The sequence below is a fragment of the Lacerta agilis genome, chromosome 14 (genome assembly GCF_009819535.1).
Source record: "Lacerta agilis isolate rLacAgi1 chromosome 14, rLacAgi1.pri, whole genome shotgun sequence".
In the NCBI taxonomy this organism is placed as follows: domain Eukaryota; kingdom Metazoa; phylum Chordata; class Lepidosauria; order Squamata; family Lacertidae; genus Lacerta; species Lacerta agilis.
Window position 1 is genome coordinate 51,382,909 of NC_046325.1, and position 121,896 is coordinate 51,504,804.

Sequence of the window (121,896 nt, forward strand, 5' to 3'; positions counted from 1 at the left end):
AACAACAAATAAAAACATACACATACAAAAACACTACAATTACAAATAACAAAAACAAAAAACTTATACGTACCTAACCCGACACACACAGGAACACGCCAACTAATTATTATTTAAATCTTATTTCCAATCTTAATTAGGGACTTCCCCCGTTCTCTCATCTGCGTTCAGTTCTAATTTACTTTAGTAACTTTGTAACTAATTTATCTACATTCACCAATATTCGTAATTCAGATTCATTCACATCCTATCTTATCTCAATTAACTTATTAATATCCATAATATCAAGAGGAAAAAAGAAAGAAAAATTTCATCAACAGTACTTCTATACAATTTTAACCTAACAGTGTATAACTAAAGCCATTTAAATTCACTGATTTTGCTTCAGATGTCCAATTTTTCACGTTGTTTAAGATATTCTTTAAATTTCTTCCAATCTTCTTGTACCTTCTCCTCCCTCTGGTCTCGGAGTTTCGCGGTCAGTTCTGCGAGTTCCATAAAGTCCATTAACTTCATCTGCCAGTCTTCTACTGTTGGGAGCTCTTCACCTTTCCAGTTTTTTGCAATTAAAATTCTAGCGGCTGTTGTGGCATACATAAAAAACACTCTATCTTTCCTGGGTATCTCATGATTGGTCATGCCCAGCAGGAAGGCCTCTGGTTTCTTAATGAAAGTAACTTTCATCACTTTTTTAAGTTCGTTATAATTTTTCCCCCAGAAAGCCTTCACTTTTGGGCATGTCCACCACATATGATAGAAGGTACCTTCCACATTTTTACATTTCCAACATAAATTACTTGAACCATGATACATCTTAGCTAACTTCACTGGTGTTAAATACCATCTATATATCATTTTCATAATATTCTCTCTTAGTACATTACATGCTGTAAATTTCATACCTTCCTTCCATAACTTTTCCCAGGCATCCATCATAATATTATGTCCAACATCTTTCGCCCAGTCTATCATCACAGATTTAACCATTTCATCTTTCGTATGCCACTCTAGCAACAAATTGTACATTCTGGAAAGGTTTTTAGAGTTCTGTTCAATTAATTCCGTCTCCAACTTAGATTTTTCTATTTGAAAGCCAATTTTCCTGTCTATCTTAAAAATTTCATTTATTTGGTGATACTGCAACCAGTCGGTAACCTCCTCCTTCACTTGCTCATAGCTTTTCAGCTTAAAAGTCTGACCTTGTTGCAGTATATTGGCATATTTCAACCACTTTGCAGACATGTTTGGCCTTTTATAAGCCTTAGCCTCTACTGGAGATATCCATCTAGGGGTTTTTTTCTCTAGTAAATCTTTGTTCCGCATCCAAACCTGATACAAGAACTTTCTAATAATGTGATTCTTAAAGGCTTTGTGGGCCTTAACCTTATCGTACCAAAGATAAGCATGCCAACCAAATACATTATCATGTCCCTCCAAGTCTAAAACATCTGTATTTTCTAACTTAAACCAATCCTTCAACCAACAAAAGGCTGCTGCTTCAAAGTAAATTCTTAAGTCTGGAAGGGCGAATCCCCCTCTTTCCTTAGAGTCTGTCAAAATTTTAAATTTTATTCTGGGTTTCTTCTCCTGCCATATGAATTTAGACAGGTCCTTTTGCCATTTTCTAAAACAGTCCAACTTGTCTATAATTGGAATCACTTGGAATAAAAACAGCATCTTTGGTAACACATTCATCTTTATGGCAGCAATTCTGCCCATCAAAGATAATTTCAACCTTGACCATATCTCTAAATCTCTTTTAACTTCATTCCATAATTTTTCATAATTGTTCTTGAACAGGTCTAGATTCTTCGGAGTTAGATTTACCCCTAGGTATTTTACCTTCTTAACAAAGTTCAGTCCAGTACGTTCATGTAATTTCTGTATCTGCAATGGATTCATGTTTTTTGTCAGTACTTTAGTCTTGGCTTTATTTAATTTAAAACCTGCTACATGTCCAAATAGTTCAATTATCTCCAAAACTTTGGGGACACTGCTTTCTGGTTCTTGTAGGGATAACATCAAATCGTCCGCATAGGCTCTCAGTTTATATTCTTTCTCCCCCACCCTTATTCCTTTTATCTGTTTCTCTGATCTAATCATATTCAAAAGGACCTCCAGGACCGTAATAAAAAGCAAGGGGGTTGACTGACCCCCATTTTTTTCTAAATTTTTCTTCATAAAAGTCCAAGAAATATCGTCAAAGGCCTTCTCTGCGTCAATGAACATCAATACTGCGTCCGTATTTATCTTCTTTTCCAGCCTCTCCAATATATCCACAGTGATCCTTGTGTTACTATTTATCTGTCTTCCAGGTAAAAAACCTGCTTGATCTTTGTGGATATAGTCCTTCAGCACCCTTTTTGATCTCGTGGCCATGACACTAGCAAATATTTTGTAATCCACATTTAGAAGCGAGATTGGTCGGTAATTTTTCATTAGAGTTTTGTCGGAGTCTGGTTTCAGAATCAGTGTGATATAGGCCTCCTTCCAAGAGTCTGGTGCCCTACCTCCCTCCAACAGTCCATTGCATATTTCCTTCAACGGCTGTATCAACCAATCTTTTAAGGACTTATAATACTTTGCAGTCAGTCCATCTGGTCCTGGGGCCTTTCCCATCTGCATATTATTAATAGCATCTTCCAACTCTTGTGTTGAAATTGGGTGGTTGAGTATTGTAGCTTTATCTTCTGGGACTCTCTGCAATCCATTTTTCTCCAAGAATTGCTCAATCTCAATCTCTTCTACTTTCTCCTCCTTGTACAATTGCTTATAAAATTTTTGGAAGCACCATCTGATCTCCTCAGGATTCTCCACATTTTTGTTATTAACCGTTAAATTGGTGATGGTATTCAATTTCTGCCTCTTTTTTAACTGCCAAGCTAACAATCTTCCACATTTATTGGCTGGATCAAAAGTTCTCTGCCTCATAAACTTAATCTTCCATTCTATTTCTTGATTCAAAATTTTTGCATATTGAGACTGCAAGAATTTTATTTCTTTCTGGATCTTTTGATTTTTTGGGTGCCCTCTTAATTTCTTTTCCTTTTCTTTTATTAAACCCAACAATCTTTCTTTTTCTACATTTTGCTGCTTCTTTTTAGATTTTTCACTTATGAGGAATCCCCTCATCACAGCTTTGCTTGCGTCCCAAACAATTCTTTTCTCTACTTCCGTATTCAAATTAATCTGAAAATATTCCTTCATCTTTTTTGCAGCTTCTTCGATAAGCTTGGCATCTCTCATCAGTGCATCATCCATTCTCCATCTAAAGGAATCCTTGGAGCCAACTTTCAAATTCAATTGTACAGGGTTATGATCAGAGCAGGTCTTGGGGCAGATTTCTGCCTTCTGTATTTTAGGTGCCAATTCTTTGGAAAATCCAAATATAATCTATTCTCGACCACGACTTTTGTGATTCAGAAAAATATGTTGCCTCAGTTTCAGTCGGATTTTTTAATCTCATCTTTAAATAGCTGTCTTGGACTGTATTTTTCTTTTACATAAATTACAACACCTCTTTTCTTGACTTTATCCGATATTATAAATTCCTGGCCCAGCTTCTTATTTTGTAAAATCCTTCTGTGGTGCCGAATTGCATGAGTCTCCTGCAAACATATTAAATCCAATTTCCTCTTTTCCAATGTATGAAATACTCTGTGTCTCTTCGGCCTCTGGTTCAATCCCCGAACATTCCATGTCATCACTTTTAACGCCATCTTACTGATCTTCACCACCCGTCGCCTCTCCTTTCTTGTCCTCCTCTGCTTCTCCTGAGTTTGGTCCCCCTAGTCCTGGGAGCTGAAACAATCTTGCTGGATCCAATGATGAGCCTTTGAAATCTTCCACGTGCTTATCCAAAAATTTCTGTTTGTCTGCTAAGGATCTTATCCTAATTCTTTTCTCTTTAAACTTAAACGTTAGGCCTTCAGGAAACTCCCAGCTGAAGGGGATTATTCTTGTTCTCAATTCAAATGATAAATCGTTATAATCCAATCTCCTGTTCAGGAAGTAACGGGGGATGTCTTTATAGATGATGACTGCCTTCTGCTGTACCACCAGGTTATTCTTATAATGCAGATCCAGGATCTGGTCTCTCTGATATCTGTTCTGGAACACTATCATACAATCATTTACCACTTTGGAGCTCTTTTTTCCTTTGGTTCCGAATCTGTAGGCCTTGACTATGAACGTTGCCAAGTCTGTTTCCTCCAGCTCCCAGAATGTTGAAAATTCCTTAATTATAAAGTCCTTTAGACTATCCTGTTCCAGTTCTGGAAGACCCCTCAGCCTTTGGTTAGTCTCTCTCTTAGCTGCAAAAAAGCAAGCGATTCTTGCACGTCTCTTTGCTGAGATCCAATCCTTTCAATTTTTTCCACATCCACGTTCTCCAATTTAGTTTCTACAACTTTGATTTTTTCTTTAACTTCTTTAAGTTCTTCTGTCTCTTTCTTTAATGTTTTTACCTCTTTACCAATCTTGTCAATCTCCTCTCTATTTTGTCTCACATTTTTCTCGATAACGCGTATGGATTTTTCAAGTCTCTCGGAAGAATCCTTAATTTCTGCTTGTAATTTCTCAGATAACACATTTACAGAGTCCTTTGTCTCTTTTATTTCACTTCCCAATTTCTCTGCCACCGCCTGCAGGTTGGCATTCACTTTCTCAATAGCAGCAATCATCTGGTCCTCAAAACTTTTTGAAATTGAAGCTTTTCTCTTCTCTTCCTCTTTTTTACTTTAGACCTTGTAACCGAAGACAGTTCTTGCATCTCCAAAACACCCTGCAGCTGGTAGTTCAAGGTCACCTCCGTAAGAGTCACAGTCTCAGACATTCACAGGAAGCCAAATCCAAAACAATCCCAGAGATAAACACCAGGTGGCCAGTGTAAATCCAGAGAACAAAGAGTCAACAGAACCAAAAGTCCCATGCAACTCTGGCTTCACAGCAACGCAACAACAAAAATCCCAGGCTTTAAAAAGTTCCAAAAAAGTTCAAATAATCCTTTAAAAGTCAATAAAAGTAATCCATTAAACAGTCCAAGGCAGTCTTATTTATAAACCACTTCGCAGTGTTACCAAGCAGTTCTAAAATAACAGTAGCAGGAAAGAGAAACAACAGTATCTCCGCTGGAAACAGTAGTCAAAAACTTTAAAACAATGTAACGCAGCCCGCTAACTGACCCGGACTCCTTATCCAGAGGGTGAGCGGTGTCTTCCTCTGTCTTTATAATCCACACAAAAGGAATAGTTTAGCAGTTCTTAGAAGGAGTTTAAAGCATTAGAAGTTCAGCAAAACCAACAGTCTTTTACAGCTAGTCTCACGGCTCAGCTTCATTAACGTTACTTTGATCTTTGCCGCTGTCAAAGAGAACGGACTTCCTCTTTTACGTTACAGAGAGAACGTAACGTCCAAATTACAAAAAAGTCAGTACTTACAAAGCTTCTTAATTTTTTTAAAGGTTTTTTATTATTTTCTAATAGAACAAAGTAAAAAACAACATTGCACAAACATAAACACAATAGAAACATAATACATGATAAACAATAAACAAAATAGAAAATAACAAACAAAGAAAAATCACATACAAACCTTACTCAACACCTATCTTTGTTTTTTCTCTTGTCTTTGACTTCAGGGGGCTTCCCCTGTTCCCTCCACTGCCTTTAAAATCATATATACCCAAAGCTTCTTAATTTTAATCCAATTGAGAAAGAGCTGGGCACTCAAAAATCCGCCAGTTTCCGCTGCTTCGTAGCCTCGGGTGCAATGGCTTCTTCAGCTCCGTGCCGGAGCCTCGCTTGCCCGATTTCCCCTCTTACGAGGGTCAATCAGGAGCGGGGACGACACGTCTGGAGCCCGCAAGAATAGCCTGTCCACGGGACGCTCTTCCCGTGGCTTTAGGGGGCCCGTAGCGCGGGTACGGTAACCCCAAAACCCCGAGGGTACCGAAGCTCTTCAGCTCCCGACTGGTCGGAATGGCGCCCAAACCGGAAGTCCCTCAAACTTTTTTAACAGGGGGCCAGTTCACTTTCCCTCAGACACTGTTGGGGGCCGGATTATAGTTTGAAAAAAATATAAATGAATTCCTATGCACATTGCACATATTTTATTTGTAGTGCAATACAAAATGTTTAGGGGTATGCGCCCCCCTGCGTCCCACCAGGGAAAAAAGCACTGGTTGGGTGTATCATACAAAGAGTCTCCTTCCTGTGCTGCTCTGTTAAGTCCTGACTGACTGAAACTACTGCCAGTCAGTGTAGGCAATACTGAGCTAGGTGGAACAACGGTTGGAAACTTGCTTAGGGCAAAAGGGTAGGAGGCTGAGGACGCCTGGAGAGTGCTGCAGCTGGATCCAGCCAAAGGCTCACTTAGCCTGGAGCACTCAAAGTGGGGACGTGCACCATCTGTTCTCTCCTCCTATTTCCCGATCTCCAAAGGAAGGGAAGCAAGAAGGATGGCGGGCCGGCAGCGCAAGCAAGGGGCTCACCTTTGTCTCCTCCCTGCCTGCGGAACAAGCCAGCAGAACAAGCCTGCTCTGTGGGGCATTCAGCATGGCACCTCCTCCTCCGAGGAGACCTGCAAGCGGTGGAGGCGGCTGCCAAGGTAGGGGCGCTGCAACACGGCCGGATCAGATGAACACCTGCCTCATTTGTTGTTGATGAGCAAGCCCCTTGGAGGTTACCCTGGTTGCAAGCGTGTTTCAGAGCTGGGGAAATGGGGCAGCGGTGATCCTGTGCCTCCTTTCATCGGGAATAAGGCCCAGGGAAGGTGGCGGCGCTGGCTCTGCCCGGGCAGCCCAGGTTTAGGACCCTGGCAGGCTGGATCTAGATGCTCTACTGCTGAACTTTAGTCCTTTACTGCTTTCTTGCACAAGTGCAGATGTGTCTTCATTGTACACACTGCTGTGCACAGAGTAGGACTATTTCTGTGGGTGGTGCTCAAATGTAAATGTGCCATTGAATCTAATGCACACCTTAATTTTTGCAACGTAATTTTGACAAAAAAAGGTGAGCATTAGATTCAAGTAAATACGGGAATCATTTTCTCCTGTTGTTTGAGTGTCATGGTTTTTTTAAAAAAGGGGGTGGCTCCTTCCCCTCTCTGTTTTGTGTCTTCTCAATGCAGCACAGTTCCCGATCTGCCCAGATTCCGCGGGCAGCTTTCTGGGTGGACAGGGTGGGTCAGACACTCACTGCTAAAGCTCAGAGTGTTCATGAAACAGAGGAGTGCCAGTGCTGGGGTAGAGCTGGTAATCCCAGAGGAATGTCTGTTGAAGTAACTGAGTGGTGGGCAGGCAAATCATTGATGTGCCACATCAAGGGCTTATCTGCACTGCAAACTGAGGCTGGTCAAACCAACTTTACAAAAGTACACAAAAAGCATTTTGTAGTCTAATTGTCCACATATACCTGTGTGGGCCATTTGTGGCTTTTCGGGAACCTAAAACAAAGAAAGCATCCACGGTTTGCAAAATCTTCCCTTCGCAGCCTCCCGAGTGCAATTCTTGCACACCATGAGTGAGCTGAACCATCTTGAGTAGCCTGAATTTCACAGAAATTTCCTTTTCACAGGGAATCTTGGGAACTGCATTACTGTGAAGATCTCTCATAACAGGTCTCTGCATTACAGGTCTCTATGCAGAGAATTTTCAGCACTTGCATGCAAGGACAATTCCCAAGACCCTTTCGAAGAATGTCATTGCCATGGCTTGTAGAATTGCTTCACTTCACTTGGTGCCTCTGCAGTAGCACTTGGGAAATAAGAACTGAAGGCATTTCCTACAGGGAAGGAACCCTGTTGCTGTCATGCAGCGATCAGGAGGGTCACCAGATAGGCCATAGTCCTCCCTTATGTCGGTGCTTACAGCTGTTGAATATGTGGCAGCGCTGTGCTAGCATTCTGTTTTTTTGTGACTGCTGTCCCCTGTAGTTTGCAAGAAGGCTCCGCTAGACAAGGTTCTTCTTATAGAGAGCTAGAGATTATATCCCTCACCCTATGCTGTTGCCTCAGGTGTAGATGCAGGTGATAGACACTGACTGGTTGTCACTCCCCCCCCCCAAAAAAAAACACCCCTGCCTGGGGGGGGGGGAGCAGGAATCAACTTGCTCTGCAGGGCAGCTTTCAATTCAGCTACTGATCTGTGGGCAGCAGCAGCTCCTTCCAGGCAAGTTGCTTGTCAGATCCATCACTCAAGCAGTCCTGTGATACCCACCCCCCCAATATGTTCAGTGAAGGAAGCTGTGTGGTGTCTCCTTTTGCCCAACTGTTCATTAGAAAGTCGAACAAATTTCCACGAGCTAGTATTTTGTCCCAAATCTAGTGTCTTTGAGAGTTGCTGCTGCTGCTACTAAATTTGTTACACGCCCTTCAGCAGGAACACCCACAAAAATTACAACAACTTAACATTGAGAATCAAACACAGTGATGACAAATTACAGTTACAGGAACAGAGTTGCCTTTGCAGGCTGTAGGCTAAAGTGGAAGTTATATTTAATGCATGAAGACTTGAAATTGCAGTGTTTGTGTAGCGGCAGCTAGATCTGTGAGAATCCCAGCAGTCTTTGATGCAGATCTGGCATTGCAGGTATGGTCTGTTTCTGGCCTCAGAACAAACCACAGGGGATGGCGATGGTTGTCTGGTCCAGCCCATGAGCCTCCCTGGGGCAAGCTTCTATTCTGAGAAGAGAGTGCTCTGTGCTGGCTGGTGACCTAGCTTGGGGATACTTAGGTTTGTACAGAAACAGTTTTTGAATTTCTTGTGGGTAAAGTTAAATTCTTGTTAACTTTTATTTGTTTAGCTTGCCATAGGCTTTTGCTAGATGTGTATTCTCTTCTGATTTTTTTTAAAAAAAACTATTTCCATTTGTCTAGGTGTTTTGTATTTTCGGTTATTTCAGGTGTAGAGTTGTGTAGAGAGAGGTAATGAAGGTTAAGAGCATAATATGGTTTTATCTGCATTTTGTTTTGGTGGTTGCTAACTACAGAGTACTGAAATAGAAAGGAGAAGTTGTGAATTGCTGAAATCTGTTTTGCTACATATTGGACACTTGTGGAACTTCATCTGATATATATCCATATTAAAAAATAATAATTGCAAAACATTTGTGGTATTGGCCAGATGCCATTATTATTGAAATATTCTGAACATTGGGTGGATATTGGCCACGATCAGCTTGAGAAACTGCTGTCTTGCTTTAACACCCACACCGTTAACTTTTTTATTTTCTGTCTCCCCCAGTCCTTTATTTCTTACTAATTTCCCATGTATTCAGCACATTTTAGCCTACAAAAACTGGGCACCCTCTGCAAATCTTTCATGAAACTTTTGGATTTTGGCAGTGGGGAGTAAAGGTAAACTATAGGCCGAGGTTTTGAAAGCACAATAGCTTTTATAGGAAGAAACCTGGTTTTTGTAATACGCTTTTGACTCCACACACAAATAGTTTTAGGCAGCACAGAAACGTGACTAAGTGACAAGAAAGAGAAAATGGCTAATAGGGAAGAGCTGCAGGTATATCAGTGAGGCCTCTTTATTGGGCAGTGTAAGCAAGGAGAGTGAGGTTGTTCTGGGGAAGCAAGTCAAGGAATTGCTGAAGCTGTCACCTTGAATTCTTTCCAGTGTATTTCCATGCAATTCAAGCACATGCAATTCAAGTTCATATTATGGGGAGCAAGCAGAGGCATCATCAGACCAGGATTGTGCATGGAGGAGGAAAAAGGCAGATGGAAGGAACACAGTTTTTTGCGAAAAGGGAAATGTGTGGGCAAAGTTGATCCATGTTCAGAAGGGAAGACTTGGCAAATAATGTAGCTACTGGCAGCACACTTGGGGGGGTCATGCAAGAGGCTCTGAAGTTGAAATGAAGTACCATATATTGTGGGATATTGATTTTCCTTCCCAGGTCGGAAATGGTGCTAAAGACTCTGTGGAAAAGCTCTACTTCAGTAGATATTCAAGAGCAAGACAAATCTTCAAAGGACTCATTTGCAGACTGTTTTGCTTCATGTGTTTAGCCTCTTGTGCTCTTGTGCTCTGGTATGATTTTGGGAGGGAGGGTGCAACCAGAATATGTTGTCCCCCCCTTGCAGGGAATGACTGAGATACGGACTTAAATGGGAGCAGGAACAAAAGACCCAACCAAAAAGAACAAACAAACAGAAGTACACTGGATTGTTAAATACACCAGTCTTCCTTTTGTCATCACAACCTGCTTCCTTCAGATCTTTTCTTTTTCCTTTCTGCTTTCTTGAGCTCCTTTGCCCTGGCAGACTCAACTGCTGCGTCCAGAAATGAAAATTTTCCCTTCCTCACTCTACTGGAGTGCTGGTTGTGTTTTCCCAGAGTGATGACCATGTTGGCAGCTAAGGAGTAATTATTTTCCTTTACTTTTCAGACACTAAGTTTTTTAAGGAGGGAAACAAATCCTTTGTTAGAGAGAGGTCTTTTAAAAAGACAACTAGCTGTGTCTCGGCCATGCAGCTGTTACGAAGGATATATTTCTAGTGCTTTGCACTGTATGTTTCCTCCAGCAACCGTAGACCCAAAGGATCCATCGCCCTCAGTTATAGAGCATACCCTAAATGCAGAGTCTATGGACCTGTCACTAAGCGATATCCCCGTGCACCAAGACCTATCCCCGCAGTTACCAACAATTAAGCCCCAATCATCGGCTGTTGCCGAGGCAAGTGGTACTCAGAAAATGACTAAACAAAATCGAAAATTCTTTCTAGTAGCACCTTAGAGACCAACTCAGTTTGTTCCTGGTATGAGCTTTCGTGTGCATGCACACTTCTTCAGATACACTGAAACAGAAGTCACCAGAAAATGACTGGCAATGATGGGACTAGACCAAACCAGGACGCTACCTTTACAGGATTGGGTGTCCAGAGAACAACCATGAATAGTTCATCTGTATCCAAGGGAGAGAGGTCATCATTAATTAGTCAAAGGAAAATTACTGACTTTTTCAAATCTGACAACCCACCAAGATCGGTGCTCCCCCCTTCCCCATTGTGACTAAACCACACCTAAATCACCCTCTGTTCGCCTTTTTAAGCTGGAACATAGCAGGTTGGAGGGGGGAAAAATCCGACCCGGTCTTTTCAAAATTAATAAATCTATACCAAGTTATCCTTTTACAAGAAACATGGGAAGAGGGGAGAGTAGATATTAATGGTTTTGAAGTTATATCATTACCTGCATGCCCGGCTACTAAAGGAGGTCGACCCAGCGGAGGACTAGTCATAGCAATTTCCTTGAAAACACAGGCAAAACTCACTCTTGTAAATGCCTCCTCCTATGCAATTACAGCCTTGATTAAGGGGGAAAATTTTGAACTTGCTATAACAAATGTCTATCTTCCCCCGGGAGGCAACACTGAAGATTTACACAATAAATGGAGAATCCTGGAGGACCACCTCAGTCTTTGTTACTCCAGATATCCTAATGCACCTAATGTCATGGGGGGGGGGGACTTCAATGCACGTATTGCAACAAACTGGAAGTCTTTAACCCAAGCCAAATGGTGGACAACCCCAGAATTTATTAACAACCTCGCCCTTCATACTCAAAGATTTTCTAAAGACAAAAGGGTAAATGAAGCAGGAACCCTTCTTTACCAACTAGTACTACGTCTAAACCTAGTGGTTCTAAACAGGAACTGCCCGCCAGATGTTCTGGGGGACTTTACACACATAAGCTCCTCTGCAAATAGTGTCCTGGACTACATTCTAGTATTGCATGACATATTTTCTAAATTTTCCTACTTTTTTTTTTAATAAAGAATTTATTGGCATTTTCATAACAAAACATAAACCCACACCCACACCTACAAATATAAAACAAATACAAACATAGCCATGATTCTTCTTCTTGTTTACATACATAAAGAAAAATTTCTAGTTCCGAATCTTGACAGTTGACTTCCCCTGCCTTTTCACCTTCGGTTTTAAATCCAGAATCTACTTTAATAACATCCTCTCTCTAACAATTAAATTCGTTTAAAGAAAATTCAAATCTAAACAATCATCTTTATCCATAATAGTTAATAACAAATCTTTAAATCTTAACAAATTATTCTTACATCAAATCTATACGAACTTCTTCTATCCCTTATACTGCTGCTAATAACATAAAATTCAAAATATCCCTTTTCTTATTAAAAATAAAATAAAACTTAGAGTCTTAACCCTCCGATTTCAGAATACCATAACAGACCATTTAAATTTTACACTTAGTACTTCACCCTACTCCCCCTCTGTCCATTGTCCTTTTCCATCTATCACCGGAACCAATCTTCCAATTTTTCTCTTTTCCCATATGTCCACAGATCCAGGCACAGTTCACAACAGACCTTGCATCGAGCATCAGGGTACACGACTCATCTTCTTTCGGCTCCTCCGCTTCCTTGTAACGTTCTTCCTCTATTTGTAGATATCTTAATTCTTTGACCCTTACTCCCGAGCTCACACCTCGGGGGCTGGATATAACAATTCTTGCCGTCCCGGGGCTGCCACCCCCAAAGAACGGATCTTTTTCCCGGAGTCGCCCTGTCATTTCTCTCCATCCTTCAAACATCCCTTTCAGCTCTTTGCCAAGGTTTTCTCCCATAGTATCAAAAGCTTGGAAAGCCTCCTCTGTGGGAAGTAGATTTTTTTTCGTGTCCCCACTCAAGACCTTCACTTTCCGATTAAGCAGTTCCAGCTTCAAGACAATAAGCCTTTGTTCATCCGTTAGTCCAGAGTTCAAAACAAGTTCAAACACAAAGCCCAACATGTTGAGAGAGGGGGTGGGTATCAAATTTCAGTTTCTATTTCTATGTTCTTCCTTTTGTAGCAGTTGTTTTCCACATCAGCTCAAACTTTTCGTAGCCATTTTCCCTGAAGTCAGAGCGCACAGACCAAAACTTTACACAGAGATATTTTCCACCAACTTACTCCCCAAAGGGAGATTTTGAAAGTCTCACTTATCAAAGTTCGAATACTTTGTAACCATTTCTATAACAGCAGTCACTTAAACTGGTTATTTTCTTTCCCCCGAAGGGAGGGAGGCAGGCTTCCTTTCCACATCTCCCCGGATCGTCCAAAAAGCACAAAATCTAGTCCAATCAGATACTCACGACCACCGGGTTTCTTTAGTTCCAAGAATGACAGGTAGAACTTTGACGCTCGTCGCGGGGGTGACCGCCGCATTTACATCCCGGTTGGGGCATGTCCCCTATAGCCCGGCTCCGTTGTCCCTTCACCCCCACTCCCCCTTTACAGGGGGAGCGAGGGAAGGGTTCAGAGCCACAGTGGGCACAGCCGGGGAGCCCAGGGTGCGGGACGCTCTTCCCGCACCCCACCGGAGCCCCGCTTTGCGGTAGCGGGGCTCCAACCCCCGGGATGGACTGGGTCGCCTCGCAGCCGAGGCAACCCACGACCGCTCCGCGATGGCGTCGCCGCCGGAAGTCTAAATTTTCCTACTTTAAAGTTGAAAACATCCAACTGAGCGACCACCTACCGTTTGTCGCCACAGTGACTATAGACTGGACCCCAAATGGCGACAGGCACCCAACACACTTGGTAACGAACTCGGCACTGCAAATCAAGGGTGCAAAGTGGTCCGAAACTCAGGCCCAAAAATACTTAGTATATTTCCAACAAGGGCTAACACAAGCATACTCAGACTTAATGGTGGACTCTCTTATGATTACGACCATGTTCTAAGACGATTCTCGAATCTGTCAGAAGATTTAACGTCTTTTTTCACTGTCCCGACGCATAAAATAAATCGAACTCAAAGGAAGACAGGCGCACCGTGGTTCAATAGTGGTTGCAAACAAGCCAGACAACTTCTTGGTAACATCTACAACGAGTACAAAGCCTCCGGAGCAACGGCCCTTCCAAGAGAATATTTTCAAACAAAAATGGCTTATAAGCAAATGCGAAAGAAAGCTAGACAGGAATGGCAAGCAAATCAATGGCGGGCTATCATAGAAGCCTCATCCTTTCGGAATTCCAGACAATTTTGGCTCCTGGTAAATAAAAGAACTAAAAGCTATCCTCTAACTACTATTCCCGCCCCGGTTTGGGAAACTTACTTAAAAAATTACTTTGCTACAACTGACCCTAGCGCCAACACGAGAGATGAATCTCAAAATCAGCTTCCCCTATGGCCCCCTACCAATCCGGAAGAGATCTACGACCTGATCGTTAAACTTAAAACAGGAAAAGCGGCAGAAGCTATAAAACATCATGTGGAGTGGTGGGCCAAAGTCTTGGCGATCATCTTTGATGCTGTTAACAATTCAGGAAAGATTCGTGAAGTATGGAAGGACGCTATTATCATTCCAGTCCACAAAAAGGGTTCACCAGATGACCCAGGAAATTATAGAAATATCAGCCTGCTCTCAATAGTGGGGAAACTATATGCCCGACTTTTGCTGAGCAGACTCACCCAATGGACCGAAGAGAAAAAATTGATTGGGCCCGAACAATCTGGATTCCGTCCAAAGCATTCAACAACTAACCACATTCTAATTTTACAGCACCTTGCCAGGAAATATTCCACCCTAAAGGGTGGCCAACTCTGGCATTTATTGATCTAAAGGCAGCATTCGATAGTATCCCCAGGAGAATTCTATGGGGAAAACTGGCCCGCTGGGGCATCGTAAGAAGACTCCTATGGTTAATAATCAAACTCCATGAGAACTCAGCAGCCAGGGTGAGATTAACCCCGCAGGGAGACCTCACCAACCTAATTCCCATTAACAGAGGAGTCCGACAGGGTTGTATACTGGCTCCAGCCCTGTTTAATTTGTTCATAAGTGATATGAGGACTCCCCTAATCGAGGCCCAAGAAAAGATTCATGCACCTCGTCTAGCACTTTACCGTTACCCTCTATTACTATATGCGGATGACGCAGTCATCCTCTCTTTTTCTAGAGTAGGTCTCAGGAGGGCTTTAAAAATCTTTGGTTTATACTGCAAGGCAAATTCTCTCACAATTAACTACGTAAAATCTAAGATTCTAATTTTCTCAAAGAGCCAGAAACTCCATAACTGGAGAATTGATGGGAGGGCTATTGAGCAAGTCTACAGATTTCATTACTTGGGAGTTTGGTTGCAACACAACCTTAGCTGGAAGGCCCATGTAGCTCATGTTACAAACAGAGCCAAAGCTATCTCCTTGGCGATTTTACGATTCTTTTTCACCGATGGGGCTCTTCATATCCCATCGGCGTTGAAAGTGTTCAAGGCCAAGGTGATTCCGACAGTTGCTTACACAATATCAATCTGGGGGACTTCCGTCAACCTATCTCAACTAGAAGTTATCCAAAATCAATTTCTAAGAAGGTTATTGAAATTACCCAACTGTGTAAGTAATACAGCGATGCGCCTGGAACTTAACACCTTATCCTTAGAAAATGCCCTGTGGAAGCACATACTCTGCCACTGGTTATCACTATGGCACAATCTCTCAAACCTGTTTTTGATACAATGTATGTGGAGAGATGATTTCCAGAGCCCATGGGTAAAAACATTACAACTGAAAATTATGGCGATGAGAATTTCCCCTTCCAAATTACTTGAGCAGGATATAGTTCCAGCTAAAAGAACAGTAATTCGTAAACTAGAGGAGATGGATTTGCAGCAGAAAATGGTGCTGGGTAATGGTACATGTTCACCTCTAAACCTCGGTTTATTACCCCTTTTAAAACTCCTAAGTTACTTGAACTCCTTAACTTCCTCAGCTCATAGATATGCCTTCATAAAGGCAAGATTCAATACCTTCCCATCCAATGTGTTGGGAAACAGATTTTCCAATGGACAGATATCGCTCTTATGTGACTGTAATTGCGGAGCCCCAGAATCGTTGCAGCACATAATCCTTGGATGTGCTTTTCACTCATTGGCCAGGAATAAGTTTCTTGCTCTGTATCTAAAGGGAATTGCAGATGATTCGAACGAAACCAAGCTGAGATACCTGCTGAATGATGAAGACCCTTTAAGATCACTTTCAGTTGCTAGATTTCTGATCAGCGCCCTATCCCTAAAGAAGAAAAACGGACTTCCGTGCGGCTCGGATAACCCTTTTAAATTATGATCCACGATGCAATTATGCGATACCATAAAGATGTCCTGTATATATTTCTGAACAGAGGGAATGTTTTATCTCACAAATTCACTGTATTGTACTGTACTGCATCTTCCCAAGTTTTTGGATGTTTTAAAGCTGGAAGTTTTAAGTGTATTTATATGTTGTCTTGAGCAATTGTTGTATGATGGGCCAATGGCCGTAATAAATATCTACCTATCTATTTCTAGTGCTGGAGCAGAGACCTCTCTCTGGGAGTGGAATTGCTTAGAGGTGGTCTGCACATACCTTTGAGCATATCCTTGCAGCTAACGAATAGTCTGCCTCTTGCATCCCATGTTGCTTAATCAGAGCGGCTGCTCTGTGGTCACAGCTCCTGGGCTGCCTGCTTAAATAGGTTTCCTGTTATGGGTAGAGAGAGCTGCACTTGGCGCTTCATAACTTTATAATGTTTTACCTGAGGAATCTTTTAACCTCAGTCCTAGATTTGTGCTAGCTAGTGCTTAGGTGTGATTTGGCTTTTGTTTTCTCAGGTGTTTTCCATTTTACAGTTAGTTGAACAGTCCTTTCTTCCAAGTGGCCAAGGTTTCCAGATGTAGAGGTGGCACAGAGATGTCTGGCTTCACCGTTAACAATGTCCGCTTGACAAGTGCTTGTCAAAATGTCTATTAAGAGACCAAAGGTGCTAATTTTTGTCTGGTGAAGGGGAGGGGGTTGTCCTTACACATCAGTTGCATTTACTCCAGTCCTGATTCCCCAGCTAATAATAATAATAATAATAATAATAATAATAATAATAATAATAATAATTACCCTGCCCACCTGGCTGGGTTTCCCAACAGAATTATTAAAAACATGATAACACATCCAACATAAAAAAACTTTCCTAAACAGGGCTGCCTTCAGATGCATCAAGTTCATGGGCCATGTGTAGGGACCTGAATCAGCATTTCAAATGCTTTTGCTGCAGTATCCAAGTTCTAAGTAGTAAAGTGGTCAAGTGCCTGGGATTTTTGTTTACTATGAGGAAATAACACCCCTCCCACTGGTTTATTTCCATAGAACCTCATGCAATATATTTCAGAAAGTTGTTTGTTCACTAACTCACTATGCATTTGAACTCCTCTTAAGATATTGTAGCCAAAATTTGCATGATGGTTCCTGAGATCAAGCCACATGTTTTTCTCCCTTTTTAATCAAGATTGCGGACTGAGCCCTTGAAAACTACACTGAGGTTAACCATTGATTTCAAAACTGCACTGTTTTTTGTTTGTTTGTTTCTTAGCATTTCTAAGCAGCACCAGGCATGAGGCTGCTAGTTTACAATAATAAATTTAAAAAACCCACTTGCGTTGCTGTGTCACTACTACTGGGATTTGGGTCCCCAAGTTGTGTACTGTGAGAGACGTGTGAATGTGTGTCTTCTGCTGCAATGGCTGCCCTTATTTTTTGAAAAACCATTAACTAGTCAAATAATGCACTCTGTGGAATGCAGTCAGTGCCAGGTAAGTTCCTAATTGAGATGGACCACCCATCCTGCATACTGATGGAGACTTCTGATCGCTCGACTGATGCACGTGAGCAGGGGTGCTGATCATGTTTTCAAGTTGTTGATTTCACTGAGCAAGTGTTCACCACGTAAGTCTTTTGTAAAGCAAAACAGAAGGCCTTTTGAATAAATTTGCACCGCACATTGCAGCACCCTTTTTATAAGCCTGTAAATCTAAAGATCAAGGCTGTAAGACTAAAGATTACCAGGGCAGTGAATCAACCGTAGTCTGGGGTTGCCTGGGAACACTCCTGCCCAGTGATCTTGGGTGAGGTCTTCTGTGTGGTTTCTTGCCAATCCCCTGGACTGTCTGCTTGGCCCACGGCAAAGGGCACAGTTCCTAGGGCGTGCCAGACCTTCTCTGGCCCTGATTCCATTCTTCCTGTTCTTGCGTGTAGGGTGCTCCCATGGGGACCTGTGCCCTGGGTGATTAAGGACCAAAGATCTAAGTGCAGGGTTGTGTACAGGGGCACATGCAGAAGGTAAAACTGAGAGCAGTTTTTTTAAAGCAAAGAATGTTGTGGGTCTGCAAAGGTGCCCCCTCCTCTTTCGTGATCTCTGCAGTCATACACATGCAGAGCAACTTCAGAAAAGTCCAGAATAATTTTTATTTCAATATTTTCCAGTTAGGATCAAGTAAATTTATCAATGGCATCAACTTATTCTGAAATTTATGTGGAACAATAAAGAAAGCAAGATTAAAAGCAAAAATCTTTTATGACAAAAAAAAGAGCCTTCAGGTCCCAAACCTCACCTTGTTATTTAATGTAAATTGTGTAAACTGGTTTACAGACAAGATAGTAAACAGAAATTCTAGTTATCATAGTTTGAATGTAACACACAAAACTTAACTTTATCTACTATATATTTTGGGAAATCTATTCAAAAAGTATGGAAGGAAGATCCCAGCATCCAGTTAATTTATAACTGCATATTAACATTTAATGAACCCTTAACGTGTGTTAAAGTTCTTTCAGCCTATCCTGTTGAAATAGTCTTAAAGTACAATTAAGAGAAATGTGACTTGATAAGAGAAATGGAGAAACTTGGATGAACTTAACAGCTTTCAGTTTTCTTTTGCAATAGGAGTCCATCGATTTTCAAGGCAGTTTCTCGTTAGCAGTATACTTTACTAAGAACATTGGAAGCATTGCCACTTGGTTTTCAGCTCGACAATTTTAAAGTGACATTCACCAGCCAATAATTCCTAGGTTTTTTCCTTTTATCCCCACTGAGCGATTTCATTTTTCTCTTTCAAGAAAAGAGATAGTTTTATTATTATTACTACTACTAATAATAATACTCTGCCCATCTGGCTGGGTTGCTCCAGCCACTCTGGGGAGCTTCCAACTAGAGATGGGAAGGCCTGGGGAAAAACCAGGAAAATTGGAAAAAAACCCAGATTTTTTTCTGTTGGAAGAAAACGAGAAAAAAACTGTTTTCCCACCTCCAATTTTTCCATCCCCCCCCCCCCCCCGGCCTTCCCATCTCTACTTCCAATACATACAAAAACAACGCTTTTTACTTTTTCTTATAATAGGTAAGATTAAATGTTTTTATAGAAAAATCTGATAATATTGCTCATGAGTTTCTTAGCAATTTACTAGACATAACAAACTTCAGCCAGTTTCTTTCATAATAGTACGACTCGAATAATAGGAAGCCTCTTCTCACAGAAAAAGTTCCTCAAGAGCATCCCAAACACCCACAGATCCTTAGGTACTGTTGTTGATCATCAAGGTTTGTAGAAGCAACAATTACACACAGTTACTTGCCTCACTTATGCCTTGTTGCAGCATAGTCTCTCAACCAGTGTCTCTTGTAATGTCTTTTGCAAAGTACAAACAGGTCACTGCTGCAACAGGAAGGCAAAATCTGGTGGCTCCCCTCTTTCTCTCCTGGGTGTGTGATCACAGGCGTTGTGATCCTTGGCTGCTGGCTGAGTATTTAGCAGGAGAGGCTGGGGACTCTTCCCACCTCTGCCTCCGCTTGGGCTTCAATCCAGCTGCTCCGCAAAGGAGCCAGTACCATGCAACCCTGCAAGGAGCTTGTGGAAGCACAGGAGATAGAGCAGCTAGGCAAGCGGCTCTCATTCTGGTAGACCACATTCCCACCCTACTTCCCATGGAGATGGAGAGTGACTTTTTCTATTGGAACATCGCCTGCTGCAAATCCAGACCTTTGACTTGCTGTTCTATTTAGTACCGACTTTCCAGGGTTCAGACAGGGTTCTTTCCCAGCCCTTCCTGGAAGTGCCAGAGAGATCATATGGGTGACATTATTGTTTAGTAATGAAAGAAAATAATATATATTTAGCAACATACGGTAAATGTACACATTGTGTTTCACAGAGTACAAGAGAGCAGGCCCCTGCTCTCTTTTTAAGCTCTTTTTAAGTGGATGACACTTAAAAATGTACAGTAATTGTTAATGTTTATTTCTGTACCGCCTTCAGCCAGAAAGGCTCCCAACAAAGGTTGTCACACAAGTACAGAATTCAAGAATTTAATACAAAAATTTTAAGTCAACAAAATCCTGCTTACTGTTATGGTTTCAACAACACCATTCAGAAAGAGCTAGCCAATTACTTTCACATAAGCGAGAGACATTCCCGCCATCTGGTTTCATCCTCCTTATTAGAGCCTGTTGAAATTAAGTTTGCTGTGCTGCATCAGTCTAGATTTCTAGATTTCTGTCGCTTCCTCGCCCTTCCTTGCATCTTGGTCTTGTTGCTGATTCTGCAGTTCCAGCTGCTGTTTGCCTTACAAAGTTGTGCAGTCAGTAGTATCCTAAGAAGATGTCCTGTGAGTGAGACAGCTCAAGTGGAGAGGTTACACAGCAGTTTGAGTAAAGCATGTGCGTTTGCATGTACTCAGGATCTTCCTTTGCCTCTGAACATTGTCTTCTTAAAAAGACCTGTTGTTATTCACAGGAGGAGGAGCAACACTCTTCTCTTCAGACATTCCTCGTGTGATGCATGGAGAGGACTCTACAGAATGCCTCCAGATTCAGCTTGCCTCTTTTTCCAGTGGCCAGGGAGACTAAGGTTGGTGTGGTTTGTGTGAAAGGGGGGTACTGGAAAGTGTCTTGTGGGTTTGATGTTACTACAACAAATTCATTGGAAGCACATGTTCGCTTCTGACGCACCATTGGATTTCAAATGCCACTCTTTCCTTCCTTCCTTCCTTTTGGTTATGGTGATATAAATATGTTTTTGCGATGGAAAGTGCATGGGAATCAAGTGGAAATAGACAACAAAGAGGGCTGGGCTGGGACAATATGTGCAACTACAAGTGTGCCTTTGCAAATGAGAATGATTGTCTGAATCTGAGAAACTTGCATTTTCTACATGGAAATCATTTATGTGGGCAAAAGGTACCCACAAAAATATTTATTGGCAAAGATGACTCCAAATAAGAAACTCTTGATATTAAAAACATTGTTAGAATCCTGTCACCACCAGTCCATTTTATATCCGTGTCTGCTTGTTCACCTCCCATTTGTTGAACTGAGGGGCAATAACACCTAATTTTATTGCTTTTTTATAGCATGTTCTTCCTCACGGGTTCTTTGTAATTCCCCTGGATGGCAATGAGAGCGATGGCAACGAAAGTTGAAGTCAGCTCCGTCCTGACATCCCTGACCAATCGAAGTGAGCTTGTGAATGAGGCGACACATCAACAAACCTTTGCCAGCAATCTTTCTGATACAAGCAACAAGCCCAATGAACATCCAAGTTCTGTGTCCCCACAAATTTCAGAAGGAAGGAGCACATTTGGGAACCCTATGAGGCCAGCCACAATGCCTCCAGCTACTTCAAGGCCACGATTAACTCCGAAGCCATTCTCAAGGGAGAAGTCTTGGGACACTTTTGCAGTGGTGAAAGCTCCTGTCCCCACAGCCAAACCTGGCAATGTCACCCACAAACCCTTTGCATTTGCCAAAAACGTTGAAGACAATGCGGCAGCAGGTGCTAAGGGAATGCTCAGTGGAAGCATTCCACCCTTGGTAGAGCAGAAATTAATCGAGAACAAAAGCACAAGTGAGTTAGTTGCAAATATGCCCTTTTATTCCAGTCCCCAGGCTAATACAGTAATTCTTTTTGAAACCAGAAGTACTGAGGAAACAAGGATGAAGTTATCATCTGAGAAAACATACAGCACTTTACGGGCGCAGGAGAGGCAGCTTCCCCCAGAATCAGAAATGTCCTACAGAAGACCTGAAGGTGCTGCCATTCACCGGCAACTTTCTGTTTCCTCAGAGTCCAAGCCTGTCTCCTGCAACCCTCACAGATCTCTCGAAAGGAAAGAGTCCTTTTCAGGTGCTACTGAGGAAAGGCCTAAAAATGTTGGAAAGCAGCAGAGCAGCACTAGTTTGGCTTGTGAGGAGCAGCCAAGGCCCAAACAGAGACCAGTGTCTGCCATTTTTCTGGAATCCTTAAAGGATCAAAAGCAGTGTGGATCTGATGTTTCTGATGAAAAACCTAATCCTGAAATGTCTTGGGTTAGGAAGCCTCGTCCACTATCCATGGATCTTACAGCAAAATTTGAAATCCGAGACTTTTCAATTCAAAGGAAATCTTGCCCATCTGAAAGCAAGGAGAGGAACCTCCTTACCAATGAGGGCAGCAGCAGACCATTTGAACTGAGGACCAAGAGTGAAGCAGAAGGGTTAAATAGAGTGGATCCTTCCAAGTCACATTTGAAAAGTGCCACTCAGGTTGAAGACTGCCTGGGTATTAAAAGTATAACTACTGCTCAAATCCAGAAGCCCTCTTCAAATGAAGTTGGATCCCTAGGCTGGAACACTCCAAAAGACTTGAATCAAGTCTCTGCAAAGGACAGAAAATACCTGTGGGAGATGAGACTTAAAACCCAAGAGGAAGAAAATGGGAGAGAAACAGATATTGCAGCAACTTCAGGAAAAAACACAGAGCCACCCCGTAGCGAAGGGCAGTCTGGCAAAGAGAGGATGGCACCAAACCACAAGGGAACTTGTGCCTTTAGTGAAAACTCTGCAAATGTTTCAGACACCAAAAACAAAACCTTGAGGGAAGGCAGTATTAAAAAAGCTGTGAATTTACCAGATGCATTTGCAAGCTGCGCACCTCCAGTGAATGCTGAATCCTTCCCAGAAAGTCCTGGGAAAGAAAGCAAAATTATGAACATCCAGCAGAGGATCAAAGAACTGACTGCTGAAAATACAGAGACCAAGCCAGGAAACCTGCGCCAGTCATTCCGCTCTCGGCCTCTTTCTGCAGACTTGACCAAACTGTAAGTTTTGGAAGAATTAGATGTAAACTCCATAAATTCAGATAAAATTTTCTGTTTAGAGCATTTCCCCTATTCTCAAACGCCTACTGCCTCAGTTGCTCTTGAAATTTTATCTGTCTGCACAAGCATTGGCATTTTGCTTTGCAAACTGATAGGGGCAGTTGCTGGTGTGGAAAGGAGTGTCAGTGATGCCCTTCGACAGCACAGTTTCTTTAAAAGGGTGCATTCTGGTTGGGGGCTGTGATTCCCTGCAGGTTTCAGCACAGCCTTAAAGAAGCGGGAACACCCTTGATTTTTGAAAATAATATTTTTTTTATAATGCAAAATTCATAATGTAAGGTAGCATTGATAGTTCTATCAAACTAACAAATGTATGTGAATGAGTCCAATAAGTTTATTTTTTTGTTAGCTAAATGGGAAATATTTTCGGTGTTTTCAGCTGTTTTAATGGGAAGCGTAGCAGGTTGTACACAATCTCCACCAGCCAGTGGGGCCAGTTGCTCCCTGCAGTTCACCGGGGGTTCACATGGCTAACTCTCCCTCTTGCCCATCTGCTGCTGCTCCCTTCTGCTTGCCTGCCCTCTCACAGCAATGGCATGGGTTCTCCCAGGTTTGCTCAGAGTGAGGTATCATGGATGAGCTTGACCAGAGAGTGCCTGGACTACCACTGCTTTAAAACACAGGTTAATTTCATTGCATTTGGAAGTGCAGAAAAGTGGCTTTGGCACAAGCACTCTTTCAGGCAGCCCTGCACATGGCACCTTCAATTCCTTCCTCAGACTGAAGCTGAGGCACCCTGTTCTTACTTTGTCAGGAGTGGCTCAAGGGAAGGACAAAGGTGCCCCCACCAGTCTGACTGCTTGTCATGGTGGGCAGGGGAGTGTGCAGGGGGTGGGGGTGGGTCAGGGTGCTGAGGAGGGAGGAGGAGGTGGTTGCTGGGCCAGTCTCCAGTGGCTCATTGTCTTGCGCCTGCTCTGTTTAGATCCAGAGCTGGCCCTCATTAGGTCTGGGGCAAAGGGCAGACAGAATTAGATCCATTAACACATCATAGCAGGCCAGTAAGACAGGTCAGGGTTTTTTGGAGTGGATGCATTGCTATAAAATTTAATTTTTCCAGTGACCTTTATGAAAAGCTGCTTTGGAATTTTTGGAAGTTTGCTAAATTAATATGCTGTTTACCTGTAATGTACTGATGTACCTGTATTGGAGCAAATGGCTAGTAATTTTGTTACTCAGATCAGATCATTCCTTTTTAACTCAGTGGAATCTTTGCAAACAGGTTTTCCAACCCTGTGACTTCTGGTGAAACGAAGCCTGAGCGACAGTCTGAATCAAACATGAAGCCTGTTAGTCAAATGCCAGATATTCAGGAGGTGAGAGAGCATTGTAGGGTTTGGTTCTTCCAAATGTAAGCCTGTTTTGACATTATGTCAGGCTCTGCTTGTGCATATGCCTGATCAAGAAGTGGACCTTGTGCATTTTAAGAATGACCTAATCCTAAGGTGCTTAGCTTGCTAATTCCTTTGCTGAACTAGGCAGCAAAGAAAAATCCTTAATTTAGGGGTGTTTGGCTCATGTGTATGGTTGTTTCTAAGCATAAGATAGCAAAATGTCTCAGTAAGCTTAGTAGCCTTTTATGAAAGTGTTCCCTGCCTCTCTTCTTTCTCCTGTGAATAGTGCTAGTTCATTTTAATCATTATGCCATCAATTAACTCTCTAAACATTTCATTCCATTTGTCATAATGATACTTGGATATGGACAGAAGTGTCACTATTAGACTTGTTGTTTCTCAATGTGTTTCAAGGCATATTTTTATCTCTTTAAAAAAGATGTTCAGTTTGCTTTTAAATCTCAGTCAATTAAAGTTTGCCATGCTTTAGTAAATATTCATGAGGTCCCAGATAGGCTGGTGATGTACTCTCCTATGAAGTCTAGCTCAGTCTCACTATGGAGAAAAATAACAGTTTAATAGAGTTGTTGAATATTTTATTTTAAAGCACCTCTTGGAATTTAAAGGCAGCTGCTTCTTAAAATGAGAAGTTAGCAGCTGTTAATGCGAGTCATGGGAGGAAGATGGAGTTCAGTCTCATGGTTATTGTTATGTCCCTTTAGCAATAACTGAGGGCACAGACCAGGTTTTCAGCAAGGGCATTTGAAGTTGCATCACTTCTGAGTCCATGGTCCCTTCCTAGCAGAGCCTCCTTATTCCCCTCCCAATGCTACGCTGGGCTCATTTTGAAAACCAGCAAAGTGGGTGAGGGTTTGGTCATAAGTTCATGTGCGCACCGTTGTGGAAGGCTGTGCCCTGACAGACCTGCAGCTCTGGAGGCTCTGGAATGGAGCTATGTGGACAACCAGGAGCACGGCAAGGAGCCTCTTGCTTCGCGTAGAAAGTCAGCCAGGCCACTTGTACTGGATTGTCTTCAACATTAGTTCTATTCAGAGTAGACCCATTCAAATTAATCCACATGACTAACTTCAGTACATTACAGGTAGGTAGCCGTGTTGGTCTGCCATAGTCAAAACAAACTAAGTTTGTTCTTGGTATGAGCTTTCGTGTGCATGCACACTTCAAAAGAAGTGTGCGTGCATTGCACATGAAAGCTCATACCAAGAACAAACTTAGTTGGTCTCTAAGGTGCTACTGGAAAGAATTTTATTTTTTATTTTTTTGTTTTTCAGTACATTAATTTCAGTGGGTCTACTCTTAAGCAGAACTTAGTTGGATACTGCCCATTGGTCCTGCAGGGCTCAGCAGGAATTGGCTCAGGCTTGAATCCTTCAGGATGAAACCATGCACCATCCAAATCAGAGGAGAATAGTGGTTATATTTGGGGGAAATAGTCCAATTTTACTGCATGCAATTTTTGCTATAGTATTACAGTCCAAAAACCATTTTCTGGAATGATCCTGTTCCTGTTGTTGTTATTAAAATGTTACAAACTTCTTAAGAAAAGCCCAAAACTTGTGAGTTGGTATAAAATTCTTGGATGTTACAAGATTGTTCTTATGATTTATTTATTTTTAATGCTACAGCAGTGGCATATGTGTAAGATGTCATTTAGAAATGCTCTAAAATACCTTTTTCTACTGGTATATTGTTTCAGGATGAGGCACATTTCCTGCATGCAACAGATTCTAGAGAAGTCCATTCGGCTGGAACTCCCTGGAAGCCACAGCAGCCCTTAAAAATCCCACACAGAGATGGGCACCTTGAGAGAGATGGTAGTTTTGCCATAAAGAGCCAAAATGTCACTCTGCAGGGTGAAAGTCCTGCTTTGGTCACAGATCATGACATGAAAACACTTTTCAAGCCTCCTATAGAAAATGTGTGCATTAAAACTGTCAGAGCAACCATGTTTGAGCACAATGTGCAGAGGCACCACATAGCTGCTGATCACTTTGAAGCTGAGTCTACATTGCAGGCAATGAATGAGCTTGTTGAAGGGGAGCTAGGATTTGGCAAGGAGTCATGGCTAGAAAAAGCTCGGGAGGCTAAAATGAACCCAAATAAAGTGTCCTGCAAGCAGGCTAATATATCAGCAGATGCTGGAAAACAAAAAAATGCAAACATTTCAAATGAAGACAAAGTTCCTCAGGCATCAGAGATATACACCGCAAAAGACAAGTATGAAAAACCCACTGCAAAGCATGTGGAGGACTCATTCATGTACCAAAGGATAGAGCCAAGATATGAAATTCTACAGACAGTTGGCAAAAGGGTGCAAAGCGAGGCAATTGCAGTTGTGCCTGAGGATAAGGCTGTAACCCTGCGCAGCAGCAGATTTTTGAAAGAGAGGAGAAAAACGGATGGGAGTGCTGTGGATGCTTCTTGGACCCGTAGCCCTGACATGAAGGGTGATGGCTGGAAGGATGACTCTTTCCTTTTCAAAGAGAGAGACGCAGAGGAAATTTCAACAAAGGTAACTGCTCTGAAAGAAGTTTGTGCTTCCCAAAGCCAATATGTTTCCCACAAGCAAGGAGCTGAGTTGGATAAAAATCTGAGTGGACAGCAGCATGAAACTCTGATAGCTTCATACTTCACTAATAGAGAGAAGGATTTGGGGAAAACAGATGACACAGTCTCTAAGCTGTCTTCAGGGACAGAAAAAAGAAAAAGTGATGCTGTTCTTGTTGGTAAGATGGAGAGTTTCAAAATGCTGAAATGCTTCCCAGAGAGTTTTGAAGCAGGTCCAGACAGGACAGATGGCTGTGAAGCCAGAGCAAATGGTGGTCAGAACATTTCTTCACCCATTACCAGTAAGCAGGATAGCCAGCCTTCTCTGTGTGGGATGACCCATTACCAGTGGCAAAAGCTCAGCAGCAAGTGTCCCCACCCAGAGGCAGACCCTACAATATCTTACAAGCAGGAAGAAGAATCTAAAGCATTTGGATTAATGACATGCCCAATGGCATACAGTGCCCAAGAAGAACGGAATGTTTTAGAGCATAAAGCTGAAGTACACCAACACCAACAGCTCAGTGGAGAAGAGATGGTCAGGAGAAGTGGCCGTCATGTTTCTGGTCCAAAAGCTTCAGAAAGATGGCGAAGGAAGACCTTGCCTCATGATGCTGTCCAGTTTGAGAAAGTTGGGCTGCTGGCTCAGGAGAGTGGCAAAGCCCCAAGCAGACGGGACTCCTTGCAACTTCATGACAAATTGATTGCAAAGAGAAACACAAAACCCAGGTATGGAGCAGAGCCACAGGATGGGAGCTTGGTCTCTCCCAGCAGTCCAGACAATGATCTTAAGAATCAGCTCTCTCCTTCAGAGCCGAAGGCAACATATTTTGCTGTTACTTACCAGATCCCTGATGAAAACACAAATATCTCTGGAAAACTACTTTATCCTCTCAGAAGCAAACACATTTCTTCACTAGCCAAAGATGCTTCAGTTACTCCCAATACTAGTACTTCTAGAAGATCCTATCCCCCAAATTACCAATATAGTAAAAGATTTACAGATGCACATGTCTCTCTGGACAGGCATCTTAAAAAGAACTGGATTGAAGGGGGAGAAGGTAGTACCTCAGATCTTCCAAAGAAAGGAACATTTAAACATACACTAACTGAGACCAGAGATGGGAACTTGATGGCTCTGGAGAAGCGACTAGATGATGCTAAGGCAAGGGCTACAGAAGTAGATCCCCTGCATCTAGCAGAGCCGGGGTCTCTCTTCTATTTCAGACCTCTTCACTGGGACAGTGAGCATTTAGGGCAAAAGAAGTGTAGCAACCACAGCCACAGTATGGCCAAAGGTAAGGCCTCTGATTATTACAGGTCGAAAGTTCTTGACATTGATGCACTGATGGCCCAATATGAAGGAGATTCTAAGAAGGACTCTGTGGCTCTGGGCAAGAAAGAGGGTGGTCTTCCTGAAGATAGCAGCTCATTTCCTTGGGAGAGATTGGCACATAAAAGGAATTCTTCAGGAAGCACTAGGCAGGATATTTACGCCACAGAATTATGCATAAGAGAGAGAGAGCTGTTGAGGAACTGTGACCAGCAGCTGAATCCCTCCAAGGCCAGAGATGTAAATTTCAGCCCTCCTTTCTGGGCAAGGGCAGTTGCAGAAAAACCAAAGTATTCACCTGCAGCAGATCCAGTCAGCACTAGGAAAAAAACATTCATTGTTGATGATGATCAAGGAGAGGACCTCGTGTTAAGGCACCAAAGTGCAAAATATGCTTATTACAATTCACAGGTCTCCAGTACGGATGTGGAACTGGAGACAAGCTTTGTCCTTCACCCCCCACAGGTGCTCAGTGACAGAGCCTTGGGGAAGGATGTGAGCCTGAAGCAACTGTCAGCTGTGCATTCAGAGGGCAACTGGAGCACCAGTGTTGACACGAGTGGGGCTGATAAGAAGCAAGCTGGTGCAGGTGGAAGTTCTCTGGAGAATGACAGTTCTGCAGTCAAGAGCAGAGCCAAATGGAGTAGTACCACATCTGGTTTGGCCTGTGACCTACCAGACTTAAAGCGTTCATACTCTGAAAAGAGTCGCCAGTCCAGAGCAAGGGGAAGTTTACCCTCTGGGCCAGAAACAAGAGGAAGACAAGACCAAAACAGAGTATGTCAAAGCTTCCCACCAGAATCTACGGACAGCCAGCTGAACCAACAACGCACATCTCAGCGGGACTCTTTCCTCCATGAAAGGACAAAGGTACATTACAGAACCATTCACTGAGTGGAGCTTGTATTCTGCAGGGCAGCCTTCTGCAATTGGAACCATTCAGATGCTGCTAGACTCCAACTCCCATCATCCCTGGCCAGAGTGGCCTGTGGTTCATGGTGATGGGAATTGCAGCCCAGCAACATCTGGAAGGCATTAGGATGGGGAAGGCTGCTGAGACGAATGAGCAAAGGGTGAGGGGAATGACCATTCTAGGTCTTTTTGTTCTCATGTCATCTATGATGTCCCACAAGGTTTGTCTGCTCCATCTGCACAGCACATACAGCTACTGGCCAGCTGTATTAGCTGTGCAAATGGGCAGACAAACCCACACCTCCTGCCTCTTCTGTGCAGTGGCAGATGTAAAAACTTTGCAAGGACTTGTGACATAAAAGCAAGGTCTTGATTTTGGTGAGTTCAGTTCTCTTAAATTTCTTTCTCTAGAAGGACGTTGACAAAGAATGGACCAAGCAGGACCGTGATGGCTTAGGAGCAAGAAACTCTCCCTACCTTCCTCTACAGCAGAGGAGCCACAGTTTTTACAAAGACAAAAGGACTGACCACTGGGCAGCGGTAGGTTCTCTTCTTCTTCTGTGGTCTTTTTTCAGGCCTGCAAATATAGTTGCATAAATGTGGTGCACTGAAGGTCTCGGAGCTTCACTGCCCACAGAATGGTTTACACACTTTGCTATGAGTGCAGATGTGCTTTCCGCCCTGCCTTGCTCTTTTCTGTAGCTTGCTCAACCAAGGTTTCCTGGTCTTGAGTGGGTCAGTGACTTGCCTAAATCACAGGGCGCCAGTCCTTTCTCTGTGGGGCTGCTGAGGGAGCAATGAGAGGCTGAGGCAGCCAGAGTCTCCCCTAGATCGCTGGATTGCCTCTGAAAGGGGCTACTTAGTGATCTGGTGATATATCACAATGTTGAAAACCAGATATTGCCCAACCCTATTGTTGACTCAGCGTGATTGGTTGGGATGGGGGAGAATATGGTATAAGTTTAGAAGAGGGGATGAAGCTCAACAAAGTTGATAACGAAGGAGACATGAGCAAGTGAAACAAGGTGTTCTTTGCTCTGCTGATAAAAGCATACTTTAGTGTTGAACCATCCGGTAGACAGATTTACTTGCTTCTTTCCCCTTCTGTTCATAGATGTAGAGAATATCCCTACCCCAAATGTTGTGAAATATGCAATTTATTTTGAACCTTTCTCTTTAAAAAATTTTTTTATAAGCGCAGAATAGGTTTTAGCTTGAAAATATCTAAAAAGTAAAGTCAGACTTCCAAAACCCAAAAAGCAACCGGAAGTTTTCTGCTGACTACTTTGACTTAGCACTATCTAGAAACCCTCTTGAGAGTGGGAATACTGAACCTAAGAAACAGCCATGCAGTTACTGGTAGTCTTTTACTCCGAGGCCAGATTTAGGGAGCCTGCTGTCATCTTAAAGGCTACTGCAGCAGCTCCTCCTTTGTGGAATGCCCATGGAAGACTCACCTGGCTCATTCATTGCCTACCTTTAGGCACCAGGCAAAAACGTTTCTCTTCAACCAGGCCTTGGGCTGATTAGCATTCTGTAGCTTTTTAAATGTGTTTGTGGGAGTGAGGTTATTGGTTTGTTTTTTGTCTTTGTTGTGTATTTTGTATTTTCATTTTGTATTTTTCTGTTGTGAACTGCCCTGGGATCTTTGGATAAAGGGCAGGATATAAATTTAATAATAAATAAAGCTTTTTTTGAGTTGTTGTAACTACCTAATTGGATGCATGAGGTGAAATTAAGAGGCAAGTATTTGAAAATAATTGCCAGAATGCCTGCAATCAATGCCATTCCTTCTCCATTACCTTATTGAAACTGACCATGGTGCAGAACTCATTTGAAACAGGCGCCTGTCCCAGAAAAGGGGCTAAAGCATATTAAATGTTGTGGCTGGGAATGATATCTCACGGTGTGAGGCACAAGTGTTGCTTCATATTCCTTTCAGCCCAGGCCCTCATTTGTCCAGTCAGACTTCAGAATATACTAACTTGACCCCTACCGCCTCTCAGAGTTGATTGCTTTCCCTTTCAGAATTATGTGTTTTGTTTTTGAATTTTGAATTCTGCACAGGTGGAAGTTGGTGTTATTTGGTGCTGCTGTTGATCAGCAATGATGAAAGGACAGAAACAGTGTCTGATGGGTTATGGGACGCTGGTGACAGTAGTAAACTGCCAGTTAAGTGCTTATCCTTGAGGAGGGAAGCTTTTCAGAGTTGTGCCCGCAAACAGGAAATTCAAAAGTGTGCTTTAAATCAAAGATTTGCTGATCACCTGGGTGTTCAACTCCACCATGTGGTGACTGAAAGGATTGCTGTGTTTAGAAAATTGTACTCTTGTTTCAGCAGCTGTTAGCAATGGAATACTAAGACCGGGGAAGTTGTGCTCCCTAACTTTGGCAGGTGGGGGACTCTTGTCATGTCCATGTTGTGATGTCCGTGCATGTGCAAGAGATTGGGGAGTGCTTTCTAGGATCCAGTCTCCGGGGGGGGGGGGGATGCCTGTAAACCTTATTGGGCATTATTGTTGTCCTGTGAGGTTGCCCTAAAATATACCCAGCATCCCTTGGAGTTCCTTGGAAGACCAGGAACACTTGTTGTTTGATAACTTGTCTGTGACTATCAACCTTCTTGTGGCAGACCTCTGATGTGCCTTGGTGGAATCCCAGTTTGAAAAGGCTAGGAGACAATATAAAATCTGGCTCACTGTCTTCTGAGTGAATCAATCTCTCATCTGGTAGTGAGATTCTTACTAATGGGAAGCCAAGGTATGTTTGCATTGTGTCCTCCGAGATGCCTGCATTGGGTTGTGCTCGGTGTGTGTCAGTCCTAAATGGTTCCACCACATTGGTTTTCCAACATTTTATCCATTCATTCTGGGCAGGTACCCATTTTTGTTCCCTTTAAAGCCATATTGCTCAAGTGTGTGTGTGTGTGTGTGTGTGTGTGTGTGTGTGTGTGTGTTAAAAGAACCCACCTTTTTAAACAACGTCCTTGAAACGTCACCCATTTTCAATTTTTAAAAAATATTCTTAATAACAATATGAAATTCCATCTCCTTACATTAAGGGGTAATGACAAGGGGGTGATTTGGGGTTTTGTTTTCATCATAATGTTGCACTGTTGCTGAAAAGGGAAATCATGAGATTATGATGATTTTTATATGTTCTGAAAAGGGAACAAGAGTGTCTGTAGGAGAGAGGTGATACAGGAAATGTCCTCCCCACTGCTCAGTGTTGGTCTCCAGCTTCCCTAATCTCTGACCATTGGCCATGCTGTCTGCGGCCGACAAAATCCAGAGGAGCACAGACAGTGCACGGGGCATTGTGTGTTCCCCCCTGCATTTCACTTAAAAGTCTCTTGGTTTTCATTTGTGTGCTCCAACCTGTGCCCTCTCCCATTCTTGCTTCAGTACACCAAGTGCCCGATTGTCTTTTCCCGGTGAAGCCAGCACTGCTCACTGGGATTGGCTGGTGGAAGTAGATGACTTTAATCACAGCAGGGCTTAATCTTTGTGGGAGTCCAGATTTCCTCACGCTAATCCCAGCCCTGGAAAGGGCTAATCTGTGTCAGCTGGTTGCACCTGAAAAACAGGATAGGCAATTCTACCTTTTGCAATGACCCCCCCCCCCCCAAAAAAAGTCTTGCCTGCAAACTCTTGCTTCCACACAGCCCTCCTCACATCCACTGCTGTCAGTTGAAGGCCTCCTGGGCAGGGGCAGGGGCAGGGGCAGGGGCAGGGGCAGGGGCAGGGGCAGGGGCAGGGGCAGGGGCAGGGGCAGGGGCTCCTGCTTAACTGGTGCCCAAGGTCCTGGGTGCTGACTTACAGCACTTATGTTTAGGTAAGCAGGCGAGGCTGCTGGATTACCCAGAAGGCAGACTTGAGCATTTGCTTAGGGCACCAGCAAAGCAGGGGCAACCCCAAAAATGTGATTTTTTAAAAAGAAGAACTTAACATTTGATATTTAAGAAAAAGTGTTGAAGTCATCATTATCATGGGAAAAATGAGAACTTTGTAAAACTTCCTTACACTGCATTGCACACTCTTCCCCCCTTTTCCCGTTCTCTTTTTTTACTCATCCGCACCTACATGAACCAGGGTTATGTCTTACTAATGTAGGTTGAAATAATAAGAGGAAATCAGCTCATCTCATGTGTTTATTTCATGGTATAGTATTGCTTTTATTTTGAGTTACATATTTGGGGGCAGAATCTTTCCAGTGCTTAGGGCCTCTCAAGGTCTTCATCTGGCCCTGGCTGCCCTTGCAGTCCTGCACAAGTCTGCTCAGAAGTAAGCCCCATTGAGTAGGGCAAGGCTCCCGGGGTTAAGCAGGTTGCAGCCTGTGACCCAAAGAAGTGTGGGCAGCAGCATCTTGACCTCTCTTTCGCCTCTTCCTCTTCTCATATGCCTGAGATCTTGAAAGGTGGCAAAGCTGTTCTCCTCCTCCTTCTCCCAGCCTTGGCTTAGGAAGCTGCACGCAGAGGAACACAGAGCAGCTGATGAATAATTTGTAGGGTTTACTGCTGGTTCTTAGTTTGCAAGTCATCAGAGGAGCGCAAGACTATTCCATGCTCTAGAATAGTTTTATCCCCTTCTTTAATTCAAAAAGTGTTTTATGCTAAGCCTGTTCCTCTCCCCCACCCCCTTTTGTGGTCTGCAGCTCAGGGGAAATGAGGTCAGTGAGCCACAAAGCAAGGGCTGCTCATTTTGCCATATCCGCTCAACAGGCCTTTTTCAGAAAAAGACCTTTTGGTCACAAGTATAATTGGAAATGGAAATTGCAGCCGCACTCCTGCGGGTGACCTTCTAGCACTTGTTGGTTAATGTAAATGGGCTTGGAAGTGGCTTTAGCACCAGCAGCCCCACCTGTTAAAGGGACAGACGGCACACAGATCCTTTCCTCCTATTGAGCAGCTCTCTGAATTATTCATGGAGCCTTTAATTGGGCTGATATGCTTATGACTTTCTACTAAAGAGCAAAACAAACGGAGGTGGGGAGCACACTTTGTTTCCATCTTCTGGTGAGAATGGAGTATTATTACTGCCCAAACTTGCTGAAGTCCTTACGGTCTCTGTGGGTGAGTAGAACATCTGCCTCTTGCTCATATTCTTGGTATTGGGGTGCACTTGCTTTCCTTTTAAGTATGTCTGTCCATGGCTTTGAGACCTGTCTGTCAGGGAGGGAGGGAGGGAGGGCAATTGGTGTCTCTTGGTTAGGAGCAGGAGGGGAAGGTCATGTTCATTTGAAAAGATAATCATGGTAGGATTATAAAAGATGACAGCATAGATCTGTGGCTTGTATATGGGACTGGGATCCTAACTCCTTTTGGTGAGACAAGCACCAACAGAGCAGCCATGCTGGCTGGGGCTGATGGTAACTGTGCGGTTTGGCCACCATAGTTCATGCATTAATTACATCAAGACTGGATCACAGCAATGCACTCTGTGTGAGGCTTCCCTTGCACTTGATTGGGAAGCTGCCATTTGTGCAGCACAATTGCTGACAGCCATGCAACCTTGTCCGCATATCACACTTGTGCTCAGAGATCAGCAGTGGCCGCTAAGTTTAATGTGTTACTATTAGCATAGAAAGGCCTTAATGACTTGGGGACACTTTACCCCAAAGATGCCCCCTCGACTGCTTCCATCTGCGGAACAGGCGCTGTTACAGGTACGTCATACATTTCCCACATTTGTAAGAAATTGATATTTTAGTCTGGGAGTGCCCACACTTTGGAGCTCCCTGCCAGGGGCCTTTGCTGTCCCCTTTTCAGCACCCACTAAAAAGAAGTTTGTTTAACCAAACCTGTCCTGATATATGCTTTAATCTGGTTTTAACTTATCACTGATTTTAATTATTTGCATGTTTTACTGTTTTTACTGATAATCTGTTTTTACTGATAATCTTATTGTTTTATTCTTTTTGTAAAGCTCTTTGAGGGTTTTTTTTAACAATCAAGTGGCATATAAATTTTATGAAATAAATAAAAATAAACAGTAGGTTGAGGAAGGCAGATCTAGTTCTATTCTTAGTGGCCTTCAAAGGGTAGAAAAATATTTATTCCCCCGTTGCTTCTTCCCAGCCCCCCTCCCCTTACACAGAGATGTCAGAGTCCGCTACAATTAGAAATGGAATCTGGAGTAGGGTATTCAGTCTTTGGGCCTAGTAAAACTCCCTGAGAAATTTGCTCTGTAGGTGCTTCCAGTGGCCCTCCCAGAACCATTGTCAAAGGTTGGAATGGGCGGGCATCTGCCAAGGACCCTCACCCCAGCAAGAGGCACCTGCTCTTCTTCACCCTCTTCACCAGCTTGCTTGCTCACCCTGACGACAGTCGGGGTGGTGCTTCTCCTGATGGGGAAAGGAGGGTCTGGAGATGCCTGCTTGCTCTGTCTGCCTAGCAAGGAAGGAAGCAGGAGGTTGGAATGAAGAGGAAGAAGGGCAGGAGCGGGAGCAGCTGGAGATAATGGTGCTAAGCCCATAGACTCATTGTGGGGGGAGGGGACCTCATGGAAGGGGGTGCGCCTTAGGCAAGGGCCCTCCAAAATCGGGGCAGGCACTTGCTGGTTCAGAGTTCCTGAATGTCAGCCAACCATCTTCCTGACTGACACCATATTTTCCTGTTAGGGATATATGTTACCTTTTACATGTTAGGCTTGGGCACACCTTGCACCGAACACTGGTGCTAGTGTATGTATGAAAGGGTGTACATTTGTTGATTTGTACAGCTCAACTGTCGTGCACACAGGAACACAGGTGAAACACCCGCTGAGTGCTATGGCAAAACAACATTGTTAGTAGTTTGCTTTCTGTTTCCCATTATCTGGGAAACCGTGTGTCACTTTGCCTGCTTCTAATGATTGGGTGACTGGAGGTTGCACCCAGGTTACAAATCAGAGGGAGAAAACTATTCCTTTGGCATTGTCTGAAGGGTGTCTTGTGTGCTGAAAAATAGGAAGGAAACCAAACCAGAGACAGTGGTCAAATGACCTGGATGAATTTTCTAATCATTATGTCGAACTTGCCTCCTGACCTCCTTCACGCCTTGGCCTACCTGCTTTTCATTGTGCCTCTAGCACAGTGGTTCCCATTTGGGGGCCACTGCCCCCTCAGTTCCACAAACTCATCCCCTGTGCCCCCTGCCCTACCCTATAAAAATAGAGCAGTAGAGCTTAAATACAAAGTGAGGAAGGTGTTTTGCTAGGGTGTAGCTTGGTCAGTTGTAAATAAGTGGTTGATGTGCTTGTTGGGAGGCCCCTGCAGTGGCCCCTGCCACTTAGCCCTCTAGGCGATTCCCCAGGGGCTGTAGGCTACTGCTCCCTTTCAGAACCCCTGCACTAGCACATACTTTGTTCTGGGAGCCTGCATGGCTCATGAAGTTTGGAAGCTCACCTGGGATCTCTTTGGTGCCCAGCGCCTGGTGTGTTTTAGTCATCATGCAGGCTTGCTAGTTAGCCTGCAGCCCATTGTGGGGGCTTGTTGCTCACCACTTCTTCAGTTCTGTTGCCACCCCAAACTGAACAAAAAGGAGATCCTTGCAGTACCCTGCTGGCTGAGGCCAGTGAGAAGTGTCTCTTCTTTACTACAGCGATCTCAGTGTTGTTTTGGATCGTGTTCCTCCTGCTCCTGCTCCTGGTCAGCTGACTTTCACCAGGGATGGTGTATGATGTTAGCAGGATTCAGGATTCGTGGTAAATGTGGATTAAAATTCCTCCTAGAAGTTAATCGTGATAGAGCCAGGCATACCTCATAAGAAAGCAACCCATTCCCGTAAGTGTTTTTTGAAATGAGCACACAAAAATCCTTGTAACCCTTTCTAAAGACTGGGCAAGCTAAACAGGAGCAGATGCTGCTGGAGAGCTCAGTATCCTAAGAGGACATTCTCCTGAGTGTGTGGTCTTGGTTTGGGGCTGAATGTTGCCTTAGGAGTTTGTGTGCATGAAGAGAGAATTTTATGAACTGGAGCTTTCTGTTGTACAACTCTGAGCAAAATGTCGGCACCTTCTCACTAGACCACTGGTCAGAAGAATGTTTCACTATATGTATGTATCTTTTTTGCTCTTATTTTAAAAGAAATGTGGTTGCAGTGGGTGGACAGGCCTGAACAATCTCTCTCTCTCTATATATGTATGTTTCCATTGCATGCGCAGGTGTTACCAACTTGCTCCATAACTGCTGGACCAAACAGCATCAAATTAGGACACAGCATTCCATGACCATCAGGGAATAACATAGGATAATTAAATTTCAAAAAAACCCACACCTGACATACCTAAAATAAAGAATAAACGGAAAAAACTGGCGCGCCTATTAGATGTCACCAGCAACAGCACTGACATCACAACCAGCAACCAATAGAAAGGCGCCACCCAACTCCCGAGGCGACAACTTATAGCCGCCGCCTCAAACGGCTGTCCGCCATTTGCGGCCTAAGTTTCAGCCGCTGCCTCAAGGGGCCCGACAACGCATAGCAAGCAGGCAGGGGTGGGGGGGCCATAGAGCTGCTACTACACGACCAAACCTCAAGAGACAGGAGAGAAGCTGGGCTGTGAGGCCAGGTTGCTATGGTAACGCGGGGCAAAAATGGAGGCCACCAACCCCTGAAGAAGCCGTGTGCGTGTGCGCCTTCTCAGGCCACAGCAATCGACAGCCGCTTTCCAGAAGGCGAGCTCCATTTGCGATTATACAGCAGCAAGCAACAGAGTTTGGGGTGACAAGGGAAAGTGTGGGGGAGGGGGAGGTAGCAGGCAGAAACGGAGGGAAAGACGGAGAGGAGGCAGGCGGAAATTCAACAGAGAAGCTGTGTGGAGGGAGGAAGAAACGGGGGAAGACGGAGAGGAGGCAGGCGGAAATTCAATGGAAGAAGCTGTGTGGAGGCAGTCAGAAATGGGGGGAAGATGGAGAGGAGGCAGGCGGAAATTCAATGGGGGAGGCAGTCAGAAATGGAAATACCGAGAGGAAGCAGGTGGAAATTCAACAGGAGAAGCTGTGTGGAGGGAGGAAGAAACGGAAAGACGGGGAGGAGGCAGGCGGAAATTCAATGGGAGAAGTTGTGTGGAGGCAGTCAGAAACGGGGAAGACTGAGAGGAGGCAGGCGGAAATTCAACAGGAGAAGCTGTGTGGAGGGAGGAAGAAACAGGGGAAGACGGAGGGGAGGCAGGCGGAAATTCAACAGGAGAAGCTGTGTGGAGGGAGGAAGAAACGGGGGAAAGATGGAGAGGAGGCGGGCGGAAATTCAACGGAGGAAGCTGTGTGGAGGCAGTCAGAAACGGGGGAAGATGGAGAGGAGGCAGGCGGAAATTCAACAGGAGAAGCTGTGTGGAGGGAGGAAGAAACGGGAAGACAGAGAGGAGGCAGGTGGAAATTCAACAGGAGAAGCTGTGTGGAGGCAGTCAGAAACGGGGGAAGACAGAGGAGGCAGGCAGAAATTCAATGGGAAAAGCTGTGTGGAGGCAGTCAGAGATGGGGTGAAAGACGGAGAGGAGGCAGGTGGAAATTCAATGGGAGAAGTTGTGTGGAGGCAGTCAGAAACGGGGAAGACAGAGGAGGCAGGCGGAAATTCAACAGGAGAAGCTGTGGGCATGGACAGTTTACATTTACATATATATAGATCTTCCTTTTCCATTTCACAAAAAAAGCCACTGCTACGGGTGGCTGGGCCAGCTAGTATTCTAATAAAATAACTTTTGATAGGAAGTAGACTTTTCCAGCAAATCACTGTAGCCTGTTTGCAAAGTGTCCTCATGATTTAACCACAGGAGGGCGCTATTACACTGTAGTCACCTTGACCCAGAATTTGCAAGAGGGGACTTCAGCCAATTCTTTAGTTTGTTTTTTTTTAAATAGATTTTTATTAACTTTCTTTTCTGTCATTACAAACATCTCATATCAATCACATACATATTACACATCTTCACCCCTTCCCTCCCGGGCTTCCCTCAGCTTCCATTTCTGGTTTGTTACTCCCTTATTGCATACTACTGTTTCTTACAATCCACTATATAATTTCTTCATTGTTTTAAGTGTTCTCTATCAATAAAGATGTGAGTGTTTATTTAAATCCTGCCATCAAGTCAATGTTCTTTCTTTGATTCTGCAAATATATTATAAAAGGTTCCTACTCTTTTTCAAAGGCACTGTTGTCCTTTTCTCGTAGTCTATCCGTCAGTTTTGCCAGTATGCATAATTCATCAATTTCTCTTGCCATTGTTCTTTTGCTGGAATTTCTCCAGTCTTCCAGTTTTGTGCTATCAGACACATAAATAGCGTCCTCTTCTCTTTCGGCAGATCTTGACCTAAAATACTTTACAGGAAGGCTTCAGGTTGTTTAGCAAATATTATTATCAACATTTTTTTCAATTCATTGTATATCATTTCCCAATATATTTTTTACATTTTTACAATCCCACCACATATGATAAAAAGTACCTTCAGCGTCACACCTCCAACACTCCTTCTGTTCATTTTTGTACAGTTTTGCTAATTTGACTGGTGTTACATACCATCTATACATCATCTTCATATAGTTCTCTCTCAACAATATACAATCCGTAAATTTCAAATTTACTTTCCACAATTTTGTCCAATCTTCGAATTGTATGTTGTTGTTGTTGTTCAGTCATTCAGTCGTGTCCGACTCTTCGTGACCCCATGGACCAGAGCACGCCAGGCACGCCTATCCTTCACTGCCTCTCGCAGTTTGGCCAAACTCATGCCAGTCGCTTCGAGAACACTGTCCAACCCTCTCATCCTCTGTCGTCCCCTTCTCCTTGTGCCCTCCATCTTTCCCAACATCAGGGTCTTTTCTAGGGAGTCTTCTCTTCTCATGAGGTGGCCAAAGTACTGGAGCCTCAACTTCAGGATCTGTCCTTCCAGTGAGCACTCAGGGCTGATTTCTTTAAGAATGGATAGGTTTGATCTTTTTGCAGTCCATGGGACTCTCAGGAGTCTCCTCCAGCACCATAATTCAAAAGCATCAATTCTTCGGCGATCAGCCTTCTTTATGGTCCAGCTCTCACTTCCGTACATTACTACTGGGAAAACCATAGCTTTAACTATACGGACCTTTGTCAGCAAGGTGATGTCTTTGCTTTTTAAGATGCTGTCTAGGTTTGTCATTGCTTTTCTCCCAAGAAGCAGGCGTCTTCTAATTTTGTGACTTCTGTCACCATCTGCAGTGATCATGGAACCCAAGAAAGTGAAATCTCTCACAGCCTCCATTTCTTCCCCTTCTATTTGCCAGGAGGTGATGGGACCAGTGGCCATGATCTTAGTTTTTTTGATGTCGAATTGTATATTGTGACCTATATCTTGTGCCCATTTTATCATCACCGACTTTACATCTTCATCTTAGTTTCCCATTTCAAAAAAATATTATATGCCCAGCCAATTCTTTAGTTTTGCAGTGGTGCGGACTTGGGTTGATGGAAACATCTGGATTTCACTAGCTCTGCCTGCCAACCTTAAAACTTTCACCTTAGTCTTGCTAGTTTGAACCATCCTGATTTAGGAAACTGAACGTGTCTGATTTGGCCATTGACACATGCTTTTTTATATCCTGTTTGGATTACTGTAACACTCTCTACGTGGGGCTGTCCTTGAAAAGTGTAAGCAGCCCCACATACCTGGCTGCTGCCAGATTGTTGATTAGGGCTGGTTATAGGGAGCTGGTGACTCCCTTGCTAGAATAGCTCCATGGGCCGCCAGTCTGTTTCCTGGCACAAACAAATCCAGCTGTGCTGGATCAGACTAAATGCCCACCTAGTTCAGTCTTCCTCAACCTAGTGCCCTCCAGATGTTTTGGACCTCAATCTCCATCAGCCACAGCTCTCCATGGCCATTGATGAAGACTGCCCTATTATATATCCCCTCAAAATCCTTTCCCTCAAATTCATCTTTTTGTCCATCCTTGTATAATGCCTACAAAGTGCTTTGAACAGTCAGAATACTATCTATGAAGGCTATTGTAAGGGACCCTGCTCTTAGCTAAAATGGGAGCCATTTAACCATCCTTGATGGCAAAGTGTTACTGCACAGTAGCTGGGAGAAAGCATGAAATGCTGCCTGCTGGGTGTGGTTGTCTCCACAGATGTCCTTGACTTCAGCCAGGTGGTGGCCTCATATGCCAGCAGTTAGGAAGGAAGATTGATACTGTTGCATTAAAATGGTAGACAATTCTCATCCTATTAAAATGGGACAGAGGGCAGGATGATTGTTGCATGATGGGCCATGTCAGGCATAGGCAAACTCAGCCCTCCAGATGTTTGGGACTACAATTCCTATAATCCCTGACCACTGGTCCTGTTAGCTGGGGATGATGGGAGTTGTAGTCCCAAAACATCTGGAGGGCCGAGTTTGCCTATGCCTGGTCCATGTGAAGGGAATCGGGAGCTTGTCTCAGAACAGAGGAGGATTTGGTTTTACTTTATGCAAGGGGTGTGTTTCTGTCCTGCCTTGTCCTGCCTTGTTGCAGGAATTTATGTATAGGTTTGGGGGGGGGGTTGCCCCTCCAGCAGATATCATGCAACCCTACTACCAAAATCAGTACAATCATTTTTGTGACTTTTGTGATTTGTCCCCACAAAACACTTCATTACAGTTTCTTCCTATCTATTCAAAGGGTCTCTGCTGCACAATACCAAATGTAACAACTCACTGATATCTATGTACTGGCTCACTGGGAAAACTTCAGAAATTCATATAGACATGTGAGCTCAGCTACTCAGCAGCCCCTCTGCCTAAGTGATAATCAATCCCTGGCATCCTGATACCTGAGTGCCAGACAGGTAGCCATTCCAGAAATAACAAACCCAGATGAAGACAAAAGGGTGTTATTAACTTGGCTGGAAACAGGGAAATGTAAATATCTCTTTTGTTTCACTTGATGGGTGTTTGGTGCAGGGCAAGGGGAGGCATGGGGCAGGGTCCAGGATGCTCAGATTACTGCCACCAGACCTCCTCTTTCATGATGTAACCATGATGTATTAGTGATGTAGTTGGGGGGTGTAACATGGGGATTAGTAGCTAATAAAAAATTGGGTTCTCTTTTGTACGGGGCTTCCATCTTGTTTCACCTTGTGGCAGGTGGGAGTCCTGTTGTGACAGTCTTCAAATAAAGACCAAGCCTACTGGCTGCTGTTTTGCTCTGGTATTCCTGGCTGGTGTCCTTTTTTTTGTCCAAGGGAGCCCTCAGATTTCTCCGTTAACAGCCCCCCAAACATACATACACACAGTTGGTTGTTCCCAGGTGCTCATCTCACAAAATGGCTCTTGCCACTCAGCTGTCATGGTGGCTGGGGGAAAGAGCCTGGCTTCTGGATGAGCTCCTTATTGACTCGGGGCTCTTCCCTCGTGGGGCATGCATTCTTAATGCTATTCAGGCAGCTCCCCTAATGCTGCTGTGCACCTCTTTGAGGTTCTCCACATCATCCCTTCACCTTGAACGCATCTGCACAAGTAATGTTCCACTCCAGTGTGGTGGGAGGAACAACCAAATTGCAGTTGGGGATGTCTTCCTAAAAAGGTGTTTGTGCTGTTGGTTTAAATATTAACTGAGGCAGTTTCTAGCTCAGTTTGCTCAAGAGATTTCAGGTCAGCTGCTGTGCAAAGTCCTTTAACCCTGCTGATGACCTTGCCAGTTTTTTTCTGTTCTGCTTCCTGGCCTCTTCTGAGTAAGTTCAGCTAGCAAATGGCTCCAGTCAGTGATTTCACAGCAGACTGCTAGTGAGATGGGAAAATGGATCTCTGGCTTTTCTTGCTTCAGCCCAGCTGCTTGAGCTGATGAGGGTTTTTCGCTTTTGTTCTTTTAGAAAGATGGCTAACTGGGAGATATGCTGGAGGTTTACAAAATGAAGCACAGTGTGGAGAAAGTGGGCAGAAAACCTTTGCTCCCCCTTGCATATTACTGGAACTCAGGAGGGGACTGGGTGTTACTCGGTGAAATTGATTTGACAGTGGATTCAGGACAGGCAAAATAAGTGACTTATTCACAGTATTTGCTGCCACGAAGTACGGCAATGGCCATACTTTAAAAAGAGGATAAGACAGATATTCTGAGGACCTAAGTCTGTTGGTGGATATTACACAGGAGAATAACTGAATGGAATCTCCAGGTCCTTGTGTGAAGATGGGGCAAACTGAAGGAGGCAGCTTGCTTTGATGTTTTATGCCTCCTTGGGAAAGGCTGCAGGGGTGGAGGGTGCCTTGTAAGTAGAGTAAGTCTCTCGATTTTCACAGTGGAACTGTTGTTCCCAGTTCAGGTCATTTATTTCAGTAATCTGATTTCAGATCCCTCAATCAACTTTTAATAATGTTTTTTCACTCTGCTTTTGGGGCAGTGCTGTAAACAGCAAAATATAGGAGGCACTCTGTGACTCTTGTTGACACAGAAGGAGATGAGAACTTCCAAACACCTATACTTACCTGGCAGGGGAGACAGCTTGATCATGAAGGAGGTTTTCCCAGGGTGAGGCTCATCCATTGCACTGCAGGTGTGCGGGAAACTCGACTGCACAATTTGTGGTAGTGGGGGACTGCGTCCACGCTTTCCCCTGATGACTTGTGTGCAAAAAACAGAAATAAAAATTTCAGAAATAGAACTTCCAAACACCTGTTCTCTTGGGATGGTGATCAGTGCAAACCCCTGACTATTTTTAAACTACAGGTGGGTAGCCGTGTTGGTCTGCAATAGTCAAAACAAAATCAAAAATTCTTTCCAGTAGCACCTTAGAGACCAACTGAGTTTGTTCCTGGTATGAGCTTTCGTGTGCATGCACACTTCTTCAGATACACTGAAACAGAAGTCACCAGATCCTTAAATATAGTGAGGGAGTGGGGAGGGGTATTGCTCAGAAGGGTGGTGGGAATGGGTGATCAGCTGATAGGTGTGGAAAACCTGTTGATGACTCTTAACAGCTGTAATTAGTCTTGCAGGGAAAGGCAAGGGGTGAGATGGCTAAAGATAGCTTTGTTATGTATAATGAGATAAGAATCCAATGTCTTTGTTCAGACCAGGTTTCTCTGTGGTTTTAAGTTTGGTGATTAGTTGTAATTCAGCCACTTCTCTTTCCAGTCTATTTCTGAAATTTCTTTGTATTAAGACAGCTACTTTGAGATCTTTTATAGAATGTCCTGGGAGATTGAAGTGTTCTCCTACTGGTTTCTCTGTCTTGTGATTCCTGTTATATGTTATATATCACAAGACAGAGAAACTAAATTACTCTTGGGGCCTGGCATTGTCACCCACAACAATTCTGTGGAAGAGTCTGCCTATTTTTTGGTTTCTAGCCAGGTGGATTCAGTACCCTCTTTGGCATACAAAGCAATAAAAAAAATTTTGTGTGGAGGGGGGCTATTGTGTGGTTGTTTTTATTTTTTATTATGCATTTTGTGATTTTATATATTGATTTTATTCTGTGAGCCGCCCTGGGTATAGGGTGGTATATAAATTCAATCAATCAATCAATCATTAAATACCAGTATGTTCTTCCCTATCCTTCCTGTAGTGTTTACCGGTATATCCAGCGATAACCGTGTTTCACTGGTTCTCTCCATTCCACCTGGAATATATTTTTAAAATGTGCAAGAATGTCGTTTACTATTTTTATTACAAGAAAACACAGATCAAGTAGAGGATAAAAAATTGAACTCATACATTGCACATATTTACCCCAGTTGTACAACAGGTTTTCAGCTTATTTTGGAGCAATGTACTATATAAGAGGCATTGGGTGGGATGTTATTTCTAATTTTGTCATTCAAAAAAATCATAAATAAAGCCTGCCTTTCAGTAAGTTTCTTTTCTTAAAACATATACCGGTATATTTATGACATGTAAATGTGACTGTGATGTGTAATGAAGAGAACAGCCACTTGCCGTGGGGAGGGGAGGCCTTGGAACTTTTATTTCTGACTTCCTTGAAATGAAGAGGTTGCAGACATGCTGCCTTCCATTCTGGCTGATGTTTCTCTTTACTTTTAATGCAGCAATAAATTGCCCCATTTGAGAGTGTGATGAATATGAGCTTATCATGGATGCTTTAGTTGAGATTCCTGCATTGCAGGGGGTTGGACTACATGACATTCAAATTCAAATTCAAATTTATTGCGGGTATAAGCCCATAAAAACATAAAATATGGAATATATGACATAAAGTTACAGCAAACCATAGACCCTGGAGTCATAGGGAAACAAACCACAGCACAAATACAAGTTTTAAAATTGCAACCAGGGAGCAGAAAACAAAAGTATTAGTGGTCGTGTAGTTGGCCACAGCGCCTTTTTTGAGATATGACAGAGTTTAGAAACCTTGCCACCTGCAAGGTTGTATAGGAGTCATTGTCTTGCAGGAGTAAGGCAAGGTGTGACTCAGCTGGTGCACCTGTAAGTTTCTGAGTTATTGGTCTTAGTAATTTTGCCCGAGCCTCACTATGCAGGGAACAGATAAAGATTATATGATGGAGAGATTCCGTCGACTTTTTATCACAATCAGAAAAGGCGGAAACTAGGCCCTTGGAAAGTCTATGTCTCAGGACATTAGAAGGAAAAACATTAAACCTCGCTTTGGTGAAGCTCTTCCCTCAGCAGTGGAGAGGGAGGATAGGTATAGAGGGACATGATGTATTGGAGTAACTCCAAAATTCCGAGGCGAGCAGACACCCCCACCCAGCATATGATTACGCTGCAGCTCCAAATCGTCCAGTCTTTGTTTCATTAATCTTTTTGCTGAAGCAGGGTCTAATTTAAGCGAATCTGAAGGAGAGATTCCAAAAGACAGAAGTTTGGCGTGGATTTTCCCAGTCCAAGGGTTTGCAAATTCGTCACGCCAAAGACATTGGACGAGATAATGGCTGGGTAATCTATGCCAAAGAGTTAACCAGTAGGTGAATATTCGTTTCCATAAGAGAGTCTCTAGTGAAGGAATCTTCAATTCTAGTCGTATAGCTGCATTACTAACACACGTAGGGAGTTTTAAAAGCCGGCGAAGAAACTGATTTTGCAGCACCTCCAGCGGGGCCGGATTTACCAGAGCTGCCCAAAGCGGAGCAGCATAAGTAAGAGTGGTAATAACTTTTGCATTGTACACCTTTAAAGCCGAGGGCACGTGTAGGGCTCCGTCTGAGAAAAAGAACTGGAGAAGTGCATGAGATAGAGTTTTGCCCTTGTTAAGTAGATGTTGAACTTGGGATTTCCAGCTCAGGTTATATTGAAAAACAATCCCTAGATATTGGAACTTAAAAACTTGATCTATTTTTACTCCACCAAGCTTCCACTGAAAAAGTTTCCGTCTTCTAGAGAAGACTACAACTTTTGACTTTGAGTGGTTGATGGACAATTGGTTAGATTGACAGTAAGCAGTAAAGATCTTTAACGCCCTACATAGCCCAACCCTTGAGTAAGAAAGGATCACTGCATCATCTGCGTATAAAAGCAGCGGACAACGGTAGTTTGCGATGCGGGGGGCGTGGATGTAAGCGTGCGACTCGTTTAGAGGCTCTCTCATATCACTGACAAACAGGTTGAAAAGGTAAGGTGCTAATATACAACCTTGTCGGACTCCTTTATTTATCGGGACCGCATTTGTAAGGTCACCAGCGGGGTTAAGTCTAATTCTGGCAGAGGATCCACCATGCAGTTGGATCATGAGCCAAAGGAGCCTTTTATCAATGCCCCACCTCGCCAATTTCTCCCATAGAATGGTTCTGGGGATGCTGTCGAAGGCTGCCTTCAGGTCTATGAAGGCAGCGCATAAATGTCCTCGACTGGGGAAGGAGTATTTCCTTGCAAGGTGATAAAGGATTATGGCATGATCTATGGTGGAACGATTGGGTCTAAAGCCCGCTTGTTCATGGCCAATCAGGTTGGATTCTTCTGCCCATTGAGACAGTTTAGACAGCAACAAGCGGGCATAAATTTTCCCTATAGTCGAAAGGAGGCTGATACTACGATAGTTCCCTGGATCAGCAGGAGGACCTTTTTTATAGATTGGTATAATAATGGCTTCCTTCCATGTCTTGGGAATACAGCCAGTAACATTAATGGCGTCAAAGGTTTTGGCCAGGATTCCTGACCACCACTCAGGATGTGATTTAATGGCCTCTGCAGGAACCAGGTCAGGGCCGGGGGCCTTACCCACTTTCAACTGGGATATTAGGACTGATATTTCTTTTTTAAAAAAAGATTTTATTGGTTTTCCACAATAAACGACAACAACACAGCAAATAGACAAATACACAATACAAAAACAATTACATTAAAAAAGAAAAAATAAACACTAAAAGAAAGAAAACTTATACATACCTGACACACCTAACACACGAACATTGAATCATAACATGCTTATTACTATATTCAAATTTCAAATCTTATGTGGGGACTTCCCCCATTCTCTCGGCTGCGTTCAGTACCAATTTACTTTAGTAACTCCATCTCTTCATAACAGATTTAAACAAAAACACATTTTATATCTATTAACTTCTAAATGTCAAAATATAACATCTTATTACCAATCTTAACTTCTTATATCCTTTAGGCTGTTGCTTAATTCATATCTTATAAAATACACTAAATTCAAAAAGAAAAAATCGGGATATTTTCTATTCCAAATCAATCTTGCTCTCTGACATCGGGTACCATGGTAGACCTGCCTAATAAATATATATATTATTTCACCCTACCCCCCTTCTTGCCATTTTCTCTCCACCTTTTATCAACCACCAGGCCTCCCCCCGTTTTTCCCAACAGCATAGTCCAAAATATCATCTTTCTCTTGAAATCCAAACACCAGAGTATTGTCCTTCTGTTGAAATCCAAACACCAGAGCATTGTCCCAGAGTTCCTTTGCCACACTCTTCGAAAAGGGTAATACACCATCACTAAGCATCTCCAGTTCAGTCATCAAATCAAATTGTGATTGCAGTTCCCAACCTTGTTGTTCCAGGTATTCTGGGCTCTCACCCCAAAAAAACCGTTATAATGCCACATTGTCCAGCCCCAGGCTCTCCTTCTACTTGGAATTGCTTCTTCTCCACTTCAACAGACAGTTCCACTTCAGATGAAATCTCTAGGGATCGCTCTTTAATTTTTCCTTCAAGTTCTTTAGCAATATTCTCCAAAACTCTTCCAATCTCTAACATTTCTGTAACATTCTGTTCCATTAGTTCTAAATTCGAAAGAGTTTGTCCAAAGGCCATTGCTGGGTCTGGAGGCATTTTTCAAAAGTGAAACCAAAAAAGGCAGAAGTTGGCAGGGAATAGCAAAGTTCAGTACTTTTCCATGATGAAGTGTCAAATTACATCCGCCATTTCCCCTTAGACAGAGTGCAGTAGATCTTCTTTATAATCCACCGACTTTAAAAAGAAAATTACCTTAACAATCTCATTCTTCCCTGAACAGGGATTTCTTCGCAAATTAAATACAAGTCCTCAGATGCAATTGTATCAACCACAGATAGCACCAGCTGGTTACTTTTTGTTACTCTCTATCTTTAGCGCAGTCAGAGAGAACGGACTTCCTTTTTCACGTTCTCTCTGCAAGTCCGAATTTTAAATTTTTTAAAATCAATTGTAGAGCAGTACTTACAGAGTCTCTAATTGCTAATCGAATCAAGAAAGAGCCGGGCGCTCAAAACCGCCAGTATCGCTGCTTCGTATCTCGGGTGCATAGCCTCTTCAGCTCCGTGCTGGAGCCTCGCTCGCCCGTTTTTCCCCCTTACGAGGGTCAATCAGGAGTGGGGTCGGCACAACGTGGAGCCCGCAAGAGTGACTGTCCGCGGAACGCTCTTTCCACGGCTTTAGGGGGCCCGTAGCGCGGGTACGGCAGCCCCTTTCCCCCGAGGATACCGGAGCTTTGCAGCTCCCGACTGGCTGGAATGGCGCCCAAACCGGAAGTCATTAGGACTGATATTTTGCCTGGATCTGTGGGCGGCCATCTGGGTAGGTGTTCGAACAAGTGCTCCAGATGAGGAACCGGAGCTTCTGCCTGTGAGAAACATTTCCTAAGGAACTGTTCCCAAGTAGGGCCCGGGATAACAGTCAAGGGATATTTCCTAGCTCTACTGTTAATTAGTGACCAGAATTCATTAGCTCTGCGGGATTTGGAAGCTAAGATCAAGGCTTGCCAACGGGTAGACTGCCACTCCCCTTTTGCCATTTTCAGAGCCTTTTTATAGACTAATTTGGCTTGAAAGTATATAGATGGTAAGCTGGAAGCGCCTGAGTTTTTATACTCGTTGTATATTGAGCGCAGTTGGAGTTTGGCTTGTTTACATACAGAGTTATACCAGGGAGCTCCTGAGTTATATTGGGCTCGCGTAACTGTTTGAGAAGGCGATGTAAAAAAAGCAGTAAAGTTTGCTGTAAGGTGGCTAAAGAGATTCAGAACTGCACTGGGTTCACACGAGTCGGAAATTGAAACAATTGGATGAGCTTGGATTTCTTTCTGAAAAAATTCTTTATACTTTAGGGCGAGAACCTCTGACCATTTAATCCCTCTTAATTTAGATGCTGCGTTAATTTCCATGAGGGGGAAGTGTCTATGATCAACCCCTTGCCAAACCAGAGAAAGCGTGGCTGTTAGGGGAAGGTGGTCACTAACTTGCACATTATCGACCTTAAAGGAAAGGACACTCTTAGCTAAATCCCTGGAAACCAACAGGTAGTCAAGGACGCTATTAGATTTTGTGCCAAGATGAGTAAACTCCCCCGGTATATCAGGGGGGTATCTACCATTCAAAAAAACTAAATTCAGGCGGATGGCCATTAAATAGAAGATAACTCCTGCCTCATTTACTCTGGAATCCTTAGAAATTCTTGTTGCAACGTGCTCCCATTCGTAGTTGTCAAAACAGGGGGTAACCCACCATTTGGTTTTAGTCAATGAGTCCCAATTGGCAGCGGTACAGGCATTAAAGTCTCCACCGATTATAGAAGGGATATTTGGGCATTTAATGTAACAAGAAAGAAGATGGTCTTCTAAAGAGTCCCATCTAGAGCAAAGTTCAGGGCGCCGCCCTCCTGGGGGGAGGTAGACATTGGATATTAAAAGTGAGATCTTTCCCCCCATTATCAGCCCAGAAAGAACATAAAGGGGGCAAGCCTGCACAAGAGAGAGTTTGGTATGTAGCTTGAGTGAAACACCAATTACAAGACCACCTTTGGGGCGACCACCTTTCAAGGAGGGGCTAGCACGGAGTGTTAGGAGGTCGAAACCATTTATAACAATTTCCTCCTCCTCCCAGGTTTCTTGTAATAGGATGATGTGAAACAAGTTAATGTATGCCAGAAATTCGGGGTCAGATTTTTTCCCACGCCAACCAGCAATGTTCCAACAAAGAACCAATAGCGGACAGTTTCTATGCTCACCAGTTAACTGTCATTTAGGGGGAAAGGTAGTGACCTTAGGAGGCTGAGAGGACCCCGCGAAGAAATCAGTTATTTTACTTTGTAGGAGTGGCTCAAGTGGGGGCCGCACTGGCATAGAGTTCAAGGAGGGATAGACAGGCTGACGCAGCTGGACATTCCCTCTATTGGGTGGAGTTTCTAATACAGACAGGTCACACGCCTCCATGATGTTAGGGGACGATGTGCGGAGGGCCTCCAAGTAGAGCCGTCGGTCTTTAAGGGATTGTGTATCAGTTCTCGCAGGGACGGCAGAGGCAGGCCCCCTAGTAGGCCAACCAGATGAGGTTGAGATGATCTGGTTTATATGTCCTGCAGGATCTTCAATCAGCACGGTGTTAACTCTCAGCACTGGGACAGCATCCTCCTGTGTTTGACTCGGTATCAGAGGAGACTGTGGATCTGGAACTGCTTCTGGGGCTAAGCAAGGAGAATTCACTAATGCATCCGCTCTTTGTATGTCGGTAGAGTAGGAGGACTCCAGTTCCGGCATAGAGGAGTAGGATGGCAATGATTTATTAGGAGAGGTAGGATTTTGAGCATCATTCTTCGGCTCGTTATCCAAGAGGGATGAATGTAGATCTATTAATGGTGGAGATAGATGTCCAACTTGAGGTATGGAGCGAGGATCTGTTTCCTGGAGAGAGGCCCTGGCACCCAGCAAGGGTGTCGCACACTTTGGCATAGGGCTTTGAGGGATTAACTCATCCATTTCCATAGAGCACGGTTCTGCTGAATTGGGGTGATTGATGTTCATGAACGATTTAGTATGGAGGATGTGCAAGAGCTGTTGTTTAAGTGAGTCCAGCCTACAGATTATTTCCTGTTGTTCAGTTGTTGGTAGCTCACCAAAAGAGGCGATAAGACATCTTTCCTCCGGGGGTGTCCAGTGGTTGTCCTCACAGCTATGATTCTTTGCTACTACGGTGGAAGCATGGGACATGGATTGTTGCGGGACATACGTGTCTAAGGTAGGTGGCTCAGGGTCCCGGATTGTATCTGGGATAATAAATGAGGGGGTCTTATCGGGTGATCTATCGATTAGGAGTGGTTTTGTCTTGGAATCGGTGAAAACTCTTGTTGGTATAATGCCACAACTTGCCAGGAATGCTTTCCACCTGATGGAGATAGAGGGAATCCTTGAGGAATAAAAAGCGAGCATTACTTTCTGGTGCCTGCGCTGATAATTCAGTGGTAGCACTGCAATAAGGTCGACTTGTGATGACACAATGTTTAGAAGTTTGCTTAGATGCTCTTTAACACCACGCAAGGTACCCCACCGTGGAGACCCATCCCAGATAGTGAGGCATAATTTCCTTGGTTGCAGAATCAGCGATTGGTGGGACAATAGGGGATTAAGTTGAAACTTAAAGTTATCCAGTTCTTTGTTACTCGAAGGGAGGTATCACTGTCTGCCTGGATCACCTGTTGCCACAGATTGGGCTGCCTTTGGCGGAGGGAGAACAATTTTTTGTTGAAGTTTGCAGAATTGTGAGGATAGTCCATCGAGTCTTTCAAAAATACAGTGAAGAGTTCTGATTATTAGATGGAGCTGTTCCCAACTAGTACAACCCCCCCGTTCCATTTCTGGACCTGACGCCAGGGGGGATCCATCCCCTGTAGCTTTTCCATTTACATTTATAGTCTGTGGAGTATTCAAATCCTCCGCTAGAGTAACCACCTCGTTATCGCAGACATCTTTAAGGGGAGAAAATCTGTTTTTTATTGGCACCATGAAGGTCAGTTTACTAAAAGAGTCCTCCAATTTAGCTTGTTTAGGAGCTGGTGCTGAGACTGCTTCCTCTGGGTCTCTGCTGCGTTTACTAGTAGGCGTCATAATGAAGTGGGAGGAAAGCCAGAAGGACAAGAAAGACGAGAAGAGAGATAAAAGCCCAACTTCGTAATATTGAAAACAAGGTGTGAAGATGCTGCAGAGGGGTTTTCATCAAGGCAATTTCCCTTACCCCCGAACAGCCTTTTCAGCTGGGAGTCTCAGAGTCGCAGTAAAACTTTGTCCGACGCCAGCAGACGAAGTATAGCTCTTACTAATTCACTTCTTGCCCTCTGCCACGACCATCACCAGCCTCAAGCTTGGCAGGCTGAATACAGTCAAGGCTTAAAATCAGCGTTGCAACTCCCAACATAAATTGTCTCATCACTCTCCAGCTAAGGCAATGGCGTTCTCCCCTCTTTAGCAATCTTGACCGGCCAGTTGATAAGAGTGACTGGGATCAGGCTGGAGCCGAGCCAACGCTCTCAGCAATTACTGTCCCAAGGAGCAGGGAGGAATTTTTAAAAGTGCTTCAAAGTGCTTCAAGGAATATATAAAAGTACTTCAAAGTCTTTAGAGTCTTTTCCGGTAAGTAGAATTTACATCCAGAGAGTCAAATTAAGATAAAAATTTTGAAGATTAAAAGAAGTCCGAGGAGCACCGATAAACGCGTCTTACCTCGGCGCCATCTTGGATCACACCACTACATGACATTGTGGATACCTTCCAATATTACAAATCTATGATTCAAGAGCGTAAAATGTTAACAGGCACTGAAGCCTCCCATTCCCTCTCCTTAACTGCAGAGACCTCTGGAGACAGGAGGGGTAGTTTGTTGCCCGCTCTGCTGAGGTGGTGGTGGGGTTGGTGTTGGCAAATAATGATTTCCTATAAAGCCAACACAAAATCTTTGCACCGCTGGATGAAACATTTGCATGACTTAGTATACTGAATGCCCTTAAACTGAGTGCATTATGTGCCACACATCATGTTCTTATGGTCATATGGTTTTGGTCATGCGTCCTATTTGCTGCCAAATTAAAATATTTTAGGATCACTGTCCTCAAGGCCCATCAAGAAGGCGGCCCCAAGTGCTATAGCATCCCACCTGCTGAGGTTGCTGCTTCTCCTCTAAATTAGGATTGAGCTACAAATATCTCTGCAGGGGGCAGTGGCTGTTTCTGTTCTTCTACAAGCTCCCATTTGTAGATACACGCGCGTAACCCTGTCTGTGGTGCCTACCCCTTTCCCCAAAAACAAGACACGAGACCAGAATATGGGTTCAAATTGGCCACAACTTTATTGAACTTCAGAAGTGCGAAACTTGGCATACGCCTTGGCAGGCAACCCTCTCAGCCCGCGTGGGTGAGGATATGCAGGATGAAGAGGTACAGTAGGAGGGGACTGCAAAGTGCAAACTTACACAGCATACCCTCCCACTAACCTTGGTCCGGGAGTTTGACCTACATGCCTCCGCTCTAGGGCCAGGGACTCCCAGTTTGCCCTTTAACAGGCCCTGCATGGGCAGGGAGCATGCAAGCATCCCCCCCCCAACCTGATGATAGACTAAAGGCTACCTTGCCAAGGCCTAAAACCGCCACCCGAGACCCACAAGGGCCTCATCGCCAAGAATCCCACAACCAAGGAACCAACACCCCTACTCTGCCATTAAACCCAGCAGTCTACCCGGTCCATGAATACCTGTCACAAGTCGCTCAACCAGAGATCATTACCAAACGGTGTCAGTTGCACACCGTCCACCCTGAATATCATGAGGTTTGGAGCTTTCAGGGTTAAATAAGCTCAACAGTACGCTCCTCCCACAGGGAAGATGTGTCACAACATCCGGGGTATCTGCTGTACACAGGGTGTCTATGTGATTTGTGACGCACTATTTATTTTCAGTCCTGGTTTCGCTTTTGACCGGAGCGGCAGACATGTCGTCCGTAAGCCCGGGAGTGTCCGTGATTTATATGCTTGTAATTAAAGCTTGCTTGCTTGAAACAAGCTAGACTTTGTGGAATTTATTCCTGGCAGGCTCTGAGGCACAAGGCACACACACCGTTGCGCAAGAAGAAGTTTGAAGTTTGAACAACTCTGCAAAAGCACTGGAGGAGCAAGATACGCAGCAGAAGTGTTGCTGGACACCACTCCAAGTGCTATACTGGTTTTGAGGCTTTTCCAGTTAAAACCAAAAGCCCCAACAAATATGCCTGCTGTATCTGCCCTGATGGCGGGATGAGGGATGGAGAATCCCCCAATTAGCCGCATGGTATTTCACATGGCTCTGTTGATTTTACCGACCGCATAATTAATGCAAGAGGGATTGGGAACCCCTCTCCAGCACAGGCGGGGGAGTAAATTGGACCAGCCAATTGCCATTGTTGGATACAAGGCATGCAAGCGCTCAATATCCGCCCTAGCGGCAAGGGTCAAGGCAATGCCTTTTTGCTCCACTAGGTCATTTCCCCCCAGGCGTAAAACCAAGACTTGGGGGGCCATACGCCGCTGAAGCCTTACTAAGCATGGGCATCACGCCCTGCCAAAGCATGCCCCGGTGGCCCATCCAATAGATGCGTACCTAGGGGTGAATTTTAAGGTTGCGACCCCCATTGTGTGGCCAGGCATGCTGTGCCCCACCATCCAGGTCTTCGTGGTGGGCAAACCAGCAAAAAAATTAAATTGCAAGCGTTAAGGAGGAGGAGCCGGGACGGATGTAGTTTTTGTATGCTGCCGACCGCCAACGCCCCAGTGTCTTGATGCGTGCTGGGTCCCAACCCTGGCCACACCCAGAGATGCATATTTTACAGAACATGCTCACGTGGTATGGCATCATGCACCGACCCACCCCTAGGATATGACAGGTTGTGTATCATGCGGTACTCACCAGGGAGTTTCTTGGGCACTATGCCAAGTGGGGAAACTATAAACTTTTGAAAGTGGGGGCAGGGAAAGGTCTGACTACCCTGCCTAAACGCTGCTCTTTTTCAATTTTGTTGAATGCTACAAGGGGCATTTCCCTTACTGAATTTTGATTGGGAAGGGTTCTGGGTTCCGGTGAGCTGGAGACAGGGATGCGGAAGCCGTGGCGGAACCCAGCCTCCAAGTAGTTGGCCGCAGTCCTGTTGGGATAAGCTTTTAAAAGAGGCAACATCGCTGAGAGGCAGACAGGGGTTGGGGCTACAGAGGAAAAAACCTCATTTCTTAGAGGCAGCCTTGTCCTGCTGGGTTCCAGAGGCAGAGGCTCCTGAGCCTCCCTTGGTGTCCCTGGATCCACTAGCCGATCCTGTCTTTCGAAAACCACGAAAAGGCGGCTTCGCCCGAAAACACCTGGTGCATGAATGTGAACCGCCACAGCGCTCGCAAACATGGTCAAAACGGCATCTGTCCCTGCTACACAACCCATTATTAAACTCCCAGCATGCTGAAGTAGCCACCCTCCGAACTTTGGAAGTGTGGTGCCACTACTTCAGACCAAATATCGCTGTCCTTGATGTCCCACCGCACCTTAGGGTCTGCAGCAGCCCTCTCACGGAACTCTTCATCATAAGCTAAAGCAGCCGAGTCCCCTGCCATTTTCCTGGCTTTTAAAATAATGCCAGGTGTCAGAGTAAGCAGCGGCCACCAACCCCATGTAGGCTGTGTAAGCGATTAACCAATTATCGAATGTCCTATCAACCTCCACTGGCCTATCCTTTTTGCGATGCGATTCTGGCTTAAAGTTGGCACTACAAGAAACAGCCGGGGAGAGCAGCAAAAAGATACCTACAAATTCCCCATTTAGGATGCGGTTGCAGATATTCTTTTTTAGCTTCATGCCAGGTGGCTGATCCGTCCGCTTGAAATTAGATGCCCGCACCCTCCCTTTTGCGTCCGGCCCATCTTCCTCACACGGCTCCCTGGCCCCAAAGGCGCAGCGATGGCGCGAGGCACGTCATTCCCAAATCCAACTAGGAAGGCCCGGGGCCTTGTGGGTTAGTAACCCAGTATCCCTAACAACGTTCTTCTGACTTGCCACAGGAGGAATCGGACGTACAGTGGAACCCCGGGTTACGCACGCAATCCGTTCTGGGTCGCCGTGCATAACGCGGGTGTGAGTATGCCAAATGCACAAAAAACCTGAAAACCCGGAAGTAGCGTGATTTGAGCGCTTCTGCGCATGCACAAAGTGCACAGAAGCGTTCTGTGCATCTGGGGGTTGCGCGCGCTCCGGAAATGCTTCCGGGTTGCGGGCGTTCTTAACCCAAACGTAAGCAACATGGAGCGTGTGCAACCCGGGGTATGACTGTACCTGAAAGATCTGAAGAATCCCTCTGGCACCTAGCCCATGCTTCCTTGATCTGCACGACCTCTTCTTCCTACGTCGTGTTCTGTGCGAATCAGGGCTGGAGGAGCTGTCAGATGAACTTGAAACAGCTATGCCTGCACCTACCCTCACGAGAGCGTCAACGAGGGGACTTAGACCCATCTAAGCGCTCCTTAGCCCGAGCCAGGTGGCGCTGCAGGATGCGGTTCTGGCGTACTAATTCCTGCACCTCGTCCCCACTGAACTCCAAAGCAAGTTCCTCTGGGGGAGCGCGCTTTAACTTCTTAGGGCAGGCCCTGTAGGGCCTGGCCTCAGAAGTGAAGGGGCTATCAAACTGATCGTCCCTCACTTTATTTCTGGTTATTACCATCTTCATAGGTGGGACCTTCTGGCCTGAAGACAACGTCCTTTTAAAAAATCCTGTTAGCTGCTTTTACAGCATTGGTCGGTGTGCCCTTCACCACAGCTTTGGGGGGTGCCCTCCACTGTGACTTCATGCTCAGCAGCCGTGGCTGGTGACATGTTGTACCTTGAAGTGAGCAAACAGTACAGGCACCACTAAAGACCTTTATTGTTGTTGTTGTTGTAATTATTATTATTATTATTATTATTATTATTATTGCTACTATACTGCTATTTACTACAAGGTTTTTGGCTTTGTTTTGTGTTTTGTGTTTTTGAGGATGGGGGGGGGGTAATGACAAAACAGCCAACCTAACTGAGCACACACGCTAAAACTGCGAGAAAAGGAAATGACAGGTTAGCTCACATCCATGTGCATCCTGCAGAGCGGACCCTTATGTGAACAAATTTGCGCCACCATGAGGCCCGTAGCCACAGCAGGAAGGCGGTGGCACCAAATTGAATTAAATTAAAGCCATGTGGCCTGCAGGTGGGTGCATGCTGGCTGTGGAGGGGCCATATCCCCCCTAGGAGCGGAGCGCCCCCCCCCCAAGTAGAGGCTGCAGCCTAGCAGAGCGCCCCACAGCGAGGTCTTGCGCGCCCCCCCATGCTGCCGCTGGAAAGAGGCCACCCTGAGCCCCTTCCCCAGTGCAAACGCTGGGAAGGGCTCCTGGATCCTGATCTTGAACCTGGAAGGAAAAAAGACCCAAGAGGCCTGGCTGAAGGACTCAGTCTCTCTTATTTGGCCATTGACCCCACCCCCAGCCAACCGTCCATTGTCCTACCTGGCTGAGGGCGGGTCAAAGGCCAACCTAAGCAGGTGGGTGGCACCTGCCCAGGTAACCCCCGCTCGGTGCCACAAACCCCGCCCACCTGTGGAAGGGAGGGTAGAAATTCCTGCTGCTGGAACACCATTGTTTGCAAATATTCCCCTTACATTATTGTGCATATTTCACTTAAGAATAAAACTGAATTTTCTGCTGCTTGCTTCTCTTTGTGGCTAATAACCTCCTGTCGACACCCACCCCCAATCTGACACACACTTTCATATTTTTGCTTAGAATGTATTGCTTGCAAGGAGATATTGTATGAAATGCTCAATGCGTTTAAAATGAGAGAGCTCAGGGTGTGGTGCTCTCATGAAGAAAATAATGGAATGATGACTGCTACAGAAAGGTTCACCAGCCTGATAGTTCCTGATAGTTACAGCTTTGAACAAGTAGCAGAAAGATTCACCCCTCCTCCTCCTCTTTCGGGGAAAACCAGATATCCATTTGGGAATGCTGCAGGAATGGAGGTGCCTAATAGGTCACAAATGGATAATGATCAAAGCAGGTTTGTAACTTGAGTGACGTGGTTGCTCCTTTTGTGGGAGTTTTTGAAGAGCAAAAGAGAGAACACATTTGCTGACTTCTGCTTTTAACTATGGATCTCTATGATGACTCACTATGAAAAAGAGGACATGGAGTCCTGGAAAAAGAGGACACATGGCAACCCTAGTTTTGTATAGAACGAGACCATCTTGATTGATTTTGATAATTTTTTTGTGTGCTGAGGGTGCAGAACTAAACTCTGCTACCTACAAGGTTCTCCAAAGATGATTTAAAGCTTTGCACCCCAAGCTTTTTCGGTAAGAAGAGCCTTCTGGATCAGATCAACTGCCCATCTTGTCCAGCATCCTTTTCTCCCAGTGTTAACCAGATGCTTGCAGGAAACCCTCAAGCAGGATCTACATACAAGAGCAGCCCTCTCCCCATAGAAGCATTGCTGCTTCCAACTGTGGAGGCTGAGCAGTCTGATCCTCTTTCAAAGCCATCTAAGTGGGTGGCCATCACTGCCTCCTGTGGGAGGGAGTTCCATAGTTCAACTATCCTCTTCTTGTGATGTTGCCCTCCTTTATGCTTCCAGAAGAGCCTATATAACCTAAGATAACATTGGAACATGAGAGGACCCTGGGAACAAGCCTTCTTGCCCTGTTGGTGCAGGATGAGGAATTTGTGACCCTCCAGTTGCTGTTGGACTCCCCACTCTCATCCACCCCAGCCAGCATGCCCCATGGAGTCTCATTCTCCCTGGAGGAGCAGAGGCGCAGGTGTCCTTGGTGGCTAGGAGTGCCGTTTGCTAGCTTTTGCTATGGCCATTCCTTGGTCAAAATAGTGTAACGACCCTTGTCCATGGACTGGAGACCTTGTGGTCAGATTACTGCAATGTGCTCCTCTATGTGGGGCTGCCCTTGAGGCTGGTCCAGAGACTGCAGATGCAGCAGAGTGCAGTGGCTCGGTTGCTGGTGGGGCCTCACAACCTCCAAGAAAGCACTTTATTTGTGGGACTTGCTCTAGCTGCCAATTGCTGTTTGGCGAAGTTCAAGATGTTGGCCCTGTACTGAGTACATATGCATGCTTCTACTTTTCAGAGGTCCAATATTGTTCTATTTGCAATCCTTGTTTTGTTGATTTCATTTAATATTCTAATTTTCTGAGATTGTGAATTTGGGGTTTTCATCAGCTGTATGCCACAATCATCACAATTATGACAAATAAAGGCTTGACATCTCTTGCTTTGCATGTCCTGAGTCTATCTCATATGTTAGTTTCACCTTTTAAGTTGAATTCCTGAAATAAATGAACTTTTCCACGATATTCTAATTTTTTGAGTATCGCCTGTATTTGTGAAAGGTGGTGGTGTTAACAACAATAACAACAACAGAAGATCTGGCCAGAATGCTGCTCATGAACAGAGTGTATTCAGAAACCCACCTTGAACAGGGCGCAAACTTATTAATTCAAATAATATTCATCAGGAGGCAGTTCCTTAGGTTAATATCACCAAAAGGAGTTTCTGATTCCTATAACAGTAACTGGTGGTTCTATTCAAGAAACAATCTGGGATTTTTATGACTTAGAAGCAGGCAACAAATGTATTGATCTATTAGTTTCTGATTTGAGGTGCTGCCCTTTTGGTGTGTCCAGTCGATGTTCCCTGAAGGAATCACTATGACTTAACATATTAAGTAAACTTCAAATGACAGTGCAGACACTGAATAACTTTGTTTATTTCTGGATTTTTAAAATATAATTCATGTTTAGCTGACTTTGATTGACTAGAATTTTGTCTTCACAGCTATTTTTTAATGGGAATAGGTTTTTTGCTTTGCTCTTTCACATACTAAGTTTGTAGTAGCTTGCAAGCTCCAGGTGAAATTAGGGGGAAACATCAGATTACTAAACAAACAAACAAGCAATTGTTCCCAGTTTTAGGCCCCCACTGGCTATTGCTGCTGAAGGGAAGCTTTCTAAGAAGCCCAGGTGGCTTCTCTCCTGGTGTGCAGGCAAGGGTTAACAATTGCCCAGGTTCCACGTGATGAGATGCAAACTGAATCATTCCAAGGGATCTCCGCCTGCCTGCCCAAGTCACCTGGCAGATGCTGTTCCCCTTGGTTGCCATGACAACCCAGGCTGTACTCTAATCAAGCCCAGCCCCTGCAGCGGTTATATCTCATTCATTGTTTTCCTTCCTGTTGCAGAGGAGGAGGGGAGAGGAGGAACCGGGTGCCTCTGAGTGAGGAGGAGGAGGCCACTGCCTGGAGCCCCTTCTGCCTAAAGTTGCTCTCAGAGTCTCCCTGAGCGAGATACCCCTCCACTTGCAAACACCCAGGTGGGCTTGCCCAGCGCTGTGGCAGCCAGCAGCATTTTTGGAGGGTGCCTTCTAGTGGCACACAGGTGGAGAAGAGTGCTTTGAGGAAGCCTGCCTTTCTGCTGCCTCTCCTGGAACGGCCAGCAAGCACTCTTCCTGAGCTGCAGAGCCATGCAAAAGACTTTCCGGAGGCTGTGAGTCAGGCAAGCTGGGTCTCAAAGGCAGCCAGCTTAACATCGTTCTCCCCATCTTGGAACTGACGGGGCTGTAGAAATTAAGGCATAGGCTGGTCGTAGTGATTCTGAAAATTAAAACGGACCTCTGACAGGGTGGGGGCTTCTGTAGCCGTCACTGGTACCTACCTTTGAAGGATTGGCTTTCTAGGGAGATGGGAAGAGCCCATCTCGTGAATGGGTCAAAGGCCACCTTCGGAACTTCATTCTCTGTGCTGCTGCCTCAGAAGCCCACCAGGCCAGAAGGGGAAGGAGGAGGAAGAGAAGAGTAGCTGCTTTTCTAGGATTCTCAACTCAAAAATTGCCGAACTGGCCTGTGGAAAGGAGTTCCTTGAGGCTGTGTGGGAATGAGAAAGAAGACCGAATGCCGTTCTGCTGGCAAAGCAAGCTCTAGATTTCTGTTCTTTGTGTGCTTGATATGTCAGATGCATTTTTACTGGTGAATTTGGTTCATAGAGGCATCCACAGCTGAGGAAGAGAAATACTTGATTTTTTAAAAACTTAGAAATTTACCAGCCTTATTCCATCCTCTTCCCCCCCCCCACCGCACCCTGTGCTCCTTTTTCCCGTTTTTCTTTTTGTCACTAGATTTTCAAGAGTGTTTAGTAGTTTCTTGCTTCCAGGCAGCTCTGGTTTCATTTTTGGGGGAAGTAAATTTCTTGGTCTCTTCTCCCCCCCCCCCCCCCGCAAGCCCATCCACCTTTTTGGGTGTCGTGGAGTGATGGATTACCTTGGAGACAAGCTGACGGTGGCGCAGACCCACATGACCCACTGGGTGGGCTCCGTGCGAAGATCCTTGCAAGAGGCGCTGAATTTAGTCACAACTGCAGTTGCCCATGAACGAACAAGTGGGGTGGGGGTAAGCAGAGCCCCCTTCAAGCGCACCTCCTCCTTCAGGCACTTTGCATTCCGGAGCAGAGAGTCCTTTCGCAGGTTTTCCGTGCGCAGTCAGCAAAGACTTTCCTCTCTGAGGAAGAGGCAAGCCAGCTCAGAGCAGCCTGACCTTGTAAGCACCCTTTTAAGCTGCTGGTGGGTGATATGAACTGAACCAGGATGGTTGCTGTTGCGTTCTAGGCTGGTAACCCTGCTATGGTTTGTGTGCTTGCAAATGTATCTGTGCTTGGTTTTAAGAAGGAAAAAAGCCGCCTGTTGTTGATCATTTTAGCATTGTTGGGTGTTTCTTTCAGATCTTTTAGCCTTCATTGTCCCAAAGGTACTTGGGCAACAGCGTGATTAGTCTGTGGCTCATTTCTTCTTGAAATAACTCAAAGGTGTAAGACAGTCCTTGGGTGCAGGCATGGGGCTAAAAAAGAAAGCACTCCCGGGGACAGTTGCTTGGAGCTTGGTCCTAAATAAACGTCTTCTCCTCTGTTCTGGAATGTTGTTTCCCTAATTCTAAACTTTGAAGGGGGGACAAGGAACAGCTGGAAACACTCTGCAAATGCTCAAGGGTCCTTCCTCTTATGAGGACTTTGAACCAGAGCTTGGGAAATAGTATTTGGGGTGAAGCCTGGCTCACCCTGGGTCCAAGATAAACATGCTCCCTCGGCCACCCTTTCTGAGGGCCCAGTGGATAACGTAACACCTGGGTGCCTGTCTGTGGTCGTGGGCTAAGTCCTTGCTGGGGAGCCATGTAAAAGGTTTCTTGTTCACTCATACTCAGCTTCTCTTAAAGTCTAACCAGGTCAATGGGTCTGCAGGGTGCAAGTGTGAGCAGGACCATGTGGACGTGCAGTTGCATAGTGTGCACACACAAGGGCTTCATGAAGAAATCATTGTTTGCTGCCTTGTTCAGTCCCAGCATAATGCCAGGAAAGGCTGCTCTGATTCTAAACTTAGCCAATTCAGCCTTGGGAGGGAATTTGCCTCCCACGTTGAGAATATGCTGCAAGGACATTTCTTATTACTTTGAGGAAAGTGTAGATAGGAGGAAGTGTAAGTTTATGAGTGCTCTGAGTTTGCTGAAGCAAGAGTGGGCTGGGAGTATAATTTTAAAAATGGGTTCTTTGGTTTGTGTGGAATGCCTAGCTCTCTCTTGCCCATTGGCATCTTTAGGTTCTTTCATGTCCCAGGAAGGCTTCTCAGAAAGGCTTCCCAAATTTCAGATTTGGCAGGATAGGTCTTGCCTTTTCAACTCTCTAGGGGGAATATTCTTCCAGTCGGCTGATTTCCCCCTGCTCCAGCTGGGCTTAGACAGGCCCAGCAGATTCACCCTTCATGTTTCATTGCCTTGAACCCACACTTCTCCAGAAGGCCCTGTGGGATGTCCAGAAGGTTTAGTCCATCCAGAAGTGATGTGCCAGGGTCACAGCTACCACACTTGTTACCTCTAATGGCATTGCTTCAGATTTTACATGTTGGTATCTACAACATGTAGATACCGTGCGCTGCTCTGCTTCACCAGAAGCGGCTTTGTCATGTTGGCCAAATGACCCAGAAGCTGTCTGAGGACAAACGCAGGCTCCCTTGGCCTGTAGAGCGAGATGAGCGCTGCAACCCCAGAGTCGGACATGACTGGACCTGGTGGTCAGGGGTCCCTTTACCTTTATCTACAACACAGCAGAAGGGTGGCTTCTGCAGCCTCGTGCTAGAGTGTTTGAGAGCAAAGAGTTAAACCTCCTCCATGGCCTGACCTGTTCTTTGTTTACTCTTTGGCTGGGCCTACCAGAGAAACTAAAAAGACATTATTGTGTAAGAGGTAGGCAAAGGCAGGTTGTTTGAATAACAAAGCTTGTTGCATGAGGGGAATGTACCTTAAGTGGTGTTGATCAGAATTGTAGAAATTAAAAGTCTTTCAGGCAAAGTCTTTCTCAGCCCTCCTGGGAAGATGTCAGAGATTGAATTCCAAAAGGACAAACCAGACACTTGGTAGCTTTAGGGCACAGACTCCTGCTTCTGATGGCTGGCTGTCATATTGGTTGGCCACTCTCAACCCTGAAAAGCAGAGGCTGTAGCAGTAGAGTTTTGGGGCAGTGGCTGCTTCACTTGTCAGCTGGATTTATATGTCATTGTTTCGTTCTTTTTGTCCCTCAGATCCTTTCTCCTCCTATCTCCAGGAACTCCTGGTGTGGCTTCCTGACTTGTTTTGGACCTGACCAGAGGCCACATTTTGACAAACAGGGAGAAAGTTTCTTTTGTAACCCCCACCCCCATGGTTGCACTGAAGGGTTTTTAAGAAACAGGCCCTTATCACAGAACAAGTCTGCTTAGTCAAGAATCTGTCTCTTCGCTTCAGATGATCCTGCCTGGATCTCTGATCATAATTGGACTCTGGAGCTTCCTGACCTTAAGCAGGGCTCGTGGTCCTCACTTTGTCTTGGTGCTCATTGTGGCAAGCGCCTACAGATGGCTCCTCCAGAAGGAAGTTCACATTGAGAGTCTTAATTGGGTAAACAAACTATGGGAGCCTCACTTAAGGCACCATGACCTCATAGCAGCAGCAGCAGCAGCAGCAGCAGCATTCTCCTTTAAGCTTCATGAAGGGGCAAGATGGATGTTGGCATTTTTACTCCTGGCCAAAGAGATAAATGACCTACATAAGGGATTACTTTTGGACTGGACTTCCATGATTTTGGAAACTTGAGTACAGGGAAGGCCTATCAATGTCAGGCCCAGGCACTCCACTTCCTGTGTATTATTCCTGGGCACACACCTTGTCTTTCTTTTGAGTCCCTGATTGGCAGCTAGATCACATAGAGGGCCAGGCTAGTGCAGAGCTCTTTTTACACTTTCTAATTATGTAAAGTGAAAGCCGATAAAGCAGGTGGGAGGTTGCAGAGCACTGGCTGGTTTTTCTCTTCTGCTTTTTTGACAAATTCGCCAAAAATAAGTGAAGTTTTGGAGCTATTTTAAAGGGAAATTGCCAAAAACGACACTGCCGACATGGTTTGTCATACGTTTGGCAGCCCTATCATACACAGTGACAACACAAATCAACTGAATTTAATGAATAGGGGGACTAGAACTGGCACCCAAGCAGTTCATAGTTTTCCACTTGATAACCTCTTTAATAGGCTGTGGAATTTGCTGGCAGAAGAGGCTTGGCCTCTAAGAAAAAGTCTTCTTCTGTTTACTGTATTCTTCCCTTCTCCAGTTTGCAGATGGTGCCTTCTTGAAGCCATGTCTCATCAAGTTAAAATGAAGTTGGTGTGTTAATAGGCAATATTCCTAGATAACTTACCCTAACAGAGCGCAGTCAGAGACCTTGTTTGCTCTTGAAAATGGGTGGAGTGGTGCTCAGGCTTGAACTGGAAATCTAGCCTTGTGCCCTGTACATGTGCACCTGCTTGTCTGCCAGGATCTTCATACCCCATTGTGTCCACATCATGTTACTGATTTCTGCAGTGCAGGGGGGGTGGACTAGATGACCCTTGGGGTCCCTTCCAGCCCTACAATTCTATGATTTTATCTTCCCCTTGAAAATGGTTGCAGGAGTTGAACTGGGGCTTGGTGTTTAGAAGGCACACCCAAACTGGTGCTTGGTGTTTAGAAAAACCCAAACAATTACCGCCCACTCAGCCTGACATCAATACCAGGAAAGATTCTAGAGCAGATCATTAAGCAAACAGTTTGTGAGCACCTAGAAAGGAATGCTGTGATCACTAAAAGTCAGCATGGGTTTCTGAAAAATAAGTCATGTCAGACTTATTGATTGATTAATCTGATCTCATTGTTTGACAGAATTACAAGCCTGGTAGATGAAGGGATGTAGCCTATCTTGATTTCAGCAAGGCCTTTGACAAGGTGCCCCATGATATTCTTGTAAAGAAGCTGGTAAAATGTGGGCTAGACAATGCTACCATTCAGTGGATTTGTAACTGGCTGACTGACCGAACCCAAGGGTTCTCATCAATAGCGTCTCTTCATCCTGGAGAGAAGTGACTAGTGGGGTGCCACAGGGTTCTGTCTTGGGCCCAGTCTTATTCAACATCTTCATCAATGACTTGGATGATGGGCTTGAGGGCATCCTGATCAAGTTTGCAGATGACCCCAAATTAGGAGGGGTGGCTAATACCCTAGAGGACAGGATCACACTTCAAAATGACCGTAACAGATTAGAGAACTGGGCCAAAGCAAACAAGATGAATTTTAACAGGGAGAAATGTAAAGTACTACACTTGGGGGGGGGATGAAAGGCACAAATACAGGATGGGTGACACCTGGCTTGAGAGCAGTACATGTGAAAAGGATCTAGGAGTCTTGGTAGACCACAAACTTGACATGAGTCAACAGTGTGATGCAGCGGCTAAAAAAGCCAATGCAATTCTGGCTCTAGAATCTTTCCTGGTATTGATGTCAGGCTGACTGGGCGGTAATTGTTTGGGTCTTCTCTTTTCCCCTTTTTGAAAAATAGGGACAACATTTGCCCTCCTCCAGTCTGCTGGGACTTCGCCTGTTCTCCAGGAATTCTCAAAGATTACTGCCAGAGGTTCTGAAATCACCTCTGCCAGTTCTTTTAATACTCTTGGATGTAGTTCATCTGGCCCTGGAGACTTGAATACATCTAAACTAGCCAAGTATTCTTGTACTACCTCCTTACTTATTCAGGGCTGTTTTTCCCCTGCTGAATCATCTGCTCCATATTCTTCAGTTGGGCATTGTTTTCTTTTTTGGAGTAGACTGAGGCAAAGAAGGCATTGAGGAGTTCTGCCCTTTTTCTGTCTCCTGTTCACATTTCACCATCTTCTCCTCTAAGAGAAGTTATGCTAAGACCAGACCATGTCATTGCCGAGGAGGCAGGTTTAGTCGTTGTCTGAGGACTATCCCTGCCTCCGGGTCTGGTCCTGACCGGACGGATACTGGTGTCAGCAAGGGATACCCACATGACCTGAAGATGCTGCTGTGCAATACCAGGTCAATGTTGAATAAAACCACTGCCATCCACGACTTGATTGTGGATGGAGGACTTGACCTGGCATGTGTAACAGAGACCTGGTTGGACGAAGCAGATGGGCCTGTCCTTGCCACTGCTTGTCCACCAGGTTTCTCTTACGCACAGCAACCCAGGCCTTGTGGGCGGGGAGGGGGGGTTGCAGTGATTTTTAGGAAGTCATTAGTTTGCACCAGGCGTCCTATTGGGAAGACCCAGTTCTCTGAGTGCATGTTCTGGAAGTTGGGCAATAGGGGCAGTACAGGATTCCTTTTGGTGTACCGACCTCCCCGCTGCACCAAGGATTCCCTGCCCGAGCTGCTTCAGGTCATGGCGGATGTTCTCCTGGAGTCACCTAGTTTGGTCGTCCTAGGGGATTTTAACATCCATGCCGACACGACCTTACAAGGGGCTGCTCGGGACTTCGTGGAAAGCATGGCCTCCATGGGGCTGACCCTGAATAAGTCTGGTCCAACTCATAGCCGAGGACATGCCTTAGACCTGGTATTCACCTCTATGGATGTTGGTGATCTGACATTTAAAAAAAGTGAAACTAAAGAAGTGCCATGGTCAGATCACTTCCTGGTGCAATTGGACTTCTCCGCAACCCCTCCCCTCTGTAGGGAGGTGGGACCAATTCGGATGGTCCGCCCCCGCCACTTAATGGATCCAAACGGTTTCCAGAGAGTGGTAGGGGATACTTTATCCCATGTTGATGGCCTTTCAGCCGATTCCCTGGTGGCCCGCTGGAATGTGGAGCTAACCAGGGCTATTGACTGTTTGGCTCCGAAGCGCCCTCTCCGGTTGCATGGAGCCCGGACAGCCCCGTGGTTTTCCCCGGAGCTAAGGGCGATGAAACAATCGTTGAGACGGCTAGAGCGCCGGTGGCAGAAAACCCATTCTGAATCCGACCGGACACAGGTTAGAGCTCAACGTCGAGCCTACCAAGTGGCGATAGCGGCGGCGAAGAAGACTTTCTTCACTGCCTCTATTGCATCTGCAGAAAATAGCAGCAGGAGACTCTTTCAGGTGGTTCGGAATCTATCGGAGCCACCTTTGTCATCGGGGCCTGGTAGGGACCCCAAGATCTCCTGCAATGCGTTTGCAAAGTTTTTTGCAGATACAATCGCTCAGATTCAGAAAGAGGTAGACTCCACCGTGGGAGCAGGACCAGGGCAGGAGAGTGCCAGAGTCCTGTCTAGTCCAGTTGCGTGGGATCAATTTCAGTCTGTTACCTCCGAGGATGTGGACAGGCTGCTTGGACGAGTGACACCAACCACCTGTCTCCTTGATCCTTGCCCATCCTGGCTTATAAAAGCTAGCTGGGAGGGGCTGGGCGATGGGCTCCGCGGGGTGGTGAATGCTTCCCTCTGTGAGGGAGCATTCCCAGACCTGCTGAAAGAGGCAGTCATTAAACCGCTTCTTAAAAAAAACATCTTTAGATCCAGCCAATATGGCCAACTATCGCCCAGTCTCAAATCTACCATTCTTGGGCAAGGTGATTGAGCGGGTGGTTGCTGAACAACTCCAGGCACGCCTGGAAGAAGCGGACCATTTGGATCCCTTCCAATCGGGATTCAGGCCTCATCATGGGACTGAAACTGCCTTGGTCGCGCTGGTCGATGATCTCTGGCAGGCTAGGGACAAAGGTGAGAGCTGTTTCCTAGTTCTGCTGGATCTCTCAGCGGCCTTTGACACCATCGACCATAACATCCTTCTGGACCGGCTAGAGGGGTTGGGAGCTGGAGGCACTGTTATACAAAGTGGTGGTGGGGGGATGAGTGTTCAGAACCCTGGGCTCTCACTTGTGGGGTGCCTCAGGGTTCTGTCTTCTCCCCCATGCTTTTTAATATCTATATGAAGCCGCTGGGAGAGATCATCAGGGGGTTTGGGCTGGGTGTTCATCAGTATGCGGATGATACCCAGCTCTACCTCTCTTTTAAATCAGAACCAGTGAAGGTCGTGTGTGAGTGCCTGGAGGCGGTTGGAGGATGGATGGTGGCTAACAGATTGAGGTTGAATCCTGACAAGACAGAAGTACTGTTTTGGGGGGACAGGAGGAGGGCAGGTGTGGAGGATTCCCTGGTCCTGAATGGGGTAACTGTGCCCCTGAAGGACCAGGTGCGCAGCCTGGGAGTCATTTTGGACTCACAGCTGTCCATGGAGGCGCAGGTTAATTCTGTGTCCAGGGCAGCTGTCTACCAGCTCCATCTGGTACGCAGGCTGAGACCCTACCTGCCCGCGGACTGTCTCACCAGAGTGGTGCATGCTCTGGTTATCTCCCGCTTGGACTACTGCAATGCACTCTATGTGGGGCTACCTTTGAAGGTGACCCGGAAACTGCAATTAATCCAGAATGCGGCAGCTAGACTGGTGACTGGGAGTAGCCGCCGGGACCACATAACACCGGTCCTGAGAGATCTACATTGGCTCCCAATACGTTTCCGAGCACAATTCAAAGTGTTGGTGCTGACCTTTAAAGCCCTAAACGGCCTCGGTCCTGTATACCTGAAGGAGCGTCTCCACCCCCATCGTTCAGCCCGGACAGTGAGATCCAGTGCCGAGGGCCTTCTGGCGGTTCCCTCACTGCGAGAAGCAAAGCTACAGGGAACCAGGCAGAGGGCCTTCTCGGTAGTGGCGCCCGCCCTGTGGAACGCCCTCCCATCACAGGTCAAGGAGATAAACAACTACCTGACATTCAAAAAATACCTGAAGGCAGCCCTTTTCAGGGAAGTTTTTAATGTGTGATATTTTTGTATCTGATTTTTGTTGGAAGCCGCCCAGAGTGGCTGGAGAAATCCAGCCAGATGGGTGGGGTACAAATAATATATTATTATTATTATTATTATTATTATTATTATTATTATTATTATTATGTGACCCCACTGTTTCATTGTTCTTCCTTTTGCTACGGACATACCCATAAAAGCCCTTTTTATTGCTTTTAACCTCTCTAGCAAGCCTGAGTTCATTCTGTGCTTTAGCTTTTCTGACTTTGTCTCTACACGTGCTGGCTATTTGTTTGAATTCCTCTCTGGTGATTTCCCCCCTTTTCCATTTTTTGTACATATCCCTTTTAAATCTTAAATCAGTTAAAAGTTCTTTAGATAGCCACCCTGGCTTCTTTAGGCACCTTCCATGTTTCCACCTCATTGGTACTGCTTGAAGTTGTGCTTTTAATATCTCCCTTTTAACAAATTCCCATCCATCCCAAACTCCCTTCCCTTTTAGTATTACTGACCATGGGATCACACCCAGTGTTTCCCTAAGTTTTCTGAAATCGGCTTTCTTAAAGTCTAGAATTTGAGTCTTAGTATGCTTGGTTGCTCCTTTCCACTGTATAATAAAGTCCAGAAGAGCATGATCACTCCCACCTAATGATCCTGCCACTTCTACCCCACTTACCAAGTCATCACTATTGGTTGGGACCAGATCTAAAATGGCTGATCCTCTTGTTGCTTCTCCCACTTTCTGGACAATGAAATTGTCTGCAAGGCCAGTGAGGAATCTGTTCGACCTTGTGCTCTTGGCTGAGTTTGACATCCAACAAATATCAGGATAGTTGAAATCCCCCATTACTACTATCTCACTTCCTTTTTTTTTTTTTTTATAAGATTTTATTATTTTCCAATAGAAAAAAGAGAACAAAATATAACAACAACACATAGCATAAACATCAATAAAAAACACAATAAACATTGAACATAATCAGCAATAAACAATAAACATAATCAACATTGAAAACAATAACAACAATAAAAACATAAAAATGACATATACAAACCTTAACCAATATCTTTCTTTGAATATTTCTTGTTTCTAACTTCTCTGTTTGGGGACTTCCCCCGTTCCCTCCACTGTCTTCAGAAAACATATACTTCTTCAAGGTAGCTTTATATATTATTCAATTCACTTTTACCCAAATTTTAATATACTTAACTTTCACTTAGTCAAATATCTCAGTCACTATGTATCTTATCTTAACAGCCTATCTTAACATATTTTGACATATACATCTTTCACATAACAACAATTCCCCTTACCATTCATATCTAACACATATCTACCAAAGCCGATGTTCTGTTTAATTCTGCTCAAATATTCAGTTTAACTGATTTAACCAAATAGTCTTTGAATTTTTTCCACTCCTGCGACGCCTTCCCCTCCCTCTGGTCTCGGATTCTGACGGTCAGTTCAGCGAGTTCCATATATTCCATCATCTTCATCTGCCATTCCTCCACCGTTGGTATCTCTTCACCTTTCCATGTTCTTGCCAATAAAATTCTAGCTGCTGTTGTGGCATACATAAAAAACACTCTATCCTGACTGGGTATCTCTTCATTGGTTATGCTCAGGAGAAATGCCTCTGGTTTCTTACAAAAGGTAACTTTCATTACCTTCTTAAGCTCATTATAAATCTTGTCCCAGAAGGCACTTACCACTGGGCACAACCACCACATATGAAAAAAGGTACCTTTCGCATGTTTACACTTCCAACATACATCTGACATTTTGGTGTTCATCTTAGCAATCTTAACTGGTGTCAAGTACCATCTATAAACCATTTTCATTATATTTTCTCTTAAACCATGACAAGCAGTAAATTTGATACCTTTTTGCCACAATCTCTCCCAGTCATCCATCATAATATTATGTCCGACATCTTTTGCCCAATCTATCATTGAAGATTTAACCAGTTCATCTTTTGTATGCCACTCTAGCAAAAGATTATACATTTTGGAAAGGTTTTTAAAGTTCGATTCTATCAGTTCTGTTTCCAGTTTTGATTTTTCTACTTGAAAACCAATTTTTTTGTCCATTTTAAATGTTTCGTAAACCTGATAGTAGTGCAGCCAGTCGGGGACCTGACTTTTTACTTGATCATAGCTTTTTAGCTTAAAGGAGTCCCCTTCCTGCTGCAATATGTCCATATATCTTAACCAGTTTGCAGACATATTCGGTCTCTTATATGCCTTGGCCTCCACTGGAGAGATCCATCTAGGAGTCTTTCTCTCAAACAAGTCTTTGTATCTAGTCCAAACCTGATATAGGGATTTTCTCACAATATGAGACTTAAAAGTTCTGTGGATTTTAGCCTTGTCATACCAAAGGTATGCATGCCAACCAAACATATTATCGTGTCCCTCCAAGTCCAACACATCCACGTTCTCTAGTTTAAACCAATCCTTTAACCAGCAAAAGGCCGCAGCTTCAAAATAAAGCCTTAAGTCCGGCAGGGCAAAGCCTCCTCTGTCTTTAGAGTCTGTTAAAATCTTAAATTTTATTCTTGGCTTTTTGCCCTGCCATATAAATTTCGATAGGTCCTTTTGCCATTTTTTGAAACAGTCTAATTTGTCCAAAATTGGTATGGCTTGGAATAAAAACAGCATCCTTGGTAGGACATTCATTTTAACCACTGCTATTCTTCCCATTAACGACAGTTTGAGTCTTGTCCAAATCTCCATGTCTTTTTTTATCTCCATCCACAGTTTTTCATAATTGTCCTTATACAGGTTCAAGTTCTTACTTGTGAGATTGATACCTAGATATTTTACGGATTTGACAAAATTGAGGCCTGTGGCTTCTTGAATTCTTTGGATCTGTTCTGCACTCATATTTTTACCTAAAACTTTGGTTTTCTGCTTATTTAGTTTAAAGCCAGCTACAAGTCCGAATTGTTCAATTAATTCCAAGGCTCTGGGGACACTGCCTTCTGGTTCTTGCAGGGATAGCATCAGATCGTCCGCGAAGGCACGTAATTTGTATTCCTTCTCTCCCACTTTAATTCCTTTTGTCTGTTTATCTTTCCGAATCATATTCAGAAGGACTTCCAGGACCGTAATAAAGAGTAAAGGGGAGATAGGGCACCCTTGTCTTGTTCCTTTCTCTACTTCGATCTCCTCCGATATCACACTGTTTACAATAACTTTTGCTCTTTGTTCTGTATAAATGGCCTTTATGCCATTTAAAAATTTTTCTCCAACTCCCATCTTTTCCAAATTCTTTTTCATGAATGTCCAGGATACTTTATCAAAAGCTTTCTCTGCATCAACAAACAATAGTGCTGCATCTGTGTTTATGTCTCTCTCCAGTTTTTCTAAAATGTCCACAATGATCCTCGTATTATTACTTATTTGCCTTCCTGGCAAGAAACCTGCTTGGTCTCTATGTATATAATCTTTCAACACTCTTTTCAACCTTGTAGCCAAAACATTTGCAAAGATTTTATAATCCACATTCAAAAGGGATATTGGACGATAGTTTTTCATTAGAGTCTTGTCAGTATCTGGTTTTAAAATCAGTGTGATAAAGGCTTCTTTCCACGTCTCTGGTGCCCTATCTCCTTCTAGTATTCTATTGCAAGTTTCTCTTAACGGCTGTGATAGCCAGTCTTTCAATATCTTGTAATATTTTGCTGTTAATCCATCCGGTCCTGGAGCCTTCCCCAGTTGCATGTTGTTTATTGCATCTTCTATTTCTTGTGTCGTTATTGGGTGGTTGAGAGTTATTAGTTTTTCCTCTGGGACCTTTTGCAGTCCATTCTTCTCCAGGAATCGGTCTATCTCTGCGTCATCTATCTTCTCCTCCTTGTACAGTTGTTTATAGAATCTCTGGAAACACCATCTGATTTCCTCCGGTTTCTCTACATTTTTTCCATTTACTACCAATTTACTGATGACATTTGCCTTTTGTCTTTTCTTTAATTGCCAAGCTAGTAGTTTTCCACATTTATTTGCAGATTCAAATGTTCTTTGTTTCATCATTTTCACTTTCCATTCGATATCTTGATTCATAATATTAGCGTATTGGGATTGCAAGTATTTGATTTCTTTTTGAATTTTAACACATCTAGGATGTCCTCTTAGTTCTTTTTCCTTTTCTTTGATTAATTTCAACAGTCTCTCCATCTCTGCACTTTGTTGTTTCTTCTTTTTTGCCTTTTCACTAATGAGGAATCCTCTCATTACCGCCTTACTTGCATCCCAGGCAATCCTTTTCTCCACATCTGAGTTCCAATTGATTTGAAAATATTCTTTCATCTTTTTCGCCGCTCTTTCTACTAGCTTGGTATCTCTCATCAATGCATCATCCATTCTCCACCTAAAAGAATCCTTGGAAATCATTTTTAGGTTTACCTGTACCGGATTGTGGTCTGAAAGCGTTTTAGGACCGATTTCTGCTTTTTGTAATTTTGGAGCCAATTCATTCGAGATCCAGATGTAATCTATCCTCGACCATGACTGCTGAGATTCGCTGAAGTACGTTGCCTCTGTTTCTGTGGGATTTTTTAATCTCCAAGAATCTACCAAGTTCAAATTGTCCACCATTTCAAAAAAAGTCTTTGGGAGTTTCCCGTCATTTGTTAATTTTGTTCTTTGAGATCTGTCCATTAATGTGGAAACTGCCCCATTAAAATCTCCAAGGCAAACTACCTTATAGTCCAAATAATCCAACAGCAAGTCATGGATTTTTTTGTAAAAAATCGACTTTCCATCATTTGGTGCGTAGAGTCCCAGGATTAAAAATTTTTCGCCTTGTACATTAATTTCAATTGCGATGTATCTCCCTTCTTCATCTTTAAATAGCTGTCTTGGGCTATATTTCTCCTTTGCGTAAATCACTACTCCTCTCTTCTTGACCTTGTCCGATGATATGAATTCTTGGCCTAATTTTTTGTTCTGTAACAATCTTCTGTGACGCCGAACTATGTGGGTTTCCTGTAGACATATTATATCCAAATTCTTCTTTTCTATGCTGTAAAACACTCTGCGTCTCTTTGGTCTCTGGTTTAATCCCCGAACATTCCAAGTCATTAACTTGAGCGCCATTTCTTTGTTTATTCCTCTCCTCCAGTTGCCTGTCCTTTCTTATCTTGTTCTGGATCTTGGCTTGGTCCTGGTGGTCCCGGCGGTGGTGGGAATACTTCTGGAAACTTGTAGAGCTGTGCTGGATCCAATGGAGTTCCTTTGAAATGTTCCAGATGCTTGTCCAGGAACTTTTGCTTATCCGCCAAGGACCTTATTCTTATCTTTTTCCCTTCAAACGTGAATGCCAGGCCTTCTGGAAATTCCCAACTGAAGGAGATTTTTCTTCTTCTTAGCTCCGTCACCAGGTCGTTATAAGGAGCTCTTTTATCTAAAAAGAATCTGGGGATATCCTTGTAAAAAATTACTTTATTCTGCTGTACCACCAGGTTGTTTCTATAGTGTAAATCCAGAAAATAGTCTCTGTCGTGCCTATCGTGTAGCACAATCAAACAGTCACTGACTGTTTTAGTGCTTTTCTTTCCTCTGGAACCTCTTGGTCCAAATCTGAAGGCCTTCACTATGCGTGCTGAGACGTTTACCTCTTCCAACTCCCAAAAAGTCGAGAATAGTTTCACAATATAGGCTTTCAGGTCTTCCCCCTCCAATTCTGGAAGACCCCTTATTCTTAGGTTTCCTTCTCTCTGATGTAGTTGCAAAAAAGCAAGAGACTCTTCCACAGTCCTCTGTCGTGTTCCAATATTTTCGATCTGCTCCAAATCTAAATTGTCCAATTTTTCCTCCACCTTTTTTATTTTTTCTCTGACCACTTTAATTTCCTCCGAGTCTTTTTTTAACGTGGTCACCTCCTGCCCAATTTTATTAATTTCGTCTCTGTTCTTTCTTACGTTTTCCTCAATTTGTCCAATCGATTTTTCTAACGTTTGGGTGGAGGCTTTAATATCAGCCTTAATATCCACTTGGAGCTTTTCTATTGCAGAGTTGACTGTTGTATTCACTGATGCACCAATAGCATTAACCGATTCTTGTGTTTGCTTCAACCCTTCGGTGACACTTTTTAGGCCTTCTGCAATTTCTGCAACACTTGCAGCCAATTTCTCCATTTGTTCCTGAAGAGTTAAGGAAACAGAGCCTTTCCTTTTTTCAGAGCCAGTTCCTTTAGATCTAAGTTCCATTCCTTGTGGGCTCTGTAACTGTAATCTCAAGGTCACTCCAGTTGCTATAGTAACAATCTCAGACATTCACAGCAGAAGACCAACAGTCCCAAAAGTAAACACCAGGTGGCCTGCAGCTAGCCTTCTGAGAACAAAGAGGCTGCTGAGCCAGGAGTCCACAATAGTCCATTAATCCAACTTTTAGGCAAAGAGTTCAGATTTTTCAGAATTGTAAATTCCTTAAAGCCAAGAAGAGTCTATTTTAAATAGCCCAAGCCAGTAGCTGTTTTCTCACTTGCAGTGTAACCACCAAGTCTTTAAAGTAACTTGTATCTGGCTGTAAAAGAGTCAAAGTATCTCCACTGGTAAACAGTCACTGTAACACTGGAACACCAACAAAGAAAAAATGGCAACAATATAACCCAGCCCGCTGCTGACCCGGAATCCTAATCCAGAGGGTGAGGGGCTTCTTCTTTTGCCATATCAACTGTTTTTGGAACTTTAAACAAACTTTAAACAACTTTTAAATCACTTTTAAGAAGTTTGGCAGAGTTCGCAAAACTTTCCCGTTAGCCGCGGCTTTGATCCTTTAGCGCTACCAAGCTCGCGCAAACAGTTCAAAGGGAACAGGCTTCCTTTTAGAGTTTCCTCTGCAAGCAGTGCTCTTTAAACTTGTGAAATAATCCAAAATTTTGACTTACAGAGTTTCTTTGGAAGTTTCTATGTAGGAAGTGCCGGGTGCTCGGGTCTGGCGGGATCGCTGCTTTGATCCTCCGCAGGCAGCCGCTTCTTCAGTCCCGTGCTGGGGCTCCGCTCGCCCGATTCTCCCCCTTACGAGGGTAAATCGGGAGCGAAGACAGCACGTCTGGGACCCACGAAGCTGTCGGTCCACGGGACGCTCTTCCCGTGGCTTTAAGGGACCCGTGGCGCAGGCACGGAGCTCCCTATCGCCTAACGGAGGACGGAGCCGTCGGACTCCCGTCCGCCATTGACTCGGCACCTAACCGGAAGTCCTATCTCACTTCCTTTTGAATTGGAAGGCACCATCTATATCCTCAGTTTGGCTTGGGGATCTGTAGTAAATTCCCACAATGAGATCACTGTTATTTTTCTCTCCCTTAATTTTGACCCAGATACTCTCAATTTGGCTTTGAAGTTTTAAATCCTGGATCTCTTCACAGGTATACACATCCCTGACATATAACACCACTCCTCCTCCTTTCCTGTTTGGTCTATTTCTCTGAAATAGATTGTATCCTTCTATTACTACATTCCAATCATGAGACTCATCCCACCAGGTTTCAGTGATGCCTATTATGTCATATTTAGTTTGCTGTACCAAGAGCTCAAGTTCATCTTGTTTATTTCCCATGCTCTGTGCATTAGTATACAGACATTAAAGACCATTGATCATTCCCCCTAGTCTCATATTTAAGGATTTTTTCCTTCTGCCACTAGGTCTGCGTGCTGTTTGCTTCATTTGGTCCTTGACATTTGGATGATCATCTTCAGCACTTGATAGACTCCTACCTTCAGGACCACTGTCTCCCTCCCCCACATAAGTCAGTTTACAGCCCTCCTGATAAGGTTTTTGAGATTGTTGGCAAAAAACATTCCTCCCAACCTTAGTGAGGTGCAGCCCATCACTTGTCAGAAGTCCATCTTTAAGAAACTTCAGACCCTGATCTAAGAATCCAAACCGTTCCTGCTGGCACCATTTGCAAAGCCAGGTGTTCACTTCCCGTATTTCTCTCTCTCTCTCTCTCTGGGCCACGTCGTTCAACTGGGAGGACAGATGAGATGACAATTTGTGCATTTAATTACTTCCTGCCCAGAGCCTCATAATCACTTTTGATCTTCTGGAGGCTATGGCTTGCAGTGTCATTGGTTCCCACATGGACCAAAAGGAAGGGGTATTTGTCAGTGGGTTTTATGATTCCTTGCTGCCGTTCTGTTACATCTTGGATCTTGACCCTGGGGCAGGGGTCTGCAACCTTTAAGACACAAAGAGCCACTTGGACCCATTTCCAAAGGAAAAAACAACAACTGGGAGCCGCAAAACCATTGCGACATTTAAAACAAATATAACGCTGCAGATATTGTTTCTTACCTTAATGCAATAATAATAAATAACGTATAGGAGCCAATGCAAAGTATAATTAGTAAAAACAACAAGAATAAGTTCTTACTTTTTTGCATTGACTCAGGGGTGTACCCAGGATCAAAACGGGGGGGGGGGAGCCATGGTCGTTCAGGTTGTGACATTTCAGCACAGAAAGGCGAATGAAACCAAAATTTTAGGGAAATTCTATATAATTATAGCAGTGATTTATTACAGTAGTTATTACAATTATTTGCTTGGTTTTTTAAAATTTTTATTCTAGTTACATGTCTTATACCAGGGGTGGCCAACTCCCAAGAAACTGTGATCTACTTTCAGCAGTGATCTACCCCCGTTTTTGGGGGCTCAGCTCAAAGTTGTTTTGGGGGGGGTGTGGTGGGTGGGAGAGAGGGCTTCCCCCTCTAAGATAGGTTGGCAAGCGAACTAATAAAGAAAGAAAAAGGGGGGTGGGAATGGAAAAGTGGGGTGGAAAAATATAAATTGGGGGTGGGGTGGGATGGGGAGGATATCTATTAAAAATATGTAGTAGTTTAAAAAATAAAAATAAAGGGGGGAAATCTTTTTCTTCTTTTTCCTTTTTTGAACACAAAAACAAAAGGGGAAGAGAAAAGAAAAAGGGGGGATAGAGGGAGAAAAGGGTAATAATAAAAATTCAAATAGAGTAGCTGCAGCAGCTGTGGGGGGGGTTGTTTGTTTTTCGTTTGTTTGTTTGTTTGTTTTAAAAATGGGATTTCTCCCCTTGGATTAAAAAAGGAGGGGAGGAAGAAAAAGAGAGGGGAGTGGGAGAGCAAGGCAAAAAGCCAAAAAGCAAAAAACAGGTTTTTTTTGGGGGGGGAATCGCGCCAGGCACTGCAGCGCGCCGGCCTCGGGGCTCCGGGCCCCCGAGCCGCCCTTGGGGCCGTCGTTGACCATGTACACCGCCCGCAGCGAGCGCTGGCAAAGCACCGGTTGGCGGAGGTTTCAGAAGCAGCCCGGACGTTTTCGCCGCCGCCCCCCCCCCAAAGCAGATCTACTTCATCCTGTCGGCGACCATCACCGCCCTCCCGTCACGGCGACGCCTGGCCCGCCTGCTCCGCCCTCCGCGCGGCCACTTTGAAAAGGATTCTGCCCGACAGGGGCTGCTCAGAACAGGGGCCGCTCCAATCGCCGCCGCCACCTCCCGCCACCTTTATTATCCCGACTCTTTTCTCTCTCTCTCTCTCGGTAACTCGCAAAGCCCAGCTCCTTCTTCTCCCCGCCCTAATGCCACCCTCATTGGCACGTTCCCCTCAAACAGGAACAGGCATCCCAGCGGCTCATTGGCCGGACGAAGCGTCGCTCTCCTGTGCCCGCCTCCCGCCTTCATCCTCAGTGGCTACCTCGGCGGTAAGGCCCCGGCTCCGAGCCTATGCGCCAAGGCGGGCGATCTGTCCTGCCAATCGGCACGCCGAGGTGGTAAAAGCTCAGCCCTCCCCACACGCTTATTGGTGTGAAGAAGTCGCTTCCTCTCTCTGGGAGTGGTCAAGGTGGACATCAATCTTGGGTCTGTCCTCGGGAACCCCGAGAGGGCTGAGAAAGACCGCCCAGCTGTTCAACGTTGATGCGGATTATTCATGGGGTTTTTTTGGCCCCCTTTTTTTTGCCGATAACCATTTAATTATTATTGAAAGGGCATTGAAAGGGGGCATGCCGGAGCCACGGGAGACCTGTCAGAGAGCCGCATGCGGCTCCGGAGCCGCAGGTTGCTGACCCCCGCCCTGGGGAGACAGCACACCCCTCGAGACGTCTTGTCAGGCCCACAGGTCACTTCTTCTGTACCCCTCAGTAGGGAATCCCCTATCACCACTACACACCTCATCATAGACTTGGTTGGGATTCTTCCATGTGCTGTCCCTTCCAAGGTCACTTGCAGAGGCTTGACAGCCATCTGTCAGGAATGCCTTGATGGTGTTTCCTGCTTGGCAGGGGGTTGGACTGGATGGCCCTTGTGGTCTCTTCCAACTCTATGATTCTACGATTCTAAGTAGAATTGTTTCTGAGTGTGTGTATCAAGTTTCAATCTGACACATCAGAGTTAAGTGGAATAATTGTGCTAAACCAACCTGACAAATTGGATGCAAAATGATTTGAGTTAAACCACAGGGTTCCCTTTTATCTTTGGTAATCTTTAGTTAACTTAACATCACAGTAATCCAAGTTTATGCACCAACTACCAGTGCTGAAGAAACTGAAATTGACCAATTCTATGAAGACTTACAACACCTTATAGAAATGACACCAATGAAGGATGTTCTTCTCATTATAGGGGATTGGAATGCTAAAGTAGGGAGTCAAGAGATAAAAGGAACAACTGGCAAGTTTGGCCTTGGAGTTCAAAATGAAGCAGGGCAAAGGCTAATAGAGTTCTGTCAAGAGAACAAACTGGTCATCACAAACACTCTTTTCCAACAACACAAGAGACGACTCTACACATGGACATCACCAGATGGGCAGCATTGAAATGAGATTGATTATATTCTCTGCAGCCAAAGATGGAGAAGCTCTATACAGTCAGCAAAAACAAGACCTGGAGCTGACTGTGGCTCAGACCATCAGCTTCTTATAGCAAAATTCCAGCTTAAACTGAAGAAAGTAGGGAAAACCACTGATACAGTCTAAATCAAATCCCTTATGAATACACAGTGGAAGTGAAGAACAGGTTTAAGGATTTAGAGTTGGTGGATAGAGTGCCTGAAGAACTATGGATGGACGCTTGTAACTCTTATCTTGTGAGGGGGCCGTTAGGCGAAGACCCCTGCGTCCACAAGCCATAAATCTCGGGAACATGGTGCCCGGCACCTTCCGTGGCATCACTTCTGCTCCCTTTCGATTTCAGCAGATTCTTACGCAGCTTTCTGGAAGCAGCCTCCTGCAAAAGCGTCTGGAAAAAACTCAGAGCAACTCCTGCTTCTTTTCAGCAAAGCAGCAAACTTTATTACAGCAGATCATATATCAGACCGGGTAAGAGAGGCCATTAGGGCTTTTCCCTTTGCAAAAGGGCTTTTCCCTTTGCAAAAAAGCTGCAAAACATTTAGCTGATCCTCAAAAAACAGGGCTTTTAGAGGAGGAAAACCAGAAAAATATTTTTTTCTTGTTTCCTCTAAAAATGAGGTGCACCCTATGGTCCGGTGCGCCCTATGGAGCGAAAAATACGGTGTTTAAAATTTTAAAGGATGATGCTGTTAAGGTGCTACACTCAATATGCCAGCAAGTTTGGAAAACTCAGCAGTGGCCAGAGGACCAGTCTACATCCCAATCCCAAAGAAGGGCAGTGCCAAAGAATGCTCCAACTACTGCACAATTGCGCTCATTTCAATTGCTAGCAAGGTTATGCTTAAAATTCTACAAGGCAGGCTTAAGCAGTATGTGAACCAAGAACTCCCAGAAGTGCGAGCTGGATTTCGAAGGGGCAGAGGAACCAGAGACCAAATTGCAAACATGCGCTGGATTATGGAGAAAGCTAGAGAGTTCCAGAAAAACATCTACTTCTGCTTCATTGACTATGCAAAAGCATTTGACTGTGTCGACCACAACAAACTATGGCAAGTTCTTAAAGAAATGGGAGTGCCTGATCACCTCATTTGTCTCCTGAGAAATCTCTATGTGGGATAAGAAGCTACAGTTAGAACTGGATATGGAACAACTGATTGGTTCAAAATTGGGAAAGGAGTACGACAAGGCTGTATATTGTCTTCCTGCTTATTTAACATATGCAGAATTCATCATGCGAAAGGCTGGACTGGATGAATCCCAAGCCGGAATTAAGATTGCCGGAAGAAATATCAACAACCTCAGATATGCTGATGACACAACCTTGATGGCAGAAAGTGAGGAGGAATTAAAGAACCTTTTAATGAGGGTGAAAGAGGAGAGTGCAAAATATGTTCTGAAACTCAACATCAAAAAAACTAAGATCATGGCCACTGGTCCCATCACCTACTGGCAAATAAAAGGGGAAGAAATGGAGGCAGTGAGAGATTTTACTTTCTTGGGCTCCATGATCATTGTGGATGGTGACAGCAGTCACGAAATTAGAAGACGCCTGCTTCTTGGGAGAAAAGCAATGACAAACCTAGACAGCATCTTAAAAAGCAGAGACATCACCTTGCCGACAAAGGTCCGTATAGTTAAAGTTTTCCCAGTAGTATGGAAGTGAGAGCTGGACTATAAAGAAGACTGATCGCCGAAGAATTGATGCTTTTGAATTATGGTGCTGGAGGAGACTCTTGAGAGTCCCATGGACTGCAAAAAGATCAAACTTAACCATCCTTAAAGAAATCAGCCCTGAGTGCTCACTGGAAGGACAGATCCTGAAGTTGAGGCTCCAGTACTTTGGCCACCTCATGAGAAGAGAAGACTCCCTAGAAAAGACCCTGATGTTGGGAAAGATTGAGGGCACAAGGAGGAGGGGATGACAGAGGACGACATGGTTGGACAGTGTTCTCGAAGCGACTAGCATGAGTTTGGCCAAACTATGGGAGGCAGTGAAAGTTAGGCATGCCTGGCGTGCTCTGGTCCATGGGGTCACGAAGAGTCGGACACGACTGAGCGACTGAACAACTACAGTCTTTAGTGTAACACAAGTTTGCAGTGTGGAGTGTTGCTGCTCAAGGTTCCAGCCAGCCAGGTGTTTCCCTAAAATATTCCATTCCACATACAGTGCTCCTCTCACACTCCCCCTAATTACCAGGGGCTACTCAGCATGCTCCACTCTCATCGGGCTGCTGGTGCCTTCCTCTGCTGTGCAGGTGGCATCACTTTGGGGGCCTAAGGATCAGCCCATGGAGGAGGAGCCTCTGGAATGTTTTTACTGCACTTCTGTTGCATTTGGGATGCATGTTTATATGTTGCAAGTCACTTTATTGGAAGGTAGTCCTAATTATTCTAAAAGGGAAAGGAAGCCTCCTGAGAATGCACCCAGAAGCAAGTGGTATTTAAAACTAATTACTCCTTGGTACATGCAAAGGGAAACCTCAGACAGCTGTAAGAACTTGATTCCATAGACATGCTGGCCATACATCTTCTTTTTAAACCAAAAATTCTGAATAGAATAACAATTGTTGCCTTTGCACATTATGGGTAACTCAGAGCAACATTCTGAGAGGCAGTGTGGTGCTGTGGATGAAGGGTAACATGTTTAAAGAGCTTCCCTTTGGGGCAAGGGCTGTAGCTCAGTGGCAGAAACCTGTTTTGCATGCAGATCCCCAGTTCAATCCAAGACATTTCCATGTAGGGCTGGGAAAAATCCCAGCCTGAAACCCAGGACAGCTGCTGCCAGTCTGTGTAGATAGCATTGAGCTAGATGCACACAAGGGTCCGAGTCCATATAAAGTAGCTGCCGCTGTTTCTATGAAATCTTTCAGATGCCAGCTGGATCTGTGGCACTTGGCAGGTCATTTTTCAGCTACCAGGCAGGGAGGATTGGGGATCATTTGGGCACTTTATCAGAAGTGATGGTAAATGTTAGTAGGTAGGCCAGCTGAAATGGTAGACATGCCTAATCTTTTGTGCTTTCATGATGCAGCTGCTGCTGTTTCAAGCTATGGCACTTGCAGCTGGTATGCGAGTAGGTTTCCCCTCATTGCTCTCTTTACCAAAGAGGTGAGGAGGCAGTAAGGTTTCCTTGCTGATGGTGCCACTCCTTTGGAAACTCCCCTCCTAGAGAAGCCCACCTGGTCCCCACTCCCTCACAAGGGTTAGGAAGCTGGTGGACATCCTTCTTATGTTCTCTAGACACCTTGTTGGTTCTGTCCTGGTTGTAATGTTTTGTTATTGTTCTCCAGCTGCTGTTTTCCTGATATGTGGTTGCTGGTTTGGTTGATATTGTCTATATTTCAGCTCCATAAGCATTAGTGAAAGGCAGGATGTAATTCCCTATTGCCCAAGCTGATTTCAAGGATAAACCACAGGAAGGGGTAGGAAAGGTTTACCAGTTAAGGTGCTCTGTAGGTCAAATAATAGCAATTTGCTGGTTGCCTACCACATGAATGTTAGTTTTACCATCCTCAGCTCAGCATTCCTCACTAGAACAATTTCTGGGTTTTTTGTTTATAAGTTGACAAAATTTAAAAGCAGATAAAAAATTTATTTTCATCATTGTCAGATTTTCTGCTGATCTCTTGAGAGCTGCTCAGATTCTTTCTAAAGTATGTGCTACAATATTCTGGCAGGAAATGTAAAAATCAAATATTTTCTCTCATTGGAGAAAACTTAGCTTTGTAGAAGAAAATTTAACATGAACCACCACAGTGTTAAAGGAGCTTCCCATGAGCCTCTAAAAGTCAGGCTTCCTCAACCTCGGCCCTCCAGATGTTTTGAGACTACAATTCCCATCATCCCTGACCACTGGTCCTGCTAGCTAGGGATCATGGGAGTTGTAGGCAAAGAACATCTGGAGGGCGGAGGTTGAGGAAGCCTGCTGTAAGTCTTTTAAATGCAACCAAGACTTAACGCTGGAGGAACTAGTCTTGCTGAAGGGGACACTTTTGGAAGGGAGAGCCTCCACATTGGCAACCAACTCCTTGTTAGCACTCACGAGAGCCATTTCCAAATCAACTTTGACTTCATTCTGGGTTGGCAATATCACCTCCTAACTTGCACAAAGTGGAGCCATTTTTATGGGTTGGTGATTTTGGTAGTATATCCTCACTTTTTAGATGGGAGAACTGAGGTTTAGAGCAGTTAAGTGGAGAGCTGATCAGTACCTAAGGTGTGAATGTGAGACTCCTGCCTGTCCCAAGAAGCATCTTATGCCGTTGGAAGGATGCAGAGGGCGTGTCACGAATTTTTTGAGGGGCTGGTAGGAAAGGTGCAGTGAAGCTGTCCTTACGGCTGGGAAATTAGCGCCAGGCAGGAAAATGGACTTGCCATTCATGGTGACCTTGGGCAATGTTTTAGCCATGCTTTCTCCTACATTCTCCTATTAAACCAGCCTTCATAACAATGCATCATCCCCACCCACCCTTTTTGGTTTAGGAACATTCTTGGAGATGTTAACTAATGTTTTACGCCGTAGTGTAAACCCAGTCTGTGCCAAACAATGAGTGGCTAGTGTTTGACTGCCAAGGAAGAGAGATCTGTGTTTGTGTTCTCCAGAAAGGCCTTAGGGGCTGCTCTTTGGGCCGGCCCAAGGGAGTATGCGCAGCAACTGGCTGATGTGTGCCAAATCAGCTTTGACTTCATTCTGGGTTGGCAATGTCACTTCCTAACTTGCACAAAGTGGAGCCATTTTTATGGGTTGGTGATTTTTTTTATGGGTTGGACTGGAACCCCTTTGTGGGAGACTTCCCCATTCCGCTGGATCTCATGACTAGCTGACAAACATGGCAGGTGAGCTGGTAAAGACTTGCAGACCATACGGCATCAGACTGCAGAAAGAGATTTTCTCTTGGGAAAACCAGCATATCAGTAAGTTTTACTCAGAGTAGACACATTGAAATGAATGGATGAGACTAAGTTTTACAGTTGGTGAAGCTTACTTGAATACAACTCCTAGACAAGAGATCTTCTTCCTGCTGCCTGTTCAGCCTGGTTTTGCATGCAAATCAGCTGCTGCCATCTTTATCTCAGATTCCAGCTGTTTCTTGCCAGGGTAGGCTAGACAAGAGAGGTCTGAAAAGGAAGAAGTGTGCAAGATCTTGGTATTCAAGTAAGCCATCTGTGGTCAGGGATAAGCAGGGTCTTCCTCCAGCTGCAAGCTTTCAGACCCATATGTTAAGCCACCTGGTTACTTGCTGCTAAACATCAGCCCAGGGAAGGCTTGTGCCAGGTTAGATAATAAATTTTCCAGTTCTAATTCCAGCTTCTTCATGCATTCAGAGAGCACACTCGCTTTTGCTTTTGCTTTTGCTTTTACCAAATTGAACTGCCCTGGCCTCCCAGTTCCTGCTTCATCATTTCATAAAGCTTCCTCTGATCTTAAAGCAAACACCATCTCTTTGCAGGCCTGCCACCTTCTTGGTGAGGTGACCTTTACAAGCCTGCTTTTTGCAGTTGGAGGCCTCTGAGGTTGGCAATCTTGTACTGCAGAATCAAGTATGCAGACACCTTTGTTTCCATGTGAACCTTTGGATGCCATCAGGTGCCTCTGAACCTGTGAAAAGGGTCACCAACCTGGTATTCATTGCAGATGAGGATTCTGCATCATTCTGCTTCTGCCAGCCACCTGGTGATGGCTTCCTGAATACCTTGAAATATCAACCTTCTCCATTTGGCATGAGGCCTGTCCATCAGGTGCACTCCACTCCACCTCCTTGACTTCATACCATATGAATTTTAACCCTTCCTTTTCACCTGGCCCTTCTCCTTCTCACTCAGATGGACTGCACTTTGAGTGCCCCACCTGCATCATTTTGAAGAACAAAAAAGGAGCCCTCTGGATCTGGCCAGCAGCCCATCCAGTCCACCATGCTGCTTTCACAGTGGCCAACCAGATGCCTCAGTGGAAAACCCATAAGCAGGCCACAAGCACAAGTGTTCTCTCCCTCCTGTGGTTTCCTGCAACTGGAAAATAGTCATCCTGGCTAGTATCCATCGCAAGCCCTCTCTTTCATGAATTTGTCCAGTCCTCTTTTAAAGCCATTTCCTGTGGGAGAGAGTTCCATAGTTTATACACTGTGTGAAGAAGGACTTTTCTGTCTGTGAAACTTACCGGTAAGTGCAAATGAGTGTGGGCTTTGCTGGCCTTGCTACTTTCTCTCCTTTTAGCCCTTTTAGTTTTGAGCTTTGTCAATAGGGTTGATTTCATTTCTCTATTAGATCTCTTCTGATTTTATGCTTGTGACATCCAGTCTAAACCTTTTGCAAGATAGGCCACAAAATCATAAGGAATACCACCACTGCTGCATACAACAAGCAAAATGTTTGTAGATACTAAATGTTCATGGCTCCACAAAAGTGATGTCCCTTGCAGGATGCCGTGGGAGAGAAATACGTAACTTAGATCATTCAGGCAGCCTTCTGGTTGCATAGCAACCTTGGAGCTGTAGCGGCTGGTATTATTAGCAGTGAGAGCATTCAGCTACATGGCACAAGAGTAGGTGGGATGTTTAGCTATGTGTTGAGAAAAATGAGCTCTGCTTGCAGCTTCTGCACTGCTTTAATATAGCAGCAGGATTTGTTCTCCTAGTGCACGGAGATTAGAGAGACACGTACATTCTGATCTCCTTGCCTGTTGCAAGCTGTCAGAGTTTTGCATCTCTCTGGCTTGTGTGTGCTCTCAAACTTGCAACTGTCCCAGTTTGCTAATGACCAAGTAAGTCTCCAAGATCGCTAAGGTCTCATCTCCTGTTCATCCCTTTGTGGTTTTTAGTAATAGTCCATAACATTTGCTGTTCTTTCACATCCACCTACATACCATGAGAGCAGGCGTGTGGACGTTATTGGTGATTGCACAATTGATGGGGAACTCTCTGAAATCCTGGTCACACTACAGAGGGGTTAGGGGTAAAATGCTGTTCCTGGTTGTACCATTGCAGGCTGCCATTAGTAGGGGAGGAGGCTGAATAGCTGAGCACTTCCCACTCTTCCCAAAGAAACTCACTCTGCACAGCAAACCAGCTTATTAAGCAAAAGGTTGGAGATGTTTTCCACATGCAAAAGTGGTGTGTGTGTCTGTGTCTGTCTGTAATACATCCCCTGCAATCTGAAATGGGACAGTCCAGGAATGTTTTGTCACCACACTTGTGTAGACCAGGCTGGAGCCTGAGGGTTGGAGCCAAGTAACTTCTGCTCAGACTAGACTCACTAAAATTAATGGATCTGTTAGCCATGTTCATTAGTTTCAATGCATCTACTCTGAGTAAGACTGGTGATTTGGGGTGTTGCTGCATTTGTGTTTTAATTATTGTAAACATGCCTTGGGACCTGGAGGTGAAGGATGCGTAATAAATAGTAACAATAACAACTTTAAATGAGCTGTGCTACTGTATCAGAACTCTTTTTAGCATGTCCAAAATATGTCAGATTCTGCCATGTTTAACTGTTGTGGTTTCCAGCTAAAGAGTTCTAGCAGAAAAAAGTCCTTCCTTGTCAATATTTCCTAGGCCCAGTGATGTTTCTTTGTAGGTCTTTGCTTTCAAAGCCCTCTGCTGGATTTCAGAGATAAGGGATATTCAACTGAATGGCTTAAGTTTGGAGTATCTGATGCTTTGGACATAAAGAATATTGGGAGTTCACACTATAGGCAAAGGAAGGAGAGTGGCTCATAGCAGTGCATGTGCTGTGCATGCAGAAGGGTGCAGGGTCAATCCTCAGCTTCTCTGGATGGGGCTGACCAAGGTCCCTTGCCTGGAGAACCACCCCCAGGCAGTGCAAACAGAACAGGCTAGAGGCACCGAGGATCTGGCTTGGTATACGAGAGCTTCCCATGGTCTCCCAGCACCCTGACAGGGCTCCAAGGCACACCTTTTGGATTGCATCCTTCTTGGCCCCCATGCCACTCATGTGCTGCGGTTCAGAGAGTTGGGCTGCTGGTTGCACTGGCTCCATCTCCTCTCTGCCTCTTCAGAGGAGTCATCATCTACAGGAAAATGCTGTGTCTTCATGCTGTGGGAAATCTTCCAGATAACTGCCATGGCTGGTGAGGTCAGCTGGGATAGGATCCTGCTCAGTTCTAGGAACTGTTTATCTGTTGCTGCAGCAGCAAACGTGAGGGGAGAGGAAGGTGTCTCTCGCTCAGGAAATTGCTCTGCCTAACACCATCTCCACATTGGACCGGGGGTTCTTCACCGAGTCTAGGAAAAAAAGGCTTTGGGCCATGTTCAGATCCTTGTGGGCAAAGTTAACCTATCCAGTAGTGAGTATTTGGAAATGGTGCTTGGATTTTGTGTGTGTGTGTGTTGGTATGCTTTGTGGGGAGCAATATGTGGATTTTGCCTTTACATTTCCGTGTGGTCAGTCAGTAAACTTTTTAAAGGAAATATGTGCCTGTTCTGTATCTCTCTGTTTCCCACAGGCATCTGGTTGGCCACTGTGAGAATAGGAGGCTGGGCATGTGTACTGTGTTAGCTCTCTGCTCAGTTGGAGTGGAGAAGGAAACCTTGAGTAAAGTGACATTAAAATTGTCACCTGATTAAAATGTTGTGGTCAGTTTAATCACTTAAATATGTACTTGTGTAAAAGCAATAGTTCTGTTTTATAGGATGCCCTTGGAGCAGCCTTCCCCTACCTAATGCCCTTCAGATGTTCTGGCCGGCAACCTGCATTAGCACCAACCAGCATATTTGTCTGGGAGTTGTAGTCCAAAACATTCGGAGGGCAGGAACCAAGATGGAGAAGGCTGACAACTTGGAGGCCACGTCTGCCTGCTGTGCCATCCTCTCTTTTTAAAAATTCATTGTATTAAAAATAGATTTAAAGAACACATTGAGTAGTTGAGGGCACATTTTTTGTCAATGAAAGGGTTTTTAATCCATCTAGCTAAACATTGCAGCCACGGAACTGCAGGCACTCATAAGCTGTGTGGGTAGAAGGGGGTTGCTTGATTTCCAGGTACAAGCTGCATGGGTTGACTGTGAAAGGAGGCTTGCAAGTAGCTACTCATCAGGTTACTGGGGTGGCCTCTGGCAGTTCAAACACTTTGCGAAAGTTGGTGGTTGTCTTACTTTGGGGTTGCAGGTAGCCCATAGCTTTTCAGGAAGGCTGGAGAAAGTTATCAGGGCAGGGGCATACTTTTGTAGCTGCACTGAAGCCAAAAGCGTATCCCAGAGGCTGTATGCCTCTCTGTGCCTCATCTTGGTATCTCTGATCTCCCTCTTGAGACAGGTAGGTAGCCGTGTTGGTCTGCCATAGTCAAAACAAAAAAACAAAAAAAAAATCCTTCCAGTAGCACCCTAGAGACCAAGTGTGCATGCAAATGAAAGCTCATACCAAGAACAAACTTAGTTGGTCTCTAAGGTGCTACTGGAAGGATTTTTTTATTTTTTATTTTGCTCCCTCTGAGAGAAATTCCATTCCATCCACGGACTTAAAAACTAGGATGTGTGTGGACAAGCATTTGTGAGAGTGGCTGGACTTCCTTTTCCTGAAAATTCACCCCAACCTGAGCCTAGCTAAGAGGTGCATGAGGGTTGGTGTATTTTAGCTGATTGTTTGGTTGTGTGTCATGTTTACAGTGGGATAGTGTCGAGAACATAACTGTGCCTAACTAAGCAGGCACCAAGGTTTGCTTGCTGCACCTTGAATGCATCATGTCGATTCTGGTGAGTAGTTTCATTGCAAAGCAGTGACATAGAAGACTGCCACAGGTCTAGGGGAGCTGTTGCTCAGCAACTTGGCTGTGGGGTGGGGACCATGGGTTGGTGGGGCACCTTGAACTCTTCATACGACTGCTTCTGTATGGTGAGGAAATTTATGTGTTCTCAGGTTGCCTTTGTGATGGCTTTTGCTTGCAATGGTTAAGAACTGCTGGCTTAAAGAGCAGCCTGAACATCAGATTCTTGCAGATAAGGGCAATTTGTGTTTTTACTACTTTTGGGGGGAGGGGCGCCCAGAGTGGCTGCGGCAACCCAGTCAGATGGGTGACATATAAATAATAAATTGTTATTGGTATATAAATCTTTTCACCAGCCACAGTCCCAACTGCAGCACAGATATTATGAAAAAGGGGTGTATGGGGGTGTTTGTTTTTCACAGTTAGGTAACAGCCTTGGGCTTTAAAAAATTTTTTTTTACAAAGTTTGTGATCAACCTGTGGAAGGAATTTGCAACCAAATGCCACCAGCTGAAATGCAAAGGATTGGGGGGGGGGAGCACCATTTTGCCACCAGAAGGTGCCAGCCTGTGTCTGTACCAGTCTTCTCACTTTATGTGGACAACTTGGACCCACTAAGAAGCAGCCTGTAATAGAAGTGTGCAACTCAGCCTTGCCCCCAAACCACAAACTGGGGTGCAACTCTCAAATGTTTTGCCTGGAGGATTTTTTGGGGTGTCCCTTGACACTTTCCATCATTGGTAGAAGAATTTCCATAGCACATTTTGATGTCTAAAGATAAGCTTTCATGACACAGCCATGGGTTACACATTCAAGCTGTCCCTTCAGCAGACTTTTTACTCACAGGAGAAGTGTTGAAAATGTAGATTTTTCATTGTTCTCCATGTACACATTTACAGTATTGGGTTTTTAAATCCCCACTGCTGATGGTGAGTGTGGTGACTAAGCAGGCTCCTGTCCAGTGGACTAGTTAGCGAGTCTCACCTGGAAGCTCCTGCTCTGGCCAGCTGACTGGAGTGCCTTCTTTTGGTGGTGTGGCTCCCAACCTCACACCCTGCATGTTCCAGCAGTTATTTAATGTGTCACATAAAGTGTGGTGACTGTTTGCCTCAAGATATTCATTGAGCTGGAGGTTCTAAACTCTTTCCCCAAGACTGAGCCTAGAAACATAAATGTTGCACTTAGTAGAGCAGCTGTACTAACACACTGGAAACTTTCCTGTGGTTTGGGTCAAGTAGTTTAGAACAACATGTGATTATTCCATAGTCTATCTCACAATCCAATTCAGTTCTCTCAATTTCTTATTTTTCCAACCTTAAATTTAGTTCTCCGCATTCTTGCAACAATTTGAAAATTTCTTTCAGAAAAACCTCATGAAAGTTCACCAGCATTTCAGTGTGAATCTATCCGAATACAGTGGTACCCCGCAAGACGAATGCCTCGCAAAACAAAAAACTCGCATAACGAAAGGGTTTTGCGATTTTTTAGTTGGCCCGCAAGACGAATTTCCTCTATGGCCTTGCTTCGCAAGACGAGGCATTCGTCTTGCGCGGTACCACTGTAAGAAGAACCCTCCCCACTCGCCCTCCCAGCTCGCCGCTCGCCCTCCCCGCTCGCCGCTCACTAACCGCTCTCCCCGCTCACACTCCCCATGCCTGGCTTCCTCCCCCTTGCCCTCCGCCCTCTCCCGATCGCGTTCCGACACCCCATCTTCCTCCCCCTTGCCCTCCGCCCTCTCCCGATCGCGTTCCGACACCCCCATCTTCCTCCCCCTTGCCCTCCGCCCTCTCCCGATCGCATTCCGACACCCCCAGCTTCCTCCCCCTTGCCCTCCGCCCTCTCCCGATCGCGTTCCAACACCCCCCGGCATCCTCCTGCCGCCGCCGCCGCTCACTTACTGCTCTCCGCCGTGCGGTTCTCTGCATCCTCCTGCCGTGTCTAGCTGCCTCGGGGTGCGCGGAGGCTGGAAGCCAGCAGGAAGAGGAGGTTGCGTGCTGGATCGGCGCCCGGCAGGGCCGCGCGCCCCGGCAGGCCACCTCCTCCTGCTGAGGCTGGAAGCAACTTCCTCCTCTTTCTGCCGTGGCTTGGCTGTTGCTGCTGCAGGAAGAGGAGGAGGTTTGCCTGGTCGGCGCGCATCAGCCCCCCGAGCTTCCGGAAGCCAGAAGGAGAAGGAGGTGGCCTCCTGGATCGGCGCCCAGCAGGGCCGCGCGCCCCGAGGCAGCTGGACACGGCAGGAGGAGGCAGAGAACAGCGCGACGGAGAGCGGTAAGTGAGCGGCGGCAGTGGCGGGAGGAAGCCGGGTATTAGGAGAGCGATCAGGGAGAGTGGCGGCGGCGGGAGGAAGCCGGCTGTGGGGGGTGTGGGGAGAGCGGTGAGTGAGTGGCGGGAGGAAGCCAGGTGTGGGGAGAGCGATCGGGGGCAAGCGGCAGCCACCACCGCTCACTCACCGCTCTCCCCACTTGCTCGGTGCAGGCGGCAGGAGGCTCCGGCTGGGCCCAGTCCCCCCCTGCTGCTGCCGGCAACAAGCTCTCCCCGACTTTTTTCCCATAGGAACGCATTAATTAAATTTCAATGCATTCCTATGGGAAACAGTGCTTCGCAAGACGAAATTTCCGCAAGACGAAAAGTCTTGCGGAACGAATTAATTTTGTCTTGCGAGGCACCACTGTACATTCTGTATGCAATTGTGCCTAATATACACATTAATGCATACCAATCTGTGCAGCTTTTATCTGCATTTTTGTACACGTTACTTGACTAGGGAACTATACTGGAATTTTTATTTTATTTTATTTTGAGAAATGCACATTTCATGGGATGGTTGTGATTTGAGTCACATTTGACCAACAGTAAAAATGAAGAAGTGCTTCTGGCTGGACTCTGGCACAACACAAGGCAGGGAGAAAAGGTTTCTTGTAAGAAAAGCCCTGGATTTAGGGAGGGGGAGAAATTCTATTTAGTCTGCATTTAAAGAATATGGGAGTTTGGCCAGTTTGTCTTTAAACGCAGACTAAATAGAATTCCCCCCCCCTCCCTAAATCCAGGGCTTTTCTCACTTTTCCCTGTTGGTCAATGCAAAGTCAACCCACTTTGGAGAGGGGAGAGCCCCAATCCACCAGGATGTTCTCTGGCACAAGAACCCAAAGATTATGGTCTGGTGAAGCTTGCTGTGACTCAAACAAGGGGTTTGATTGTGCTTTTGAGTGGAAGGTGCCTTAAAGCAGATATTTAAGTCTTCTGTGGCTTCTGTTGGACAACAGCCCAGAGAACACCATGGCAAAGTTGTCCACTGGACAATAATGGACAAGTTCTTACTTGAGTCCTTCCTTGTCTCACCAGTAGCCACTTGGCCTAGTCTCAACTAAGAATATGATCTGGAATCAGAGGAGATCCCCAGGACTTAAGCAGAGAGCCTCCTTCCTTGTGGCTGGGACTTGCCCTCCTGAGCTACCCCTGGCTGTATTTTCTCTCAGTTTTTCCTCAGGCACAAAAAGGAGTGTGTGTCTATGTTGTAAAGGTCCCTGCCATTAGAAGTGCGCAAGTTGGAATCCTTTGGAGTGGCCACACTTGGTGTGTGTTGTTAGCAAATCACTCCTCCATTGCTAACATTGTGGCCAGTGTGTCACATGTCTGTGTTTACTTCCCTGAGCTGGGAAAGTTCTGAGGATGGAAGAGTGTGACCTGCCAGCAGCTGAGCTTCTAGAGGGGTGCTGATGGCAGGGCTGAGAGCAAATCAAATAACTTCTTTGGGTTTCAGAGGGCCTTGGCAAAGGAAGCACGTAGTTCTTTTTTTCTTTTTTAATGAAAAGCGATGGTCATGATAGGCTGGGTGGAAGGGACCAGAATCATTTGGTGGCTGGAGTGGGACTGCATAAAACAAAGGGCTTTTATTGGGCTGACCTAGCTTTATTCTGCTCTTTCGCTTTGCTGCCTCCATTAATTAACATTTTCAATAGCTTTGCCCGTTGGTAGTGACCTAATCGTGGCACAGTTGCCAAGAGAGAGGGAGAGAGAGAGAAGGAAGGCCTGTGATGGGCATTCCGTAAACAAAAGGGGTTGGGCAAGATAAGAAGGACCTTGAACAGGTTAGCCCAGGGGTCAGCAAACTTTTTCAGCAGGGGGCCGGTCCACTGTCCCTCAGACCTTGTAGGGGGCCGGACTATATTTTGGAAAAAATAAAATAAAAATGAATTCCTATGAATGAATGAATGAATGTACTTTATTCAGTCACAGACCAGCATAAAACAAGATATTTGCATTTATAAAAAACAATGTAAAAACAATGCTATATGGTGCTCAATTAGGCCCATTTACCAACTATGCCCCTTTAGAGGTGGTGCAATCCAAATTCCTAAGATCTGCTTTACAAGTACCCAGATATGTCTCCAATGCCACCATACGCCTCGAGACTGGAGTTCTAAGAATCGAGGCAAGAGTGTGGCTGGCCATTTTAAATTACTGGCTGAGACTAGTCTTCTTCCCGAGTGGCCTGGCTCCATTGACCATCAAAGATGACTTCCAAACAACATGGAAAGGAGCAGTGGGGAAAATAATAGCAACCCTGGGATTTAATCCACAAACCCTGCTTGCCATGGGGTATGAAGGAGCAAGAAACACTATTAAACAGCGAGTGGTAGACACTCAAAGACAAGCTGACTTGGCTAGCTCCCCAAGATTTCTGATTAGTGAAAATAGACGATATTTGACCACCCAAATGCCATATGTAGCTAATCTTGAAATTCCAAAGCAGTGAAGGGCATTCACTTTGGCCCGATGTCGGGCATTACCTTCAGCAATGCAAGAAGGCCGTTATGAGAAGATACCCCATGAAGAAAGGAAATGCCCTTGTGGTGCGGGGCAGCAGGAAACATTAGAACATGTCTTCTTCTACTGCAAGTATTATACGGACGTCCGAGCAAGGTTTATCCAACCCATTTTAGATAAGTCTCTTGGGCTTTCAGAACAACATAATATCTCATTGCTATTACAGGATGAAAGCCCAGAAATCACTTACGCTGTCGCCAGATTCTGTGCAGCCTTGATAGATATACGTCGAAAGATGGTCTGTGATGTAAATCAACTTTAAATAGTGGCCTAAAATGTTGTTGGAATGAATTCCTATGCCCCACAAATAACCCAGAGATGCATTTTAAATAGAACCACACATTCTACTCATGTAGAAACACAAGGCAGACCCCAAAAATAACCCACAGATGCATTTAAAATAAAAGGACACAGATTGAGAAGGCAATTGGGCCGGATCTGGCCCCCGGGCCTTAGTTTGCCTACCCATGGATTAGCCAAACGGAAAAGAAAAATGTATAAAGTGAGAGAAAGGAACACTCAGTACCAGATTTTGGGGTGTTCACGGGTTTCTAAAGCTACCTTTGTCTAGGAAAGATGAGTCTATGCTCTGTTTCCTAAGAGGAAAACCTTGGCACATTTTGTGAGAGAACCCTGCTATTTTTCTGTGAGTCCTTCTAACTCTTTTTCCGCGTGGTACAAGAAAGCTGACCCAGGAGCCCCCCCCCCCAATTACTCTTCCTGGGAATCCCCTCCATCACACAACCGGCTTTCTATTCAAGGATGCTCATAGCCCCCACACAGCAACAATACCTACAGCAGTTTAAGTGACACCAGGACAGATAGGCTGGTTTCAGCCTCCTTGAAAGTTGTCTTAAAGGTGACTTCCCCATATTTTTGGCCCTTTGCTGTATTGGGGGGGGGGGTGTTTATAAGAACAAGCAGCCATGGAACAAGAGTACACCTCTCTGTTTATGCAGGTGACTCCCTATAGAAGGTGTGGGTGGGATGCTTGGAAAGCCCCTTGGAGAGGCCACACCCTGCTAAGTGCCAGGAGGAAACAGACATCACAGCTGCTAGACTTGCTACCTGTTCCTTGCCCTAGAAGGGGCTAATGCATGCTCTCCCCTCCCTTGTGTGTTGCAGGATCAGCTGAAGCAGTGCTTTGGCAGGCCAGCTGCAGAAGCCAAGGACACCGACACACTTGTGCAAGAGACGGACAGTCAGTATGGCACCTGGAGCGACCAGCGGCCCAGTGTGGACAGGTGAGGCTCCTGGGGTGGCAACCCTGAGCAGCCAAGGTCCACTGATGCCTTTGTAAGGGAGATGGGCCTGCTCCCACCTGGAGTCAGGATCCACTTCGGACCTACCTTTCTCATTCCCAGCCCTCTTACAATGAATGGGACCTGGGCAATGGCTCTTTCTGATCCCTGCACTTTTGCAGTAGGCTTGAACCTTGGAAACTGAGCTCTTGATCTGTTGTGTGTCCTTGGGGAGAGGTGCTGCCTCTAAGCTTCAGTTCCCCTTTTGCAAAAGGGGAAGAGCAAAGGCTGTATATCACAGGGGGCTTAGTAAGCAAGAGCTGTACAGAGTTGCAGAACTGAAAGGCTTCTGAGCTTCTGGACTTGATTTCAGTAAGGCTTTCTACAAAAAGTCCCCTATGATATTCTTGTGAGGATGCTGGTAAAATGTGGGTTGAACAAAGTAACTGTTAGGTGGATTTGTAGCTGGTTGACTGACCAAACCCAAGCAGTATTCGTTAATGGTTCCTTGTCATCATGGAAAAAGTGACAAGTGGGGTGCTGCTGGGTTCTATCTTGGACCCATTGTTGTTCAATGTCTTTATAAATAACTTGGATGAAAGAATTGAGGGGATGCTCATCAAATTTGCAGATGGCACCAAACTGGGAGCTAATGCCACAGAAGACAGATTGCAAATTCAAAATGACCTCAACAAATTGGAGAACTGGGCACAAGCTAACAAAACAAATTTTAATAGGGACAAATGTCAGGTTCTGCCATTATGGTTGGACAGTGTTTTCAAAGCAACTGGCATGAGTTTGGCCAAACTGCGGGAGGCAGTGAAGGATAGGCGTGCCTGGCGTGCTCTGGTCCATGGGGTCACGAATAGTCGGACACGACTGAACGACTGAACAACAACATATATATATATATATATATAGAGAGAGAGAGAGAGAGAGAGAGAGAGAGAGAGTGTTTTACAACAAATTTTAACATAATTACTACTGGTAAGATGGTCACAAAATAGATTTCCAATTACACCCCCACCTCACGACTTTCCCCAACTTCCCTTTCTGGTTTATAACGTATTCACTTCCCCTGCATGTTATCTTATTCCCTAATATAGTAAAGATTATACCATACATCATTATTAGGTTTTGTTTGTTGATTGTAAGTGTTTAATCAAGTGTGTAAGATCCTTGTGGTGGTTACTCACGAGTAACGAGGCAGAACTCCGGCCTGTCTTTTATCAGGTTTATTGTGCAAACTATTTACAGTGCAGAGCAACAAAGTTCATGTCCATCTCAGTCACTAGCAGAATCTGGGAGTGGCCCCTTCTGGCTATGTCCCCAACATAAGAATTTCGGAACCCCGAGTCTCCTCCTCCCCTCCTTGCGTTTCATCCCTCTGCGCAATTGGGGTGACGGAAATGTCATACCTCCCTCCTGGTCAGCCAGACGAGATGAGGCTCTGGGGCTCTCCGCAGCATCTCCAAGCCCTCGCCCCACCAGGCTGCCCATTCCCCTCTCCTCTCCACTAGAGGCGTTGCTGCTTCCCACACTGGAAGAGGTAGAAGAAGAAGAAGAAGAAGAAGAAGAAGAAGAAGAAGAAGAAGAAGAAGAAGAAGAGTTTGGATTTGATATCCCGCTTTTCACTACCCGAAGGAGTCTCAAAGCGGCTAACATTCTCCTTTCCCTTCCTCCCCCACAACAAACACTCTGTGAGGTGAGTGGGGCTGAGAGACTTCAAAGAAGTGTGACTAGCCCAAGGTCACCCAGCAGCTGCATGTGGAGGAGCGGAGACGCGAACCCGGTTCCCCAGATAACGAGTCTACTGCTCTTAACCACTACACCACACTGGCTCCTGGTACTGTTGTCCAGGTGACGTTGGGGCTCTCTGTATTCCGACAGAGCCTCAGCCCCCTCTCACAGCCCGATGGCAGTTCCTTGACATCATAAGTTTGTGCCAAAACTGCGAGGTAAATTGCCTTCCATGATCAGAAATCACCCGCGAAGGGATGCCATGCAGCCAGAAGACGTGCTCTACAAACAGCCTTGCGGTTTCTTCTGCTGACACTGCATGTGGGCAAGCCATAAAGTGGCACATATTAGCAGGTCTACCACTACCAGCACTGCAGTCTTAGCCTGTGACAAGGGCAGATCAGTGATAAAGTCGAGGGACACCGCCTCCCATGGTCTCCCCGGGGTGGGTAAGGGTTCCAGCAGCCCCGCCGGGGCCGTTCTCTCTCCCTTCACCCTCTGACATATGTCACACCCTCACACATAATCCCACACATCTTCCCTGACCCTTGGCCACCAGAAATCCCTTGTAATGAGCAACATGGTCTTGTGTTGGCCAAAATGTCCCGCTGTGGGGTTGTCGTGAAGTTGCTTGAGGACTCTGGCTCTCAAGTCCTCTCCAGGAATATACAGCGCCCACTTGTGGAACAACAGCCCCCCTTTGCCTCAAAACCCTCAATGACACTCAGTCTCAAAACTTCCAATTATCCTTTTTGTATTTCTTAATTAACTTCTTTAACATAACATACAGCTGTAATTCTTGTTCCTTACTCTTACTGTCTTCTCGTACTCTCCACTTAATTTTTAAGGTTCAAGGTTATGAAGTGTTGTAAGATAGGTGAGAATAAATGTGTATACTTGTAAGATGTTTGAAAGTATGAATGTAATGTATGTATGTAATGTATGTAATGTATGTTTGTTAATGGCTGAAGATTTTTTAGTTGTTATGATTTTAAACAATAAAGAGATTAATTCAATTAAACGCTCAAACGCCTCCTGCGCCTCCCCTGTCCACTGAAATTTCTTCTTACCACTCAAGAAGTCCGTGATGGGCGTGGTAACATGCGCAAAGTTCTTGATAAATTTCTGATAGAAGTTACTGAAGCCCAGAAATCTTTGCACATCCTTCTTGGTTTTGGGGCTCTTCCAGTCCAGCACTGCCCTCACCTTCTCAGTGTCCATGGCAAGGCCCCATCCCTAAATATTTCACTTTTTTATGGGTTTCTATTTCTATGGTTTGAAATAATTCCTTTTTATCTGCTTCTGTTAAGTTTTTAATTAATAACTTGGTTTTACTTTTATTTAATTTAAATCCTGCTACTTGCCCAAACTCCTGAATGTTTTCTATCAGCCTCAAAAGAGAATTTTTGGGGTCTTCAACTGTGATTACCAGATCATCTGCATAGGCTTTCAATTTGTATGACTTTTTCCATACTTTAATTTCTTTAATATTTTCATCTGCCCTTATCTAGGACCAAGATAAATAACGGGCATCCTTGTCTTGTACCTTTCTGTATTTTACATTCATCTGTTACCACCTGATTGACAATTAATTTCACATTTTGATTTGAATATATAGCTTGAATTCCTTTTCTGAACTTTTTTTTCATAAATTCCAAAGAGACATTGTGAAAGGCTTTTTCAGCATCTATAAACATCAGTGCTGCTTGTTTTTCATTTCTCACTTCAAGATATTCTATAATATCTGTAATGTTTCTTATATTGTCTTTCATTTGTCTGCCTGGAAGGAATCCTGCTTGGTCATGATGTATATACCGGTACTCATTCAGTACTATTTTCATTCTATTGGCCATTATATTAGCAAATAATTTATAATCATTATTTAATAATGAACTTGGTCTATTACTTTTTATTGATGCTGCATCGGCATCTTGTTTTGGAATCAAAGTTATATAAGCCTCTTTCCATGTCTCTGGAACTTTCTTTAATATTAAAATTTCATTCATTATTTCCTGTAATGGTATTACAGTTGATTATTTAATTTCTTATAATATTTTGCTGATAGTCCATCTGGTCCTGGCGATTTCCCTATTTTTGCCTGCTTATAATTGCATCTAATATTTCTTGCGTTGTTATCTGGGCATTTATAATTACTAATTTTACTTCTTTAATTTTTGGTAAATTACTAGCTTTCAGATATTCATCTATATCCTTCCCCTTTTCACAACCTTTCCTATATAATTCTGTAAAATATTTAGCAAAAGCCTTCCTAATTTCTTTTGAATTGTCTATAGTTTTTCCATTTTATTTTATTTTATTTATGCTATTTTTTGCTCATTTTTATTCAACTGCCATGCTAATAGTTTCCTTGGTTCTTTTGCATATTCAAAATACTTTTGTTTTATTCTTTTAATTTTCCACTCTATTTCTTGATTGATGATCATTGAATATTGTGTTTGTAATAATTTTATTACTTGCTTTGTGGACTTTTTGTTTGGTTTGCATATCAATTCTTTTTCTTTTTTTTAATAATGCCTCTAATAATTCTTTTTCTCTCTCAATTTCCTCCTATACGTATTTTGTTGGATAAATAAGCCCCTCACAACTGCTTTACTGGCATCCCATACTATCTGTGCTTTCGTACCCTTATTAAGGTTTAGCTCAAAAAAGTCTCCAAATACCTTTTGTGCTTTTTTTATTGAATCTAATAAATCCTCATTTAATCTCAATCTAAAAGTGGATTGTATTTCATTTTGCATTTCTAAAAATAAAGGATTATGGTCTGATATTGTTCTTGGCATTATTTGTATTTTCCTTACCTTCAGTTCTAATTCTTTAGACAGCCAGATCACATCCATCCTTGCACTGCTTTCAAGCACTTGTGAATGGAAAGTGAAATTCCCTATCTAATAGATGTTTGTTTCTCCAAATGTCTATCAAATTTTAATTGTCCACCATCTCACAGTAGGTTTTGGGGAGTCTGCCCTCTTTAGTATCCTTCTTTCTAATTGTTCTATCTATTTGCAACAACATGACTCTATTCAGATCACCCATCAATATCATTTTTCGATCTGCAAAATCCATTAAATGAGCGGGGTATAAATAAATAAATTATTATTATTATTATTATTATTATTATTATTAGTCTCTAATTTCTTATTAAATTCCGCTTTTTTCTCATTAGGGGCATAGATTCCTATTAATAAAAAAATTCACCTTGCACCATGATCTGTATCACTATTACTCTTCCTTGGTCATCTTTAAAAGTTTGTTTGGGCTCGAATTTTGATTCCACTTGTTTTGCTTTATCTGCTGTTATAAATTCCATTCCTATTTTTTTATTACTTAGGACTCTTTGGTATTTGCTCGCTATATGTGTTTCTTGAAGATAAACGATCTAAATTTTGTTTGAGAATTATATGATATATTTTATTCCTTTTCGTTTTATTATTTAAGCTGTTTACATTCCAACTTAATTTTGCCATTTTGTTTTACTGTTTGTTTTTACCTACAACCTTGTCTAATATTCCCCTTTGTCTTGATTATTTAAGTTATCTATTTCCCCTCCTGTTGCTCTGCCTATTTACTCTCTGCCTGTCCCTCCTCCTGGTCCCATTGGATTTTGACCTGTCCCTCCTGCCAGGCCACAAGGGCCTGGTACTGTATATGGGTTATCAAATTCAAAATCTCTGCCATGTTTTTGCCACAATTTGTGTGTTTTGATCTTTATTTGCCAATCTATATTTTTTGCTTTTGTATTTAAAGGAAATTCCTTCTGGGAATTCTCATCTGAATTTTATTTTGGCTTTAAAATAATTACAAAAAATAAAGAAAAATGAATTAATTAAATTAGAGTCGATTGCAGAATGGGAGATAGTAAACAAAATAAAATATTTAGACTGTGATTACTGCAGATAATAGGAATTTATTTGATAATAACTATTCTAAAATCTGGAAAGAAATTAAAGGGGATTTAGAACGATGGAAAGGTTTGAATTTGTCACTATCGGGGAGAATAGCGGTGATAAAGATGTCCGTCTTGCCCAAGATCCTATTCTTATTTCAAATGCTACCAATTGTGGGGGAGACGGACATTTGAATTATGAAGGAGAGATTTAAATAGCTTTATTAGGAAATGGGGGCGGGAGGCAAGAATTCAATATAGAATATTAACAGATGCTAAAGAAAGGGGAGGTTGGGGAGTTCCGGACCTCAGATTATATTATGTTTCTGCATGCCTATGTTGGTTTAAAGATTAGATCTTGCTTGAAAATAAAGAGTTGTTGGACCTAGAAGGCTTCAGGAACACCACTGGCTGGCATGCATATCTACTAAAAGAAAGGAAAGGAAATTATAAAAAAAATTATAGATCATATAATTAAAAAAATCATTATCAGGGCATGTTCAGTTAAAGATATCCTACATTGCAGGGCCCAAATGGTGAGGTCATTCGGAGCTCATTACGAGGTGGTCTTAATTCACCTTGAGAGCTGATGAGAAGAGGCTGCCTTTGGCTGCCTGGTGCTGCTGCATTTCTGGGCAGAAAAAGCTGCCTAAGGATTCGGTTCTTAGAATCATAGAATCCTAGAGGTGGAAGAGACCACAAGGGCCATCCAGTCCAACCCCCTGCCAAGCAGGAAACACCATCAAAGCATTCCTGACAGATGGCTGTCAAGCCTCCGCTTAAAGACCTCCAAAGAAGGAGACTCCACCACACTCCTTGGCAGCAAATTCCACTGTCAAACAGCTCTTACTGTCAGGAAGTTCTTCCTAATGTTTAGGTGGAATCTTCTTTCTTGTACCGGTAGTTTGAATCCATTGCTCCGTGTCCGCTTCTCTGGAGCAGCAGAAAACAACCTTTCTCCCTCCTCTATATGACATCCTTTTATATATTTGAACATGGCTATCACATCACCCCTTTAACTTTCTCTTCTCCAGGCTAAACATACCCAGCTCCCTAAGCCATTCCTCATAAGGCATCGTTTCCAGGCCTTTGACCATTTTGGTTGCCCTCCTCTGGACACGTTCCAGCTTGTCAGTATCCTTCTTGAACTGTGGTGCCCAGAACTGGACACAGTATTCCAGGTGAGGTGTGACCAGAGCGGAATACAGTGGTACCATTACTTCCCTTGATCTAGATGCTATACTCCTATTGATGCAGCCCAGAATTGCATTGGCTTTTTTAGCCGCTGCATCACACTGTTGACTCATGTCAAGTTTATGGTCTACCAAGACTCCTAGATCCTTTTCACATGTACTGCTCTCAAGCCAGGTGTCACCCATCCTGTATTTGTGCCTTTCATTTTTTTTTTTTGCCCAAGTGTAGTACTTTACATTTCTCCCTGTTAAAATTCATCTTGTTTGCTCTGGCCCAGTTCTCTAATCTGTTAAGGTCATTTTGAAGTGTGATCCTGTCCTCTGGGGTATTAGCCACCCCTCCCAATTTGGCGTCATCTGCAAACTTGATCAGGATGTCCTCAAGCCCATCACCCAAGTCATTGATAAAGATGTTGACTAAGACTGGGCCCAAGACAGAACCCTGTGGCACCCCACTAGTCACTTCTCTCCAGGATGAAGAGGAGCCATTGATGAGCACCCCTTGGGTTCGGTCAGTCAGCCAGTTACAAATCCATTGAATGGTAGCATTGTCTAGCCTGCATTTTACCAGCTTCTTTACAAGAATATCATGGGGCACCTTACTGAAATCAAGATAAGCTACATTTACAGTGTTCCCTTCACCTACCAGGCTTGTAATTCTGTCAAAAAATGAGATCAGATTGGTCTGACATGACTTATTTTTCAGAAACCCATGCTGACTTTTAGTGATCACAGTGTTCCTTTCTAGGTGCTCACAGACCGTTTGCTTAATGATCTGCTCTAGAATCTTTCCTGGTATTGATGTCAGGCTCAGTGGCGGAGCTAGGCTCCGCGGCACCCGGGGCGGCAAAGGAAACACCCCGGGGGCGGGGCGCCATGACGTCACATTGTGCCGTCACGATGCCCCGCCCCGGGGGCGTTCCGGGAGTGCTGCCGCCGCTTCTGCAGCCCCCTTTTAAGCCGAAGAGCCCACTTTTAAGCTCTGCGGCTCAAAAGGAGGCTGTGGAAGCGGCGGTCCGACGCTGCTGCTCCCGGGGTGACTGAGCCAGCGGCAGCGCGTGGGGGTGACAAGCGCCGGCCCCTCCTGCCACTCCCCACGCTGCCGGTCACCCGGTGCTCCCTTGGCCGTGCGCTGTTGCTCCTGGGGTGCCGGAGGGAGCGGCAGCGCTTGGGAATGGCGGGAGGGGCTGCCGCTTGTCAACCCCATGCGCCGCCGCTTGCTCCGTCGCCCCGGGAGCAACAGCGCACGGCCGAGGGAGCACCCCGTCCGTGCAGCGCTGCTGCTCCCAGGGTGACCGGCGTTGCGTGGGGAGTGGCGGGAGGGGCCGCCGCTTGTCACCCCCACCCGCTGCTTGTCGCGCCTGCCACTAGGGGCATACCGCCCCCACCGCCCCCCCCCCTAGCGATGCCCCTGGTCAGGCTGACTGGGTGGTAATTGTTTGGGTCTTCTTTCCCCCCCTTTTTGAAAATAGGGACAACATTTGCCCTCCTCCAATCTGCTGGGACTTCGCCTGTTCTCCAGGAATTCTCAAAGATTACTGCCAGTGGTTCTGAAATCTCCTCTGCCAGTTCTTTTAATACTCTTGGATGTAGTTCATCTGGCCCCGGAGACTTGAATACATCTAAACTAGCCAAGTATTCTTGTACTACCTCACTTATTCAGAGCTGTTTTTCCCCTGCTGAATCATCTGCTCCATATTCTTCAGGTTGGGCATTGTTTTCTTTTTTGGAGAAGACTGAGGCAAAGAAGGCATTGAGGCGTTCTGCCCTTTTTCTGTCTCCTGTTCGCATTTCACCATCTTCTCCTCTAAGTGACCCCACTGTTTCCTTGTTCTTCCTTTTGCTACGGACATACCCATAAAAGCCCTTTTTATTGCTTTTAACCTCTCTAGCAAGCCTGAGTTCATTCTGTGCTTTAGCTTTTCTGACTTTGTCTCTACACGTGCTGGCTATTTATTTGAATTCCTCTCTGGTGATTTCCCCCTTTTTCCATTTTTTGTACATATCCCTTTTAAATCTTAAATCAGTTAAAAGTTCTTTAGATAGCCACCCTTGCTTCTTTAGGCACCTTCCATGTTTCCGTCTCATTGGTACTGCTTGAAGTTGTGCTTTTAATATCTCCCTTTTAACAAACTCCCTTCCCTTTTAGTATTACTGACCATGGGATCACACCCAGCGTTTCCCTAAGTTTTCTGAAATCGGCTTTCTTAAAGTCTAGAATTTGAGTCTTAGTATGCTTGGTTGCTCCTTTCCGCAGTATAATAAACTCCAGAAGAGCATGATCACTCCCACCTAATGATCCTGCCACTTCTACCCCACTTACCAAGTCATCACTATTGGTTGGGACCAGATCTAAAATGGCTGATCCTCTTGTTGCTTCTCCCACTTTCTGGACAATGAAATTGTCTGCAAGGCCAATGAGGAATCTGTTCGACCTTATGCTCTTGGCTGAGTTTGACATCCAACAAATATCAGGATAGTTGAAATCCCCCATTACTACTATCTCACTTCCTTTTGAATGCTTGGTGATCTGTTCCAGGAAGGCACCATCTATGTCCTCAGTTTGGCTTGGGGGTCTATAGTAAACTCCCACAATGAGATCACTGTTATTTTTCTCTCCCTTAATTTTGACCCAGATACTCTGAGTTTGGCTTTGAAGTTTTAAATCCTGGATCTCTTCATAGGTATACACATCCCTGACATATAATGCCACTCCTCCTCCTTTCCTGTTTGGTCTATTTCTCTGAAATAGATTGTATCCTTCTATTACTACATTCCAATCATGAGACTCATCCCACCAGGTTTCAGTGATGCCTGTTATGTCATATTTAGTTTGCTGTACCAAGAGCTCAAGTTCATCTTGTTTATTTCCCATGCTCTGTGCATTAGTATACAGACATTGAAGACCACTGATCATTCCCCCTAGTCTCTTATTTAAGGATTTTTTTCCTCCCGCCACTAGGTCTGTGTGCTGTTTGCTTCATTTGGTCCTTGACATTTGGATGACCATCTTCAGCACTTGATAGACTCCTACCTTCAGGGCCACTGTCTCCCTCCCCCACATAAGTCAGTTTAAAGCCCTCCTGATAAGGTTTTTGAGATTGTTGGCAAAAACATTCCTCCCAACCCTTGTGAGGTGCAGCCCATCACTTGCCAGAAGTCCATCTTCAAGAAACTGCAGACCGTGATCTAAGAATCCAAACCGTTCCTGCTGGCAACATTTGCGAAGCCAGGTGTTCACTTCCCATATTTTTCTCTCTCTCCCTGGGCCACGTCGTTCAACTGGGAGGACAGATGAGATGACAATTTGTGCATTTAATTACTTCAACTTCCTGCCCAGAGCCTCATAATCACTTTTGATCTTCTGGAGGCTATGGCTTGCAGTGTCATTGGTTCCCACATCGGCCAAAAGGAAGGGGTATTTGTCAGTGGGTTTTATGATTCCTTGCTGCCATTCTGTTACATCTTGGATCTTGGCCCTGGGGAGACAGCACACCTCTCGAGACGTCTTGTCAGGCCCACAGATCACTGCTTCTGTACCCCTCAGTAGGGAATCCCCTATCACCACTACACGCCTCCTCATAGGCTTGGTCAGGATTCTTCCATGTGCTGTGCCTTCCAAGGTCACTTGCACCTTCCCGGAGGACTGACTGTGCTGCTCGTCTTCATATTCCTCATCAACTGTGATGAGGGAGAGATCTTCAAATGGAGTCTGTTCTTCATCTTCCATGTTAAGGGAGAGCACTTCAAATCGATTGTGTAGTTCTAAACACTCAGAGTGATCCCTGGGCTTTCTACTTCTATGAGTCACGTTCCTCCATACATCTGGCTCCTGTGTTGGGGAACTGTCCTCCTCGTCAGGGTTGTGCCCTGACTCTCCCTTGGTGCAGACAGTGTGCTCTGCTGCATCCATGAAAAGCTCCAGTTCCTTAATTTTCTGAAGCGTAGATATACGGGCCTGAAATAGCTGGACCTTATCTTCTAGTAGGGCAACCAACTTGCAGTTGCTGCAGGTGTAGCTGCCTACATCCTTTGGCAAGAAGGCAAACATTGCGCAGGAATTGCAGCTGACTGCAGTTGTTCCCTCACCCTCCATCCTGAAAAGCTTGAAGTCAGGACAAAAAAGAAGCCTAGGTCTCCCCCAATAAGCGCTTGAGACCAGCTCCCCTTTATCTAAAAGATGGGTCAAACTGCGCGCCGCTGCCCTCCACGCACTGACTAGCTCCGCCTACAGCTAGTCACCTGACTCAACAGAAGCCCTGCCCCTTCAGGAAGAGCACACAGCCAGAAACAAACACACACACAAGCCTGGATCGTCACACAAATCCAAGAGGCAGAAGCTCTAGAAAACAAGCACAAGCCCTATGAAAGAAGCACACAAACAAATAAGGAACAATTAAGCACACAAACTTAATCACACACAGCCCCAAAAAGACAAACCCACAAAACCTACAGAGTGTCCCCCAAGCTCAGCTCACCTTGTGCTCCCTCCTAAGCCGCTGCCCTCCAGGCGAAGTGTTCTCTTTTCAAGGCCTGTCTGCCTCTCAATCAGTCAGCACCAGAGCTTGAGAAATTTGCCTGTTCAGTGTATTTTTAAGGCAACAGTCTCTTAAAATGGTGCTGTGACGTGATGCTTAGTTGTTTCAGGTTTCTGTTCACTGTTGGTGAGTTCAGACGTGAGCAGCCTTCCATGGGGTGGGAGGGTGGAGTTTGTGTCTCAGCCAGGTGGCCGCCTGCTAGGCCCCAGGCCCCAGGAGGTTGTCAAACTATTCCACGCTTCTGCTGCTGTCATTAGAAACCATTTGGGAATGCTGATTTGGCCAGAAAAGGTCCCTTTAGGGGATGTCACTGAGTTACCATCCAGAACAATTGCTAAACTGGGACTAGGGAGCCTGCCTAACTCCACGTGATTCTCTGCAAGTGACCAGGTCAGATCTGTCTTAATAGAGGGTGAGAAATTGTGGGGAGGGGGTGCTGAAGCAAAGGAAGAGTTGAGGGAAGGAAGCAGAAGATTGCACAGAGAAAGAGTGCTCAGTAATGCTGCTGGCCCTGTGCACCCTCTGAAGAGCCCCCCCCCCTTTGTCTTTTGCCGTGGACAACAGCCCTTCACAGGAAAGGAGACCCTCCAGGGTTTCAAAAGCCAGCCTGGGTCCCATAGGGGTCAGTGGAGGTAGCTGTCAGTCTCTAGCCATCTGGGACCAGGATGAAATGGGCTTTGCTTTTCCATTCTTCTCAAACACCTCCTGCATGATACTGCTTTATACCTCCAGCCCCCTCTGCTGCTTCTTAGCAGCCCTAGGTAATCCCTCCAACTTGAACTATTGGTCTGATGTTGGTCTGTAGAAGCCTGTGGATATACAGTGGGTGGGTTCCCAATCTGGCTAACCACTGTGGGGAAAGAGTAAGTAAGGGAATGATCACTGGGGCTTTTCTTTTAAAATGTCCATCATCCTCTTCATGGAAGCTCCGGAATGGCAGTTCTGCACTTCCTTCCAAGATGCAGTCAGTGTGCACACTGTGGCTTCCTTACTCCTGATGCATTTGGTGTGCTTTTTCTTCAGGGTGTTTTCTTCCTTGGTACTTGGACTCTTCAGTGTTGCAGGGCATCCTGGGACCCCCCTGCCTCTCCTTGGCTTTTTAAACATACCACTTCCTGTGCTCTGTGGCAAGAAAGGGGCAAGAAAGGAAGAATGCCAAGCGAGATAATAGGTTATTGTCAGTATTACTACTGTTATTCATTACCTGTCCTACTCCCTAAGGTCCCAGGGCAGGTTACAACATTAAAAAACAGCATTGAAAACGGTTTAAAACAATTTAGAATCACAGAAATAAGAGGGATCCTAAAGATACACATCTCAGGTACCAAAGGCCAGGGTTTTGGCATTTGCCCAAAGCTGTATAGTGCAGGGACCACAACTCAGGGGCTGCAACAGAGAAGGCCCTCTCCCCTCCCCCCCACCCCCACCCCCACCCTGCAATCCTGAGGGAGCTACCAAAAGGGCCCCCTCTGCTGATTTTAACATCTGGGTGGGTCTCTAGGGAAAATAGCACTCCACATGTTGTTTGTCCCATTGAGTCAGTTCTGGGGACAAGAAAGGTGGGCCTCCAAACACAAGAATGAAGAAGGCAGGAGGTGAGGTTGAGCTTTAAGCGGCCTGCTTCAAGAGGCAGCTGGTCTCCTGGGTTGGGGGATGATTCAGCCACCACCCACCCTTCCCTGCTTTGTATTCCTCTGGCTAACCACTGCTCTGTTCCCTTTGGTTGTCGTAGCTTTGTGCCAGAGTCCCCTTCCTCAGAAAGCAACGTGGCTTCAGCCCGGAAACAGCTCCCCAGCAGCCAGTTCTCGTCCTTCTCCTCTCAAACAGATCCTGCCTCTGCAACCGACCAGCACGACTCCTCCAGGGACCACAGGAGCACCAGTCTAGACCGCTTCAGCACAGACGTAGAATCTGCGGATGGGGTTAAGGCCCCTGCGCCTGCAGGGACTGACCCAGACTTCTCCTTCCTGGAGGTAAGTTCTTGAGGCATGTCCCCGAGGGACACATTGCAGGCAGTGTTGCAGGTCTGTGTCTGACAGCACGTGTATTTGTTCTTCTCAAAGCAAACTCCTGTGCTGGACTCCAGTGTCTTGAAAACCCGCGTGCAGCTCAGCAAAAGGAGGCGCCAGCACCGAGCCCCAATTTCCCACTCGCTCAGAAGAAGCACCGGGGGAGACACTGAGCAGCGGCTCTCTGTGACAGAAGAGGCAGACAGCACATGTTTGTTCAAGGACTCCACAGGTAGCAGAGGGAAGGTGTCCTGTGCTATATAACCTGTCCCAGATCCCCAGAATCTGCGGGCTCCAAGACTTTCATCATCATCTTCATCCACTTGTTTCTATACTGTTTTGTGGCCAAGACCCACAAAACGGTGAACAAATCAATACGAGAGACAATACAATAAAGCTATAGTAAATACAAATGCAGAAGTAAATCCATTTAGCAGCACATGGTGATTCATACTTCATACCAGTACTTTCCCAAGCTGCATATGTGCTTGCACCACAACACAGCTGCCACCCACAACAGGCTTCTCTCTGGAAGCAGCTATAGTTGTGGGACTTGCTGGCTCAGCCTTCTGGCTCTCCAATAGGCTGCAATTCTCCAGGTGCAAGCACAGAAAAGAAGGGATGGGGAGGCTAAACTTGATTTTCACCTCCCAGCCAGCAAGGATCTTATTACTGCTGCCCTGCTACCTCTCCAGTCACCTCTGTACCTGGAAGGGTCAGGAAAGGTTGTGCAGACCCTGAATTCCCCCATGGTGCCTCTGTTTGCAAAGGGGGTGGTTGTTGGAGCAGCAGTGGGCCCTTGGCAGTGCCTGACCTTTCCATGCTCTGGTGCCAGGCCTGGTGCGCACTGTGTGTGCCACCACAGGGAGATTGGAGACAGAGGGATCTGGTCAGCAAAGTCACAGGGGCCTGGGCAGGAGCAAAGATGGCAGAGGGTGAAGTCACATCCTCTGGCTGACCAGGCTGCCTTCTGGTGCTTCTGGCTGGGGAGAATTGATTGGGGAGTCATCCCAAGGACTGCTTTGAAAGGAGAAAGAAGCTGCTGGTGGGAGGGGGCCAAGCAGTGGGTTTCTAGCCCTGTGTTTTGTTCCCTCCCTCCCTCCCTCAAAGTGTCTCATGTGAAGCCTCATGAGTAATCCTCATTCTTAAGGAGAAAACTCAGCCAAGAAAGAAGACTCTGGTGAGGAAGGACACCCACAGCCATCAGAGAGGTCGCCCGTCTCTCAGCTGCAGAGGCTCCCTGTCTTTCCAGGGATGGACCACTCAGCCCTCAAGGTGAATGTTGGTGCACCCCCCCCCCCAAATACACACTTGTCCTTAGCAGTGGGAACCAGTGGGAACACTGTGGAGAGGTTGATTCTGCCTCAACCTGCGCTGAGAAACACGTGGGACTAGTTCATGTAATTTGGTAGCCCAAGAAGATAAATGCCTGGGGGGGGCACTTTGGGTACCAATGGGAATACCTGGAGCCCATTCTGAGCCCCAAAGGCACCTGAGGGTGGGCTATGGTCAGTGCCACAGGAAATGGGGTACCTCACATGTTGCACGCAAAGAGGCAGTGGGACAGTGTGGGAGGAAGGGGCCAGGGACTGGAGACTGGGAACAGGATGCCCAGTAGACAGCTGGGAGACCCATTCCCTGTGCTGTGAGCCTCCATTCAACGCTGCCTGAAGATTTAGGAAGCTGCCCCTTACCGTGTCAGATTGTATTATTGTATTATTGCTACAATTAATTTATTTATTGCCTTCCATCTCAAGGTGATTTACACATCAGATAATTAAAAGCAGTTAGACACACAAAAGTAACAAATACATTTGAAACAAGATTAAAACCATACAAAATAGGCATTCATGGCAAAGCCCATGGTTTATCTGGTTGGTAAAGCCTGTTGGGAAAAAATGTCTTCAGCTGTTTCCAGAAAGTGGACATCTTCCGTCTCTCATCCGAGATGCTATTCCACAGAAAAGCTCTGTCCTGAGTTCCTGTGGAGTAGGGTTTTGGAAACTTGCAGGAGAGACTGTCCTGCAAACTGCAGAGATCTGCTGGGTGTCTTAAGTGTTAGGGCAGCCTGGTCTCTCCTCAGGCCATGGTCTTTTCCAATAGCTGCTCCTTGATTACTTTGTGACTGGATGCACTAGCCAGGTGCTCCAATCCTGAAACCATGCGCCTCCACATGATGTATAACCACCCTTGGCTAGACATTTCTTGGAGTGAGCTCATTGCTTATGGGTCCCTTTCTCACACTGCCTTTTGTGAAACTTGTGATCCAACCGTGACATTTACCAGAGGGTTCCCTTCTCACCACCTTCCAGGCTCAACTCAGGAAAAGACATGAACCAGGTGGAACAGGAGAAGGCAGCCCCGTGCAGTTGTCCAAGTCACCAAAATTCCCTTTTCAGGCTGGAGTTCCTGGTGGCAGAGTTCTGCCTGTTGGCACGGAGAAAGAAGAGAGGTGAGGAGGATTCTTGTCAGGGTGACATTCTGAGAAATTCACCTTCAGGTTTTTCTGCAGATTTTACTGCTTTGCTACTTATGAAAGCCCCAGAGGTCTTTTGGTTTCTGAGATTCCAGCAGGGGTTGCCCAGATACTTTAAATCCTGCCTTTATAGTCATAAGGGCTAGTGACTTTAAAATTATAAATCTTGAAGTGGAATTCTACAGCTTATATAGTGGCACCTCGGTTTACAAACTTAATCCGTTCCAGAAGTGCATTCTTAAACCAAAGCCGTTCTTAAACTGAGGTGCGCTTTCCCTAATGAGGCCTCCCACCGCCGGTGCCCTTCCACCATTCGGCTTCCATTCGTAGACCGAGGTAAAGTTCGCTAACCGGAACACTACTTCCAGTTTTGCGGAGTTTGTATACTGAATAGTTCATAAACAGGGCTGTTCTTAAACCAAGGTACCACTGTACTACATTCAGGACTCCATACAGACCCTATTATTGTCCCCAGTTTTGAGACTGTTTTTAAATAAATACCAGCACTTTGCTGAGTTTTTGCACTTTAAACATTTTTTAAATGAGTTGTGCTTTCAAAAGGCATGAAAAGACTCTTGGGGAAACTTGGGGAACTCATGCAGTTCCTTTGTTTGTTTGTTTTTTGCCCTGTTTCCAGCCCCAGATAAGCTACTATTTTCAATGCCCGTATTTTAAGTTTTTTCTTCTTGTTCTGTGAGCGAAGCCAATAAGGAATCACCTAGCAGAACTGTATCATCCTGTTCACGGCACCTTCTATCAGATTTGGTCATCTGGCAGCATCTCAAAAGGCAAACAAAGGCTTCACTCATGGTGCCAGTGGGAGGAAGCGCATCCCAGTTGCTGAGGAAAGTGGGCCAATACCACCTTGTCTTTCTGGATTCAGGTGACTATAATCACTGGGCAGGATTGCATTGGCAAGACTTCTGAACTTCTGCCCCAGCCAAGCTCAGCATGATCAGCTGTGAGGGGACGATGGCTATGCATCCCACTGAATGCCATGCAGTGCAGAGGGAAAAGATCCTCATTTAGATGAATTAGTAGGATTGAATCCAAAGGTTTTGCAACCAGGATGCATTCCCTGCCTTCTCACCTCTGCGCAAAGAGGAACAAACAAGGGCTAAGGGCATAGGGAAGATGGGCTTGCGAGAAGCAGGCACACTCCTTATTTCACCTCCCCACTAACGAATTTCTCATGGAAGGGCCTCGAATGGGACATGCATTTGTTTGTAAAGGGGGTGACTCAGGCCCGTTTCCTACATTCCAGGTCGGAGGAGCCGTCTCCACAGTGGCTGAAGGAGCTGAAGTCCAAGAAGAGGCAGAGCCAATACGAGAACCAAGTGTGACGACCAAGGTCTGGAGGTGGCGGCAGTGGCGGTGATGGGGTTAGCTGCCTGTTGAGTCGAAGAGGGTCTGCAGAGCAAATGAGCCTGGCCCAATGCCGGGGGGAAAGGGCGGGGTGACCAGGGGCCATCAGCCGTAATGTCTCATTGAGGAGCTCATTGAGGAGCTCTGGATTCCAGAGCTGGGGTGGCAAGCATTTTTAAGAAACTTTTTGGGTTTTTTGAACTCATTTTTAGTTGGTTTTACAAATACAAAGTTATAAAAAAGTATCCAAATATATATCCATAGATAGAGATTCCTCCAAATCTCAGGACTTCCTCCCACCCCTTCCATGGGGTCCCATTTTAAACATTTAATCAGTGATACCCAAACTTGGCCCTCCACTGGTCCTGTTAGCTAGGGATGATGGGAGTTGTAGTCCCAAAACAGCTGGAGGGCCAAGTTTGGCCATCACTGCATTTAATACTACATATTTTTCACTACTCCAACTTTTATATCAATCCATATTATACATGGTAATTGTTACACTACAAGTGAAATCAAAATCCTGCTAATGTTTCCATCTGCTTACAGTGGTTTCCTAAATAACTTATGCATTTCCCCCATTATTTTATAAACTTTTTGTCCTCTTGGTTTCTGAGTTTTCCAGTCAGTTTTGCCATCTTGGCATAGTCCATCAGCTTGGTTTGCCACTCCTCTCTGGTAGGGACTTTGTGTTCTTTCCATTTCTGGCTAGTAATATCTGGGCGGCTATTGTTCCATACATGAAAAGTCTTTCCTGGCCTTTGGAATGTTGGTACCTGTAATTCCTAATAGAAAAGCTTCTGGTTTCCTAACAAAGGTTATTTTAAGCATTTTTTCATTTCATTATATATCATCTCCCAGAAAGCTTTTATTACCTTACATTTCCACCACATATGGTAAAAGGTACCTTCTTTTTCTTTACCTTTCCAGCAGGTATTTGTACTTGTCCTATACATTTTTGCCAGTTTAGTAGGTATCAAATACCACCAGTACATCATTTTCATATAGTTTTCTTTCAATGCACAACACGCTGTAAATTTCAAGTCTGCCATCTGGATATTATGTCCCAAATCCTTTGCCCAATGTATCATTACTGACTTGATCTGTTCATCTTTTGTATGCCACTCTAAAAGCAAACTATACATTTTTGACAATAATTTAACATTATTTTCTAACAACTCTTTTTGAAATCTTGATATATCACATCTAAAACCTTTCTTTTTATCTGTCTTAAAGACATCATTTAATTGGTGATACTGTAACCAATCTGTTAATAAATCCCTTATCTCCTCCTAGTTGGCCAATTACTTCTCATATTCAGTTTTTCAGAGATATTGCTTCTAAAGGGGAAAGCCACCAAGGTGTTTTTTGTTCTAATAAGTTTTTATATTTTCCCCATACCATAAAAATTGATTTTCTTATTAAGTGGTTCTGAAAACCTTTATGCACCTTTCCTTTTCATAACGTAAGTATTTGTGCCATCCAAATCTATTATTGTGTCCTTCTAGATTTAAAATATCTGCAATTTATTTCATGGGACGCTGAGAACAGTGGATTGGGTATTTCCTCTCACATGACCTCAGGCAGCAGCAAAGACTTATGGGAGGCAGGCACTTCCTCCTCAGTCCCCCCCCCCGCCTGACTCAGCAGTCTGTTTTGCCTGGCTTTCCTTCTTCAGATAAGTTTTTCAATTTTGATCTCATTTTATTGTTGCTTTATTTTATCTAGTCTTACTTAGTTTTAGCAACTTACCCCCTGTCTTTGAGTCTTGCATACACACACACACACACACACACACACTCCAAAAAATATTTCATCCCTCCCCACCTTAGCAACCTTAGTTCTTGTTTTTAGTTTATTTAGTTTACTTTCTTGCAGCGCATCCCTATATAATGTTCTACTACAGGGTTGCTGAATATGCTCGTTTTTTGCATGCTGTGGCTCCGTTTTGCCGCATTTATTGATCAGATTTAAAGGGGGGGGATCCTACCCGAGTCTTTTTGCAATTGCAGCTCAATTTTAGTACGGTAGCTGCTGGCTCCATATCACCACCTCATTTCTTTGGTGATTTCTACAGCCTTTAGCTATGCCAGAAGGAGTTGGGGTTATTATTTGTCAGCAATATATTCTCCTCCCAGTTTGCAGTCGCGGCAACGGAGTGAGCAGGCACTGATAGACTGCTTCTGAACCTCCTAGTTAAGGAGTGATTCAATTGTTTATTATTATTATTATTATTATTATTATTATTATTATTATTATTATTATTTACACTTATTATTCTGTGACTTGCAGTCTATTTCCTCCCAGTCCGCTTCCATGATTGTGGCATTGGAAGTGAACGCGTTCATATTTATCCGTTCCTAGACAACCTTCTCCTCTGGGCAACGTCCCTTCAATAGGCTCATCTCCATTTCAGATCACCCTCAATCTCACAGCTTCTTGATCAACTACAAAAAAAGTTGCTTGGCTCCATCACAAAGGATCATTCACTTAGGCGCCCTGCTAAATAGTTCAGGTCTCACCAGAGCAGATCAGCAAAATCTCCACAGCGGCAGCTTCAATCTTAAAAGGCAAAAAAGATGACGACCAAACAACTGTCAACAATTCTAGGTCTCTGCATGTGAGCCTCTCAGATTATGCCTTGGGCGAAACACCACACAAGAAACCTGCAGTCGTTTTTACTTCCTGCAGAGACTCCCGAATCCGCCGCCTGGCACCACTTCGTGCGGCAGCTGCTCGCGCAGGCACGAGCAGCCGCGGCAGGAAGGGGTGTCACTGCTGGGTGGCGGCCTCGGGAGTCTTTGCCACCCGCAGAGACTCTCGAATCTGCCGCCCAGCATCTCATATTTGCTCATTCCTCTGGGTCAGCCTCGACTTGTACTGCCTTTATGGCTGATGCCACTTTAATAGAGATTTGTAGGGCAGCCCTTGGTCGCCTCCTTCCACTTTCACTAGGCATTGTAAGTTAAACTAAATGTCTTCAGCTGAGGTGGCTTTTGGCCATAGAGTGTATACCAAGTTTTGTAATCAGTGCTTCAGCAGTGTGGACCCACCCAGTTATTGGGAAGTGTTGTGGTATGTCCCAATCCACTGTTCCCAGCGTCCCATGAAATAAATAGAACGATTGGCTTACCTGAAGTGTAGAGTTAGGAATTGGGGATGCTGGGGACAGTGGATTGGGACATACCACAGCACTTCGCAGTAACTGGGTGGGTCCACACTGCTGACACACTTGATTGCAAAACTTGATGGTCTGCAGTCGCACTGATTTTTTTTCCCTTTAGGAGGGGTGCTGTTGACTCTGGTGCTTCTATTTTTATTGATTTATGAGCCAGGAAGGGAGGCAGGCTGCTATTCTTGTTTCTGGTACTTCAGTGAACGTTACTGCTTGGCAAATCCAAAAAAACTGAGGAAATGCCTGCCTCCACAAGTCTTTGCTCCTGCCTGAGGTCATGTGAGATGAAATACCCAATCCACTCTCCCCAGCATCCCCATTTCATAAATCTATACCTCAGGTAAGCCAATCATTCTTTTTCCAATGTTATCAATTCCCAGATCCAGCAAATGCAGGACGCTTCAAAGTATAATTTTAAATCTGGCAGGGCGAAGCCTCCTCTCTCTTTAGCATCTGTTAACAATTTATATTTTATCCTTGGTTTCTTTCCCTACCAGATAAATCTAGAAATAACTTTTTGCCATTCCTTGAAGTGTCCTGTACTTTTGATCACTGGTATTGACTAGAATAACAATAACATTCTTGGCAATGCATTTATTTTTATGACTGATATTCTTCCCCAAAAAGATAAATTCATCCTACCCCAAATCTCTAAATTTCTCTTTATAGTGGTACCTTGGTTCTCAAACTTAATCTGTTCCAGAAGTCTGTTCCAAAACCAAAGCGTTCAAAAACCAAGACTTGCTTTCCTATAGAAAGTAATGCAAAACAGATTAATCCATTCCAGACTTTTAAAAACAACCCCTAAAACAGCAATTTAACATGAATTTTACTATCTAACGAGACCATCAATCCATAAAATGAAAGCAATAATCAATGTACTATACTATAAAATAAGTATTGTGGATAAAAATTGAAATTATTTTTTTTTCTTACCTGCACTGATGATAGTCATTGTTTGGATGGGGGGGGGGGGGGCTTTATCCATTTCCACAGTAACACAATCAATCAAAATGAAGAACAAGTCACAGTCACAAAAACGAAAAAGCCACACAAACAAAAATGCGAAAAATAGCAAAAACAAAAGCACCAAATATAAGTTCCAAATATCACCTCAGAACACTGCAATTGGAAATGGGAGGCTTTGATTACAAGGGGGGGGGGGCAAATTAGCAGCGCAACAGTGAAAACGGAAGCTTGGGAGCACATTTGGCTTCCGAAGCAAACTTCCAGCTGTTTGAAAACCGAGGTACCACTGTATTTCTTTCCAAATGTTTATGTAATTGTCTTTGAATATATTAATGTTTTTAGCTGTCAGTCATACCCCCAAATATTTAACTTTCTTATATATGTGTAAATCTGTAAGTTTCTGGAAACTTTATGAATGGGGGAACTTTTTGCCGCCCTAATTGACAAAGCTGGCCCACCTACAAGGCAAGGGGAAGCACCTGCCTCAGGCAGCGGAAATGCAAGAGGTGGTTCTCCACCTGCCCCACTGCTTCTCCTGCTCCCAGAATGTCTCCCTCTCACTGGTGAGAGCAGCAGGAGGTGCCACCACTTGGCTTCCCTGTCCGCAGGCAGAGAAACACATCAGCAATGCTTTGCAAATGCAGAGGCTCCTGCGGTGGAAGGGGGGCGGAGAGGGGAGCAATTCCCATTTTGCTTCAGGTGGTGAAATGGGCCACTCCTGCCCGTTGGAATTAGCAGACGCAAGTTACTTGTAGAATCCTAGAATTGTAGAGTTTGGAATGGACTTCAAGGATCATCTAGTCCAACCCCCTGCAATGCAGGAATCTCAACTAAAACAGCTGTGACAAAGGACCATCCAACTTCTGCTTAAAAACCTCCAAGGAAGGAGAGTTCCACAGCTGAACAGCTCTTGCTGTCAGAAAGTTTTTCCTGATGTTTAGTCTGAATCTCCTTTCTTGGAACTTGAAGCCATTGGTTCAGGTCCTACCCTCCAGAGCAGGAGAAAACAAGCTTGCTCCATCTTCCCTGTAAAAACCCTTGAGATATTTGAAGATGGCTATTAGGAATTTGAAGAGGATTGTTAGCAGCTGAATAATAATAATAATAATAATAATAATAATAATAATAATAAATGAAAGCATGGCCTCCTTTGGCTTGCAGGGTCTCTCCAGAGTCTCTCGCAAAGAAAGTTCTTCTCCATTACCAGCCACCTGCTCTTATTTTAATGGAGATGCCAAGGAATAAATCTGAAGCTCTCTGCGTGCAAAACATGTGTTCCGTCACTGAGCTACAATTTCTCCCCACGGGTTAAGTTAGACCCTAATGAGTGAAGCGCAGCACAGGAGGGAAACCCAGCTCATCAAGATGCCCTGCTCCTACAAACGCAGCAGCCCTTGTCTGCCTGTGTTTTCCAGCAGCTGGGATTCAGAAGCCTTGCTGCCTCTGACCATGGAGGCAGAGCAGAGCCACTGTGGCTAGAAGCCATCGACAGGCATCCAAGTTGGTGGCCATCACTGCCTCCTGTCCATGCGAGTTCCACGGTTTAACTATGCACTGTGTGAAGAAGGCCTTGTTCCACCAGCAGATATGAAATAGTGTTTCTCCCCTAACTTTCCAGGTGGAAGTCCAGATGACTTGGAAGACAGAAGAAGCCTTAACTTGCTCACGCCCCTCTCCCCTGCTGCTGCTGCTGCTGCTGCTGCTGTTGCTGTTGCTTCCCACCCTGACTGCTGTGTGCGCAGTGCCTTTCCATCTGGTGTGAAGAGTTTCTCCATAGTCCTTGGTGGGCCTGATGTGGGAAGCTGTCCGACTCCTCAGGATACATTCCGCCCCTCCGCAGCTGTGGCTGTTGTGGTCTCCTAGTTTTGCTGCAGAGCTGCCCCCCCCCACTCCTGCTACCGGGGGGGGGTGCTGTGCCTTCTGGCTGGGGAATTGGGCACATCAACCTGCTCTGTGTTGGCCTATGAACAATGAACAAAGAGATGAACTTATGGCCTGGTCTCTTGCGAAAAGACTTGTTCCTGTCTGAGGATGGGAAGTGGAGAGAGGAAGAAACACATTAGGTTTACTGCCATATTGAAAAAGGAAACTTGACTGATTATTTTTAAAGAAAATTTTGATTGGCTGGTATTAACTTTGTGGATCATCTGTTCCACCAAGACAATGTGATATCTTTTTAGGATCAAAGGAGATTTTATCATTTGAGATTGTATGTGCGTGTGTTTTGTCAGCGCACAGAGTAATGACCATCCCGTTTCTAGAGGGATAAAGCAATAACAGCAGACAGTCCTCATTAAAATAGTTGTAAATAATCTGAAGGGTGGTTCCCCCCCCCCCCTCATTATTTACTGAAAGAAGAAGGGAAGTCTCACCTTGCCAGTATCAGGGCTGCATAGGAACCCCGCTGGGTTCTGTTGCTGGATGTTTTAATTTTTTTCTTTCTGTAAATAAAGGGGTAAATAAATAGTTTATATTCCTCTGATTATTTCAGTTGCAGAAGTGTGCATTTCCCCACAAATGTTAAACTTGGATTAATATCAGTGAAGGAGCTTAGGGTCCCTGCCTGTGGTCTCCAAGCGTTCTTGGAGACAGACTCTAAGAAGCCCCTTTACCTTGTCACAATCTGTCAAAAGAAATCCAGGGCTGCTCATTCTCGTGACCCTGCAAAGCACCTTCCTTCCTTTTCCATTGCTGAGTCTCTGCTTTTGCCATCTAGGAAACCTCTTTACCAGAACAAGTTCCCATGAAGGATCTGCAAGCTTCTTCCTTCCATAGTGTGGTTTCTTTGTTGCTGTTGTTTAAAGGATGTTTTCCTTACCCAAAGCCCCCATGTTTGGGATTCCTTTTTTGGATGGAGGCTGTGTTAAGAAAATATCGTTACCCCTAAGTGCTCTTCCCAGAAATGTTCTATTTTCAGAAAATTAAAGTTTATATTGTCACAGAACTAGACAGATTTCTATTGCATTGCACAGATGTCCTCCACGGACACGCACACATGGTCTGTGGTGGGCAGAAGATTTCACTGCTGAGCAGTGTCTCACAAGTTCACAGCCCTGTTGGGAGTACAAAAATGCATCTGCACTGGTCCTTAGGAATGGGCAGGGGAGGTGTCCCACTGATCTAAGCCTAACGCTGAAGGGCAGTTGTTGGCAGATGAGCACCCCCAATTTGCCCTTGTGGGCTTTCAGACATTTGTAACCTCTGTGCCAGTTCCTCACGCAATTGGCTTTTTCTGCTCTTCCCTGCCCTGCCCCACATGGGTTTTGTAGTCTTTGGACTATGCCGAAGCCCCATGCAAATGGTGCTGTCCCCCAATCAGCCCCTCCCTTTCAGGAGACCACTCCACAGCTAGGTGGCTGTGGCTGTGATGGAGCACCTTCTTGCTTGGGTTGAGCCAGAATAACCTCTGTGCGTCCCCTGGGGTTATGCCCCTCTTAAACCAGACACCTCCCATGGGTTCCTCTCAGAATAGGAATAGCAGTAATATTTTGCCATAGGAAAACATAATATATTCTGCTCTGAGCACCACTGAGGATGTATCCTGGGGTCCTCACCCCACTCCCAGCCCACAGGGAGACCCAGTTGCATGGTTTGAGAAGGGAGTGGGTGTGCCACTACCCAGGGGATTAGAGAGATGCTGTCACAAAAGGAGGGGTCCTTTTCAAGTAGCTGTGGGTTTCCTTCACTTAAAAAAAAATCAGTTGATTTTGTCCTGGTGTTCTCCTTTGGTTTGATTTCTGCCTGTGACTCTAATGTGTGTTAGAAGCCTTTCCTTAGATTGCACTGAGTATGCACACAGACACACATCCTACAGACTCCTTCCCAGCCTAGCAAAAACCTTTTGCTGGGATGAGAGGGCCTGCAGCAAAGTTTGAGGCATCCACAGCATCTCTGTCATGTTGGGGTGGGGGGAGGCAGGGGGTTTGTTGGAATGTTTGCAGTGCCTGGGCAGCTGAGCCCTGGATTCCCTGGGGAGCTGGCCCTGCACAAAGGAGCAGGATTAAGGTGGCATCATGGCAAATCCCTCTGAATCTGTACACACACGGGTTCCCCTTTGTGCTTGTGCAAGGCACTGAAATTCTGTATTTTAGTAGTTTTACTACTAAGAAACGGTTGGACAACTATATCTGATTAAAAACAGCATTCAGAATGACACTGCATGTTCATCTTTCATTTTTCTTTTAAACTATTCACATTTATTGAAGCAGAAGGCTTTCCTCCCCCTTTTCCTCCCCCAAAGAAGCCTTCCTCTGCTTTTAAATGTTACTCTTTCAGGACAGGATGGGGGGGCAAGGGTTGTTCAGCTGCAGCAGCCTTGCTTGCTGTCTCTGAGGTAGCCAGAAAGAAGGAACAGGTAGCTGAAGAAGGGCCCCAGCTTTCTCCCCCCATACATATAGTTTGGGAAGGAGAGAAGACTAGAGATGGGAGTCTGGCAGGGCCCTTTCTTACTCCTGAGGTGGCAGCTATACCATTTTCGGGCAGT

General features: G+C 44.9%; 1 protein-coding gene and 1 pseudogene across 6 annotated transcripts; both read left to right on the forward strand.

The window, feature by feature from the left end:
• Positions 1-20,485: 20,485 nt before the first annotated feature.
• On the forward strand, positions 20,486-121,568 carry KIAA1671 (KIAA1671 ortholog). Of its 6 annotated transcripts, none has more exons than XM_033170243.1 (12): positions 20,486-20,676; positions 21,179-22,903; positions 24,183-24,276; positions 26,012-29,065; positions 29,519-29,647; positions 95,929-96,047; positions 109,152-109,392; positions 109,483-109,660; positions 110,579-110,703; positions 111,741-111,880; positions 113,169-113,286; positions 119,032-119,903. In XM_033170243.1, exons 2-11 carry the CDS (start codon positions 21,216-21,218, stop codon positions 113,245-113,247), a joined length of 5,847 nt encoding a protein of 1,948 aa, XP_033026134.1. In that variant the 5' UTR covers positions 20,486-20,676; positions 21,179-21,215; the 3' UTR covers positions 113,248-113,286; positions 119,032-119,903. The 6 variants fall into 6 exon arrangements, with proteins under 6 accessions (XP_033026134.1, XP_033026135.1, XP_033026136.1 ...); XM_033170244.1 differs by having other exon boundaries at positions 113,169-113,255; XM_033170245.1 differs by having other exon boundaries at positions 110,582-110,703.
• On the forward strand, positions 43,512-43,650 carry LOC117059513 (annotated as a pseudogene).
• Positions 121,569-121,896: the final 328 nt, after the last annotated feature.

What these genes read in the sequence shown, in the direction of transcription:
- KIAA1671 (XM_033170243.1), top strand. Translation starts at nt 21,216, where the DNA reads ATGGCAATGAGAGCGATGGCAACGAAAGTTGAAGTCAGCTCCGTCCTG. An exon ending in AAATGCCAGATATTCAGGAG is followed by an intron (nt 24,277 to 26,011) that starts GTGAGAGAGCAT and finishes ATATTGTTTCAG; the next exon opens with GATGAGGCACATTTCCTGCA. An exon ending in GGCACGGAGAAAGAAGAGAG is followed by an intron (nt 111,881 to 113,168) that starts GTGAGGAGGATT and finishes CCTACATTCCAG; the next exon opens with GTCGGAGGAGCCGTCTCCAC.